Genomic DNA, 142,143 nt, shown 5'->3' with positions numbered 1-142,143 from the left:
ATACATCTTTCTATTTGGAATTTAGTTTTCAGGATATTTTCAATGGCAAACTTTGTTTAAGTATTTTCATGTTGTAAATGTAATATTTTATATTGACAGTTATCCAGTTTACTACGTATCTTAGATCACCATCTGTCATTCCAAACATAACTACATTTTTGCTTAGTGGGATGCAAAGACCAGTTTTTAAAAAAATCCATTTTTTAACTGCTTCCCAAAGGTTTCTTATTTCAATGCAGTCGTAAAAAAGGTGTTGCAATGTCTCCAGTTCATTATTACAAAAAGAGCATTTGTTTGAATCAACATAATATATCATATGAAGAAAAGTATTAGTAGCCAGAATTCTATGTAACAGTCTGTATTGAAACCACCTTAAAGTTGTATCTTTTAAACAATAGAAAGGTAGAGCATAGTATTTTTCCCACGTACACGTATAGTGAGATTAATAAAACACCAATATTTTCAGAATCTACTCCTTTTCCTACATTATCAAGTTCAAATGACTCACGTTGAATTGGTCTCATAAATTGTTCCGTGGTTAGGCCATCGGTCTACAGGCTGCTAGGTACTGGGTTTGGATCCCAGACGAGGCATGGGATTTTTAATCCAGATACCGACTCCAAACCCTGAGTGAGTGCTCCGCAAGGCTCAATGGGTAGGTGTCAATCACTTGCACCGACCAGTGATCCATAACTGGTTCAACAAAGGCCATGGTTTGTGCTATCCTGCCTGTGGGAAGCGCAAATAAAAGATCCCTTGCTGCCTGTCGTAAAAGAGTAGCCTATGTGGCGACAGCGGGTTTCCTAAAAAAAAACCTTGTCAAAATGACCATATGTTTGACGTCCAATAGCCGATGATAAGCTAAAAAAATCAATGTACTCTAGTGGCGTCATTAAATAAAACAAATTTTCTTTCTTTTTATGCTCCACAATGTTCTATCACACACTATCATTTATCAGTAGCCCTACAGGTAAGCCTGCCTACCGAAATATGAAAGTTTTGTTTGAACATTAAAGTGGACATGAACTGCCAAATAGTTGTTAAACATGTAGGTTTTACTGAATTCAAATTGACTGCCACGATATAATCATAATATAATATTTCACGCTAAAACAGTAGCTCACGCCTGATTGTTTTTTAATGTTATCAAATAGGGCGATGGATGTGTATAATAATTTAAATTATAGACCTTTGATACACATAAATTACAATTTGACAGATGCTTATGGTACTTATAAAGTGCCTTTTCATAAAGCACAAATTAAATACAATTCCGATTAATCATATCAAAATATATCTATACACTGTAATTACTATGTGTTCATTGGGCTTTTTGTTTCATAGTATGTATAAATATACTTTCAAGAATTATGATTCCTAGTTTTTGTTATATTTTTTATTGTACATGTATTAAAAGAGCACAATACGTGCCTAACTCGTTAAAAAATTATTTTGTACTGTTCGTAAAACTGATTTTATTTTATTTGAATAACGAGTTATCTTTAAGGGGAGATAAGCAGCATATAATTGCACTTCATACGTTATACAGAGTTGTTCATCTTGGTTTAAATTACTACTAGCGGGATATTTTTCATGCAAACAGATATCCCTTTTAAAACATACTGATACAAATAATAAGTGTAACAACTATTAATAATTACTATCATAAATATACGGATATAACATGGGAGAAAGTGAGCATTTTGACATTATCATAATCTGTGTGCTAAACAGCTAAATAAACAAAACCTTTGGCCCGTATTTGTACACCAATGAGTAGATCCCCGACTTCTAAAAATAGTTTCTAACTAAGCTTGGTGATTGGCTGTATCAGGTGGGGCCATGGGAATCACCTCAAAAAAGTTGATAGCAGATGTGAACATCGGATGATCAAACCAAAGTGTTAAAAATATTTCAACGATGCTAATGAAATTTTACGTCTAACAGAAAGGTATCGATTAAATATATTTAGTTGACACTGTCTGTGATATTGTTACAATGCCTATTATACAGTGTGCCATGTTTCATTTAAATAAATTTACAGAGTAGCGGAAATGTGTAACACTGACAGTGACAGTTATTTTCTAAAGGTTTCCAGTGAATAATATGTTTTATAAAGTTAAACGTTAGCCTATATTACAATACTATTTAGTGTACGTTTTGGGGACCGTTACCTATAGTTCATCCTACAGGGAATGCTTTTTTATATACTGTGGAATTTACTACAAGTTATTTATTTTTGAGCAGATTGTTTTCTAAATTGTACACAAAAATAGTTGGGTTGTTTTTTATCATTTCCAAAACACTTTTATTCATGGGCGTATGGGGACTCTTTGATTTAGGGGGGCTGGAGGGGTTGATTTGCCCGAAATTTTCCCCAAATAAAAACTACCCGAATTTTCCCCACTGTTTTGTCCGAATTTGGGGGGGGTCAATTGCCCTGCCCCCCCCCCCCCGGGTCGTACGCCCATGCTTTTACTTTTCTTCTTACGTCAAAACCAAACTGAATTATTTATACAATTTTTTTTTTAAAATGTAGGAAGATGGGACAGACTATAAATATATTGTTAAAGCAGTTTTCGATAAATATTAAAGGAATACATGTGTATTTGGCACTTTATAAATTATGACCACTTTGATTGTATTTTGTATCTTTATTTTGGGTATTTTCAGGTTTCAGTGCTGTTAAAAAAAAACATGCCTTTCAAGTATGTGAATAACATGAGAAGGAACCGTGGTGGTCCGTACAAAACAGAACCGTGCACCGACCTCACCAGATGGCGCTTAACGAATGTCGATGGTCGTCAGACATGGCACTACTTCACAGATGGCGAGAAACCAGACCGCGAACAGACTCTGTTTGAAAAACACGCTCTGGGATTGGACACTGTAGATATTTTAATCTTCTGACATTCAGTATACGAAATAAGTATTTGTCCGTTTATCCTCACAAGTGTAAATCTGCTTGGATAAACAAAATGTACCTCAATAGTTGTCTAATGCATTTTCATTTTGTCCTTGTATTGAATAAAACAAACCACTTGTTTGGACAAGTGAAAACATTGGTGGACAAGTCGATTTCTAGATATATACTTGTCTGATGGGCTGGTGACAAATTCTGCTTATTTCTATCACTGACATTATACCATTAAAGACATTCAACTAACTATTAGTACATTTAGGTCATAATAAAATAAATCAATTTTTTTTATTCCTGCCCCACCCTTAAGAATAAAGTCCTGATTTTTAAATAATTTTATTGACCTAGCTCCCACCCCCCGCAGTTTTGTTTTCCTTTAAAAATATATGAATTATTATTATATTATGATGATTGATGTGCAGTATTAAATTTTCACACACCCCCCACCCCCATTTTGGATGAAAATGTAGCATTTATTTTATTATGGCTACAGGTATCACTGGCGTAGGAAGCAGGGGGGGGGGGGGGGGGGGGGCATGTGCCCTCCACTTTTCAGATATTTTGCTTTATAATAGTGTAAAAGTGTGTAAATATAAGAGTGTGCCCCCCACTTTTTGGCACCTTCCTACACCACTGATTGTGAGTGTGCGTGCATACCCACTCATTAATTTTACTAACTAAAGTTTATTTAGAAAATGTTCTCTCTTTTTTTTTCAAATACTTTTTATACTGCTTGCAATGATGGTTTTAGTTATTTATTATTATTTTTATTATTATTATTATTATTATTATTATAGAGCAGTTTGGCTCCCACCCTGAAAGAAGCGAAAACAGCGAAGGAGTCTGCGTACAATGGGATGACGTTTTACTCGAAGCTGCAGGTTGAGGACGGGCACTGGGCTGGGGACTATGGAGGACCACTGTTTCTGATGCCAGGTGAACAATGACTTGTACATTATTATTCTGCTGGAGCAAAAACTTGATTACATTTGCTCTTGCATACAACTCATTATTGGCAAATGTTTCTACCTTTTTGCAATTTAATTTCAAAGAACTGGTCAGGGAACACCAAACGTTTATCGCATATGTCACTGTAACATAAGGAAGGAACCCCAGTTCAGGGCCCCGTTTCACGAAACGATCTTAGCCCTAAGATCAACTTAAATGCATAGGGTAGCTATGCGCCTAAGGTAATCTTATGGCTAAGATCGCTTCGTGGAACGGGGCCCAGGACTATAGTTCCGGCACTCGCCAAATTTGCCAATTGCAAATTATGATATCAGTTGGCGAATTTTATTTTAATATTGCGAAATAATTTTATGTAATAACTGATATTTTGTTAGAAAGTAACTGGGTTTCTGCAATGTTTAATAGAACAGTTGGTGAAATGTTCTCCTCGCTCACATCTAGACCTGACAGTTATTACATGTACATTGTTGTTGGCTGTCGGTACAATTCCATCCATCTAATTTCTATGATTTGACTTATTCCCCCATTTTAATAGCATTTCACCTCTTGTCAGGGCTAGCTTTGGGTCGGCAAAAAAACATTTTCACCAAATTATCTATCAAACTTTAAAAACTGCAGAAACCCATTTATTTTGTAACAAAATATCAATAACTATTCATGAAATTATTTTGCCAAATTAAAATAAAATTTGCCAATTGTTTTTTAAATTCGCAATTGGCCCTGCTTGTACATTCATATGATCCTCAGCATCATGTTCACAAAGAGGATCCTGTATAAGCATTATTAAAAATAGAGTTTCAGCATGCATTGTAATGAGTTGTTTTATTGCAGGTTTGGTGATCACCTGTTACGTCACAGACACCCCGTTTACGGATGCCCAGCGACTGGAGATGGTTCGATATTTACGCTCAGTGCAGTGTCCTGATGGAGGATGGGGACTGTGAGTTCTGAATACGCTTAACTTTTAGACATTTAATTAGAAATCTAAGTTATATCCTTAAGGGACTTTTTCCTGAATTTGTAGCTACTTTAAAAAAGGTTTTTTGCTAATAAAATATTTTTTACGTTTTCAAAATTGCAATTTACTTGCATTTTCTTGGTTAGAATATAAATTTCTCTATAATCGATGCATTTCAGAGTGTGGTTTAATTTAACTCTTGAAGTATTATATTGATGTTGATCATCACTTCATTTTCACACTTACCTTGGTTTGACACCCGATAGCCAGTGTATTTTTCATTCATTCAGAAGTCCTGGTGTACAATCAATCTAGGCTATTTCTTGTTCCAGCCAGTGCTCCACAACTGGTGTAACAAAGTCTGTGGTATGTACTATCCTGTCTGTGGGATGGTGCATATAAAAGATCCCTTGCTGCTAATCAAAAAGAGTAGCCAATGAAGTGGCGACAGCAGGTTTCCTCTCAAAATCTGTGTGGTCCTTAACCATATGTCCGACACCACATAACTATAAATAAAATATGTTGAGTGCATCGTTAAATAAAACATTTCATTCATTCATTCATTCATTCAGAGAGATTGCTGCCCATTTCACAAGATGAATTTCAAGTCTTGTGATATAGTGCAGGCATGAGAATTCGCTGCATTTATGTGGTTTACCGCATTTTATAGGCCTCCAGCACCATTCCTGAATTTGTGCAAATCTGAGGAGATCTCAAAATGCCATTATAAGGGGTATGGATTGGGCTACTGCCAAATGCCCTGGTTAGTTTTTCTTCCATTTTGCTTAATGAACCAAGCACTGATTACATGAAATCAAATTAGAAAATAAAATTTTTAGTTGTCAGAATGCATCATTTTGAAGATAAATTTTCTGAGAGCTTCTACTATGTTGAGTTGGGGGATGAACGCCACTCTCCTGTGCCCTGCTCAGTCGCTGTACGCTCCCTCGCATGCTACTCTTTCTTTTGTCTCTGACCTGTTCCTATGTCTGACAGTGAGTTATCACCAATATGTACTTGGTGTGATTGTTTCAGGCACATTGAGGGACCACCAACAGTGTTCGGCAGTGCTCTAAATTATGTTGTGATGCGTTTGCTTGGCGTTCCTGCTGATGACCCTGACCTTGTAAAGGTCCGCGTCATGCTTCACCGTCTTGGTATGTTGTTTGAATATCTTTTCTTTTAAGTGGTGTTTTAATAATTAAGTACACTTACATAACTATAACTATATGATTAAAGCCAGTTATCTCAGTTGCATTTTATGTTAGTTCCTAAATTATATTGTCCTTCATTTCTAGAGTAATAAAACAATTTGTCATCATTTTTGAGAGATGAAAATATTTAATTGAGTCAAACTAATTTTTTTGCTTTCACCTAGATATTACTGTTCTTGTAAGCCTGTGAGAATTCAAAATTTGCATAAACTGTTTATGGGTTAAGCAAAACAAATTAAGTTAACCCTCCCCCCCCCCCCCCCCCCCCCCCCCCACACTTTTTTTCTTCTGTATAACCCATCAACTTTAATTCACATTTGGAGATTGGTTGAGCAACAGCTTAAACCCTGCAAATTTCATTTCACATATTAAAATTACACAAATTTTATTTGTATATGATCATCATACATGCATAAAATAATTCAACTGTTTACTTCAGGTGGAGCCTGTGCAATTTCCTCATGGGGAAAGTTTTGGCTGGCAGTTCTCAATCTGTACAGTTGGGATGGCATGCATTCCCTTTTCCCAGAAATCTGGTAAGACATTTTGAGACCAGCATAATTGAAAATCACACAACAGAACATACAAAATATACTTATAATCTACATATTGCACAGGGATGTTAATTTTCTATGGAATTAGCAAATTTCTGACCTTTTTGTGATCATTTAAGATTTGTAATCATCTGGAGTCTTTTAAGTTTGGGTTCAAGACTTCTGTTTCGCAGGACATTTACATTATGCAAGCATATTTATGACTTCCTGCGTGCTACAAACTAATCTTTTCACAAAGTTTACTCGTATATTTTTTTAAAAACTTTGTTCAAAGTGCAGATTATCTAAATCTAAATGTTTTATAATCTCAACCTTCACTTCTAGCTGTTTTTGTGTGCTCTTGATATTTATTTCTTTTTTTTTAGGATTTCGCCAAAATGGCTGCCAATGCATCCATCTAAAATATGGTGTCACTGTCGACAAGTTGCCTTGCCGATGTCATTCTGTTATGGCAAGCGAATCAGTTGTCCAGAAAGTGACCTAATAATTGCACTTAGGAAGGTTTGTACTGTGATATAGAATTTGTGTATTGAGATCTTTTTTATTACCCTTCTTAGTCCAATACTAAATATAAGGAAACTGATCTTTATGAGTTTTGGAATCAAGACTATACTAGTGATGTTGACCTTATTTTCATGCTAGTTATATCCAAATAAGGTTCATGAAACAGAGGTTAAATAAATGTGAAGTTTGTTTTTTGTTTTAACACTAGAGCACATGAATAAATTAATCATCAGCTCTTTGGATAAAAAAACTTGGTAATTTTGTTTCAAGAGGAAACCCATTACAGGTTTTTTTTTACAAGAAGGAAAATCACATATTACATCTTTTCTTACTTTATACATATGGTTTATGCTATCAGTATTTTCATTCATTCTTTTTATCTGTTATTAATTTTACCATTAGAAATTGCATCAAATATGAATCACTTCTTGAACTATATTATAAATTTAATTTGGATTTTGTGTCTTCTTTTTTCTTTTCCAGGAAATCTATGTGGAGGACTATGATACAATAAATTGGCCAGCCCAGAAAAACAATGTTTCTGCTGCTGATCTTTATACACCTCATAGCTGGCTCTTGGATACAGCTTTCTGTGAGCTGATAGTGTGGTTTTTAATTTAATTTTTCACTTATTTCCATTCTTTCATCCAAGTACATTTCAGGCACCACTGACTTGGTCACACACTTCAGCTATCTGAGGAGCATTCTGTTCAGGACAGTGGGTTAATGATTAGTTTGTTAGTGGTTAGAGAGAAAGAAGTCGGTATAGTGACCATGAAAACTCATTTTGAGATTAGAGCCATTACTGGGATTTGAACCCAGCACCTACAACCAAGGACAATGATAGTGGAGTATTTTCTTCTTTTTTATTTATATACATATGGGTGGTACCCCAGTTTTGTTGTGTTAATCCACAGTTACCATATACTTGTAGTGGATAAATTATTCTCACTGGAATTTGTAAATAAAATACAGTTACTGTAGTTATTAATTTAAAAGTGAATATTTGGGTTAAACAGTGTTCTGTCCCATGTATTACAAATTTATGGCAGTAGCTAGTCTTATATTTTGTTGTTGTATTGGTTAGAGATTAGACATCATATTTCATTGCTGCCTCGTTATGTCCATTTTGGAAAGTTACCTCCCCTTTGGTCCTTTTTTTCCCCAATACATTGTAAGCAGGCCCATAATAACAAGTTGGGGGGGGAGAGGGGGCTGACGGATCGGGTACAAACTCTATGTCAGATTTTGGTTACAATGGCAAACATTAATGTGATAAATGAAAAAAAGGCTCACAAGAGGGGGGCATGTGTCCCCGACCCCCTCCCCCAGTTCCTACGGGCCTGGTAAGTATGCATTTAATCTGACATTTTATTTTGAATTTATTTTATATTTTATCTCGAAGTGAACTACATTTCAGAACTGTTGTTATTTTATAACCATTTCTGAACATTGTATTTATTTATTTATAATCAATATATTTCAAATGGGAGGCTACCGGCCTTGGTGGCATCGTGGTTAGGCCACCGGTCTTTTAATCCAGATACCGACTCCAAACCCTGAGTGAGTGCTCCGCTAGGCTCAGTGGGTAGGTGTAAACCACTTGCACCGACCAGTGATCCATAACTGGTTCAACAAAGGCCATGGTTTGTGCTATCCTGCCTGTGGGAAGCACAAGTAAAAGATCCCTTGCTGCTAATCGGAAAGAGTAGCCCATGTAGTGGCGACAGCGGGTTTCCTCTCAAAATCTGTGTGGTCCTTAACCATATGTCTGACGTCATATAATGGAAATAAAATGTGTTGAGTGCGTCGTTAAATAAAACATTTCTTTCTTTCTTTCTTTCAACTGGGAGGCCATGGGTAGAAATATAATTTACTGAGTTGCCTTCTGCAAGGTAATTTTAAAAATATTTTATTTTATTCTTCTTATACACATTGTGTTTTCAGTTTTCCTAGACTGGTATGAGGTCTTCCATAGCTCAACACTGAGACAGAAAGCACTTCAAGAGTGCTACGAACACATCTGTGCCGATGACAAGTTCACAAAGTGCATCAGTATTGGACCAGTATGTATCACTAGAGAGCAGAAACATGCATAACTGATTTTATCATTTATAAAAAATTGTCACTTGGTGTAAGGGACAAAACATTTATTAAAATGTTAATTTATATTACCTATATTTATGCATATATTTTACTTCTTTCTCTTTTGTTTTCTTTTTTTGAATGCCAAATAGTTGATAACTTTTATGTGTTCATTCATTCATTCTTTATTTGGGAAAAAAAAGTAAGTTAAGACATATTTTACTGATTGATCATGTTACTGAAAAAATGTGTTTTTAAGGTTGACACTCGTTATACAAGGGTGAGACGTAACCCAGTGGTAAAGCGCTCACTTGATGCACGGTCGGTTTGGGATCGGCCCCTGTCAGTGGGCCCATTGTGCTATTTCTCACTCCAGCCAGTGCACCACGACTGGTACATCAAAGGCAGTGGTATGTGCTATCCTGTCTGTGGGATGGTGCATATAAAAGATCCCTTGCTGCTAATCGAAAAGAGTAGCCCATGAAGTGACGACAGCGGGTTTTGTCCCTCAATATCTGTGTGGTCCTTAACCATATGTCCGACGCCACATAACCGTAAATAAAATGTGTTGAGTGCGTCGTTAAATAAAACATTTCCTTCCTTCATTATACAATGTTTTAGATATATATATATATGTTTTGATTGACAGGTATCAAAGGTGATGCAGATGTTGGTCCGATGGCATCAGGATGGACCTGAGGATAAGGCTTTCAAGATGCACCAAGACCGAGTCCAAGATTATCTGTGGTCTGTACCTTATTGATTTTAGTTATTGTTTTAAGCTTTACAGTGTGACAAAGGGTACACATACTAATATTATTGACATTTGCTTTTGAATATAATGAAAATGATGTTATAAATTTTTTTTAAATAAAATGTGCAAAATATATCTTTTTAATGAGATAATTAAATCTACTTTTAGTATATTTCATTCATTTCACTTCCACTTATTTTTCGTGCTTATATTCAATTAAGGTTCAAGTACAATGTCCTGGGCACACACCTCAGCTGTCGGTGGGTTAGTTGTTAATTGGTTATTTATTTAGTGAGATTGAAGAGGGTGTAGTGGCCTTACACCTACCCACTGAGTCATTAAAACTCTCTCTGAGTGGAGCCAGTTCTGAGTTGCGAACCCAGTACCTACCAGCCTTATGTCTGATTGGTAACCACGACACCACCGAAGCCGCTTTATAGTATATTTGTATGTTTCAGTTTTATAGCATTTTAATGTACCATTAATAATAATATTGATTTCTTTTGTGATGGAAAAACAATTGTTGTGTGTGTGTGTGTGTGTTTGTGTGTGTGTGTGTGTGTGTGTTTGTGTGTGTATATATATATATATATCCAGGGCCATAGCTAGCATGGGGGCAAGGAGGGCACTTGTCCCCCCCCAGAAAAAAAATTGGAAAGCATAATAGAAACTTAAAGAAAAGGAGTTTTAGACTTAACTATTCAGTTGCCCCCCCCAAACAAAAAATCCTAGCTACGGCCCTGATATATATATATATATATATTCCTCTGTTAGCATGTTAACATGAATGTTATCTTCACTTGACTTAAAGGGACAGACCCTAGTTTCAGCCAATGAAAATGCACACTATGTTTAGTTAATCTACAAATTTGTAACACATTTGGATAAAGTTACAGTTGAGTGAAACATGAGTCTGTAACTTTGAAATGATGAAATACCCTCTAATAATAGACTAAAACTTGACTCCATAACTGCTATTTCTCAGGGGCACGTGCATTTTAAAAAATATTAGAAATGCATTTCGTGATAATAACACCAGGATGACCAAAAACACTTGGAATGTACGGAAATGGATAATATAAACAATAAAATCTAAGTAAAGTATGATTTCAGTTATCAAAAACGGTTCTAATAGTAAAAAATATGCCTTAGTGTTTAATAACTAGGATATGTCCCTTTAAATTCCTATTTTGTTTTTTACTAATGTCATATATATTTGATTACAGGCTTGGGCTTGATGGAATGAAGATGTCGGTTAGTATTTTATACTTGTTACATTTTTAAAATCTTTACTGAAAACTGTCTCTATTATATTTCACCTTTTGAGTTCTTGTATCCCACTAAGATTCAACTACTTGATCCTAGTTGCAAAACTTTTAAGACAAAATATATATCATTCATTAAAGGCTTCTCCGCAGGAGATATCGCTTCTTATAATTTTGATTGGTCAAATTTCAATCACAAGACAATTGTTTGTTATGTCACTGTGTTTGTTTCAGCACTAAACCTATCATTAGTGACGTCACACCACTGCCGTTCTGCTAGTTAACAGGTCTACCACTGCCAAATATAGTGACATTCAACTCACATTACTGACATTGTTGCAAATGAAAAGAATGATAATGGATGATAAAAAGAATACCCCCCTCGTGTCTTGTGATATCATAATTTATCAGCACTCGTTGATAAAAGTATAAAAATCATTGGCAAGCCTTGGATTTCATACTTTTATCAACTCGTGCTAATAAATTATGATATCACAAGACATGAGGGGTGTATACTCTATATATCACATGGAGACAAAGACTTTTTGTTATTACATCAGAAATCTGTGACAATAATGAGATGAATGATGAAGCCACAGTTTTTCCCTTTCAGTAGGGACTACATGTCGGGGGCCATGGTTCACACATGCTGTCAGTTGAGCTGTGTTGTGATCCTCTGAGCCCAGTGTATAGTTCATAGTCTGATACATGAGAGGCTTGCTCACAAAGTTGATAGCAATTATTGTGTGCATATCAGAATACTGTTTTCTGTAATGAATGGCAATAAACAGTAATTGTTAAATAACAGGATAATAATAACCAGTGTTCAAAATTAGCACTTGTCCGTTTGTCCTGACAAGTGAAAATCTGCTCGGATAAGCAAATTGTATTTCAATGGTTGTTCATTGGACAAGTAAAAATGTTCAGTACAGTTTAAATTTGAGCAATCAAAAATAGAGTCCTTGTACTTTGATAAAACAAAACATTTATTTGGAAATAATGCTGGACAAGTAGATTTCTCAATGTACTTGTCTGGTGAACAAATTAAAATTTCTGCTTTTTTCTATCGCTGGTAACTAAATCTGATAAGGAAATGTCTTTAATGGGAGTTTTTAGTTTTTTGTTTGTTTTTTTAACAGGGAACCAATGGATCTCAGCTCTGGGATGCAGCATTTGCTACTCAAGCATTTCTTGAGGTAATTAATTTACTTTCCATTAATTCATTAAACTTCCCTTCATTTTCCATTCTCTCACTATAATCTAGTTCAAATAGTACAGAAACAAAACTGGACCTGTCATTTAGTGGGGGAAAAAGGTGACTGGTTTGATTTAGCATCTGATAAACAATAATGGGTGCGATATAGCCCCGTGATAAAGTGCTTGATTGATACGCAGTCGGTTTGGGATCAATCCCTGTTAGTGGGCCCATTGGACTATTTCTCATTCCAGCCAGTGCACCACGACTGGTATATCAAAGGCTGTGCTATGTGCTATCCTGTCTGTGGAATGGTTCATGTAAAAGATCCCTTGCTACTAATGGGAAAATGTAGCGGGTTTCATCTCTAAGACTATGTCTAAATTACTAAATGTTTGACATCTAACAGCCGATGATTGATAAATCAATGTGCTCTAGTGTGGACAATTTGGTGTCGTTAAACAAAACAAGCAAACAGACTGATAAAAAATAAGTCTCTATTATTAGTCCCCTGCCGGTCCAACCAGAGGTGACTGTAGGTTTCATCTCCGTCCTTCTGTCTTTTCCGTATGTTTTGTTTAGAATGAGATATTGAGCTGAAATTTTTTGCATAGTTTTATCATGTACTGTTACATATTCGGGGCAACTTTCATGGTGATTTACCCATCTTTGACGGAATTATGGCCCTTGAACATAGGAGATATGAAAATTAGTTTTCCGACCTTTTTTCAGAATGCCTTGAAATATTGAGCTGAAATTTTGTGTATAGCTTTAACATATACTATTACAGATCAAGTTTGGACGTTCATGGCAATTTACCCATTTGTGATGGAGTTATGGCCCTTGGAACTTACGAGATACGAAAAATTGTTGGGGCCCAGTATGGGAACATGTATTGCTTTAGCAGTACTCTCATAATGCTTGTTCAAAAGCAGTTTCTTCTGTGTTACATGTTTTTTCCTCAGTTTTCCAGGGCTTTGTTTTGTTGTTGATTATAACTGTGACTATACTGTAGGCTGGTGCTGAAAGTATGCCGGAGTTCAAGGACACACTGAGAAATGTTCATGACTTCTTGAGAATCACACAGATACCAGACAACCCACCGAACTATCACAAGTACTACAGACAAATGAACAAGGTTAGTATTCAGGCCTCGTCATTTGGAAATAGTCATTTTCAAATAATGAGAGCAGATTCACTGAAATTTTATGTTTACATTAAATTATTTAACTTCTTCCCATCCAAATTTAACCTCCCTTCCTCGAACACCATCTTAAAAACACACCCAAAATCCACTATATTCCATGCTTATCTCCCTTGCTGCTCTAAGTTGTCAACTACCATCATTAATTGAATCCAGACCGGCCTCGGTGGTGTCGTGGTTAAGCCATCGGATTACAGGCTGGTAGGTACTGGGTTCATAGCTCAGTACCGGCTCCCACCCAGAGTGAGATTTTAACGACACAGTGGGTAGGTGTAAGACCAATACACCCTCTTCTTTCACACTAACAACTAACTCACTGTCCTGGACAGACAGCCCAGATAGCTGAGGTGTGTGTCCAGGACAGCATGCTTGAACCTTAATTGGATATAAGCACAAAAATAAGTTGAAATGAAATTAAATTGAACCCAAACAGGTTTTGTTTTTTTCATTTTATGGTGTTTAAAAACAATTCTTGCTAATCTAGGCTTCACATCTTTGTTCTATAGTTAAATATTAGTATCAAAATATTCTAAATGTATTTCACCATTTAATTTTAGAATTTTAATTATTTAATGTATTTTAATTGTAAACTCTTGTTAATTAGGGAGGATTTCCATACAGTACCCGTGATTGTGGTTGGATCGTGTCTGACTGCACGGCTGAAGGTTTGAAGAGCGTCATGTATCTACAGGAAAAATGTGACAGTTTCAAACAGCACATTCCAAACGAAAGGCTCTACCAGGCAGTCGATGTGGTAGGAGAAAAGCAGAAAATTTAAAATTAAAACAAATAGTCTATCCTAATTGAATTTTCAAACCAACCAAATGCATCATCTTTGTCTTAATGATACTTATAGCAGTAAAATTTAGAAAACTTGATGACGTCCCAGATGACGATTTAAAGGCATTACGGTACAAACTCTACTCTATGGATGTTTACATAATATATAATAACCATACTCATTATCATATACAAAACAACATGCTGACTGAGTCGGTGTGTGTGCTTAGAATAATTGTGTTGACAAGAGATGCGTCTATTACACCAAGTCCAACTTCATTTAGAAATGTTTTTAATTTTTTAATTGGATACATTATTTAGTTTGTGTTTTACAATGATCTACATTCACTGATTTTTTTAATCTACTGAATTTTGAAGCGGATAATACTTTGGAGCACCTATAAATTGTGTTTTATTTTTCATATGTTGCCAGTTGTTAGATATGCGGTGTGAAGATGGAGGATTTGCGACATACGAGAAGAAACGCGGAGGAGTTGTACTCGAAGTTCTCAACCCTTCAGAAGTCTTTGGTGTGTATTTATTTTAATGGGGGAGCAGGATTTAGCTCAGTTGGTTGAGTGCTTGCTTGAGGTGCTTGCGTCACTGGATCGAATCACCTCGGTGGACCCATTCAGCTATTTGGGTTTTTTTCTCGTTCCAACCAGTGCACCACAAGTGGATAAAGCCTGTGGTTTGTGGTTTCCTCTCTGTGGGAAAGTGCATATAAAAGATCCCTTGCTACATTAGGAAAAATGTAGCGGGTTTCCTCTGATGACCACAAGTCAGAATTGTGATGATCAAACTATAATAACAATTTTGATTAATCCATTCCATCAGCCATTTTCCTGAAGTCCTATGAGAACCTCAACCATTATTTTAATTCAACACATTTGTAAGAACAAATTTGATTGGATGTTCACTAATTTATGAGGCATAAGTGCATGTTTTGCATTCATTCCCATGCATTTGTTTATAGTGACCACTATACATCAGTTAAATATGCAGTAATTTTGATGTTGATCTGAATAATTATTATTACAACTTTTAGTAATATTTACAGCACTGCAGCAAGTTTGTTAAGATTTTAAAATATTATATAGAATTTGATATACTTGCTGATGTGTCATAAAGATATCTGCTGAGAACACAATTTACAGCAGGAAGTGTAAGTTCATAATGATATACTGTAAATCATGCAATATTAGCAATCTTACAATTTAGCGAAATCAAAATAAGTGACATATTAGCGACATAGAACTTTAGTCAGGTCATCATATCAGAAACTAAAAAATGAATAAGCTTAAGTTGTAGGATCAGCTGAAATAATGTTTTTGATGAATCTTGCAGCTTACAGACATCTTGAATGTAGTAGAAAATTGCAGTAATATGCATGTAAACTAGTGTTTTTTGTTATCATTTTGGTTTAATCAATAGTATGTAACCGTTTTTGTGCCTTCAGTTAATCACAGACAAAACAATCGCACAAAGGTCTTTTGGAACAGTCTGTTGTATGTCTCATTAATTTAGCGTCGTGAAATGTTAGCGTCTTGTATGGCCTCGCTAAATTTGCTAATATTTTATGCTCGCTAACATTTTCTGATTTACAGTATTTAGTTCAGAGATACAAAACTATATGTCACTTAACAGAATCAGTTTGAAGTCCATAAATTCAACAATCCATTAGTGCATTTAAGACATACATATTTAACAGCAGTAAATAAAATAATATGACTGAAACTGCATTCAATTCAGTCTATGCAGAAAATAAATTTTAAATTAAATCATTACGGAATTTAAAAAAATACAGTGTATTTATTTGTTGATCATACAAGTTAAGACACCAAATGGCTATAGTTGAAAATACACCGATGTATCGTTACGGAAACATTCCTTTCTTTTTACAGGCGACATTATGATAGACTATACATACGTTGAATGTACTTCAGCTGTTATGCAAGCACTACATGACTTTAACAAAAGACATCCTGAATACAGACCAGACGAGATTCGATTTGTTCTCTCCGACGGTTTGGACTTCATTCGTAAAAAACAGCGCCCCGATGGCTCATGGGAGGGATCGTGGGGTGTCTGCTTCACGTATGGTGGCTGGTTTGGACTGGAGGCGTACGCGTGTATGGGTTACAGCTTCGATAAAAACAATGTGCCTGGGGAGGTGAAGAAGGCTTGTGATTTCTTTCTCTCGAAACAGATGGCCGATGGAGGCTGGGGCGAGGAGTTTGAGTCATGTGAGATTCGCGAGTACGTGCAGAGTGAAAAATCGCAAGTTGTTAACACATGCTGGGCTCTCCTTGGATTGATGGCTGTCAGGTCTGTATAAAGTTTAGGGTCATTTCAATATTTTTTACATCAGTGTGTAGTAGAAAGAAACAAAAATTATTTAATTCCTGTTTGCTCTTCTTGAATCTGTGATGAAGCAAATAAAGCAAAATATTGGTGTGAGGGTATTGAGGAAATGATATCTCCAACACCTCCAATGCAGCCTGTTAATTAGAAGGCTGCTTGAGCAAAAAGAGACTGTCAAATCAACTGAGCAATCTAAGATGTACATAACTTACTTGTAAGCTTGCAAGCTCTCAGTCAATTAAATCACATTAAAGTTTTTTCCATGAATGTTTTGCTGCATCTGCACTTGGTTTGGCAGATATTATGATCACATAATGATATACAATGTATATCTGTTAAAATGGTTCCTCTTTATTGAAATACATGTAGTGTTCAGATGTGCAATAGATTTAAAATAACATGAAAAGTCTGTGTTAGGTTCTCTTTAAAAGTTGAGTAAAGCATGACTGTTTATCTTTAAATGTTTGTTACAGGTTCCCTCATCTAGATGTTCTGGAAAAAGGTATTCGCGTGATTATGGAGAGACAACTCCCCAATGGAGACTGGCCTCAGGTACAGTAAAATGTTGCCTATTGTCAAATGTAATGATGAAAAAAAATGCATTTTTGTTCAATGACACTTTAATGTTTTTCTTCCACACCAACCAGCACCTCATAACTGGTATATCAAAGTGAAGTTTGTTTTATTTAACGACGCCCCTAGAGCACATTGATTTTTTTGTCTTATCATCGGCTATTGGACGTCAAACATATGGTCATTCTGACACTGTTTTTAGAGGAAACCTGCTGTTGCCACATAGGCTACTCTTTTTACGACAGGCAGCAAGGGATCTTTTATTTGCGCTTCCCACAGGCAGGATAGCACAAACCATGGCCTTTGTTGAACCAGTTATGGATCACTGGTCGGTGCAAGTGGTTTACACCTACCCATTGAGCCTTGCGGAGCACTCACTCAGGGTTTGGAGTCGGTATCCAGATTAAAAATCCCATGCCTCGACTGGGATCCGAACCCAGTACCTACCAGCCTGTAGACCGATGGCCTGCCACGGCGCCACCGAGGCCGGTGGTATATCAAAGGTTATGGTATGTCCTGTATGTGGGAGAATACATGTGAAAGATCCCTTGCTACTACTGAAACAATGTAGTGGGTTTCTCTAAAGACTACATGTCACAATTAACAAATGCTTAACATACGATAATCGATGATTTATTAAACAGTGAGCTTTAGTGATGTCATTGAACAAAACTAACTTTTTATATACAGTAAAGTACTCTTATAACCAACTGGAAGGGACCTTGATAGTTAGTTCGTTATAGCAGTAGTTCGTTGTACACATCTGTACAAGTTGGTTATTTATGTATAGGGATATAAAATGGGATTTTACGATTAGTTCGTTCTATGCAGTAGTTCGTTATAAGTGTACTTTACTGTATTTACAACACTTGGTTATCATGAGGGAGAAGAAATGTGCAACTGGGTCGTTTTGGTGTGCATTTTCCCAGAGAAGACTGCAGAAGACTTGAGAATGGAACATGCATTGTCTAGTCACAGTTAAAAGTCTGTAACACTTAATGTTGGTAATACTTAAAATATTTTAGAACTTGTTAACACCAGTTACTTGAACCACATTGATAAAATGTGCTTTATTCTGAGATCCATGTGTTACTTGTATAAATACATGTATATCCATGTATATTGAAATTGTTCACAATAATTGTAAAATAATGTTGTTTTATTACTTAAATTAATGACTCTTTTGTTCATTGTGTTGCATTTTGTAGGAAAACACAAGTGGTGTCTTCAACAAGTCGTGTGGTATTACATACACCAGCTACAGAAATGTCTTCCCTATCTGGACACTCGGCCGCTTTGCAAAACTTTACCCGGAAAGCTCATTGGCTCAATAGGCATGTTCGCCACTGTTGGATTTGTAATGAACAGAGCTCAAATCCATTGTTTGTTTTAAGGAGATCACTGGTTTTGGTGTTAAAATTATATACTTCAACTCACTTCTTAGCTAGTCATCTTAAATTGGCCCAGTTTCATGAAATGGTCATAATATTGTTCTGTCTTTCTACAACAAAAGTGGTGGGATATAGCCCAGTGGTAAAGTGCTCGCTCGATGTGCGGTCAGTCTGGAATCCATCCCCATTGGTGGGACCCATTAGGCTATTTCTCGTTCCAGCCAGTGCACCACGACTGGTATATCAAAGGCCGTAGTATGTACTACCCTATCTTTGGGATGGTGCATATAAAAGATCCCTTGCTGCTAATCGAAAAGAGTAGCCCATGAAGTGGCAACAGCAGGTTTCCTCTCTCAATCTGTGTGGTCCTTAACCATATGTTTGACGCCACATAACCATAAATAAAATGTGTTGTGTGCTTCGTTAAATAAAACCTTTCTTTCTTTCTACAACAAAAAGACTTCGGGTGTATACCACCAAATCAAATTCCACGGATGACATGTCAAGAAAGGTACTATATGCATGAAATGTATCAATTAACATTACATCATGGATATAAATACTATATTCCAAAACACTTAAAGTAAATCAGGGAAAAAAAGGAGGGGGTAACTGATAGCTTCATATATAATCGGAAGAATCTTTGATTATCCTGGTTCTGATAAAAAAAATTGTCATCTTAATTTAGTAGCTCCCGGTATGTTTCATACTGGTACATTAATACACGTTCAAATTAAATTATAATAATTTACTGGCCAGATGAAAGAACATTTTATGGCAACAAGTCCTGTCACAAATCTCATTTATGGCAAGCATGGCCTTATTTAATGTGCCATTTGAAGTTAGATGCACTTCGAAGTTTGATTCAGTGAGATGCTTTTTGATATATACTGCTACCTCATCTGTTTTAGTTGCTTTAAAAAGAACTAAACATGGCACGTTATATATGTATCTGAGGACTGAGAAAAGATTTCAAAATCAACTTGATATGGGAGGTTGTTGTCCTTCAACCAAAACAAAAGCTGTATTAAAAAGATAAAGACATAAAGAATTTGAAGTGGTATGGTACTATGTCATGTACTATTATCAACACGGATGCCTGCTATTATGAATGTAATTGCTCCATAACCTATTTTCCAATACACTGTAGCTTACTCCTGTTGTAAATTACAATAAACCTTATAAGCCTGACACACAGGTATGTAAGTTATTAAAATGATGTCTACCTCAATTACATTCGACATTTGATGACATACATTACCTTGATTTTTACACAAAACATGCAGATATCTTATTTCTTGTGTATTCCATGATCATCACTTGATTAATAAGTTAATTGTGAATCAGGTGTATTAATTAAAAATGTCATCTTTATACTCCCGATTCATAAAACAGTGTTCTATGTTAATAGATTTATTTTTTTAATTTGTGGATAAAAGTAATAAATTTATTTTACCTACATCAAAAGAAGTGTATTTTTTTATTTGACTGATGACAAGGGTAAAATTAATGGGGGATTTTTTATGCCAGTATGTAGGAAGGTGCCAAAAAGGGAGGGGCACACTTATATTTACACACTTTTACACTATTATAAAGCAAATATAAAGCAAAATATATGAAATTAGGGGGGGGGGGGGGGGCATCCCCCGCTTCCTGTGCCAGTGTGGCTCCAATCGAGAGTGAGCACACACTGCAGGTTCTGTGTACCTCGGGCTCGGGTGATAACGAGATAGCTCAACTGACAGCAAGCATGGAGCACGGCCCTGTCAAGTAGTCCCATACAGAAATGGAAGTACTGCGGCTTCACCATTTATCTCATCAACATCCATGTTTGCAAAGTTCAAAAACAAAAAAATATCTTTGTCTTTGTGTTAAATGTTTGTGGCCTTTAAAAAAAGAAAACAAAATTGGCATCAAAATTCCACAACATATTCCCTTTATCTCCCCTCATTCGGTTGATGTGCTCTCATAGCCCGGTTTTAAAGCTGTTTTAATGATACCACTAAGAGCACATTTATTCATTATCATTGACTATTTAGGAGATAACCATATGGAGTTTTTAGATTTGTGGGTGTTATTGTCTATTTGATCCAGCAAATATCATTTTTGACCGAAGGCGTTAGCCTGAGGTTAAAAATGAAACATTTGTGGGCATCAAATAGACAATAACACCCGCAAATTTAAAAACTCCATATGGTTATGTCCATTGTAAACTGAATTGTTTTTCTACGGATCGAACTGCATATTTGGTATCATGAAAAAATACCTTGCTACAATCTAACTGTAGACCCTTGAATTGTCAACTTCGCATGTTTCAATTGCTAATGTCGTCATTAGCTTTCCGGGTGTTATTTTTATTTGATCCCGGAAAAAGAATGTAATTAACCAATCACAATACAGAAGACACTCGCCATCAGTTTACAATGCATGATAAACATTTGTTTATTGTGACATGTACAATGTGTAGTGGGGCGGGACGTAGCCCAGTGGTAAAGCAGTTGCTTTAGGATCGATCCCCATCGGTGGCCCCATTGGGCTATTTCTCATTCCAGTGCTCCACAAAGGCCGTGGTATGTACTATCCTGCCTGTAGGATGGCGCAAATGAAGTGGCGACAGTGGATTTCCTCGCTATATCTGTGTTCCTTAACCATATGTCTGACACCATAATAAAAATGTGTTGAGTGTGTCATTAAATAAAACATTTCTTTCCTTCCTGTACAATGTAGTGTTCACAAGAAACTGGCCTCGGCGGTGTCGTGGTTAGCCATCAGTCTACAGGCTGGTAGGTACTGGGTTCGGATCCCAGTCGAGGCATGGGGTTTTTAATCCAGATACCGACGCCAAACCCTGAGTGAGTGCTCCGCAAGGCTCAATGGGTAGGTGTAAACCACTTGCACAGACCAGTGATCCATAACTGGTTCAACAAAGGCCATGGTTTGTGCTATCCTGCCTGTGGGAAGTGCAAATAAAAGATCCCTTGCTGCCTGTCATAAAAGAGTAGCCTATGTGGCAATAGCGGGTTTCCTCTCAAAATCTGTGTGGTCCTTAACCATGTCTGATGCCATATAACCGTAAATAAAATGTGTTGAGTGCGTCGTTAAATAAAACATTTCTTTCTTTCTTCACAAGAAATCCACATTTTTCCATTGGCAGCAAGACATCTCCTATATGCACTTTACCCACAGACAGAACAGCACATACCACAGACTTTGATATACCAGTTGTGTGTCATAGGAATAAAACAATGGGTCAACCCAAGCACCTCGGGGGGGGGGGGGGTAAGCATTCAACTGTCCCCTGGATCCTACCCCGAAGTAGATTAATTTAATCTAAAATGTAGAATAAGGAAGGAAATGGTTTATTTAACGACGCACTCAACACATTTTATTCACGGTTATATGATGTCGGATATGTGGTTAAGGACCACACAGATATTGAGAGAGGAAGCCCGCTGTCGCCACTTCATGGGCTACTCTCTTCAATTGGAAGGAATCTTTTATATGTACCATCCCAGACAGGATAGTACATACCACGGCCTTCGTTACATGTTGTGGAGCACCGGTGGGAACAAGAAATAGCCCAATGGGCCCACCGATGGGAATTGATCCTAGATGGATAGCGTATCAGGCAAGAGCTGTACCAATGAGCTGCGTCCAGCCCCAAAATGTAGAATAATTATTGGTAAGATACGGTGGTTTCAGATTTCTACACAACCCTTTCAGTTTATCTGAAATGGGGCTCACATTTATGAAAATGTCATAACATTAAAAATGTGTCCATGTAACACAAACCCAGTTCCACATGATTTTAACGCCTTATGTCCTGAAAAACAATTCTGAATGTCAACAAATTGAAAGAGTTGTGTACATAAATAAGTTTTTATTTCACAAATAAAACTGCATAAAAAGAGTGCAAAATACATAATATTATTATGCATATTATATACTGAATTTATCAAACATTTTTGGAAACAAATATATGACATATAATACTGGAATGAAAGGCTGGACAAAGAGAGCTAGTATTACAATATTACTGTGACAAAAATATAATATTCTTTAAAGTAAAATGCAAAGATCTACAACAATAGAATAGAATAGATGTTTAATGACACCCCAGCAGGAAAAATATATCTACAACAAATGCATACATTGTATATATGGATACACATGTATTTGCAAGATTTCTACAACAGGACAAGTTACCTTTTTTAAAAATGGATACTAAGTTGCTTTTCATGGGCTGAAAATTTGATATGGGTTCCAGAATACTAAATACAGTAAAGTTATATTGATATCTCAAATATAAGTAGTTTATTTTACAGGTGGCAACCATTCTAAAAACATGAAAACAGATTTGAAAATTAGCAATTATATACATTTTTGTGGTGCATTTAAATTTTATAAAATGATAATGGGGAAACTAAGTATTGATGAAAACATTTGCACTAAATATTTAAGACTTATTTAAAAGTAGTAACATTATTTAAAATTAACATTTTCATGCACTGTAGTAACATTATTTAAAATGTAACGTTTTCATGCACTGCTAAAGTAAGTGTTTTAATTTTTAATGATTTGTAAGTTTTGCAACAAATTATGTAGGTGTACAATTTTACTAACGCCATACAATTACAAAACATAAATGAAATGTATTGAACGGCCGGTACACTGATAATCTATGATTCTACATGGAAAAACTCCCTGGCCCAAACGTTTACCGTTTTTTATTACTCTAATGATTTGTATAAAGTTGCATGGGTTATCAATGGCACCCTAACAAAACTGATATTCTAGCAATTTTAATGAGTTATTGTCTCTACACATTTTATACATTTATTCTCTTTACTTTTAAAGAGAAAAGTCTTTGTTCAGCTCAAACAGGGCCATGTTCCCCTATTCAACATTAAGATTCTGGATACATTTTATCATGCCCCATATCAACGTAAGGCTAAGCATGCATAATCTGGTCCCAGAATCTGACATCACCAGGTACTGGGTCCAAGAACGGTTCAACATAAATGATTTATGGTACTTAAAAATTTATTTCTTCTGTTTCTGTATTTTTAATGTTTTATGTACACTATATTATCACTGTCAAACTTTTGACAAGTAATCATATTAATATTTTATTTCTTCGTTCCGGATATTTTAACAAGGTGTACATTACATGTGAACAGAGTAATCCAAATTTTATAATAATAATTTCGAGACTTAATGTTCATATATAGGGAATCATGTTAAAACTTTATGTACATGAATGTCACAACTTTCAATGACATCTGATTCAAGGATCGAAATAATTTTTTCTTTTAACATTGGGATGAAATGTATAAAGAATACATACTTCCTCATCATGAATTAAAAATACTTGTGAAAAAAACCCATTAACATCTTAAAGGATTTAACAACATTCATCAAAAGACAAAAACAATTTCTAAACAGACACTTAACAAATTGTACCCATATTTACAGATAATCTCGAATGAGTTGTCAGTCAACTCCATTGTTAAAAATTAATGCAAGTCTGCTGTTCATTTCAAAATATTAAATAATCACATTGTGTTTGCTTTTATGATACTTGTGCGAAAATAATAAAACTTCTGTTCCAAACTCCAGTACGTGTTAACAACTTTAAAACAAAAATTCAAAGCAAATAAATCAAGTTTGTAACAAAAATGTCTGAAGATTTGCATAATATTTATTTGAAAGGTATTAATGTAAACATGTGATCAGTATGAATTTGATCTATGATAGAACTGGCAAATATACTAGAGTGTTGGACAGATTTCTGTTTCACATGATTATACACACTATAGTCTTCTTCTCGGTTCATGTTTTAGTCTCCAACAATTTGATTGACAAGATTTCCTTTCACGAGCTGCAGAAAGTTATTTCGGCGCTGCAATGAAAAAATTAAATCAATTATGTTAGTCTATATATTAATTATATTGTTTTTGCTCATCATATTCCGATGGAACTGTTAAGTTATTTAATCATTCACACAGATAAAGAGACTGGTGTAGACAGGATTTTATAATATGGGGAATGGGGGCGCATTACACTGGGGTTTTTTTTACTGGTGTTATGGGGAGACAAACAATTATGATAGGTGGTGAAAAAAAAATTTGATTTGAGAAAAGCATGGCCCACCCCCCACCCCCATCTCCTCTAGTGTCTCAAAGGGTTGAAAAGCTAAAGTTTGTTTTGTCTAACAACACAACTAGACCACCACTATTGGATGTCAAACATTTTGTAATTTTAGAGAGGAAACCCGCTACATAATTAATTTATGATTTACAGTAGTTTGAAGAGAATTGAATACTGTGTATAATACATAAGAAAACAGGAGCACAAAGCAAGTATTAAATTAACCCTAAAATATGTTGATAAATTATATTTTTGATGGCAGGTTAACATTTGTGTTGAGTTATTAATTTTAGCATCACAAAATATACTCAATCTAGTACTAATGTGTATATGGCATAAAAAAAGAAATCTTTAGAACTTTGTTGTGTACTTACACAGGAAGGAGGCAGACAGGGCCCCAGTGCTTCTAACAGCAAATTATCTGTCTGTACAGCACTGCGAAAATCATCCAGTGAGCATCTTCCATCGTGATCCACATCCTTAAATAATAAATGTCAAGTTCAGGATGATATTGCTTTCAAACAACATTTAAAATTACTATTTTGTGGCTGAATGAATTTTAGAAATTCAATTTAATGCAAGCTTCAAATGAGAAAAAAAAATATATATATAGGGAATAACTGGTTACTGTCTTAAGATATTGGCTTTATCCTGCGAGAATAAACCTGCATATATATATATATGAGAGGTGATGCATTTGAAAAGATACCTCACACCGCTTCACAAAATACCTTGATATTCCAACAACTAGTTTCAAGATTAACATAATTATAGGAAAGTTCTATCCATTAACACAAGAACAGATATGCTGTCCCCTATACACAAACGGTTCAAATGGAGGCATGTAGGCTATTTTCATTTTCAAAATGGATGTAGTCTTATCATAGTCAAGTAGCAAGTATGTTGCAGACTCAACCATAGATATTTGCTCTGCATGTCCAAGAGAGAAAAAATTAATGCTTAGAATTGGTGTAGCCAAGATTTCAATTGGAGGGAACACCCACACTTGAAATCTGTGGAATCATGATGGGGGCAAAAGGCAAGGTGGTGGTGGCGGTGGAAAAGATGTATGATTGGCGGAGCCCTATATCAGTGATGTTTAGCAGGCTGCGAATTTAGCATGATTCCATGCTCCTGTAAATCCCAGATTTTGTGTTGAAAGCATGATTATGAGAAAGAATCCCAATATATCATATTAAATCATGTTTGTGATTCAGGCAGAATCCTGAAAACGAATCCCTGAAATTCAATAGGAAAGTTGGTGCAATGACCTTACACCCATCCCACCCACTCCCTGAAATGGGCATTTACTCTTAATTATAGCCGATACTGGGAAATGAACCCAAATTCGGCATCTACTGGCCTTAAACATAACTAAACCACTACACAGTCATCCATAAGTATAGTACACAATAAGACATTTCAACAGTCTTCACAAAAAACATTAACTGTTCTCCTCGTTACCCAAGTTAAACTTTGTTTTGTTTAACGACACCACAAGAGCATAATGATTTCTTAATCATCAACTTTTGGATGTCAAATATTTCTTCAGAAGAAAAACAAAACGCTACATTTTTTCATTAGCAGCAGAGGATCATTTATAAGTATTTTCCCACAGGCAGGACAGCACATACCATGGGACTTGATATACCAGTCATGGGGCACTAGCTATAACAGAGGAAAAAATCAAACACACTTGACTGGAAAGTACTAGATGAATGACAAATTGATCACCTTGCAATAAATTAATTTAATAAATTTTATTTGAAACTTCACTTGACTGCTCGCCAATTTGCACCATTTCAAGACAATGATCTTGCTCATGGCAGGGACTGGTTTTATTGTGATCCAGGTGAGGGATGTAGACCAGTGGTAAAGGGCACACCTGATGCATGGTCGGTCTAGAATCGATCCCTGTCAGTGGGCCCATTGGGCTATTTCTCGCTCCAGCCAGTGCACCATGACTGGTATATCAAATGCTGTCGTATGTGCTATCCTGTCTGTGGGATGGTGCATATAAAATATACCATGCCACCACTGGTATATCAAAGGCTGTGGTATGTGCTATCCTGTCTGTGGGATGGTGCATATAAAATATCCACTGCTACTAATGGAAAAATGTAGCGGGTTTCTTCTCTAGTGGTGTCATTAAAACAAAACAAACTTTTATTGTGATCCACTTACCAGTTTCTTCAGTGCTATTTCTACAAGTTCTTTCACACCTTCATCTGGGTCATCTTCTGAGGTATGCTACAAGATTAAAATGTTATAAACTGAAGCTGATAACTCCGAAATCAAGAAAATAGGCTCTGCATTCGAGAATAACTAAATCTTCAACTCAAAGTGAAGACTATTTGGTAAAACATTGATACATGAGTATGACGACAACCACCTATCAACAAAGAATTCAGTTAAACAATATTGCAATTGTCACCCTCACCCAAGTGTTGGACCAAGCCTTCATATTCGGGCAAGAACAATGGAGACTATTGGGCTGGTCTGAAAACTTTTCACCATGTACTCCTATTATTCTACTTACAATATTAGTTATAATCCATGTAAAAATACGTAGTGAGTCATTTCAAACCCTATATAGCTGTTTGGCAGCAATAAAAATATGAAAAAACATTGTTATCCAGATTCTGGCATTTTCATTTAATCTGAGCAAAAATCTGCCTGCCACCTACAAAACTGAACCTGTATGCCCATGCTTTTGAATCTGTAACAGGAGTTACAAATAGATGCATAAGGAGTGAGTAGCAAATAATGAAATGGGAAATAATTGTAATGTTTTGTCCACTTATAAAGGAAAATTGATTGCTTGAGTCAAGTTCAAAACTGTTAAGTACAAATCTTTTCAAAATAGGGGAAAGAGGTTTAGTAATGTCTTTAGAAGGCAAATTGCAGGTATAACTTATAAACAGAAATATTGTTTTAAGACCACAATGTGTTGCACTAAAAGTCACATAAACAGCTTATTTAAATGTTTATCAAATCATAAAATGTAGTTCAGACTCCTAATAACCATACATCACCTTGAAATGTGTCCATTATTAAGTTAACACTGTAAAAGCATCACTATTCTCACCTTCACTTGGGAATTTTTTAAGAGATGAAACATTTCTTCTCTAGAGATGTAACCATCTGCATTGAGATCATAAACCATGAAGCAATCTGTATGAAGAATAAAACAGAAAAAAAGTTACTTTTTATTTAGTATTTTATCGTATCGAACTAGGGGTGGGACATAACTCTGTGGTAAAGCGATGATGTGTAATCCGTCCCCATCGGTGGGCCCACTGAGCTATTTCTCATTCCAGCCAGTTCTCCACAACTGGTGTATCCATTACACAAGTTGGATAAAAATGTTTGTTTTGTAGCATTTACAAAATGTTTCCATTTTTGTACTCATATATTCAAAAGTAATGTTACACCAATAATGTACCTGTGTTTATTGGTCAATGTTAAAGTTCCAATTTAAGTTGGGGTTTTTTGTTTAATTATTCACAGAACCTTTATTCTGAAAAATCTGATACACAGTGAATCCAAGCACAAAAAAACGGGGCAGAAAAGTGAGAGAAAAAAATCTGTATTTCTCACTTTGATCTTTCTTTGTATTTTTGTACAGTAAAGCAAACATGGTGGGGCTTTTATTTGGTATGGTATACTGCCCTATTGGATAAAAGGAAGAAACTTCAAGTGTTCTTAAAATCAGAGATTTTGAAATGGCAAAGACCTATTTATGACAGCAATGAAAACCTAACATTTTCATCCAGTGCCCACAATAAACCCTGCAGGGCAAATGATCCAGGATGACCATGCACCATCCAACCACATTAGGCCTTGAACATATAATAGCCTTTATGAAAAATATCAACCGAGTCTATGTTAATCGGTATTTGTCGAGGCTCTGCCAAGACAAATACCGATTAACTAGACAAACTTGGTTAATAATTTACATATTAAAAATCAGTAGGGCAATTCCACGGTAACGGAATTACGAGTTAGAGAGATATTTCAGGCATTAAACTCAGCTAGTCCACATAAGAAAAATTATCAATGATGTTCTATGTAATACACTAGTACTGCATTAGTGCTTGTTATGGACAGAAGTGAGACTCCCTACTGCAAGGTGTAGTGCATGAGTACTTAATTAAAGTTTGGTAACGGAATTACGTAAAAACGGACACCATTTTTACAGGGCATCGCAAAACATCAACAAACTCTGTGAAGTATGATGAAATAATTATTTATCTTCATGATCGAATGATGATCTAATGACTTGTGATTAACAAAATAGAAATTATATTACAAATTATCTTTTTATAATTTTGTTGTACAACATTGAATGCCGTTAACGGAATTACACAGTTCGGTAACAGAATTACCGCTCTGAAAAACAATATTTATTTACTTTAAATTTGATTTGCAAATATGTTGCATAATTGTATAAGTTAAATAATAATTCAGTATACTTGTTTTAAGCATTCATACTAATATTTTAAATGATAACTAGTTTCAATATCGGTAACATGTACACATACATGTATATGAGTGGAGATTTAAACTAGCACTAAACTGTGTACATAGTAAATGTTTAAAATGTTTGACAACAATTGAAAAAAATTCTTGAACAGTGACATTGTTAATAACAAAGAGAATGATGCCAGGTCAGAGGAATACAGGCCAATTAAAATTATATAGACTGACCGTCAAACATCTAGATTGTATTATGGTGTGAAAGATATTATGTCTAATAATAAAATTCCTCATCTATCTGAGGTTATGGTAACATACATGACAACATTCAAAACACCAGTATTTTCTTTTTTGGCCAACCAAACATGCCATCTTTCCATTTTTAAGAATTTTACTCAGATTAGATTTCCTTGTAAAACAGCATTAACACTATAAAACGGTTGCTTTCTTTTGTCCGTTATATACATTTAAAAGTATAATGTTGGTAATTAGAATGATACTTTCCATTTGCTTTCTTTTGTCTATTATATACATTTAAAAGTATAATGTTGGTAATTAGAATGATACTTTCCATTTTCTGGATATCCTGTCATTTAAATATAAATTATTAAATACAGTCAATAAATGCCTTTGGATAAAGTAACATTAAAGTTTGCTTCAAGTAGATATGTTATGTTACATTTCCACTTTCTGGACCCTATATATGTTTAAAGATATATATACAGGGCTTGAAATAGCAGCCTGTAAAAAGTGAAAAGAAGTTTATTTTTAAATCTTGCAAGTGAAATAAACATTCACCTGCTAAAATTAACTAAAAATCGCGTCATTTTTCAAAAAAAAGATGTACTTACGATCATCTCATCTTCTATTTAGCTGAGGTCGAGCTCATAATTCTGTTACATTTTAATTTTATAATGCTCTAAACAACATATCAGAGGTCCTAATTTTCCACACATTGTTCCAAACCCTATATTCACGTTGTGTTGTCTTATTTCTAGCAGGCCATTTTTGTTTCACAGCAGGCCATATTTCTTTTAGCCTGCTATTTTTTAAAAAATAATAATGGCAGGCCATATTTTACTTCATATTTCGAGCCCCGATATAATTCTAGTAGGTTTCGATTATAACTTGAATTTTGTCATGGATTTGCAGAAGTTTAGTCATCATAATCAAGCTTTTAAGTAGTACTGTTTGGTTAAAGTGTATCAGATTTCCTTAATTTCTATATTGTTAATGGATGACATTTATATTTGCTATGGGTGTTCCGCAAATGCATTTGGAGCCACTACTAGTACTATATTATCATATTGATTTTTAAAAAAGATTTTGTATATCTTCCTATGGTTACATCACTTGATGTACTGGTGTATATGGATAAGAGTGTAGCATTTTAGTGCCTTGTAGGTTTATATTAAAGTGTTTCTTAACAATATATACCAAAGACAGTAACAGAATTACACACCTATAGTAACGGAATTACATATGTTTACAGCTATATAATTTTACTAATAATGTATGAATTTGAAAGTAAATGTCTCTGATTATGTTCATTAACATATACTCAGAGAATATGAGTTGATTCCTTGATTACATATAAATGAATAATACAATCTAACTTTTTGTTTGTTTTCGGTAACGGAATTACAAACTGATTCTATGTTTTCTAATTTCCCCTAAATCTAAAAAAAAAAAAAAATTCATTAAAGTGGATTATGAAGTGTAGTACTTTGTTAATGGTAAAACAAAAAACACTATTAAAAAGAATATTACCGTCAATTACATGGCTGCTGTACATAAATTCATAGTGTGTATTACGGAAGTGTTATATTTTTAGTGTGACGGTATACTCATAAAATAGCTAAAGTCAAACACATCCATTTATTTTACAATATTTTACTTATCAGATTTGGATTTTCCAGACATTTTTACATTAAAAACAATCTTAATATATAAGGAATAACATGATTGTATCGAGTTATCACTGACTCAAGTTTCTTAACAAATTGATTTAAATATTATTTATATATTCATAATATGTGCTATTGTTCCTCATGCTATACATAATACATGTATGTTCATGTTTTTTTTTTTTAATGTATGTATGTATAATATCATGTATAGATTAGAGTAAACAAATGATCCATTAACAGCAACACTTTATTTACCTTGCAAATTTGCATATAACTTTAAATTTGCATACCATTATTAACCAAGTTAACACACTATATTATCACATGGGTTTGTAACATGGATATCATGGGCAAGTTATAGGATAAAGATTATTTATGTAAGCCATGCACTTGCATTGGATTTTCTCTTCCAATTCCCCTTTAAGGAATGTTGCCAAGCCATAGATCCACTCCTCATCACTCAAAACACCATCATTGTCCTTGTCAAATGCTCGGAAAACTGAAAAAAATAAATGACAAAATTGAAACATCTGTGTCATTAAAAAATAATAATAATAACATTAAAAACATGCTGCAATTATTAATTTGAATGCCAATTTATTATGGTGCCTAAATGTAAGTTACAGTTATTGATGCAAACAATTAGCACTGATATCATAAACCATGAAACCATCTTGATTCTTCTACATTAAGAAAAAAAAACAAGGGAAAGTTCCCTTCAATACTTATTTATGCTTAAATGTTAAACTAAGTTATATAATTAGCTATGAATTAGAATTTGATGAATGCTTTAAAAACCACATATTCCATAATTGCATAAGAAATATTCATCAGAGTGGTTATTATTTTAATGCTATTTAGGAAATTCTGGAGGCATATGCTTCTTGAACAAATCTTCTTAGGTGCATGATACACCATTAAAAGCTTTATTAGCCTTAGTATATATAGTACTAGTAGTATCCACATGAGGTATGGCGAATAACAGAATCGAGCACCAAAGTGGATGGACAACTTTTAGATCAAAGGTCTTGGTATGTGATATCCTGTTTGTGGGCATTTTTATATAAAAATTTCTTGTCACTAAGACTGACTTATGTGATCACAGTTTTGCAATTTTAGAAGGGATTAAACTTAATGATTTGTTACCTACAGCAATTTTAAAATGTTTTTGCCTCTATGGTAATTTTTAGCCTACTTACAGTAATTTTAAACCAGTAATTTTACAACGAATAAACATAACTTAAAAGGCAAAAGTTATTCCCTCGACAGAAGCCAATAATTTCTATTGATTGGCAAAAAACTGCCATCAGCAAAGCCTGGCCCTGACCTATGGTAGGTGAATTGCCATGGCAAATAAATTGTCATAGTAACTGCTGTAGGTGCTGGCATCATGTTCAAGCTCTGGTTAAATACCTAATAGTTGTCGTATAATATATGATAGGGTTTATTAAAAACAAATATTCCTTACCATCTTTTCTTTTAAATTAGGTCTCACTACACAGATGTCATCTGCCATTGAAACCCATGTTAAATTGCCCAACTTCAAACAAACATTTCCAATAGAACGGGTTCTCGTTAGCACTAACAACATACACCATTGTGAACATACATTATATAAGCATTTATTTTCACTCCAAAATTGAGAACATTTCCGTCTCAGTTTTTTGCTATATGACCGCATCTGGCAGTAGTACCGGTCCGAACAGGTGGTTCATTAACCGATTCACTCTGGCTGTCACTTGCCCTATTTACCCATGTCCCAAAAGGGACAAAGTAACATGGCAAAATACAGCCAGAAGGCTTACCATTAAACATACATATTGTTTTAATTCTTCACCATTTCCTAGCAGTGAATATGTGAACCATAACATGTGTCACAATTAGGAATTATAGTGGACCATGATCAATGAAATCTCACCCAGAAGTGATCTGTGTAGTGAGACCTTAGCATAAAAACAAACATTCCTTTCCTTCTTTTCTTTTAAATTAGCATAAAAACAAACATTCCTTTCCTTCTTTTCTTTTAAATTAGCATAAAAACAAACATTCCTTTCCTTTTTTTTTAAATTAGCATAAAAACAAACATTCCTTTCCTCTTTTTTTTAAATTAGCATAAAAACAAACATTCCTTTTTTTTTTTTTTTTTTTAAATTAGCATAAAATGATAACACATACTTCGATCCATTATAATGTCTTCTGTGAGATCGAACTTGTTATGGAGGATTTCTCTGAAGCATAACCGGTCTAACCTTGGTTTCTGCTGCTTGGCACACAAACATTTAAACACATCATACAGTGTCTCTATCTCTTGTTTATCAACTGAAATAAAAGATTAACAAAATAAACAGATATGTGCATGTTACCTGGATATAATTATCAAAGGTGGTCCAGAACTATCAGATTTATAACCATGCAATTGAGGTGGACAATATTTGTGGCACAATATTTCATAAAATTCTAGTATTCATTATATAGCTCAGTGGTAAAGTGCTTGATGCACAGTCGGTCTAGGATCGATGCTCATTGGTTGTCCCATTGGGCTATTTCTCATTCTAGCCAGTGCACCGTGACTAGTATATCAATGGCTGTGGTATGTACTAGCCTGTCTGTAGGATGTTGCACATAAAAGATCCCTCAAGAGCTATAATTAATGAAAAAAGTGTAGTGGTTTCCTCTCTATAATGACTATATATCAAAATTACCCATGATTAATAAATCAATGTGCTCTAGTGGTGTCGTCAAAACAAAACAAACTTTTTATTATGTAATATTGTTTGTGATTTTGATACAGTTAGAAAGTTTGAACAGTATTTGGTGCCCCGCAGTTACTGGCAAATATTTCTAGTACAATTATCTGCATGTATTATTTAAAAATATGATACTTCATTATTAGTCAAAAACATGCAAATTATTTAAATGAATTATATCTTTTAAAAATAATGGGTTGGTGCTACTTTAACATAAGTAATTCAATAATTGGTTAGTGTCGGTATCACCAAGGAAAACGTTAAGAAAAGTAAGTTAGGAAAACAAATGCTTACATCTACAGCAATGACCCGTTTTAGGTTTGCTGTTTTTCATCAAATTTTGGATTATTTGTTCCTTGGTAAGCCTTCTTTTATTCGACATGGTACGGGCTGGTTAATATTCGAGCAACATTCGTCCTCAAATTGCCAATAAGCGTCCTTTACTGCAACTGGTTGTCAAGCTATTTTTACTGCGGATCAACATGACTCAGTTGTTATGAAAAAAGCATACACCTTAAATAATTTCATATAGTTTTTATTTTACATAATATTTAAAAATTAATTTTTAAATATGCCAATATTTTTTCAAGTAATCTTTTGTTTAGTTCTATAATTTGTTTTGCCCGCGCCTATTATAATTTATACAGCAGAATGGCGGATGTCGATTCTCTGCATGACATGAGCTCAGATTTAGATCAAGATCCTAGTGCTGTTGAAGCTGATGCCGAGGATGACGAAGTTTTAAATGACAGGTTGACTTTAGCTTATCATTGTTGTCTGTTACACAAGTTCGTGCCTCGCTAATTATTCCAGTTTTATCAAATGTTTTACCTGCCTGCATGATGTATTAAGCCACAAACACCTATTTTCGTAAATTACCTAATATCAGTTATTTTCTGTTTCCTTTATTCCATTTTATAAACTTTACCGTTTGCCTCTTTTGGTACATAATCAATAAATTTAAAGAAAGCTGTTACTGAATTCATAAACATTTTATGCTGAAATAATAAAAGATGTATGAAAATTTTAGATAACACTTTTACAGACGCATTTATACATAAATTAGCCCAAAGACTTAAGTTTCAAAGTAAAATATATTCTACCAATAAATACAGATAAGCCAAAATTGCAGGTCTGTGGTATATGTGGCTGCAAGAAATGACCATTTGTGAGAAGTAAATATTGTCCAGGGTTTAACCTGGACCAAAAATATTATTTGCAATTAGGTGAATTTGGTCAGAACATTTGTAACCAAATAATATTTGCAATTATCCAAACTGCCAAAATGGTTGCAGATCTACAGATAAACTAGGATTTTTTAATTAGCTTTTTGGTGTGTTATGAAAGAAATATTTTTACTCAATTCAAGTTTAATTTGCATTTGGTGAATGACAGCTTAACTCTTTCCTGTCCAGACAGTCAAAACAACATAACCAACCGGTTTTTGTAAACACAGCTGTCAACATTGACAGGAGTTATCTATCTTGATTAGAGCTGTGAACCCTAGAACAGTAGAATGACAATCAAACATGTCAAGTGTATTATATTTTTACTGGTATTTGTATTTAAGTTGTTATCGCAATATCGAAAAAGAAACAAAAAACAGTCTAAATCTGTACAAACATTATTGATGCAGGGTTGAAAATTAACATGAAAACCATGGTTGCCAGCAGGGCCAGTTGAAAAATAATCTTACTGACCCTTCTGAAATTCAACTAGCCCTCCAATTATCACATCAAAACTCGAATGTTCTTTGTTAAATAATCCAATAGCTGATGATTAAGTAATAAATATGCTTCAGAGGTGTCGTTAAACAAAACAAACTTGTTAAAGGGACATTCCCGAGTTTGCTACATTGTAATATGTTTTCGACTAATAAAATATTTCTACGATTAAACTTACATATATTAAATATATTTTCTTGTTTAGAATATCAGTATCTGTATATTCAATGTGTTTCTAGTCTTAATATTTGTAAGAAGCCTGAACTGGATTTTGTCTTCAAATAATTTCATATACATGTACAAGAATTTTTTTTTGAGGAAATCAAATAAAATTTAACCTAGTACAAATATTAGAACGATCAGAAACATGTTGAATATACAGCCACTAATATTTTATGTAGAAAAATATATTTGATATGTAATTACAATCGTTAAAAAGTCTCTGTAAGTCGATAACATCTTACTTGCAAACTCAGGAATGTCCCTTTAAATAATAACCATGTGCTCACTGTATATATACTAGTAGTCTGTCTGCATCAAAAGGAAACCGATAATAAATAAATGAATAAAGTGAAAATTCATATCAAAACATATGATTAAAGTGAAGACTAAAGGCTAGAACAGCCAATGTATGCTGCTTGACTTGCATTGTCTCTAAGTAAAATATAATGCAATATAAATAGACTAATGGTAGAACCGCACATGCTACAGTAAACTCTTCTGGGAGTGGCAATCAAGAAGGATGAAATGTCAAAGAATTTCCTCGGCAGTGGTTGTACTCCTATAGATGAGGGAACTAGATAGAGATCCATGAAATCGTCCACTATTTTGCCAAATGCCCTGATCATGTATGACAGTTTTGTTGTTCATATTACCTTGGATGTTCCATCAATTGCCTTAAAACGTATATTAGAAATGAAGATTTAACCTATGCAGTTTGATGGTAATTTGTAAAGAATTTTCTTTTTAATTTACACTGAACTTCCCCCCCCCCAAATGAATATTATCTGCCTCAGTAAAGTGTAATAATGCTCACGTGTGTTTGTTGGTGTATGTTTAATATGGATATTGTAACTGCTACAGTACTAGGCTACATATCGAAAGAAAAATAAATCATTTTACCAAAATATATGATGTACTTTTTTCTTTTTTTTCATATTACAAAGGATAAAAGCGTTCTCTTCTGCTGCCAGACCTGTAGTTCGGGCCAGCACAGACGCGGTTTGTCACATTCAATTCAGTTCCAGTGCGTTTCTATTTTAAATGCCAGACCTGTAGTTTGGGCCAGCACAGACGCGGTTTGTCACATTCAATTCAGTTCCAGTGCGTTTCTATTTTAAATGGCACCATACTCGTCAAACGCTAAAATCGATGGTCGCCCAACAGACTATTTTTGTAAAATTCTGAGTCGTCCTTTACCAATAAAGGTCGCCACAGGTGACCAGGCAACTGCTAATTTTCAACCCTGTTGATGACCTAACACGCACATGGGTTCAGTTTCATGCTATTTGTATAATATTTCTTTTAAAGCATGTTGGACATTATTATTTAATGAATATTGAAGATTTCTAAGTGATATATTCGCTGAAAATAACCAATAATACAGACTAGTTGTCAATTGAAAGTGAAAATAAACTTTGTAAAAGTGTCCTAAACAAAGACGACATGGATCGTGATCATAGGGGTTTTAAAAAAAATATTTGTAAAATATTGGTTAAGTTCTTCTGTAAATTTTATTTGGGTAGTTAGACTAAGATGTCCTCTAATCTACATTTATGACACACATCAAAAGAATTATTGAATTAGTTGAGGTTGAAAAATGTAGGTTCACAATTACATATTTCACATTGGAAACTTGGGTCAGAGATGGCGTTTTCTGGTTGTAAAGCTGGGTGGATAAGAGTTCAACAATAGTCTACTGAGATGTGAAGGTGGATAGAAATGAAATGGAACTTGTAACAAAGGAAAGTATAGTGTGATGGACTGGAAAAAAAGAGAAATTCTTTTAAAACTGGCTGTAATACATTTATAAAAAAATTGGACATGGTAATCCAGAGTTTCTGCCATACCCAAACGTTTTTGCAGATTTAATTTTTTAAAGTTAATCTTTTGACAAAATTAATGACTTATCATTACTGCAGGCCATCAAGTATCCTACTTTTTTCTATTTATTCCTCTTTTTTTTTTTATGAGTCCCTACTAGTATTTAGCCCTCTTTTTGATGAAAATTCCTATTCCCCCCCCCTTTTTTTTGCACTTTTGACCAGTTTCATATTTTTTTTTTTTTTTTTAGCGACGCCATATTTTTTCTCTTCACACCATTTGCTCCAGATGACTTGCTATGAGGCATATTGTGATATCTGTGGCATAGTCTGAAATCTGAATATGCAGATGGGATGCATGGTTACAGGCTTCCAGTTATTAATTTTTACAATGCAATAAAGTCCTTTTATTTATAATTTCAGAATTTATGGATATGTTTCTGTTTTTTTGGTAATATCTGATCTTGTTGAATGCTCAAAACTAGAAGGTTGAAAGGATATCATATGGCAACCCTTTCAGTCTAGGCCTAGTGACTGAGCTACATACTAATTATTTCTTTAGTTCATTATCTGCAGGTAATGGTGCTTTCGAGTTAGGTTGCATGCCGTTGCTCCAGTGAAGCCTGATAAATGCTCAGTTTAGCTTGCTAGTTGGTGGATAGTTGTGTTACCTTGTGTGATGGTTAAAACTGCATTGAGCTACATACCAATCATTTCTTGTTTTAAACATGTATAGGTTCTGGTGGTGGTCTGCATGTGATGCTGCTTCCTGGATAGTATAGAATCTTTTGATGTAATTGCATTGTGTATATACATGTATGCTATTATTTAAAGTTTTCAGCAAACACATTGCAGTAATTGGACTGATCTGTGGTTGACTATGATCCTTTTTCAAATTAGGCATACTAAATCATTCAGTGTTTCATTATGGGTGGGCAGGGCGGCTATTAGGGGAGTGAGAAGGCCATTAAAAACCTTCAGGTTCAATCTCGGATGATACTAATATATATCACCAATGCAGTATAATACTTCTCATAACCAGTTGATCATAAAACTGAATTTCCCTCTGGTTACCTACTTTCAGTTTATAACGTGGTCATTAACTGTTTTAAAATGTATAAATCCATTGGAGAGGATGGCTGTGATAGGTTAAGGTCTCCTTTAAACAAGGTTAAATAAAATGAAAAACAATTACAGTTATCATTTCAGTTATCTGCTCATTGTATATTGGTTCCTATGTTATATAAAATATTGAAGAATGATCATGGAATTGTCAAAACAACTGCTAAATTGGGTGGGTGGGTGGGTCTTTGTGCAAATATCTTACATTTTCCACATTTCTCATCATGTCTAAATTGTACGAAGTCAGGCTGAAGCTGTTAGGGTTACCTCTGATATACTGGTGCATGGTGTCTAAGGAAGTAGGACTCTGCAGTGCTCATTTGCAAGTTGTGCTTTGCTTACTGCAACAAGTATTCTATTAAATGTGCACACCTGCAGTATCATAATTATTTGACATTTCTACCAATTTAGTTAGCACACAGCTACTAAATCCAGCTATATTATCCAGTTGATCACATACACAGACACTGCCATTGCTGCTGTTTTTGGTGGTGTCACTGGGTCAGCAATGCCTTGTTGTGTGGGTTTTTTCAGTCAACGCCCCTGTCATTTCAGAGTTAAAATTTGACCTTGTAACTTGTATTATTCAATAGCATAAAAGGAACACTGCATTGTGTTGCTTTTTAAAAGTCTTACTCCAAAGAACCAAATTCAACCACTGCATTGTCTGAATAAAAAGTGGTGAATCGGGATGGCTATAAGGGGTGTTGGGAGGCCATCTTAAAACAAAATAAGTGCCTATTTTATTCCTATGATATACACATTGTCTTATTTTCCTGTATTATTGTCTTTTTAATGGTTTTTTATTTCCATATTTAGTTTTTTGAGGTGGCTCACTCACTTGACCCCAGCAATATTCTCTATTTTAGAACATTAACTTTTATGCAAAATTCCTATTTTCTTCTTATTTTGTGGGCAAAATTCCTATTTTAACCCTATTTTCAGGCAACAAAAATTCCTGTTTTCCTAAAACAAAATTACCCACCGCCTCACTTGACAGCCTGTTACTGTATGATTTTCTTAATCCTAACCCTAAACCTAACCTATTTTCTTTCTTGAGGAGGCCCCCTATCACATTCAGCATATATTCATATCGCCATACCCAAAAATGTCTTTCTGGCAGAAACACTGGGTACAAAATATGAAACCTGTTAGCAGTGATAGAAATAAGCAGAATTGTTTACTAGTTCACCAGACAAATACATTTAGAAATCTACTTGTCCACCGATCTTTTCACTTGTCCAAATATATGATTTGTTTTATTCAAGTATAATGGTGATGTTTTTGACTGCTCAAAAAGAAACTGCATTGAACATTTTTATTTGTCCACTGGACAACGACTGTGGTGCATTTTGTTTGTCCAAGCAGATTTTTACTTGTGAGGACAAACAGACAAGTGCTTATTTCGAATGCTGGTTAGGTGTAAAAATAATAAACTTCTTTTTTTTTTAATTCAAAGTGTTTGATTTGAACAATTATGAATTGTAATTTGTGACTTTTCAAATCCACATCAGCATATTTTTTGGAGTTTGATAAAAGACATGCAGTGTTCGAGATTAATGATATCCCGGAGATACCAGAATTTAATTTTGGATACCATACTTCAAGAACCCAGTATCCCACCGGGATACCATATAATGCTAAATTCTCAGGTGGGATACCAGATTTTGAAATGTTAGTATCCAACTGGGATACTGGCCAAAAAATTTAATCTCGAACACTGTCATGGATTTAAAACCCCAACCCTGTAGTCCAAGAAATGTATTTGAAATCTCACAAAAATCTACTGTAACTTATAATTTAATATTTTTTTCATTTTCAAAGTCAGAAATTTCCTTTCTTTTTTATCCCCTTTAGTGTGATTTTGACCGCACATCAAGGGGATGCTTTACCACTAGGCTATGTCCCATCCATGGTTGTAAATAGAAGAACACATTGTTATACGCAAACCAAATTCAACTTAATCCACACTTTGTGAATTGGAGAATGAGATTTTAAATCCTGACTTCTAATCTTCTATTTTAGCCAAGATTCCAGTTTGAGAAAGAAAAGTAAGCGAAAGAAAAAACGAAATGCGCGTGACATCGAAAGATCGAGCGGAGATTCAGATAGCCAGGCACTCACTGACGAGTACGAGAGCAAAATGCTACTAGGATGTCCAGGGGACCAGTCGCAGTCGGGCGTGGATGCCGACTCGGAGAGCCAGTGGTCCAGAGAGCCGGCGAAGGAGAAGTCCAGCCCTAACAAAATACTGGTCACTGAGAATGCTCCTGACAATGACAAAGTATGTTATCAGGGATGCACTTTTTCAACTTTTTAATGATTTCAGCAACTCTATGCATAATGTATCAATCACAATTATCAGTATAATTACAAGTGCAGAAACCATATACCGTATATCTTCGCCTATAAGTCGAATTTTTTTCACCCAAAAATTATTTTATAACTTGGGGGGTCGACTTATAAGAGGGTAAAAAAATTTCACCAAAAAATATTACTGTTTTGGGGATTATTTTACAAGTTTTATTGTTGAAGTATGCCATGTATTTATACTCAAATATGTTAATTTGACACATTTTTTTTTTTATAACCTTTTTTTTTTGGCATTAGAACGGTTTTGGTTATGCGAAAAGGCGTACGATCTCACTCACATGCCAAGACAACAGTCCACTTAGACCAATTAACAGTCATAACTAATAGTAAAAATGTAAACAATACTAACTACCTGTTGCCTGAGTTTATTTTGAAATCTGGTCACTGGCATTAATGGTTGTTCAAACAATGTTTTGGCGGTGATAAACTTCATGCAATATTACTAAGCTTTCCCTTAAAATAGACTGATCTCTGCAGTTCACTTATCTACAGCAATAGGACACATCATTTGGTACAAAAACCAGTGTACTTTCCAGAGTTATCCTCCTAACATGTATTAATATGGCGGCAAAACGTGATACTTTTAGTTTTATCGTAGTGATCTGTTGTCAGTGTTTATAAATAAAGTTGTTGTCTGTGCACAAAACCATCTGTACAGTACTATACAGTAACAGTCAAACAGCTTTCACGCTCTACTAAGGGAATATTTCGTTTTGATGCTATGTAATAATGATAGTTTGATTGGAATAGTCTGATCATATTGCGATGTACAAAACGTGAAAACCGAAGTTTGTAAAATAATTTATTTATAAATAGTTTTTCATGGGTCGACTTATAAACGGGTCAATAAAAAAATACATTTTCAGGGCTTGAAATTAGGGACTCGACTTATAGCCGAGATCGACTTACAGGCGAAGATATACGGTAGTTGGGTTTCTTGGGTGTTTTTTTCCTCTAAAACATACAGCAAAAATAGTTGTATTGTAAGGAATATTTTGTCATCTTTGTATTAAAAGTATATATTGGCATTAACCCCATTCTTAGCATGCAGATTGTATGCCAACCCATAAAATACAGGTCATCTTACAACAGAGTACTGTAGGTTGTTTATTATCTGACATGTAGCTTTGTAACAGGCCGTGTTAATTTTCTTATTAATTAAATAAAATATAGTTGAGCAATCAGTAGAATCAGCAATGATCTTTTAATTTGACAACTGACCAGACAACTTTAGACCAACTAACTGAAAAATAAATGGAAGTAATTGTTATACCTTGTTCTTTTAACAAAGCTGTTCATGACATGATGTTGTTTTGGCTATCATGAATATACCTGATACAAGGTTAGACAAGGCATGGCAACAATTTTGCCTCTCTTATGCACATATCATTATATGTACAGTTTAGCTATTTGGTAAAATGAAAATCCATTCTAAGTTATTCCCCTTGGTTACATTAGCACTGAATAAGTTGTTCGTCAGTATGCAACGTAGGTGTTTAATTTTTATATGTCTGTTTTATTTAATACCAAAATATAAACAAATAAATAACAACCTTTTGGTATAATACACTTTGTGTACTTGTTAAACAATGGGTTCTAAGCATTGTATTGCAAATTATAATGGGTCAAAGCATTCCCGAATTTGACCAAATGCTTGGTTAAAACTTATGAAGCCTTATTGGCATGCTGGTTAGTGAAATTCTTCTGTACATATACTGATGGAAAAGAAATAAAGGATCATACAGATAGCAACAAGAAATAATGACTGCATCAAAAATCAATGCATATTGTCTGAAGTTGACTGGGAACATATAGGCAGCATATTCAACACTACATACATTCAGTCCCACATTACAACTTGGTATGAAATACAGACATTACTACGCTAGTAGTGAATTAAATTTGGTCTGCAATTTGATGTGTTCCCTTATTTCTTTCCATCGGTATATGTACTGAGAGGCATAAATAACACAATGGATATTTCGCTGATATTTTCTTGTAGAAATATTATGTCATCTATAATTAAGCATGCAGACGAAAGACATATTGGTAACAGCTGTAACTGAAAGAAGATATTGTTCAAATTTGGATTTTTTAAAAAATAAAATGTGGTTTTAAACAAAAAACACAACTTGGTTTTTTTAGCAATAAAACAGCAATTTTTTAACATTACTTACCGTGTCACAATAAAAAAAGACAGAAAACACAAAAAATTGTTGCTTTTATAGGGAGACGAGAGCAGGCAATGCATATGCAAAAATATTTTCATATGCAATGCAATGCAATAAACACCCAAGTTAAGCTTTTTACTGAAAACTCATTTTATTCAATTGTTTTCTGATTTGAACAAAATCGTCTTTCACTTACAATTATTATAAACTATAAACATTTGTCCACATACTTAATATATGTGATCTGACATTTCTATAAGAGATTATTCAGTGAAATGCCCATTGCGTTATTTATGCCTCTCAGTATATATGTGGAGATAAAAATTGGAGACAATAAATTACATGTGAATTGGTTAAACTTACAGGTGCAGAATATTGCTGGTATTCAACAGATTCAGAAAGCAGTGGAGCTGCTTACACTGCAGCAAGGTGCTCCAAAAAGCTTGGAGGAAGCAAAGAAAAAGAAATTTTTGTTCTGGGAAACACAGCCAGTACCGAAGTTTGGTAGGTCATGTTATCTTAATTTTGACAGGATATAATAAAAACATATATATATACAGTGAAACTCCTCTAAACCGGACACCCTCAGGACCAAGTAAAAAGTCTGGTTTTAAGAGGTATCCGGTTTAGACAGGTTCTCTTCTGTACAGATATTTAAAAGGGGACCATGAAAAATGTCTGGATTTGAGGGAATTCTGGTTTACAGAGGGCCCGTTTTTGAGAGGTTTCACTGTATGTGCAGTAAAAAAATACTAAAATCATTCTCAGGGAACATTTTGTTTTCAAAATCTTGAAAATTGAATAGCAAAGTTCTACTGTTTAAAGTTTCAAAATTTTGTAGCGATCTCTTAAACTTGCTTAGCGATTCGCAAAAACCACCAACATTTGCCATCTTCAGCCTACTAATAAATACTCATTTGTGATGTTGCTGTTACTTGCTGTTGTAGATGAGAAGATCACTTGCAATACGGAGATAGAGGACGACAAAACTCCACAGGAGGTGCGACAGGAGTGCTACTCTTTGCCAGCTGGTTTCCAGTGGGACACGCTTGATATTGGAAACCCTCTTATTGTAAGGCAGCAGTCTGTGGTCATATTTATAGGATATTAAACAAGTTTCCATTTCGTATCATGTTTATGTCCCTCGTGAAATAATTTTCAATTATCACGAGCTTTAGCGAGTGACAATGAAAATTATTTCACGAGGGACATAAATGGTTGCGAGTTTAATATCCTATTTATTGCCCATAATCGATCTTCATTTATATCACTCAACACGTTTGGTTGGCATTCCTGTAAGGTTGTAGTGTGCCAATCGATGACGTCATCGTGTGACATCGAGGTGATACGTCTCACTTGGCATTCTAGTATCACTTTGATATGTACCAAAATATTTTTAATCATATGGGTAATAAATACTTATTAATGCTTACACTCTTTAGTGTCTTAAAATAAAACTTTGGTTTGTTAAAAAAAACATACATTAATTAAAAACCAAACATTTTATTTGTTTTAAAAAACCATTCGGTTTGTAAAAGCTGTAACTTTGTTTTGCATTGGTAAAAGGCATTAATGGGTAACAAAAATTAGTGCTTAATTTCTTTATTATTCAGTGATGTGAGATTTCCGAGTTTTCATGACCCAAATTCCGCATTTTTATATATTTTTTACCGCGAATAAATAAAAATATAAATTTAACGGTTTTGTCCGACTTTTAAGCTTTTTACCGGTATTTCCGTCTTTTAATCAACACGGAAGTCATTCGACTTATCTCCCTTCCTGCACCGAACAGTAACGAGGTTTGCCGAGGTTTTCTGTTTTTAGGCGACATTTCATTGGTTCGTTTTCGCCAACCGTGTATAGCGTTAGACAATTAGCCCGCCTTTTGTGAAGCGGCAATGGCAACACGACGCAAAGATATCGTGAAGAAATCAGATAAATTAAAACTTGACGTAAACATAAAAATTCCTGGCGATGGGAATGGCTAGAGAAACAGGTGGACGGTGTTCAGTTAGAAAGCGTTTTTGAGAAACTGTCGGCAAGTGGAAAAGCCTATTGCAAAATTATTGTGTACTGTCATTGTAAATAGTGCATACTAATTACTAAATGCACTGTACATAAGTTGTGACATTACTGTTTTATCTACAAGAAATGAAAGATTTGAAATGGATGCAAGACACTATGGTAAGTAGGTATTGAAAAAGTTTTTGTAGGTAAATATGAATAATAAAGTCTTAACACAGTGATTTAACACACTTCATAAATTTGTTGTTAAGTACCATTACATGACCATTTTTGTGATCTAAATAGGAAAAATAGCTCCTCCTCCTCCTGATCCCCCCACCGGGGCGTTGCCCCTGGACCCTACTCGGGGCCTGTCGGCCCCAGACACCACCGAGCAATTTTCAGAGTTTTTGACATTTGGTCACTCACATCCCTGATTATTTTCATTTAATTATTATTATTATGTTTTTTTGTTGTTGGGTGGAGGTTTTTTTTTTGAAAGTGTGACCAGGGGAAAACTCCGTAAAATGGCAGACATGGTGAGTACAATGAGTTCACCGTCTGACAGTGACTGTCTAACTAAAGCCGGTCAGTTGGTTATTGTTGGATTATTTTAAGAATAAAACATACAAGGAAAGTTTAATAAAAAGTTAATATTTGCACATTTGCAGTCAAAATGGAGGCATATCAGTTCATGAAGTCTGTTGATTCAGATCACATTCTTGATGTAAAATGCCTGAAACCTTAGTGGTATTGGGGCATGTATAAATACTCTTATTTCTTGATGTAAGTGTGACCTTTGATTACAGACATCGCTCAAGATTTTAATCATATTTCGTAGAATACACAGAATATCGTCTATTTCTTTCCAGCTAAAAGAGTTGTATACACTTCTAAATGAAAACTATGTTGAGGATGATGACAACATGTTTCGATTTGACTATTCTCCTGAATTTCTTCAGTGGTGAGTTATTAACTCATTTTGTAGCAAAATTTCTTTTTCATTTCTTGGTTTAAGTTGTTAGCTTGACAATGAGATGATAACCTTGATGTTATTTCTTCAAATGGACAGCCTTTATTGCTGTCACGGGGCGAGACATAGCCCAGTGGTAAAGTGTTCACTTGATGCACAGTCGGTCTAGGATCGATCCTCGTCGGTGGACCCATTGGGTTATTTCTCATTCCAGCCAGTGCTCCACAACTGGTGTAATAAAGGCCGTGGTATGTGCTATCCTATCTATGGGATGGTGCATATAAAAGATCCCTTGCTGCTAATCGAAAAGAGTAGCCCATGAAGTGGCGACAGCGGGTTTCCTCTCTTAATGCCTGTATGGTCCTTAACCATATGTCCGACGCCATATAACCGTAAATGAAATGTATTGAATGCATCGTTAAATAAAACAGTTCCTTCCTTATTGCTGTCACATTACCTGTTATTAGTCACCTATCAGCTACCGGTCTAAGTGCAGGGGATCATAGGTTTTGTGTCCACCTGTCCGTCTGACCCACTTATAGTTTTCCAGTCTTTTTTTCACATTGCTTTAAAATATACCTTTATCATGTATACTTACAGATCAAAATTGACTTTTATGAGAATTTATTTCTATTGGTCTCCAACCAGAGAGGACTGTAGGTTTCATCTTCTTCCTTGTGCCTGTCTGTCCAACTGTCTGTCCCACATATTGTTTTCCGGATGGAGTTTTTTTCAGAATGCCTTGAGATATTGCGCTGAAATTTTGTGTATAGCTTTATTGTATACTGTTACAGATAAGTTTGATTTTCCTGTAGATTTACCCATTTTTGACAGAGTTGTGGCCTTTGAACTTAAGAAATATGAAAATTAGTTTTCCGGACTATTTTTCTTTTCTTTTTTTTGCAATGTCTCAAGATATAGAGCTACAATTTTGTGTATAGCTTTATCATGTTCTGTTAAAGAACAAGATTGAATTTCTTGGCAATTTATCCTTTTTTCACATAGTTATGGCCCTTGTACTTGGTAGATATGAAACTGTGTTTGCTGGACTTCTTTTTTGCAATGCTTGAAGATATTGAGACAATATTTTGTATAATATATAGCTTTATCATGCACCGCTACTTATCAAGTTCATGGTGATTTACCCATTTGTCACAGAGTTATGGCCCTTGAATTTAAGAGATAACAAACTTTGTTGCATGGTTCGCACGGTCTTGAAAAGTGCTTGAATTTAGGAGTTTGCAATGAAAAGTGCTTGAATTTCATGTCAGTGCGACTAGCGCGTCATTTTAACCAGAAATTACAAACAATCTCGTAAGAAATTTAGCATTTTTACTTCCGTGTTCGCACTTTCATTCCAGCACTCGTGACGTTCCGCGACCCAAATGTACTCGGCCCATTCCGGGACAAATGCTATGTTCCGAATGCCTCAGCCAAGATTTACCGATTATTGACAAGCGTAATAGCCTCGTTTTGAGAACTGCAAACAATAGTCAGGCGAGACGACACGGAATCACTTAGATTTTGAAGTTTTTGCAAGCACATGTTCAAATTTAAACATGCTAGTGGAAAGTGTGTTTTTAACAAAACGTGGTGTCGAAAATATGCGTGGATCAAAGGCCGTGTGTTCCTGTTATCGCAAGGATATTAACATTGGCGCCATGGGCGAGAGCGCACGAAAACAGCGAAAAACACAGAAAAAACAAAGCGGATACTGCAAGCTTTAGCATAGCTCAGTTATTCAAGTTAAAACATTGTTCGAAAAGGCTGGTTAAGGTTTGTATTTATGGTCCTTAAAAACATAAGGTAGGTCCTTGAAAAGTGCTTGAAAAGTGCTTGAATTTTATGGGTCCTTGCCTGTATGAACCATGTGTTGGGCTCAGTAGGCAACAAGTATTGCTTTAGCAGTACTCTCAGAATGCTTGTTGACAGAGTTATGGTCCTTGAACTTTGGTGTTATGAAAATTTGTTAGGCTAATGATTATGACTGTGTTGTCTGTGTGTTACAGGGCTCTCCAGCCACCGGGCTGGATGAAGGACTGGCACTGTGGGGTGCGGGTCACCAAGAGCGCCAAACTGGTTGGTTTCATCAGTGCCATCCCGGCTCACATCAAGATATATGATAGGTACGTATGCAGTGCACAGAGATCAATGACTCATAAGTGTGCAGAGTATGAAAAATGATTGTGAATCATTTTATTCCACCCCACCCCTCTCTATTCCCCCAAACAAGATAAATCTCTGGGGAATATCATTCTTGATGAATAATTCAGTTCTTTCATGGGAATAATGCACTCAATTTACATAAAGCCAGTGCACCACGACTGGTATATCAAAGGCTGTGGTATGTACTACCCTGTCTGGGATGGCGCATATAAAAGATCCCTTGCTGCTAATTGAAAAGAGTAGCCCATGAAGTGGCGACAGCGGGTTTCCTCTCTCAATATCTGTGTTCCTTAACCATATGTCTGACACCATATACTAGTAACCATAAATAAAATGTGTTGAGTGCGTCGTTAAATAAAACATTTCTTTCTTCTTCCTTCCTTCTATTTACATAATATATATTCAGACATTTTAACATGGTTGTTGTTTCTCTGGTTTTCCCCATCTGTCAACATAATGTTACATTCAGTCGTATACCTCTGACATCCAGTAGCCAAGTTTTCTTTGTGCTGGAGTGTCATTAAACATTGGTTCTTTCATTCATTGTTACGTTCGGGGGTTTTTTATGGTCTAAGCATCCTGTCATATTGTGTAATAGTGTTTTCAATCATAATTTCTGTTAAATGAAGTGCTAATAACTTCATTTTGAAACTCTTTTCAGATCAAAAAAGATGGTGGAAATTAACTTCCTTTGTGTCCATAAAAAGCTGCGATCAAAACGAGTTGCACCCGTTCTGATAAAGGAAATAACTCGAAGAGTGCACCAACACGGACTGTTCCAGGCGGTCTACACTGCAGGAGTTGTCCTCCCTAAACCAGTAACTTCTTGCAGGTAACCCGTCTCAGTTTTAAGTCCTTGTGTTTTGAGATACCAGAATGACTTTCAGGCTGTAGATTTATTTAACATGATTCCATGAGTTGGATGCTTAAGTTTAAGATGGAATCCCAAAATACCTAGATTAAATAGTTTTTATGATTTTGGCTGAATCCTAAACAAAATTTCCAAATTCAGTGCTTGGTTTATCAGTGCAGTCTAACATTGAGTAACAATATAATTTTCCGACGCCATATAACTGTAAATAAAATGTGTTGAGTGCGTCGTTAAATAAAACATTTCCTTCCAATAAAAAATTTTAATATCTTTTTTGTAAAATATGTTTACTGGTGACTTTATTTATTTGTGTGTGACTAATGAGTTATATTGCTTGTGAGTAATGATACCCATTCTTAATTCATATTGTAATCTCATTTTATTCTCTTTAAATTGTTTCTTTTTTTCTTTTTTAAGAACTAGTTGATTCCTGAATGTTACATCACAAATTATTTCTTTATTCACCAAGTTGATTTAGGGTAGGCGAAACATTTAATTTTGCAGAATTTTTTTTAAATATCTGTATTTGTTTGTTAATTTCCAGGTACTGGCACCGATCTCTGAATCCAAGGAAGTTAATTGAAGTGAAGTTTTCACACTTAAGCCGGCACATGACTATGCAAAGGACACTGAAGTTGTACAAACTACCTGATGTATGTATGGCTGTGCCTGGCAGAAAACCATTACAATAGGCTTACTTAGTTGAGAATTGCATGTAGCTCGGATCAGGTTGTTTCTAAACAACAAGCTTATCACAATGTACAATCATTGACTGTATGTGTCAGCTAAATAGTAATTACACTTATACTGTAGTGTTAGAGACAGGGATGTGAGAGCTATGCAGAAAGGCATAAATGTGCTTTTCCATTTTGTCTTTTAAAAAAAAAAAAAAAAAAAAAAAAAAAATCATCTTTTGGCTGACAGAGACTGCCGTACCGTGCACAAGAGTTAGCTCGAAAGTAGTATCGCACGATCACAAGTAGTATTCACATGCAGTACATTCCCTTGGCTGGATTTCGTCAGCTTCACTGTGATTGGCCAGTTTTGTCCAATCCAGGATATGCTATTTAAAAGCCATTGATCGACTTGAGAAGAAAGAAGGTGAGCAGTAAGCATTTTTGTTCAGCCCCTCTCACATCCCTGTAGAGAGGAAACTTGCTGCCACCATATTTCTGAATTGCTTGTTTGAGATTTCCATCAGATGGAACAGTCTACCTGAGTATGTTATGTACCAGTCTACAAACAAAATCCCTATTTTCATATAAAATTGGTTTCACAATTAAATGTATATTTTGAAGGTAACTATATGTTAAACCATTTACAAATATATTTATTATATTTACAGAAGTAGATATTTTAAGAAAGAACTTTTCTTCCCTGTAACCCGGCCAAAATCTCTTAGTTTTATGATATAATGTGATCAGCATCAAGCTCTGAATCTTCTAAATTAATAAATATGATATTTGATTGTGTTAAAGGAACATTCCTGAGTTTGCTGCATTGTAAGATGTTTCCGACCAATACAATATTTCTGCGATTAAACTTATGTATTAAATATATTTTCTTGTTTAGAATATCAGTGTCTGTACATTTGATGTGTTTCTGTTCGTCATAATATTTGTAAATAGCCCAAACTGGATTTGGTATCCCAATAAGTTCGTACGTACGAAAAAATATATATTAGGAAATAAAATTAAGTTTGACCTAGTACAACCGTTAGGACAGTCAGAAACACGTTTAATATATAGTCACTAATATTTTATTTAGAAAAATATATTTAACATGTGATTACAGTTATTGACATCATCTTAACAATCGCCTAAAAATCAGGAATGTCCCTTTAAATTTTATGTCTTTATCTGCATTTGATTATCACCTTTGTGTTTCTACAGGCGACCAAGGTCCCAGGCTTTAGAATGTTAACACCTGCTGATGTGCATGATGCCTACGAACTAGTATCGAGTGTAAGTGTGTTCATTTTCTCACACACACATTTGAGAGGAACTCGGCAGGGGTGGGAATTCTCCTCAGATCAGCTGTTTTCCTCTAGATTTCCTTTTTTTTTTTTTTTACAGTTCACCAGTTCCCACCCCTGACTCAGATTATTTACCAAAGCTCAAATTTCATTTTGTTGTGTGGGAAGGAAATGTTTTATTTAACGACACACTCAACACATTTTATTTACAGTTATATGGCGTCAGACATATGGTTAAGGACCACACAGATATTGAGAGAGGTAACCCGCTGTGGCCACTTGATGGGTTACTCTTTTCGATTAGCAGCAAGGGATCTTTTATATGCACCATCCCACAGATAAGATAGTACACACCACTGACTGGGATCGATCCTAGACCAACCTTGCATCAAGCGAATGCTTTACCACAGGGCTACATCTCACACATTGTTGTGCGGAAAGCAGTCTACATTTCACAAATGCTAGAAATTGAGCAGTTAAAAAGAAGACTACTATAGTATCTGTTAAATATCTCTTTTTTGCTTACAACTTGTTTAAAGATCCTGAAATTAACGCGTCCCTAAATTAATGTCACAGTGGGCAGACTAAAATGTGACATTAAATTAATGCGAGTGGCCTCGCTTTGAAATATTAACTTTCCTAACACGACCCATCTGTGTTATGTATTTTTATTTTAAATCTAAGTTACAGCCATCTTCATTGGGATCAACTCACTAACATGTCTGTGTACAAATCAGTTGACCTGTTTAGTGCCTAGTGTTTTTCGTGAAATCAAGATTTAATAACTTACTGGACTATTTGACAATTAGTCCAGATTTAATAACTTGCTGGACTATTCAACAGTTAGTCTGTCTTGCCTACAATGAATTGTTTTACAGTTCTGTTTTATAAATATATTGGATTTTTTTTTTTTTAGGGAGTTATGTTTTAATAACGTGGGACACACAGTGTTCGAGATTAACGGTATCCCGATATCCCGGTGATACCAGAATTTTATTTTGGATACCAGACTTCAAGAACCCAGTATCCCACCGGGATGCCATATAATACTAAATTCTCAGGTGGGATACCAGATTTTGAAATGTTAGTATCCAACTGGGATACTGGCCAAAAAAATTAATCTCGAACACTGACACATATACAAAACATAGGAATAAATGCAAATAACACGAACTTGCATTTTCCGCATTAATATTATGATTGCATTAATTTCAGGATCTATAGTATTCAGTTCACTTTGATCCTTTTGATGCAGTTGGTAAAATGCATGGTATTTAATGGTCACTCGCTGTGGTTTTCTTTGGATCTTTCCTTCATAACAACAAACACAGGGCTCGACCTTAGCGGTAGTCCGGTGTGTTTTGGCTACCGATTTCTCACTCGGTCTACCAGTTGTCTAAGCCCGGTAGTCCACCAGGCTACCAAATGTTTTCGCATGTCCAGTCACTCCACAATCAACAAGACGTTTAATTCGTCGGTGTCTGAAATTCCACCTTTCATGTGCACGTTCTCTATTGCTAGGAGTCCTGTAAATTAATTGCCCTAGTGTAACCCACAGGTGGCAGTTGCGCAGTACGATTTAGTGAAATAAAGGAGTATATTTGCCAGTGGTACGATATTTGTTTTTAACATAGCAGACCAAAACAAATAATTTGATGTAATCCAGTGGCCAGATATACCTGGTTCGTACGGGTCATGGAATTTTCATTTGGGTCATGGGTTAACTATTCGTAGTCATTTATGACGATCAACAACACGGCCCGTTGTTTTTACGCCTACTTATAACAAACGCGTTGTATGATCAAGACTATTTGCTGCCAGCTGAAGTCTAAACTAAACGATAATTCAATAGCGGTTTATTTCCTTCTAGGCTACCTATACAAATGGTCAAATTATTGTTTACACAATTAATATCTATTACTATGTTAAATAAATGTATAAATTGACGAATATTTTCAAGATTAAAAATATTAATCTTTCTTACAAATTAATTTTAATGAAATCTCTTTTATTGTTTACTATGGCTTTGACAACTGACCTTGTCACGTGATAACACAAACACATGGCGATCCCCCGTCTGTGATAATTGGCTTACGGCATTTACAAGTTTATTGTCATCAATAAAAACTGTTATTGTTTTGGAATAAAGGCAAGTTTTGTTAAGATTCTTCAAAATTACACCTATTGAACATAGTTGTAGCCATTTTAAGTATTAAAATATGCAATATTGATCTGAAGATCTTACGATTAGTAGACAGTTCTACTTGTCAAAACCGTATGAACTTATGAAGTATTTCAATAATATTTTGTAAGCCTTCATTACGAGGTTAGGTCTAAAAACAATAAATAATAATAATAAATACTATTGTGTATTTCTGGAATCGTACCAACCAAGTTAATGCAAATAGAATAGGTCGGTTGTTTGGTGGTGGTGGTGGTTAGATTTTTTTATATACCATATTTAATCCTCTTTTGAAGCCATCCTTAAAAATATTTTGTTGTGTCTATTTCCGACCAGTAGTTTCAAATGTGGGTAGATAGGTTATTATTATTCTCACATATTAATGTTGTAGTTTTGAGTATTTCCCCCAGATTCTGTTCAATGATTTAAACTAAAAAAATTATTGTTCATTAAGGGTTATTATGCAGTTTTAATAAGTGTATATTTCACAGTATAATGCTCATGATTTACAAAAACCCACCCTAAAGCTAGGATTCCATAGACACGACAAACTTATCCGTCAGACTTACACGTTATGCATAAAAAAATCGAAACCGTTGAAATAGATATGTATGATTCCATAGGTCCGGTGACTTACGTGTTTTCTTATGCGTTAGCTTATCCGACAAGTCCGATCGCACCGTGTAGCGATTCCAGTCGGATAAGCTAACAAATCGTGCGCTTACGTCAACAAAAGGCGCGAAATAACTAAAAAAAACTTTTATATTTTCGTATGTATGGAATCTTACAAGACGCATACGTGTAAGCTTGTCGTGTAAGCTTGACGCGTAAGCTCGCCGCGATCGTGACTATGGAATCCTAGCTTTAAACGTTTAAATAAAAAAATAAAATAAAATCTTTTTTCTTTTTTTTTCTTTTTTCTCTTATTTTTTCTTTTCTTTTAAACTTGTGGGGCTACCAGTTTTTACTAAGGGCTACTAGAATTTATAACCTGAAAAAACTTAAGGTCAAGGCCTGCAAACAGTTAGTTTACTATGAACATTAACAGGAATTGGTGTTTACAAGTAACCCTTGTTCATAGTTTGATCCCCCGTCTGATAATTGGCTTACGGCATTTACAAGTTTATTGTCATCAATAAAAACTGTTATTGTTTTGGAATAAAGGCAAGTTTTGTTAAGATTCTTCAAAATTACACCTATTGAACATAGTTGTAGCCATTTTAAGTATTAAAATATGCAATATTGATCTGAAGATCTTACGATTAGTAGACAGTTCTACTTGTCAAAACCGTATGAACTTATGAAGTATTTCAATAATATTTTGTAAGCCTTCATTACGAGGTTAGGTCTAAAAACAATAAATAATAATAATAATAATAATAAATACTATTGTGTATTTCTGGAATCGTACCAACCAAGTTAATGCAAATAGAATAGGTCGGTTGTTTGGTGGTGGTGGTGGTTAGATTTTTTTATATACCATATTTAATCCTCTTTTGAAGCCATCCTTAAAAATATTTTGTTGTGTCCATTTCCGACCAGTAGTTTCAAATGTGGGTAGATAGGTTATTATTATTCTCACATATTAATGTTGTAGTTTTGAGTATTTCCCCCAGATTCTGTTCAATGATTTAAACTAAAAAAATTATTGTTCATTAAGGGTTATTATGCAGTTTTAATAAGTGTATATTTCACAGTATAATGCTCATGATTTACAAAAACCCACCCTAAAGCTAGGATTCCATAGACACGACAAACTTATCCGTCAGACTTACACGTTATGCATAAAAAAAATCGAAACCGTTGAAATAGATATGTATGATTCCATAGGTCCGGTGACTTACATGTTTTCTTATGCGTTAGCTTATCCGACAAGTCCGATCGCACCTTGTAGCGATTCCAGTCGAATAAGCTCATAAATCGTGCGCTTACGTCAACAAATGGCACGAAATAACAAAAAAAAACTTTTATATTTTCGTATGTATGGAATCTTACAAGACGCATACGTGTAAGCTTGTCGTGTAAGCTTGACGCGTAAGCTCGCCGTGATCGTGACTATGGAATCCTAGCTTTAAACGTTTAAATAAAAAAATAAAAAAAATCTTTTTTCTTTTTTTTTCTTTTTTCTCTTATTTTTTCTTTTCTTTTAAACTTGTGGGGCTACCAGTTTTTACTAAGGGCTACTAGAATTTATAACCTGAAAAAAATTAAGGTCAAGGCCTGCAAACAGTTAGTTTACTATGAACATTAACAGGAATTGGTGTTTACAAGTAACCCTTGTTCATAGTTTGATATGGTGACATATACAGTCGAATCCACTTTATTGCATATCGGTTTATAGCATAAATTGGTTATTTGCATATATTTCAGCAGCACAGAACCAAATAGCATTAAATCAATACAAATTTTGTCGCATATTTGAATAGCTTTATAAAGAAAAACATCGGTTAATTGCATACGAAAACCAAAAAATTCTAGAAAATTCCATCATAAAATGTTCCACAAACCTTTAATATTTTACCAGAAACAATAAAAACTAATATTAAAAGAAGAAAAAGTAAAAGCGGTTACTAAAACTGGCAATGTACAATGTTGACATCTCGCGCAACAAGACTCATCGTAGTGTTTATAGCAATGTGTTCAAGTGTTTATTACAGTAATCCTGGGACCATTATTGCATCATTTAAGTCTTGATAGCAGGATTTCAGATGTAATTTGCCCTTTGTTACAAAATTACGTAAAACAATACTGACAACGAAACTACACTGACAGAACACAAAAACCTCCCTGAAGCTGTGGAATAGTCCATTGTTATTTTTATGTGCGCATGCGTTAGCTTAAAGCCTTTGACAACACTGAAAGATAGACTTGGCCACGGCAATTGTGTCCTAGAATAAATTTAATAAAGATAATTAAATATGATTAGTTTTTACTGTATTTTGTATGTCACATTTGAACCACTGTATTTTAATTAACATTAATTATCACTGCTATTTATTTATGTTCAAACAATAATTTAAAAAACCTTATAGAAACTGCAACTAACCGCATCACTGGCATTGTTTTCAACAGAGAGACACTTACCATGTCTGAACTATGAACTATGAACTAATCCATTTGTCCAGGCCTTCTCAGTGTATCACTAGTTGTCAATTAATTCATTGTTACAGCCACTCAACAGTTTACAGTCAGTCTATGGATAGCAAGTGGCTTTCCCCATGAAAGAAATAAACATCATTTTTGTTTTTCACTTGGGAAGGCTACATCAAAGCAACAGCCAGCCAGAGTGAAATTGACAAGTGTTACAATGTTTTAATCTGTTACACTGCATTGAGGGGGGTGGGGGGTGGGGGGGGAGACTTTGATTTCATGTTATTACATTTGAGTTGAATCGGTTGTGTTTTTCTTTTAAGAGGTTTGACCCTTCGTGAACTTAAAGCAGACTTGCAGATAAAAATATGTTTAACTCATTATAAATTATTTTTACAACATTCATACTGGGTCTTTGTTTCTAGAATAAGATGCTTACAGGCCTATAGGTATGCAATCTGGAGTGGGGAAGGCACCGTCTAATTGAGGGGGGGGGGGGGGGGGGGGGATAAGCCAGATTTTAATCTGTATATGGAATAGGAAAAAAAAACCCACATACATTTGTGGGGGTGGGGAGAAAGGGGGTGGGCACAGGCCTCTCCCCCGGTTCCTACAGGGGGGAGGAGGGGCGGGCACAGGTCTGGCTTACATGGTGTTACTACTTTTATTCATTATTAAATATTTTTAATTTTCTAATTAATTAATGAAATAAGCAAAATAAACACTACACTTCTTATATTTTGTTCAATGCACAATAGCATCTCTAACAAAATATACTGTAATATTAGTACACTGTAGCTGAAATCGTTTGACAATTAACAGTTGCTAATTTAAGCTATGTATATTTCGCCTGGTCATGGAAATTGCGCGTTGCCAAGTAACACGGTTTCACTACTCAACACCCCTCAAAACAATAGGTGTGTGCAACAAACTGCAACGTGAATATTAGTAGCTAGACAAAGCATCAATAAGCACAACCACAGATTTGTAACAATGCAGAATTAAAAATATTTGATCTTACAAAATTTATACTGTTATTTTATTTATTATTATTTTAAAATACATGTATAAACAAATGAAACACATACATGTATTGGCATTCAGACAATTTTCTGCAGTTAAGAGTAAGATAGACTGTCCACAAGGCATTTGTAAAGTTTACCATTGGTTATAATCTGGAAGTGAGGCTCTATCGGATAATCGGTTATACCGGTTATTGGCATAAATTTAACACGCACTGGGGCTATGCAATTAAGCGTATTTGACTGTATATTATATATATATATATGTATATTAATTTTGGATTTATCATTTCAGTATCTCGGTACATTTGACTTGGCCCCAATTTTCTCAGAAGACGAATTTAAGCATTGGTTTGTTCCCAGGAAAGGAATTGTAGATAGTTTTGTAGTAGAGGTGAGTAGTAGTTCAACGGAGTTCCATTCCTCCTTTCTTGTACAGTTATTTTCTTGCGAGATATTGGTGTTACTTTTTCAGCTGTAGCATAAAATTTTGTAATTAGCTCAATATTAAAATTTTACTTTTAGTTCCATCTCTCACAAACTATAAGTCCTACATCAATAAAACATGGTTTATAGTTGCATCTATGAATGTGGGGAAAAAAGGTATAATAAAATTTTAATATAATTTTTTTTATGTGTCCAACCTGTTCATAGTTGATAATAAAGTGTCATTTAAATGAATCGTGGAAGGGACACTCTGGAATCTCAAACTCCTTTTTAAAAATGTTTATATTTTAGCAAAACGGAGTGATTTCTGATTTTGTGAGCTTCTACACACTTCCGTCGACTGTGGTGCATCATCCTCAGTACAAGACTTTGAAAGCTGCTTACTCATTCTACAACGTGGCGGGCAAGACGACTTGGATCGAACTCATGCAGGATGCACTTATAGCTGCTAAGAACGTGAGTTTCTCAGCACATGTGTTTTTGCCATCCCAACCAGTTCCCCACAATGGGTATAACTAAGGCCATGGTATATGCTGTCCTGTCTGTGGGAAAGTAAGTGAATATAAAAGATCCGATTTTGCTAATGGAAAAATAGCGGGTTTCCTCTGAAGACTGCAAGTCAGAATTAACAAATATTTCACATCTAATAACCGATGATAAAAAAAAAAAAAAAAAAAGTTTAAAAGTTGTAGAGATGAGATGTGGGGTTTTTAATGGGTTTGTCAGTTTTTAGCAAACATTTATCTTTTCTTTTCTTTGATTGGTTGTATTGGTGTTTGTTGTGTGAACAGCTAATAAACTATTTTTTACAGTGCTGTCCCAAGTCACTTTAAAAAGTTACATAATAATATAGATCAAGTTTAGAAAAATTAAAAATGTATTCAGGATTTCTTCCAGAGGTTACAGAGTGTAAAATTACACCCTCAAATCTAGGAATTAATGGATATATATTTACAATTTTTAGATAGCTGTTTAAAAAATTTCAAAGCAAATAAAATGCAGTGTCCAATTTTAAAATATTCAAACACATAACCACATAGTTGGGCCACTTACAATCTATTTTGTTTTTATTACATACCCTCAAATTATTTTCTGGTAGAGAGCTAGATATTATTATGGTTTATAATCAAGATGCTGAATTTGTGTATTTTTGTGTGCATTTAAAAGCTTGTATTTTGGGTTTTTAATAAATATGCTAAATATGTGTATTTTTAGATGCATTTATTGTTTTTAATAAATAATGTGCTGAATTTGTGTATTTTCAGATGCATTTTGACGTATTTAATGCTCTAGACTTGATGGACAACAAGGAATTCTTGGAGAAACTCAAGTTCGGAATTGGTGATGGGAACCTGCAGTATTATTTGTACAACTGGAAGTGTCCTGCCATGGACCCAAAAAGGGTAAAAGAAAAAAAAAGCATTTGTCTTTCTCATACGCTCAGGGGCAATATTTAGCTCAGTCGGTTGAGCACTCGCTTGAGGTGCTTGCATCGCAGGATCGAACCACTTCAGTGGATCCGTTCAACTGATTGGGATTTATTTCTCGTTCCAAACAGTGCACCACAACTGGTCAAAGGCCATGGTATGTGCGTTCCTGTCTGTGGGAAAGTGCATATAAAAGATCCCTTGCTGCATTAGGAAAGTATAGCGGGTTTCCTCTATTGACTGCTAGTCATAAGTACCAAATGTTTGACATACAATAGCCGATGATTAATATATCAATGTGCTCTAGTGGTGTCGATAAACAAAACAAACTTCTTCTCATAAGCTCAGTGCCATTTTGTCATTCTTTTAAAATTGGTTGTTTAAAGTTGCATAGACACTTGAGTTTGATTAATCCACAAACCTGTAACATGGCTGGATAAAGTTACAATAGAGTTAAACAAGTCTGTGATGTTGAAACGGGGAAATACCCTTGAAAAATAGATTATAGCTACCCTGATCAGCAATACGGTAATTTTTACAATTTTATGTGGATGTTCTTAATGTGCTAAATAGAGAATAATACATGAGTTTCCGTTTGATACCATTTATCTTATAACGAGTTGTTTAAAACCGTATCCAACAAGCGAAAGAGAGTTGGATACATTTTTAAATGAGTTGTAAGATAAATGGTTTTCTTGGTGTTGGTAAGTGTTAATTTGTATGTTGGGTATTAATTAAAACAAATAACCAATTTGTAATGATAAAATTATACATAAAATAATACAAATACAGTGAAACCCCTCAATATCAGACCCTCTCTAAACCAGAGTTCCAGTCAGTACACCACGACTGGTATGTCAAAGGCTGTGGTATGTGCTATCTTGTCTGTGGGGTGGTGCATATAAAAGGTCCCTTGCTACTAATGGGAAAATGTAGCGGGTTTCTTCGTTAAGACAATGTCAAAATTACCAAATGTTTGACATCCAATAACTGATGATTGATAAATCAATGTGCTCTAGTGGTGTCGTTAAACAAAACAAACTTTTTAAAGCAAACCGGAATTCTCTCAAAACCAGATGTTTTCCACGGTAACGTTATTTGTACATATTTTAAAACGATAGTTTACCTCTAAACTGAACACTGGACAACTAATTTATACCGAAGTCTTGTTTAGTAGAAATTGTACCTCTAAACAACGAAGGGTGGGACGTAGCCCAGTGGTAGAGCGCTCACTCGATGAGCAGTCGATCTGGAATCAATCCCTGTCTGTGGGCCCATTGGGCTATTTCTCATTCCAGCCAGTGCAACACAACTGGTATATCAAAGGCCGTGGTATGTACTACCCTGTCTGTGGGATGGTGCATATAAAAGATCCCTTGCTGCTAGTCGAAAAGCATAGCCCATAAAGCGGTGACAGCGGGTTTCCTCCCTCAATATCTATGTGGTCCTTAACCATATATCTGATGCCATATAGCCGTAAATAAAATGTGTTGAGTGCATCGTTAAATCAAACATTTCTTTTTCTTTTTTTAAACAACGGACAATCAGATCATTGTTTATCACTATGGCTCCACTAATTATTTCATGTATTATCACTTTGCCATCTTCAGCTAGTGCAGCGTGTACATGCTCAGGTTAACTATAACAAGAGTCATCACGGTTACACGTGACTGGGTACTTTTGGAAAGTGACAATTAAGAAATTAAAGATCAGTTGGCAGCTTTGATATTTTATTATGCTTGGCATTATGTTTATATGAAACTTTGTTGTAAATTTAGTTGAGATATAGTAGTCTGAGTTAAGTGTTTGGGTCAGATGTGTTTATAAGTTATAACTGTGAATTGTTTATTTAGCAAAAGTAGTGTTTGTTTTTGCGGTGTCGAAAACATGTCAGTAGTGTTTCATTGCCGTGACAATATGCATCATGGAACGTCCAGTTAAATGGTGCCATACTGACTAAAGAATGCCTAATCATAAGTCTCTCGGAGTGAAAGGTTCTTTACTAGAACATTATTTGCTGGATACATCTATAAGAAACGAGACGTATGTACAAAAAAATATGTATCAACTATCGTCTATTCATGTATCTTTGTCGGACACCAAGTAGTCGATTTACCTTTGTGCTGGGGTGTTGTTAAACATTTCATTTATTCATTTGCTTCCTTGTTACTAATAATTTTCTTCTGTTAATTCAGGTTGGGCTTGTACTACAGTGAAGTGGATTTATTAACCGATGTCAGAAGTGAGCACTGGAGGAGAGTTTTCCAGTCTTCATCCTCCAAAACCTTTCCTGGGCCTCATCCCACCATCTTTTTGATGAGTGAACAGAGAGAGAACAAAACATCTCTTGATATGTCATATAAAGTGTTTGTGGATAAGTCAGGGGATCATCTTTGACTTCTAATGCAATATGCAAAAGTTATAGGTTCATACTGTCTGTGGGATTCATACTCTGTGCATTTCAACTGAACTTGTTAAATATAGGACAAGCAACTTCAACTTGTGTGAGAGAGGAAAGTATTTGTTGAAAGTTCATTAATATTTGCGTATATATGTACATGGGTGTGACAAGACAAACATGTAAGATTTTGCGGGTTTTTTCTAAGCCATTTCACATCGCCGATACCTTTTTTTAAAAGTATAATGTGAAGTAATTGTTCTCTGCTAAGATTTTTTTTTTAGTTATCTCCCATTTTCAGCAAGGTCGTGTCAGAAAGGTTGCTTTTCATGTGTCCCTTTATTGATCTCTTTATATTGAAAACTTGTTTTTAATCATAATATGTCCATTTACTTAGTGCTAAAACACACCATAGTCCATACACTTTTTGTTTGTGAAATCATTTCATACTCAGGGTTTTAAACCAGGTTCTCTAAATAAATATAATACTGTATTTGTGCACAAAATTACACACGGAACCTTTGATACTGCTTGAGGAGAATGAGGCAACTCAACACGTTAATAGTGCTAAATTCATTGTGACACGACACACTTGACCAAGAAATTAATTTTGTGGAATGGAAAGCAATCTCTTTTTGTGGCATTTAGTCCGGAAGCATATACTACAAATTAAGAAGTAGATCTAGACCAGTTGTACTGAAATTAAACTTTCACTCTCATTTTATGTCAATCTGATTTCAGGTTGGTTGTCCTGATGTTGATATAATCTGCACTAATATTTCTTAATCTGAACAGTTGTACACAGCTTTAACATGGCAAGATTTTCTTTGGGGTTTTTTTTGTGACCGTATCAGTAGCCAACACAATCTATTGAAAATGGAATTGATCAATTAAAAACAAAAAATGAATGCCTTGGAAAGACGCAGTTAGTTAGCCAAGTTCTTGAGAAAGTATTACCCGGAAGTACATAGTAACATGTTTAACACATCATGCTATTGCCGCAGATGAGAGTTTGACTACTTGCTGTAATTTCATGTCGCAATTTTGCCTGGGGTAGCTGACCTGCGACGTATTTGGGTAAAGTTACAATAGAGTGAAAAAGATATATAAAAAAAGGTCTGTGACGTTGAAATGGGGAAATTGGCCGTGAAAATAAGACTAGGGCTCGTCTCCTTAAACATTACTTCTCAGAAGTATTTGCATTTTTTTTTTAAATTATTACAAATGCATTTCATGGTATTAGAAAAACCAGAATGACTAGAAACACTTCAAATGTACAAAAACGGATAATCTAAATAATAAAATCTAAGTAATGTGTGATTTTAATTATTAAAAAATCATGAAAAATATGTTATCCTGTTCAAAAACTAGGGTCAGTCATTTCAAAGTTGTTTTGGGAGGTTTAACTTTTTATTAATGTTTTTTTTTTTATGCTGCTGCTTCTGGGTGGTATAATACATCTCTTCCATACAACTTCAAGCACGAGTGGGGACATTAGTATTGGAACATTTCTAGTTTCTTTTTCCCTTCCAGGATTAGTGCACTTAAACTAGTTAATGAGCATTTGATTTATTATTACGTAGTTGACCCATGTTGTGTAAGATTTGTTTGGGTTTTTTTTTACAAAATAATGTAGGTTAGTGGCATGTGTGAAAAGCTTACCCACCTGCCCCATTATATTTAAATAATGAACCCACTGTGTGCCTTTTATTAATTAGGTATGATATTATGTTTGTTCGTAACTGTTCCAAGAGGACGTGACATTTTTTTGTGTGCTAGTTTGAATAAATCTCTTAACTCAATAGAAAGGTTATTTGTTAAACAAAACCAGTTGTATCTTATTATTATGAAGTTTCACCTTCCATGTTTTATTACCTATCTTATGACACATTATAATTTATGTGCCATACACAGGACAAAAGCTGGCATAGAGTTTAATATCTGGGCACTAATAGTAAGGTGATGTGTTAGTAATCTCCACTTTCAACTAGCTGTATTATCAACCACTTTTCAGCAGGATACAGTGTGTAAAAAAATTGCATGCACTTTCATGTGTCAAGAGTTTGTGACCTATGTACCTACGCACTCAACACATTTTATTTACGGTTATATGGCATCAGACATATGGTTAAGGACCACACAGATATTAAGAGAGGAAACCCACTGTCACCACTTCATGGGCTACTCTTTTCGATTAGCAGCAAGGGATCTTTTATATGCACCATCCCACATACAGGAAAGTACATACCACTGCCTTTGTTACACCAGTTGTGGAGCACTGGCTGGAACAAGAAATAGCCCAATGGGTCCACCGATGGGGATTGATCCTGGACCGACCGCGCATCCAGCAAACGCTCACTACATGCAAGACATTCCTTTACAAAGAATCCATTCACTGCACCATCTGTTTGCATTCAACTATAGACCAGTTATATTTGTTAAAATGTTTTCTGAAGAATCAGCAATTTATCTCCTGGTTTCAGTGGGGTTTGTTTTCACTTTACTTTGGGCTGCTTTTTCTTTGTTTTTTTTTATTATATGCTTATATTTGAAAACATGGGAAATGTCATTGTTCATAAAATATCTTTTATTCTGTATAAGGAAGGATCATCAAACTAGGTGTGGAACACTGGTAGTACAGTCTTGTAAACTGGCATGTAGCAAAACATATTTAGGTCACTTTGATCTACATACAAAAACTTTATATCCTTCATTTTGCACGAGCCTACATGGCATATCACAAACAGTTATAGTTTTCATATAATTTCTTCCATACATTATCCTATCCATCACTGGTAAACTGAATTGCCAGTAAAATAGGTGCACTGGCCTATCATGGTTATGTGCCTCTGTTTTTCACTTTTTTCTTCTTCTTTTTTTTAAAAATAATATAGCTTAGTACCGGGTAGCTGTTATTGGTGAACAATTGGAATAATAAATTGTTGCTGGTAACGTTTTGAGATTCTTAAAAATTAGTTAATATTAGTAACTTCCTAGAACTAGAATTTTATACCTATTTGTCGATGGTATTTGCTGGAATGTATTTTTGTTTCTTTGATTACGATTGTTTTGAATGTAGCACATAATAAATTGTTACATTTTGTGATGTCATCATTGCCTGTTAAAAGGTTTATAATAAAATTGTTAACTTGAGATATAGTTTGCTATAGAACTGAATTATAGGCTGCATAGTCTATAATACCTGTGACATCACATTGTTCATCTTACTGTAGATTAATTTTCAAGAACCCACAGCTGTGAATAATGCAATTTGAACTTTCTTTTGCATTCAGGTCAGGTATTCGAACACACTACTGACTAAATATATATATTGTAAACAAGTCCATTGTTTTAGCCCACAAGGTCACATATCTGCATCATCGAATGAACAAATAATTTAAGCGTTATAAACATAATAGCAGTATAGTAATGCATTCAAAGGGAATACAACAAAGATCATCGAATACTGAATCAGAAATCATAGATTATGCATTTAATACGTATATAGAGGATAATCCCCGAGTGTCTTGAGATATCATAATTTATCAGCACAAGTTGATAAACGTATGAAATCCGAGGCTTGCCGAGGAGTTTTATACTTTTATGCTGATAAATTATGATATCACAAGACACGAGGGGGGTATTCTTTTTATCATCCATTATCATTCTTTTCATTTGCAACAGTTGTAAACAATGTCAGTAATGTGGGTTGAATGTCCCTATATTTGGCAGCGGTAGACTCGTTAACTAGCAGAATGGCAGTGGTGTGATGTCACTAATGATAGGTTTTTGCGCTGAAACAAATACAGTGACGTAACAAAATATTGTCTTGTGATTAAAATTTTACCAATCAAGATTATAAGAAGCGATGTCTCCTGCGGAGAATATCGCAAATTATAGTGCCAGCGATATCCCATACAAAAGCCTTTAATGGATGATAAATAATTGTATCATGCTTAATGCCAGCCATTACTGCTGAGAATTTACTGGCCAAATCGTTCAGATTAAGTCTGAAAGGATCCTGTTATTTGGTGATTTTAATAAATACTCATCATTTTAGTCAGTTTTTTTCAATAAAAAAATACAAAATAGTTAATTTTATCAGTCACATTTTAAAAAAAGAAAAAAATGCATTAAGTTGGAGAATGCACTCGAAAGTGTAGGTTCATGAAAAATAGCTTGTAGGGGATAGTGAATTATTTTTCATGGACCCACACTTCCTTATACATTCTCCACTACTTAGTTATTGGTGTTTTCTAGAGATCAGAGATAGATTAACATCATATTTATTATCTAGTATTATTTGAAGCTACTTGATGACATTCAGGAGAGAAATTTATTGTCATGTTGCTATATTAATTTTAATATAATAATATATTGACTCCCATCATTTTATGCATGCTGATGTACCAGTATTCTAATTTGTATGATTAATACTCATAGAAATTCACATCCAGCAAAGTTGGTAACCATTACACAATAGATCAAAAGTGTTTCATGTTTTGAAAACTAGATAGCAAGATACATTTATAGCCCCATCACCCAGTGGGTTTGTTTTTTGTCATAGACTAATAAAACGAGGGCATTATTCATACATTGAGAGAACTACTTTCTTTCTTTTATTTTTAATTAATGTTGGTTAATGTAGCTACTTTCACTTTATAAGATGCATTTTCGTAACATTAAGTATCAGTTTTTCAAGGTTATGCAATTTACTAAGGACATATGTGATAAGAACACCGGTTGTACCAACATGCCATTAAAAAAATACTTGCAATGTTGTATCTTTCTCTTTTTTTTAAAATATATAAATGCTACTTGATGCCATAATTTGAGGTTTAATGTTTTGGGTTGTATTTGTACATGTATTGTATTTGCATGTTCCATGTGTATTAATATGTGCATGTACAACATGACAGTTATATCTTAATTCCGAAGTTACGCACTTTGGTAAAAGCTATTGTATGTCATTTTACTTTTAATTTATCCTGCTATCATTGTAGGTCTTAGCAGAAGATGACTTAATTAAAAATATATATATAATAAGAATTTTAAAATGCTGACATAGCCATTTTCTTTCCAAGAGGCAGGTTGGAATTGGGTGGTTTCATTGATGATGCTATCTGCCAAAGTGAAGCACCAAAATCAATTTGAAAGTAAAACCAGGTTGGACATATTTCCTGGGGAATATGCCCATCCCTTTCATTTGAACAAGTTGGTGAGGGTGGGAAGATACAAGTTGAACACCCACTCTCTAGTCTTTACTTCCCTGTCTAGTGTCCATGAGACGAGCCTTGCAGGACTTGTTTATGCATGTATTGAACTAGGATCATCAATTCTGTTTCTTTTAATTCAGCTAGAAAGTCATTGTCAATGTAACAAAATATACATGTAGGCATACATATATAATTTATTTGTTAATTAGAATGAAAAACTCTTACAGTGGAACCCTTTTTAAACTGGACATCCACAGGGAAAAGTTTAAGGGGTATCTGGTTTATAGTGTAAAAAGAAATAGAAAAATGTCATGTTTTCAAGGTAGTCCAGTATATAGGAAGACTGGCTTAGAAGGGGTTTTACTGTATGGAATAGAATACATTTATACTCCAGCATGGAATGAAGTAATTTGTTCTTGTATATTGTCATACTCCCAATGCTGTACTTGTTTACATTATTAAAACATAGCTGGCAAAAACTAGAAAATAATATATAAAAATTTTCCTTTTTTTTTTGTTGATTGCAGAATAAAAATGAAAACTGGTTTAATGAGGTGGAAAAATTAAATGAATGTTTGTTTTATTAATGTTCATTTTAAACTACAGCTAATTGATTGTTGTGATTCATGGTCTACAGAGCAATTTACCAACACATTCACGAATATCTAAGTTACTTCTTGTACCAAATAAAGACAAGGGATCTTTACCACACACCACAGTTTTTGATATACCAAGGATCTTTTTCCACATACGTGTACTATCGTATTTCATATACTAGTCATGGGGCGTGGTCGGAACGGATAAAACCAAAGTGTTCGCTGATGGTGGACTGGATGGATCCGATCCAATAATCTATAAGGGGACAAGTATTATACCATAGAGTTACATCTGACCTAAATGAGGTAGGATTCGACTTAACTGGTGAAACATTCTTATTATTAAAGGTGCTTTATTATCCACATAGTTTAAGATATTCAGGGAAATATTACCAGTATGACCCACGTGTGTCATAATGATTTCATGTGCACAACAAATGACGTAATTTTGTGAAGCAAAGTCATAACTTAATGCGGCTTCCTCTGTGTAAACGATTATAAAAATGATGTCATTTATGAAAATGACGTCGTTTCATAGTCTCTTTTTATTACGTTTGAAAAATTTGGCATGGTCTTAGCTTGTTATTCGTGAAAATAATATTTTTGATAATGTGGATAATAAAGAAATTACTACACTCGCGTGTGAATCGTACTGATTTTACAAAACTTGTGTCATGGTTCATGTACTACCTCGCTATCGCTTGGGTAATACAATAATCCTGACATTAATTTTGTAAAATCTGTACGACACACAATCTCGTACAATAATCTCTATATATATCATAGTGCTATATTTCACTATGTTCACATTTATTTATGATAAACAACTACAAATGATGAAATTGTAATGTGCTTGCACACAGTGTAAACAGTCAAATTCAGTACCACTAGATTCCTGTTCTACAAAATATGGCAAGTTGACCGTCGACCATGAGTTGCACAAGCAAAAACTTGGCGCTAACATTCACTTGGCATAAACTTGCAGGGTGTTTGCCTCGACTGAACACACCCAATTCCATTTGTTATTATTTGAAGATTCTCCAATTTTATAAAAAAAAAAAAAAAAAAAAGTAAATTAGATTATTTTGTAACTTTTTATGGGCATATGGTTGAAGGTAAGGGGTCAAATTTACAAAGCCGCTTTGTCTTACATGTGTAACTACGTACATTTACAATGCTTGAACAACTGCATTTATGAAAAACAGGCTTCGTAAGTTCGGCCCATAATGTTTAAATTTCAAAGTAAAAGTGAATAAATAATGATAGGGAAAGCATATTGCAACTTTGAGATAGCACCTTTAAAAGAAAAAAGCCAGCATTCTTTAACCAGTTATAGTCAACATAACTATAAAAAAGTTGGAAAATTAATAAATTAGATTATTATATCATTTGATGAATGTATTTTAGATTTTTTAATTTATTTTGCCGAGCACATTGCTGTTACCGATATTGTTCTTTACATTTATCACCAATGGTCTATGAAAAATACTGAAGGTTTTTTCCCCCCATTTTTTTTCTATTCCTTTCTTATATATAATACTATTATATAAATAAGGTATGTTAAAATGTTTATGAAATTCATCTGGTTGAATGGTTGAATTGTTGACAGTCTTCGTACAGTGGTACATATGCTATATATATTTTGTGCAATTTTGGTGCACAGTAGAAAAACTACATATTGAAAGTTAGGCAATTCTTGAGCAGACATTTCATAAATCTTCTGTTGTTGTGACTAGTGTCACTATAATCTGTGGAAGACGTGACATTGCGACAATAAAAATATGAAATACATCAACAGTTGTTATTATTGTATGTTTTCAAAGATTTTAGAGGGAGGGACGTGGCCCAGTGGTAAAGCGTTTGCTTGATGTGCGGTCGGTTTGGGATCGATCCCCGCCAGTGAGCCCATTGGGCTATTTCTCGTTCCAGCCGTTGCACATAAAAGATCCTTTTCTGCTAATCGAAAAGAGTAGCCCATGAAGTGGCGACAGCGGGTTTCCTTTTGTCAATATCTGTGTGGTCCTTAACCATATGTCTGAGGTTTGTGTCTAAAATAATTGCATACATACAAATTTATTATTTCCTCCAAGGCCAAACAAAATCTGAATTAATATAGCCAAATCTCATTCCAAATGTATTTATCCTACGGTGTATAATGTTTTATATTTAAAACATTACGGTAAGAGTTTTAAAAAACAGAAAAATGCAGGATATGTGCTTATTTTGCTGGTCCCATTAAAGAGAGTAATCTCAAACATGAGCCTATGTGTTGGAAAGATGCATGTCTGGACTCTAAAAGTTTTATAAGCATTAACTAAGAAAACACTATCATTTCAGTACATTATTTTGACTTGTGTAGCCACTTTGACAATGATGGTTTATTTTGTATTGAAAAATAATATATACTTATTGCTGGCTTACTGGGATGGATATTATTACAGAAAATTGCAATACATGTCTATTTAATCATCCTGCAAAAACCAGGTGCATTTGATTCTCTAGTTCTAAGACTGATTCCTGACATTACACATTAAGTATTACGAAACCACCGGCTCACCAGAAGGCGTATTCACTGGAATGGAACGAAATGGCTGTGCTCGTTATATATAATAGTCATCACAGTTAACTGTTTTATTAATTAAATATAATAATATACCGGTACTTGTTGATATTACGGTAAGCAATAATATGCATTACATATCACTGAATATGCATACCACTCCAAAAGCCTTGCTTAAGCATTTCTTTAATGTTCAGAACCAGGGCAGACGTTTCCTCTTTTGGGATGACGTTGTTATACAGGTACAGTGTAGCTGGCTTGATTAAGAGTGAAACATTTTTAATACTTGTCACACACATTTCTATCACTGAAGGACTTTATAAAGAATGGGGAAATTCTTGTAGGAGACTCCTATGCATGTATTTGTTCCCTATCTGGTTAAAAGATTTTAAAATAAAGACCTCCTCATACTCTTAAAAAGTCTGTATTATGCAGACAAAATGTCAAGTTTTAACTTTGTGTTGTGTTTTTGTTTTTTTAAAGTGGATGGTTTTAGACAAAGACTTTTGGTTTTAAATAAAATAAAGATTAAAACAATCCACAACAGCTTTAAATTTATAACAAAACAAAGTATTTTTTTAAGAACTAGATCAACTTGTTTTCGTCTTCTTTGTGTTTGGGGTGCTTTCCGAGATGAACTGAAATAAAAAGACACTATTTTGTTAATTTACAGAATGGCTGTTTAATACAAGTATACATTTGTTATCCATATGGTTCAACATAACCAAGTTAATAATAATCATACAAAGCATGTGTAATAACAAGTGTAATGACGTAATTTTGGGAAGCGACGTCTTAACATGACATTGCTTCTCCAGTCCTAGCTCAGACTGTGCATTTGAAATATGACTTCATTTCATCATCTCCTAGTTGTGGCTGAAATTTTTTGAGTTGGGTCTTATTATTCATAAAGAAAACAATAATAATATGGATAATAAAGAAATTATTACTCTCGCGTGTGAGTCGTACTGATTTTACGAAACTCGTGCCAGGATTCATTATTACCCTCGCTCTCACAATACCACAATCTGGACACTTGTTTCGTAAAATCAGTACGACACACAAGCTCATATAATAATCTCTATGTATTACACATCTACATTAATCCAACATTAAAAACATTGGTAGATTTTTCTTCTTTTTACACATACCGGTACATGTATATGTACAACTACATATTAGGAAATCTTAAATTGTGGATGCTACAAAACCAGTGATGTGAACAGCCGGCAGAGAGAAAGAAAAAAAACATTTAAAATAAAAATAAAATGTTGAACTAAATGCAATGTTGCAGTGTAATATTTAAAGGCATACTGTCACGGATTTAAGGACCTTATTTCTCTAAAAATGGATCATAAATTAAAAATTACATTAATTGTTGGAAACCAAATCTAGCTATTGCATCACCGTAACTGAACCAGGATGCAGTAAAATCCATGTCAACCCTCTCGACAATTTCATTTTTTGAATTATGGACCATTGTCATAATTCAATTATTTTTACAAAATATCATTAATAAATGGAGTATGGTGGCTACGAAGATGGTTGAATAAAGTACATTTAGGGACAAATCAAATTATTTTTGTTCAGGTAATACTTTGTTAGACCATTAAATAGGTCAGTGGTCTGTGACAATATGCCTTTAACATATAACCAGAAATAGTAAACAGTATGACTTTGTAATTGGTAATATAAAAACATTAAACATTCATAATGATTCAAAGAAATTTTAAAGAGACTGGGGACATCCTGAGTTAGCTGCCAGTGTACTGTTTAAGATGGTTTTTGAACTAATAAAATTTTATAAAGACTAAAATTCATGGCTCACACTTGAAATAATTTTGCTTTAGCCAATTTTCAGAGATGTAGAATAATTCCTTTAAAATTATTTAAAGGTTACTAATTAAAACAAAATTTTATTAGCCAAATACTATATGTTGCGGCCTCTGGATAAAAATTAGTAATTGGTATATTATATACCAAATATTATAGTTTCTTGTTTAGAATATCAGTGTCAGAATATTCAATATGTTTGTGGCCATCCTGCTTTTTGTATTTAGCTCAATAATTCCATCCATACAAAAAAAATATATATATTAGTAAATAAAATAAAGATCTAGTACAAAGAGTAGTATGATCAGATGCGCATTTGAGGTACAGCCACCGATATTTGATGCAGAAATTATTTCATTTAATTTTAGTCATTAAATTTTATCTTTGTTGGTCGGCAACATCTTAACAAAGTTTGTTTTGTTTTAACGAGACCACTAGAACACATTGATTTATTAGTCATCGGCGACTGTGTGTCAAACATATGGTCATTTTGACACAGTCATAGATAGGAAACCTGTTACATTTTTCCATCAGTAGCAAGGGATCTTTTATATGCCTTTGATATACCAGTCATGGTGCACTGGCTGTGAGGAGAAATAGCCCGACGGGGATCGATCCCAGACTGACTGCGCATCAAGCGAGCGCTTTACCACCAGGCTACGTCCCGCCCCGCAACATGTTAACAATGACAACAAACTCAGGACAGTCCCTTTATAACAAATCACCTGTGATTATTACCTTTGAAATTCGTTTTCTAATGTCCAGTACAGTTTGATTCACCGACTGTTCCTGCTCAGCAGGGATATTCAAAGGTGCCTTCAAGGCGTCGCTGTTTGGTAAAGTCGGTCCTTCAACATGGCCCAGCTTGAAAGCATCGCTCTTTATCCGTTTGTTGAGTTCGTCATCTGCCGACTGTTTGCCTTGAGACTCTGTGGCTTTACTTGCTTTGTCTTTACTAGTCATAGCTTGTCTCGGCACAAACCGAGGTACGGGACCCTTCTTTTTATAATCCCGAACAACGAGTCCACCATTAACATTTCCTGGTACTTTTGCTAAACTTTTATCTTCTGCACTATGTGATATTTTAGGTCCAGTAATACTTCTGTCTTTTGAAGCATTTAAATTATTTGACGATGGGCTACTAAACTTGTTTGAATTCTGTGTGTTCAAATCAGTGATCGATGTGAAATCTTTACTCTTTGAATTTGAGTGAAATGGTAATCTGCCATCAAAGTTTGGAGGTAGAGTTGAATGGGAACTTTGCACTTGTGCGAATTCAAACTTTGACTTGTGACTTTGAAAATAGCTTGGATTTTGCCCTGGAAGAGGTGGGGGTGGTATCCGAAAGTTTATTTCCAAAGAGTTGTCTTCCCTTTGAAGAGGAGCACCTCCATGTTTCTGTGAGTTGAAATATGTATGGCTGGGGAAATTGGATGTCGACTGCGGTACTTTACTGCTGTTTCCAGGAAAATGATTTGAGCTGTGTATTTGTGAACTTTCGACAGACTTATCATGTAATTGGTTACCATGTGTACTGAAATGGGTATCTCTGGTTATTACTGATGAAAGCACTTCTGATGACATCATTCCACTGTTACCTGCACCTTCCAGTGATGAAGTAAAAGTAGTTGATGCTGTAATGACAAAATATTATCTTACCATACATACATGTATGTGACCACAGGGCTTCTAGATTATGGTAGCCCCACACATGGCTAGTAATGTTCATTGTTGGGCTAGTAAACAATTACTATAACTAGCCTGATGGCTAGTGGGAAAAAAAAAACCTTTGTGAAATGCTGCATTTACATATTTTATAAATATGAATATCCTGCCCCCTCTTTCTATCCCAATCTAAGGATTTTTAAGCTCTATCTCCCTCTTTAGGTGACATAGCTGATTATTACTATTAGTAAAATTGTATTTTTTACAGTAGGGTTAGTGAATTTTTAATCATGGCTAGTACATTTTTAAAATCACTGATCCCATGGATAGTGGATTTTTATAAAATTATAGAAGCCCTGGTGGCCAAGTAATTGACAAATTAAAATAATGTGCATTTTAAACATGTTCAATTTCCTGGGCTGCCTGAACATTAAACAGGGAGGTTTAACTTTCATAAAATTGGCAAGATTTGATCCTCCATAAGTATGGAATAGTTTTCAGCTTTTAAAACATCATTTCAACTTCTTCTTCTTTTTAATAGATATCAAATCCTTCACTAACTATCCTTTTGAAATTAAAATAATCACCAATTGATTTTTTTTAAATATACATGTATGAAATGAACACTGAGAAAAATAGTTCACCATTTTGTCTTGTTTTAGCAGCAATTACTTTTCGTCGATCCTGCAGCTTTTGACGTGTTTCTTCGACAGTCTCATATTCTGGGGCATAACAGACATGGAGTACTCCACCAAAAAAGGAGTAATCATCGAGCTTCTTTTTGGCAAATCTAAAAGAGAAAATCAAACACTTCTGAAACATCTGAATTCAGATTTCACAATGATCAAAGTTCTCCTAACATAATAAATATATTTTAACAAACAAGAAAAAGTCATACTTTTATTGCACATAACTGGGTATATATATATATATATATATATATATATACACAGTAGAATCTCATTGGCTCGAACGCCCAACGGTCGAACCTACCGGTATTCTCAAACCAAGAACAAAGTCCCGATTTCTCTCGCTATTAAACCCCTTTATTTTGGTGCTGATTGGTCGAATACCCCTGGGGTCGAACAGAAGCTTTCTCTCGAACTAGTTTATTGGTCCGAACTGTAAAATTAAACATATTTAGCTCGAACGGCTACGTCTATCCGAAGAAATATAAAAAATAATTTACGTATAATGTTTTCGTCGACCCTTTCACGCTTATCGTGTTGTTTATTTAGCACATGTCGGTAATTATCTTTCAGGTACAGACAATTGTATTGCGGTAATCGTTAGATGAATGAACCTTGCAAGAAAAATCCAATCAACTCATGAGTCAATCAGACCATCTCGCCCAGCCGGTTTTAGGGAAACATGCGAGGTTGTCCGATTGATTTTTGTGTTACAGAAGCACCCGACAACGGCCGAATGCATGGTTCGAACTACCTGATGGGTCGAACAGACTTTGATGCACTGACAGTGTTCGAGCCAATGAGATTCTACTGTATATATATATATATATATATATATATTGCAATCCTACAGGAATATTCGGAAAATCATTATTTACTCCAGTTTTGTGTACGCAAATAGAGTATTGTCAACCTAGCAAGGCTTTTTCCGTATGACATCATACGAGATACATGACGCACAAATGATACAAATATTCAGGCAAAATGTGCTAACCTGAGACCTTTTTACCATGTATTTTCATCATTCTACCATCAAAATTAGTTGTAATCCTTGTAAAAAAAATGCATCTAGTGATTCGTTTACAACCCTATATAGCTGTTTACTTACTTGCTAATAGTAATATGAATAAATTTTATTATTCAGTTTCGGACATTTTCGTTTAATTCGGGCAAGAGCCAGTCTGCCCCCCCCCCCCCCACAAAAAATGGGAGTCTGTACATCTATGACACCACTAAAGCACATCGATTTTTCAATCATTGGCTATTGGATGTCAAACATTTGGTAATTCTGACATATAGTCTCAGAGAGAAAACCTGCTATATTAAGCAAGGGATCTTTTATTTGTACTATCCCGGACAGGATAGCACATACCATGGTCTTTGATATATACCAGTTGTCAATGATGGTGCAAACCTGGCTGACTGGATTTTCTTGAAACAGATAAGATACACTTCAGTGAAGTCTTCACTCGGGTAGTCGTCCAGAATACGATACTCATCGATCGCACCATACAGCGCAAACAGTTTGACAAGTTCATGACTGGCGCCAACCGCTGGCACACCCTGCACCAGAACATAGTGCGACTCATGGTTGACTGTGTATACCTGCAAAAACAAAAAAGATTTTAACAAAACTAAAGCATATCAAATGTTGGTTAATGCTTGCAACATATCGTGTACATGTATTGTATGAGGTACAGATACATCATGTCTTGTAACAAGTAAACTAGCCTGAGTAATCTGCAGTTCGAGAGTTAGACTGAAATTTGTACGGTTATGATTGATCCCTCAGCCAAAAATACCTATATAGCAAAATCATGGTATCGCTGACTACAACGTGGTAGACAAAGATTCTTGCTCTAATACAACAAAAATTATAAGCTTGACGCTAGACATCATTGCATTGATCATTCAGTACCTACGTCTTTAACAGGAACATTATTGAAAGGGCGTGTTGTCAAGGTTTTTCCAGTAGTGTGTGTGTTATTGGCGAACTCGAAAATGATCAATGTACTGGTATTTAGTGTCAAATTTATAAATGTTTTTGTATTAGAGCGGGAATCTTTGTCTACTGTGTGGTAGGTCAGCCATTCTGTGTTTTCGCTATAGTGATATCTCTGGCTGAGAGAGCAATCATAACTACAAATTTCTGTCTAGCTCTCAAATGGCAGAGTACTCGGGCTAAGCAAACCAGTGTTTCTCAGCCAGTGCCCTGAGAAGTTATTCTGGCACCAGTCTGAACTCTTGCCAAGGATGTTCATGTCTGACAATAACATGAACAGAGTATGCACATGGTACTTACAATTCCCTTGCCCTTTATAAAACCATTTTTTGTTTTTGTGCTGGGGCTAGCTGTATTAACTTGCTAGCTGTCGTATACAGACGTTAAAATTGAAAGAAAAACACAAAAACCACTCAAACTAAACTTGTAGAGTCAAGAACAGTATTTACTTAATTTTTTACACAACTTTGCTCATAAGTTGATTGTTTTGTTTTCATACAATGTCATAGTAGTTAATTCCCAGTAACTTAGGCGGGTTTATTTACTGTAACATGTCGAAAATAAGACTCAAAATTCAAATGATAATAATAAAAATAAAGTTAATTATTAATATTAAGCATAATATTTAACCTCAACATTATTTTACATTATTGTGTCATATCATATAACAAGTGCGTACCTTAACAGCTTTCGGTATTCTACCTTCTCGATAAGGTGCGCGTGTAGAACACACTTCGTCTTGTTGGTGATGTTTAGGAATTGCTTCCATGGGCGCAGCCATTCTCCAATTTCTTTTGTACATTCCTCCTTTATCAGGCGAACCACCAACAAGGTGTCGAATTGTTACATTTCGTCAAGTGTCTGCCTCACTCGCTTACGTACTTGGTTGCTTTCACAGCTGTATACTTGCTTATTATTTATGCAATAGGGTTTTTAATGCTTTATACATATAAACCATCTATGTTGTCTTCACATTATATAAATATTTTTACAGATGTTCCTCTCATCAGTCATTCTATAATTTGACGAAACTTTCGTGTAGCACATAATTTTTTTTATATATTTCTAATAATGTATGTTCTTATCTAATTAATGCTATGCTAGATAATGTCGCTACTGTTGTCTATATGTGTATGGGAAAGAACTTAGATGTAAGATATTTCGCTGCTTTAGTGCAAGAATATCGCATCTTCAAAATATCCATTTTACGAGAACATGCATTAAATTAGTAAACTTAAAACATAAATTAGAATTTATATTCTGTAAATATGTCTTGCATTATGGAGTTTTCGGATAGAAGGATATTTAATTATATATATATATATATATATATATATATATATATATATATATATATATATATATATATATATATATATATATATATATATGGTCTGTGATCGATCCCCGTCGGTGGGCTATGTCTCGTTCCAGCCAGTGTACCACGACTGGTATATCAATTGCCGTAGTATGTGCCATCTTATCTGTGGGATGGTGGATATAAAAGATTCCTTGCTAGTAGTGGAAAAATGTAGCGGGTTTCCTCTCTAAGACTATATGTCAAAATTACAAAATTATTAATACATCAATGTGCTCTAGTGGTGTTGTTAAACAAACAAACAAACAAAACTATTCTGTCCTTTCACTCATTCCTGTTTGATTACTTGTACAAAACAAAATACATTTTTATAACGGCAATTTCGATATAACGACAATTTCGATATAACGACAAAGTGACCCATGGATGAACGTGGTCGTTTGTAACGAGGTTATTATATTAACCATAGTTGTTGCTACTTGATTAACAAAAGTGGGGGAACACCACACACACACACACACACACACACACACACACCACACCACACCACCCCTTCCCAGCTTCCTACAGCAGTGATGTATACCCCTCCCCAATCTACGTTAAGTACACATGTACTTGTTAAACAGCCCTGATTGTACTCAATTCAAGTCCGCAAATTGACTGTAAGTTTTGAGTCCCAGTCCTAATCTTCATTCGAGTTCCTAAAATAGACCGTCACATCTGTAACGAATGGCGGATGTCAACACATAAAATATGTGAAAGCAGATCACAAATTAATGATACAATAATTGTAAGATGTTCCTTGTCGGTTTGACAGGAGGGATTGCTACAGGTAAAAGCACAGTGTGCAAACGACTCATTGAATTGGGATGTCCCGTCATTGATGCTGATCAAATAGCCAGAGATGGTAAGTTTACCAAACATGCCTTGTAAAATAAAATGGCATCACTGGTGTCATCAGGCATGACCATTGATGACATTGATAAATCCAACTCTGGGACGTCTACATTTACATCAATAAATGATTACTGGATTTAATTGTTATATTTCCCCTCTAGTATATAGATATGGGAAAATTTTCAAATCCTGACAATGGAAAAATAATAATAATTCATTGGAGGGAAACCATCAGTCTGTTATGTCATGGTTGTATAGAAAGCCGAAGTGTACAGAGATTGTGACCAGAGGTGGATCCAGAATGGTGACTGCCACTTTTTTGCTCGGGGCCGTTACTAAATTAATCACATAAGGAGCCATGAGCTACCCTGATTATTAGTCTACATAAGCATACGAGATGGGGAGTACAGGGGCATAGGCTAGGGGGATTTGGACACCCCCCCCCCCCCTTGCTGAAGCAAATGGTCCGCTTTCAGAACTAAAACATCCAGGTTTATACATATGGAGTTTCTTGAGGTGCAAAAACTAAATAGAAAAAGGTCCACTTGGTTCATATTCGAACCCCCCCCCCCCCCCCGGTACAGATCACGCTACGCCCCTGGACTAGGGATTGGTAATGGCACATGCACACACACACACACACACACAAAAATACATTGATGATTGAGCAAATCCTCAATAGATACAGTAGATATACAAGGTGAAATCAAAAAGTTCCGATACTATGCCTCTAAAACAGCAAAATCAGTGCCAGATCTAATTTTGGCCGCCGTCCCCTTCGAAATAGCCACCGTGTGCAGCGATACACCATTCTTAGTGCTTCTACCACGCTTGGAATGCCTCCTGGAAGTCACGCTCTTTAAGCGAGTCAAAAACCATCTGCGATTCACTCTAGATCGCCTCTACAGATTGAGCTTCATCTTGGGGAAGAGAAAGAAGTCGCAGGGTGCCAAATCCAGCAGGTAGAGGGGGCAAGAAGCAACGATCATGTTGGTCCGGGCAAAAAAACTTGTGTGTTTTCAACGTTCTGTGAGGGGGCGCATTGTCATGATGGAGCTTTGACATTTTCGGGGGTTGTGCTCATAGTGGGTCACCCTGACTTCTCGTCATCTTCCAGTGATATTCTGCCCCTCTTAAAGCAAGAATGCCACTCAAAACACATCGCCCGACTCATTGCTTCGTTGCCGTAGGCTTGTTTAAGCATTTTGAGGGTATCCGTTGCTGAATTTCCGAGTTTGATACAGAATTTGATGTTTGCTCTCTGCTCAAGTTTCAGGTCCATAGTGAAATCGCAAATAAGCAAATACACGTGGTCACAAAAATGCGGGTAACACAGATCCCGATATTGAACGCGCGACATCACGTGACATACTGAATAACGAAAGTCACTGCTTGGTCCTACTGCGTGTGCATGGCCATGTCGCGCTCCATTCGTTCGCAACAGGAAAAGTCTCGGAACTTTTTGATAGCACCTCGTATATACATTTTTCTGTTTGTTTTCCACAGTTGTACTACCAGGGAAATCAGCTTGGTACAAGATCAGAAGTTACTTTGGACCTGATGTCTTTTACAATGATGGAATGTTGAATCGTGAAAAACTGGCACACATTATTTTCAGTGATGAAGAAAAACGAAAGGCTCTAAATTCAATGACACATCCTGCAATATTCAGAGCCATGCTGTGGGAGATTACAAAATATTTTTTAACAGGTAAATCTGATCATTTCACATGTACCAAATAATATGTATGGCTTAAAGCCGCACACCCTAGTTCCATCCAGCGAAAATAAATTATAATTTGGTTAATCTACAAACCTGTAACACACTTAGATCATGTTTTTATCAAATTGAGTGAAAAAGCAGGTTTTATATCGATAAATACCATGGGAATCCCCATGTCCCAATTGCTTGAAATAATTTTGAAAGTTAGTATTTTGATGTCACCGGTAGATGTCGCTCGAAGCACAACAATGCCTACGTCACGACAAATTTCACAGACTTGGGGTGCGTTTCTTTCACCTCTCCTGGACATGTTCCAACTGTTCTGTCCTGGTTGTATCCCCTCTCCAGATATTGTAAGACTTAGCAAAATTATTGATTTTAAGGGTTTGTAACGTTTTGTATTGAGACACTTGTCTGAACTTTATTGTTACTGAAAATGTTTCACGAACTGTGAAGAAAAATCTCACAAATGAACAACAACAAATCGGATGTTGATTGCGTGAACCGTGCACGAGAAAACAAACCGAACCAAAATGATAATGGTCACGTGGTATACCAACGTCTGTGACATTGAAATGGAAATATCCCCTCTAAAAATAGATTAGACCTTGTCTGCTCAATGGTTTTTTCTCAGAGGCCCGTGCCATTTTATGAAATACGAAAAATGTATTTTGTGGTATTACAAAAACCAGGATTACCAGGATTACCCAAAAACACTTCAGGTGAATGGAAATGTATATTCTAAATAATAAACGGTAAGTAAAGTGCAATTTTATTTGTGAAAAAATGGTTTTAATAACGAAAAACAACGCCGTAATGGTTAACAACTAGTCGTAACTAGGGTGTGTCCCTTTAATATAGAACTGCATAAATGTATAAGAAATGTTTTATTTAATGATGTACATTGTACTCAACACATTTTTATTTAAATGATTAAATAGCATAGGACATGGTTAAGGACCACTCAGATTGTCAGATATAGAGAGAGGAAACTCCCCTTTTCCACTCCATGAGCTACTATTTTCAATTAACATCAAAGGATCTTTTATATATGCATCATCCCACAGCACTGGCTGGAATGAGAAATATCTCAATGGGACAGTGATTGATTCTGGATTAGGCGAGTGCTTAACCACTGGGCTAACCCCCCTCCCCTCAGGCAGAGTGAATTTTCACTGCTGCTTTGGGACAGGTACGGTCATTAATTTATATAACCATTGTTACCTCGGTGGTTGAGTGCTCATCTGGGGCACAATAAGTCACAGGATTAATGGACTATTTGTTCCTGTTCCAACCATTGCCGTACAACTGGTAGATCAAAGGCCGTGGTATATACTCTTCTGTCTGGTAAAGTACATGTGAGAGATCTTTTGATGCTTTATTATTTGGTACACTACATGTAACATGTTCCCTATCTTTTTCACTATCAACTAAGGGCGGGACGTAACTCAGTGGTACAGCGCTCGCCTGATGCGCAATCGATCTAGGATCGATTCCCATCAGTGGGCCCATTGGGCTATTTCTCGTTCCAGCCAGTGCTCAACAACTGGTTTAACAAAGGCTGTGGTATGTACTATCCTGTCTGTGGGATGGTGCATATAAAAGATCCCTTGCTGCTAATCGAAAAGAGTAGCCCATGAAGTGGCGACAGCAGGTTTCCTCTCTCATATCTGTGTGGTCCTTAACCATATGTCCGATGTCATATAACCGTAAATAAAATGTAAAAAGATATGTACACAATGGCTACTTATTTTTTTATCAAGTTTTCACATATAGAAATTATTTCACCCTGGTGCCTTGGGATATTTGTTGGATATTGATGCCTGTTAGCATATTAAAAATGATAATTGTACTGTTTATTATATATGCAACATGGAATGTATGGGATAGGCAAGGTGGCAAACCTTGTAGGGCATCATAGCATTTTCTTAAAGTTGACAATGTCCAATTTTTAGGGCACAACTGCAAGTAATGAGGGCAACCATGATACTTGCTGTCATTACCGTGGTAAAGAAGAAGAAGTTTGTTTTGTTTAATGACACCACTAGAGCACATTTATTTATTAATCATTGGCTATTTGATGTCAAACATTTTGTAATTTTCACATATAGTCTTAGAGAGGAAACCCACTACATTTTTCTATTAATAGCAAGGGATCTTTTATATACACCATCCCACAGACAGGATAGCACATACCACAGCTTTTGATATATCAGTCGTGGTGCACTGGCTGAAATGAGAAATAGCCCAATGGACCCACCAATGGGGATTGATACCAAAATCGACCGTGCATCAAGCAGAGGCTACGTCCCACGTCTGCCTTGGTAAAATTAAAATTCTTAATCTAGGTAAAAAAAAAAAAGAGGACGCTCTTAAAATTAAAAAAGGTATATAATATCATGTATTTCATATTTATCTACCATCACCTACCCTACTCAGTTTGTCTCTAGTGTTTTATTAACAGAACACAGCATGATTTTTTGTTTCTTTGTTTCACAGGTTATCCGTTTGTTGTCATGGACAGCCCACTTCTGTTTGAAAATGAAAAGATGCTGCCTTACGTCACATACATTGTGGTGGTTTCATGGTCAGTATTCTATTATACATACAAGCCAGCAGAGCTCGTACTTAAGAATTTGTTATTTATGGCAATTTTTAAATGTTTTTGCCTCAGGCCTATAGCCATTTTAAACCAGTAACTTTTACAACAGATATATATATATACTCTTCAAAAGAAGAAACGCAAAACCACATTGTCGTAACATTTGGAGAATTGATTTAATTATTGAATGGTGAGTCCGATAATTACCAAATGTTGCAGGATTGTTCACAATTCACTCTAGTCCATTGTGAGTAAGTGATAGGACACACCACCTAGGTCAAGGTCATCTGGAGTCAATACCGGGTGTGGCCTCCGCGTGTGTTGACAACTGCCTGGCACCGCCTGCCCATTGAAGCAACCAGAGTACGGATGACGTCCCGGGGGATGGTGGCCCACTCGGCCTGCAAGGCTGCTGCCAGCTCGGGCAGGGTCTGGGGCTGTGGTTGTCGCTGTCGGAGGCGTCGGTCCAACTCGTCCCATAGATGCTTAATTGGGTTCAAATCTGGTGATATCGATGGCCAAGGAAGGACATTAATGTTGTTGTTCTGTAGGAAAGCCGTTGTGAGACGTGCTGTGTGAGGCCTGGCGTTGTCATGTTGGAACACTGCGTTGGCGTTGGCCATAACTGGAACGATGTGTGGCCGGAGGATCTGGTCAATGTAGCCCTGTGCATTCAGGTTGCCCTGCACGTGGACCAGGTCAGTTCTGCCAGTGTGTGAGATGGCTGCCCACACCATGACACTACCCCCGCCGAATCTGTCCACTTCCTGCACGCAGTTTGCCGCATAACGTTCACCACGACGCCTATACACGCGACATCTTCCATCATGACGTCGGAGCAGAAATCGGGACTCGTCACTGAACCACACCTGTCTCCATCGCAGTTGAGGCCATTGTCGATGAATCTGGCACCACTGCAGTCGGAGTCGACGGTGTTGTGGTGTTAAGATGACACCTCGAACTGGACGTCTGGCACGAATTCCTACCTCACGTAGGCGGTTCCGTACGGTCTGGTCGGATATCCTGCGCAAACCTGGTATTGCTGCGGCTGTGGAGGTGGCAGTAGTCAATCGTTCCTGAAGGTGGCGTACCCGGATGTAGCGGTCCTGCCCGGGGGTAGTGACCCGTGGTCGACCGGATCTAGGGAGGTCACGTGTTGATCCATGTTGCTGGTAACGGTCCCACAGTCTGGAGATGGTGCTTGGGGACACATGGAATGCCCTGGCAACGGCCGTTCTGGATTCGCCTTCCTCTAGTCGGCCGATGGCATTGTTTCTCTACGGTTCACTGAGACGTGGCATGTCCTGGATTGTCAACTGTCGGCCAGATACAGAGGCCAGGCAAGCGAACACCCTGCACTTTTATACTGTCGGTGTTCATGTTGCACGTGCAGACAACGCATGTGCAGTGGTGACATGGTTTGCACGTGGCTGCGTTTTTGCGAATATTCACATTTTGGAACTTTATTGTACAGTAGCTGCGTTTTATCGAATGTAACCGTGGGAATGTGTTTGGGACATGCAATGACCTTATATTCACAAAGCCTGAACCGGTAGGAAACATAAAATCGGAGTTATAACCCATTTGTACCCTTTTGCGTTTCTTTTTTTGAAGAGTATATATATATCTATAAAAAAAAAAAAAAATCCCGTAAGCAACAGCAATATTTATCCAGCTGCAAAAATCTGCCATCGGTATATAGCCCTGATCTATGGCAGTTCATATCACAAGTAAATCATTGTTTTAGTTTTAAAATAAACATATTGTTCTGGATGGAACGAAAAGGAGAGCCTTATATGAAAAGGTCCATTAAAGGGACATTCTTTAGTTTTCTGCAATTTTTAAGATATCATCGACTAACAGACTTTTTAACGATTGTAATTACATGTAAACATGTTTTTGATCGTTCTAATATTTCATTTTATTTCCTAAAATATACATGTAGTTTTTTTCATACGTACGAAATTATTTAAAGATAAAGTCCAGTTTGGACTTCTTAGAAATATTAAGACGACTAGGAACACATTGAATATACAGACACTGATATTCTAAACAAGAAAATATATTTAATATGTAAGTATTTTATTAGTCGGAAACATCTTACAATGCAGCAGACTCAGGAATGTCCCTTTAATGAATATTTCTATCAGCATACCTTGCATGTTTATTAACTCACCATTCACAAAATCTCGAATCTGCTTCTTGTACACTGCCCGAATCTGTCACTATTTCTTTTAGCTCTGACTACCAGCAACATCAACGTCTTATGTCTAGAAACAACCTCCAGTGGGATGAAGCCGATCAGAGAATATCGACGCAGATGGCGATGTCAGAGAAGTGTAAACGGGCAACGTACATCATTGACAACAGCGGCACCATCGAGATGACGGAGCAGCAAGTGACGGCCATCTTTCGCATATTTCAGAAATCGCGAGCACACTGGCGTGTGCGGACAGTCCTCTCTATAGTCGCCGCATTTATTCTCGCCTTTTTGTACCTGTTGTGGTGAGCGTATTTTGTGAGTGTGTTTTGGCTATGTTGTTGCTGCAGCCTTACTCGGACTTCATCACAATGTGTTGCAATGACCTGTAAGCCTTTTTAATTTATGCATAATCCTTTCATTATAAATGGTGCTGTGTTAAAGTAACAATGACTTTTGTAAACGTTTTTTTTTTTCTTTTTTTAAATATTCAAGATTTATTTAACCCTTTGCATGCTATTGCAAATACAGGTAACAAAGACCTGCCCTAGTCTTTGCCATGGAGTAAATTATTTAAAATATTTTGAGTGGTTTCGTAGATTTTAATTACAATATAATAGTGAAGAGACACTGATTGAAATTTGAATTGAAATAGGGGGTTTTCAGCAGGTACAAAAGCTTGCTGGTTGTGGCTTTGAAAGATGTAACATTGGGCAGCATTTACTGCCAGTAACATGCAAAGAGTTAATTTGTTCAGGACGTTTGAATCTGTGTCTTAAAAAGTTGGAAAATTAAAATAATCAATGTATTCCTGAAATAACTAGCAAAGACACCATGACATAACTTATGTTGATTATGATTATAAATTTTGTGATCATGTAATTTTACTAAAATCTTTATTACAAATTATGAATTATTCTTGTACTTACTGTAGCAATTATTATTGTTACTTTTTTTTTGCTATTCAGTTGTAGGCACAAGCAGTAAAAAAAAATTGGTGGGTCGTGCTACTGAATAATGGTTGAAATTATCATATATCATTTGACACATTTATTCCTTTTTGTATGATGCAGGATTATCAAACTGGGTGCTATCGTAAATCTTTGGATGCTGGTACTAATCTGATAGTAAACCACCTCTTTTAAGTCGCAGTATGTTTTAAAAGAAATCTTTAACATTCTCTTGAATCATGTGACTTAAAATAACTTGAACCACATTAAATAGTAAACTGTTTTGTGGGGGCTAACTTAAAATACTTATTGTATAAATGATACCTTGGTGAAGGTTTTGTGTATGTATTGTCTACATAATTAGGTCATTTAAACCAATTTGTTTTTGCAAATTCTTAATAATAAAAAATGTATACGGCTTGATGGATTATTATCATACTTGATGTGGAAGCTGGTATCATCTGCTAGTTAGGTCATTGTGACCTACTTACAGTCCTCTTGATAACACCCAATAAGGATTAAAATGTTTCGCGTATTCAAGGGAAACCTGTTTTAATCCTACTCGGTGTGCGATTTTGGTTTGAAACATTTAAGTGTCATAAGGACTCCCTGTTTGCAAATCTTGAGATCCCACCATCAACCCAGCGAGCCCTGCTGTGCATCTCCAGTAGAACAGAAGATACACTAAATGTTTTGCATGAAACCATGAAAAAGATCGCTATTCAAGACTGTGGTTTCCTAGGATTTTGATATATATGTTGACTGTGTCATTTAAAAGAATCAAATTGAATGTAATTTGTACAAATAATTTTGATGAGCTATGCGAGCTCGTATGCTAGCCAAGGTAGAGAGTCCTATATGATTTCTGCGAGCCTCAGGCTCCCAGACTCTTCTCAAAATCACACACTGCTACTAGAATGGCCTTTATGCTTTGCCTTGGCTTGTTGCAGAATGAAAATACCTGTATACAGCATATAATATTAGTCATTCTTTTATCTTGTTATTATTTGTGATGAAGTTAAACTGTTTATCTCTAGATGAATCTTTATATTGTTAAGAAATATGTTTAGATATAAAATGTCTTACTAGAAATCCTCTTAAATGCAACTTCAAAATGTGTATTTGATCATGTATTCATTTACATAAATGTTCATTCTTTGCGAAATCCTGCAGAAACATCATAATATACTTTGAAAGGCTATTCAGGGATTGATCACATGGGGAAAAAAGAGAACTAGACTTGTTTGTTTTTGTGGGGTTTTTTTAAAAATTATTATCATTAATTTTTGTTTTAATTTATTTATTTATTTATTGTCTTGCCTTAACAAGGGTCCAAATGTGAACTGTATTCCTTATGGGTTTTGTTTTTTATAGTGGTTGCTTCAACTTTTACATGTACAGTAGCCCATAATTAATTTGTCACTTTAGCTCCTTTTCTTAAAGACTGTTAAGTCCTAGGTCCACAAAACGTGGTTATTAATACATGATAAAGAACTTTTTTTTAATTAATTCCTTTTTGGTTTTAAACTAAATTTTACATTAAAATGTGTTAAATTTAATTATTGTTTTAACATGCATTTAGATTAATATCCATAGATACAAGTTATTACAACTACACATGTACGAGTGACACGAAATCACTTTATGGTAGGCGAGACTGTTTATGTTTTTTTATTAAATATATTCTTGTGGGTCGAATAAATTTTTGTTAAAATAGAAATTATGGCTTTGTTTTAAAGCACAGACCCTAGTTTCAACCTGTAAAAATGGACACTAAGTTTGGTTAAGTTACAAACCTGTAACACATTTGTATAACGTTACAAGAGAGTGAAACAAGAGACTGTGATGTTAAAACGGTGAAATATTGTTAAAAATAGACTAAAACTCGACTCCATAACTTATTTCTCAGATGCACATGCGTTTTTTAAAAATAGGAAAATGCTTTTTGTGGTATTAAGACCAGAAACACTTTGGTTGTACGGAAATGGATTGTCTAAACAATAAAATATAAGTAATGTTTGATTTCAGTGATCAGAAATGGCTCTAATAGTGGAAAATATGCATTAGTGTTTAAAAACTAGGGTCTGTTCCTTTAAAACAGGATTTTTGGCTCGTGGTTGGCAAGGGAGGTTATTCTACAAAGACATGTATTTCTTTCTTTTTTGGCAGATTTAGTGGGTATTGCATTCAGGTTTGTTGTGTAGCAGTTGTAAACTGTTCGGGCTTCTTCTTTTTTTTATGGTGGATGAAGGATATTATTTTTTAATATTTTAATACTACCTTCACCCCCCACTGTCATGTGATCATTTCTAGTAAGCCTATAGTAGACATGATTGTAACAAATTTATTTATCTGTATTTTTTTGTGAACTATTAATATCAAACTTGCTAGGTTTTGTGATAGGTTTGTTTGTGTTGTTTTTGTTTTTGTTTTGTTGTTTGTTCCAGATGTGTTGTGTTTTACATTCCACTTGCCCAAGCACCGGCATTAACTTTCACCTGCATTGTATGATGTGATTATTTTTGTTATTTCTTGACCTACTCGAGAAATTGCTCATGTTGTGCCTTTTGTTATTTCGTATCTATGCAAGAAGTTGCTCATGTGCCTTTTGCTACCTCAATAATGCTTGATTAGTTCCAACAGCAGATTGATTTCATATGTTCCTGAGTTATCCCCCATTATTATTGCAAATACTTGCCATAAAATAGAGATACACATAGAAGTAATGAGTTGCAGAATCAGTAACTTAGTTGTTAAAAAGGATAGAGGTGATTTTTCACTCAGAATCAGTAATTTAAACTTATTAAAAAGGATAACGGTTATTTTTCAGTCGGAAGGGTGTTAATTGTATGTACTTTCATCATCAACTGGTGGGAGGGGTGGAATGATGGAGGGTGATATATTCTGCCAATATTTCGTCATTATATTTTAAAATTTAATGGTTATTTTGTCATAATTAATTCTGCATATTTAGTCATCAACTAGGGAGGGGGGATGATGGAGGGTGATATATTCTCTCAATATTTTTCCATTTGACTTTTTAAATGTGTTATTAATTTAGTCATAATTAATTAATTCTGCATGTTTGACACTGACATAATTATCTATTTGTTAACACTGATCTCAGTTTGGATCAGTAATCACCTTTTGTTTAACTAAATAATGTTTGTGTGTTGTTGGTATTTATTCCTTTCAGTGGCGTAGCATGGGTGGGGACACCGGGGCAGTTGCCCTGGGCATAAAATTCTGGACTGGTGGAAGGGACTCGAGGAGTGCTAATGGTTCACTGGTTAGGGGGCGCAATACTTGCCTTGCCTCGGGCACTGGCAACCCACGTTACGCCACTGATTCCTTTCTATTCTTAAAGATGAAATGGAAAGATTGACTAATAATGTCTTTCCTAATTATGTCTCAGTTAACTGTCCTGCTAGTGTTGAGGAAGGAAATGTTTTATTTATTTAACAACGCACTCAACACATTTTATTTACGGTTATATGGCGTCAGACATATCGTTAAGGACCACACAGATATTGAGAGAGGAAACCCACTGTCGGCACTTCATGGGCTACTCTTTTCGATTAGCAGCAAGAGATCTTTTATATGCACCATCCCACAGACAGGATAGCACATACCACAGCCTTTGTTGTACCAGTCATGGTGCACTGGATGGAGCGAGAAATAGCCCAATGGGCCCACTGGCGGGGATCGATCCCAGACCGACCACGCATGAAGAGAGCACTTTACCACTGGGCTACGTCCTGCCCCTGCTAATGTTGAGATGCATGGTGTTGCCATCTACTGACGTTACAAGCATATTACATCACAAGAAGACAGTTAATTGAATATTAAGACAGTTAATGGTTACAAAGACATTGACCCCACCCACATTACACGACCCCCCCTGATCTACCACACACTGCCACAACCCACCAACACAGACAGTAATTGAATATTAATGCTGCTAATGTTGAGATGCATGGTGTTGCCATCTACTGACGTTACAAGCATATTACATCACAAGAAGACAGTTAATTGAATATTAATGCTGCTAATGTTGAGATGCATGGTGTTGCCATCTACTGACGTTACAAGCATATTACATCACAAGAAGACAGTTAATTGAATATTAATGCTGCTAATGTTGAGATGCATGGTGTTGCCATCTACTGACATGTTTACAAGCATATTACATCACAAGAAGACAGTTAATTGAATATTAATGCTGCTAATGTTGAGATGCATGGTGTTGCCATCTACTGACGTTACAAGCATATTACATCACAAGAAGACAGTTAATTGAATATTAATGCTGCTAATGTTGAGATGCATGGTGTTGCCATCTACTGACGTTACAAGCATATTACATCACAAGAAGACAGTTAATTGAATATTAATGCTGCTAATGTTGAGATGCATGGTGTTGCCATCTACTGACATTACAAGCATATTACATCACAAGAAGACAGTTAATTGAATATTAATGCTGCTAATGTTGAGATGCATGGTGTTGCCATCTACTGACATTACAAGCATATTACATCACAAGAAGACAGTTAATTGAATATTAATGCTGCTAATGTTGAGATGCATGGTGTTGCCATCTACTGACATTACAAGCATATTACATCACAAGAAGACAGTTAATTGAATATTAATGCTGCTAATGTTGAGATGCATGGTGTTGCCATCTACTGACATTACAAGCATATTACATCACAAGAAGACAGTTAATTGAATATTAATGCTGCTAATGTTGAGATGCATGGTGTTGCCATCTACTGACATTACAAGCATATTACATCACAAGAAGACAGTTAATTGAATATTAATGCTGCTAATGTTGAGATGCATGGTGTTGCCATCTACTGACGTTACAAGCATATTACATCACAAGAAGACAGTTAATTGAATATTAATGCTGCTAATGTTGAGATGCATGGTGTTGCCATCTACTGACATTACAAGCATATTACATCACAAGAAGACAGTTAATTGAATATTAATGCTGCTAATGTTGAGATGCATGGTGTTGCCATCTACTGACGTTACAAGCATATTACATCACAAGAAGACAGTTAATTGAATATTAATGCTGCTAATGTTGAGATGCATGGTGTTGCCATCTACTGACATTACAAGCATATTACATCACAAGAAGACAGTTAATTGAATATTAATGCTGGTAATGTTGAGATGCATAGTGTTGCCATCTACTGACATTACAAGCATATTACATCACAAAAAGACAGTTAATTGAATATTAATGCTGCTAATGTTGAGATGCATGGTGTCGCCATCTACTGACATTACAAGCATATTACATCACAAGAAGACAGTTAATTGAATATTAATGCTGCTAATGTTGAGATGCATGGTGTTGCCATCTACTGACATTACAAGCATATTACATCACACAATGCTGAAGATGCAGTTCACATTACAAGCATATTACATCACAAGAAGACAGTTAATTGAATATTAATGCTGCTAATTCTAGTCAGGTATATAACACTGTATGTATGAGTGTGTCCATCAATATTGCTTCTTACAAACTCATTTGAGAAAATATATGTGAGATTTATGACAATACACGGTGATTTCAACACAGTTATATTGAAGATTAATAGAAAAACATCTTATTGGCTATTCCATGGTGAAGGCCTAGATTCCACTGAAATTAACACTACCCACACCTATTACTACTTATGACTTAGAAGTTTAATGTGCAAACATAATCACACTAAATATGTTTTAATTTAAAAAGACATTGCTTTGTTTTTTTGGAAACCTGAATTTTGAGGATATGTAAGAAATAGAATACTACACGTGTTTGTTAAATACTATTTGTTTTGTACAGTAATTCATTTAAAAATGTCAACTCATTTTTGCTTGTTAGAAATGTTTTGAAAATTTTTATAAGGTAAATGCTATCTGGTGTCTTTACAAAGTATTTTCTATATGTGTGTATATGAGACAGCTTTGAAGCTTTTTTGTACATTGTGCAGTGTACCAAGTATTTTGTGTTGTGGGGGCCGGGGTTGGGTAGTGTTTTGTTTCTTTCTTTTGGGGGTGGGAGGGGAGGAGGATTCCTCACCACAATTGTTTCATTTACATAACTAATCATTGTTCATTTTCACTGGATGAATTTTCAGCTGTAATTTTTTATATATATATATATTAATGTAATTTAAAAACATTCAATTAAAAAAAAAAACAGAATACGGAAACTTTCCAGTCTTTTCATTACTTAAAATTTGTCATAGGTTAAAAAACATCCAAAATTTTATTTTGTGTGATGGTTTGGGGATGTTTGAATGAGAAAATACTGCCTGCCATGTCCTTTTATGTTTCTTATTGACCATATTTTTTTTTTTAATCCAAAATCAGAAGAACATCGGTCATCTTTCATCATTCTATTTGATGTCACATATTGCTTTATGTTTTACTACGTTGAACTTTTCATCTTTAGTTCACGTTGTTCAACAGTGCTTTAAAAACCTTGGATAAAGATATTTTGAATGTTTAGTTGCTTTTTTTTCTGGGGTTTTTTTGGGGTGTTTTTTAATAACTTGTTTAATACAATTAAGTATATTGTGGGGATTAATAAAATAATGCTTTCTAAATATATATATATATGGAATTGATCTCAGGATTTTGGTTTCTTGCTGTGATATATTATAATTATATTAGTATACCTGTATAAATATGAATATTTTGTTTGCTTACTGGGACCATAACACATAAAGGCAATCTTGACACCGACAATCTTGCCTGACAATTAAAAAACCATAAATGCTGCATTCAAGTGTGCTCATAAATCGTGCCCAAAATGAACTTGAGATCAGAATTATGAGTTGTAAATTCAGAAGGAAAAAAAGCTACCCAAGTGACCTTCATCTTTGAATTTAGAAGAAAAATGGCAATAAAATGTTTCTCTGAACTCCATTTTGATGAGATGATAGCTCTATTATTGAAAAAAAACAAAATGGCGCAAGACTTTTTTAATTAGGAAAATGGTGTCATTCAAAATTTTCTAATATTTGAGTTCTTAAAATAAAACAATTTAACTGGAGGTGTAGCCAGATTGTTTTTAAAAGTTTTATTAATATTTTGGAAATATTTGTTTGTTGTCTCGATAGTTAACACTGTTTTTATTGTTAGTGACATACGTTGTTGTCGACTATTTTAACGGAACCGGAACCTATTTGTTACAAGTGTGTCTAAATGCAAACAAGTCACACTTATGAGTTGACGACTTGGAAAGATCCATTTCTGAGCACGCCTGAATACAGCATATTACCTTCCATGAAGACTTCGGTAAAACATTTTATAAACCAGTTTACAATGGATGTACAACTTTGAAATATTATTTAAACCACTTTCTATAAATAGTAAAATAGAACCGTAAAACATAATTAAATATCAGGTTCATAAAATGAAGTAGATCTTAGAAAATGAATTTGATTTAAGAGTTTGAAAAAATAATCAATTAATATAAATAACATTTACGAGATTGCTTTGGTTTGTTTCTTTTTAAGTTCTAGTTCATTTGTTTTTGTTAGTTGTAAATTGTAATACAACCACATGATAAACTGTTATATTTGCCCTCTGGGTGTCATTTTTATTTCATTAATTTTAGTGCTATTATTTCCATCAGAAATAGAATATTCACATATCATACACTTTAACATTTTTATTAGGAATGTCATGTCTTCATTCACAAATTGTTTCTGCATTTTTTTTTTTTTTTTTTTGTTAGTAGTTGTAGTTTGACTAGATGAAATTAAATGCATTTTTTTTTTTCCCTGTTCAAATATTTGAGTTCTGATCATTTTTAACTTACTCCACAGATCTGTGGTAACTGACAATACATTGTGACCTTTCAGTGAAGTTTGCTGTGACCTTTCAGTGAAGTTTGCTACATTTTGTTGGATCAAAAGATTCATCACCAAATAAAGGGTAATTTAAAGGGACTGTCCCAAGTTTGCAGCCATTGTAACATGTTTCACCTATCTGCATTTTTAACACTGCTAAAATTACATAATATTAGGCCGAACAAAATTAATTTCTGGTCTATTTTTTCTTTAATTTCATGCGGTATGATGTCGAGTTTTGCCAGGCTTTTCTTGCTATGATGTTAAACCACATTTGGAGCCAACATGTGATCGTGCATGGACTAGGACGTGCATTCTGAATTCAATTTAAATATGCCCTTATTTCGGTACCAAATATACCCACCTTTTCTGTGCAATCCATGCTTTAAAAAAAAAAAAAGTTGCATCACCACATAAATTCTGGAACTTTTGTCTCACCAGAGACATACCGTACTTCTTTTTTGGGGGCCTTAAATACATTTTCTTGTATTAAAATATCATTGTCTATATATACCAAGTATTTCTTGTTATAATATTTGTAGTAGCTCAAAATATTTTACTCCTAATTATTTTGTACTTACAATAAACTGTATTCAAAATGTAACTTTAGTTGTTAAATAAATGTATTATTTGGAAATATGTTACAATGGTTTCAAACTGAGGATAGTCCCCTTAAGTTTGCTTGATTTTAAGTAAAAATCAACAGCACATGAAATTGACCTTTCTGTTGATCCTTTCTCAAGTTTAAACTGTGATTTGCAAAAAACTTCAACCACATACTGGCCCTAAAAGTAGTATACAGTGAAACCCCTCTAAACCGGACACCCATAGGACCAAGCAAAAAGTCCAGTTTTAGGAAAATCTTGTTTAGCGAGGTTCTGTCCTGTATTAATATTTAGAAAGGGACTGCGAAAAACTTCTGGTTTTGAGAAGATTTCAGTTTACAAAGCGTCCAGTTTTGAGGGGTTTCACAGTATTAAGTGTTTGTCTATCAGAATCAGAGAGATTTGTGTTCGCTACAGTGACATATTTGTTTTGTTTGAATGATTTTACTTTGTTATGTGTACTCCAAAAATAATTCCACTAATGGCATTGACATTAAAATGTTTTGTTTACCGGTAAAACAATAAGAAAACACAAACATGTCATTTACATGTAATTATATTTTTGTTGCAGTTTGTATATACTTTTGCATTAACAGTGTATATGTGTTGCAACATGTTAGTCATTTGATTTGTGAAAAAATACAGCAACTTCTTTTCTTTTTTTGTTGCTTTATTTTATTTTGTGCGCATGTGTATGTGTGTGTGTGTGTATGTGTTTGTGTGTGCTTGGATATTGGTAATCATTTTCTTTTTTTTAAATTTGTATATTGTATTCATGTAATAATTTGCATTGTCACTGGTTGCAGTTGAAAGTGACAACAGTTTGAGTATCATAGATCTGCAGTATTTAAGTAACACCGAGAAACTGATTTTGTTTTATTGTTATAATGCTGCTGCATTAGTATAACGTTGTTAAATCAGCATAAAAATAGCTATTATTATACATAAAAATTTTTTTTGGTAATATCTGTTTCATCTATTGTTGCTTTATTATTTGAAAGTTAGCAAAAATCTAGAAAACTGCCATATTGTCACACAGAATCAACATTAAAATTGAACACAGAACAAAAATAAATTTAGTTTGTACAAGACTTTTGTTATGTATTATGTTGCCTTTAGCAACCCCCCCCCCCCCCCCCCCAAAAAAAAATCCTGTGTAAAAATATATTTAATAATAAATAAATGACATTGTGTAAATGGAGATACTGTTAATTTAAAGTGTTTTGCCAGAGTTGGTATCAAAAATATCTAGTCAGTCATTTTCATACAGGGAATACTGATTGAACATTGCTTTCTGTGAAATAATGGCCGTGACCGTAGTCATATAGGGGCATGTAAAAACAAACTCACTCACTCACTCACTCACTCACTCTCACTCTCTCTCTCTCTCTCTCTCACTCTCTCTCTCTCTCTCTCTCTCTCTCACTCACTCACTCACTCTCTCTCTCTCTCTCTCTCTCTCTCTCTCTGTGTCTGAAAATAATTGCATGCCATAACAATATAACATGTATTGTTTTGGTTGGTTAGGTGTTTAATAAGTTGTAATGAGTGTAATGCACTCCAGTCTCATCTGGTTCTTATGCAAATTATTGTTATGTCAAGGTTATTATAAATATATTAAATTTAGAAAGTGTACACTCTATCGGTATTTCCTATATCTTTCATCTTCACCAATCATTTGCACAGCAACAATGCATTAGTGTAGATTTAGATAGATTATTTATTATTTAAATCAAATAGTGTCTCTAGTTATTGATCTCTGATTATAGATAATGTTGAATCTTTTTTATTATTATTATTCTTATTGTTTGGTTGGATATATGTGGGGTGGATTGGGTTTATTTTTTGGGGTCATTTAATCATGATTATTATTATTTTTTTTTTTTTTTTTTTTTTTTTTTCAGTTAGGCTGTTAGGCAATATGCTATTGACTAGTTGTGCCTTCAATCAGTCTTGTACATATGTAGAGTGAGTGAGTGAGTGTGTGTGTGTGTGTGTGTGTGTGTGTGTGTGTGTGTGTGTGTGTGTCCTTGTGTGTGTATTTGTATGTTAGTGCATTTGTTGGTGTTTATTTTGATCAGTTTAAAAATTGTGACACTAAAATTTTACAGTAATACTGTAAATTAGGGAACTTTGATATTTGATAAATATACCTGTACCTTAGGCATGCAATATCATGGTGCACATTTTTTTTTTTTTGGGGGGGGGGGGGGGGGGGGGGGGGGATGGGTTGTTTTTTTTTTGGGTGTTTTTTGGGGGGGGGGGGGGGGGGGGTTGTTGTTTGGAGGTGGGTTTTTTATGTAGACCGTACCTCTGAATTGGTTCATGATGGTGATACAGTCCTGTTATGTAATGAGATCTAATTTTATGTAGTGGCATTTGATATTTGTAAAACTTACAGGTTAAATAAAGGAATAAGAACTATGCAAGGTACACATGTTTATAACTACATGTACCAGTACTTGCAAACCGGCCTCGGTGGCGTCGTGGCAGGCCATCGGTCTACAGGCTGGTAGGTACTGGGTTCGGATCCCAGTCGAGGCATGGGATTTTTAATCGAGATACCGACTCCAAACCCTGAGTGAGTGCTCCGCAAGGCTCAATGGGTAGGTGTAAACCACTTGCACCGACCAGTGATCCATAACTGGTTCAACAAAGGCCATGGTTTGTGCTATCCTGCCTGTGGGAAGCGCAAATAAAAGATCCCTTGCTGCCTGTCATAAAAAAAGAGTAGCCTATGTGGCGACAGCGGGTTTCCTCTGAAAACAGTGTCAGAATGACCATATGTTTGACGTCCAATAGCCGATGATAAGATTAAAAATCAATGTGCTCTAGCGGCGTCGTTAAATAAAACAAACTTTACTTTTAGTACTAGCAAATAAAGGTTTGAATTTCTCATAAAGGTGTGACACGTGAGGGTAAAAGCAACGTGTTAATTAAAATGCAATAAACTGATTTTCAAATGTTATGCACATTAGAATTAATAAACGTTTTTGTACATTATACAAAGTACATGCACTAATATATGGTACTAAAACAGACCTATAGCTATCTAAGATTACTGTTTCACTAGTCGTATATTAATATATGTATCTACATGTAAATTATTAAACCCTCTCTCTCCCCCCCCCCCCCCCCTCCAAAAAAAAAAATAATAATTAAAAATGTATAATTATAAAGACACTGGTCTCAGTGGCGTCGTGGTTAGGCCATCGGACATACATGTAAGGCTGGTAGGTACAGGGTTCGCAGCCCGGTATCGGCTCCCACCCAGAGCTAGTTTTCTCTCACTAACAACTAAACAACTAACCCACAGTCCTGGACAGACCGACCAGATAGCTGAGGTGTGTGTGCCCAGGACAGCGTGCTTGAACCTTAATTGGATATAATCACGAAAATAAGTTGAAATGAATTATAAACATAAACTATAGCTTACTAAATTATAGTTGAGGAGTTACATAGTTCTTTTGTTGATAATGTTTCAATGAGCCCTACCTCAAAAACTGCATAATGGTCTTTGTCAGCGTGAAAGGGAACCAGTGAACTGACAGGAAACTCTGTAACGAATAATGCTAAAACCAATATGAAAATATATCACCAAGTTTTAAACCCATACAAACTCTCAAACATGTTTTACCAAAAATTGCAATGGAAATCAAATTTAACATGTATTAACAAATGATCACCACATTATATGGAATAAATCTCATTTTCAATACAGGGATGAAGGAAAAGGTAAGCAGATAGACGTGAATTGTTACTAGTAATTGAGATGCATTGTACGAGACTAAAGGCAGAACTACACATATAATACTGTGCAGTTGTCGTACTTTGGCAGAGGGGCGGGATGTAGTCTAGTGGTAAAGCACACACCTGATGTGCAGTCGGTTTAGGATCGATCCCCGTCAGTGGACCACTGGGCTATTTCTCGTCCCAGCCAGTGCACCACTACTGGTATATCAAAGGCTGTGATATATTCTATTCTGTCTATGGGATGGTGCATATAAAAGATCCCTTGCTACTAATGGAAAAATGTAGTGGGTTTCCTCTTTATGACTAACAAAATGACCATATGTTTGACATCCAATAGCTGATGATTAATAAATCAATGTGCTCTAGTGGTGTCGTTAAACAAAACAAACTTTTTTCTTTCTTTCTTTTTTTACTTTGGCAGCTCCATCAGTTGCCTTCATCCATGCATCAAAAAGTAGATTCAGCCTATGAGATTTGATGGTATTTTGTTACGAAACTGTTATTTACTGGTACACTGAAATGTTTTATAATTAGTTAATAATGGGCAGGTGTATTAAGCATTGTAAATGTATGTATAGTTACACACGTGTAAAACATAAAATTCATCCCACTGTGTTTTTATATTAGTTTTATCATTTTTAATGATAGATTTACACGCCAGTTCATTGGTTTCCCATTTAATGCAAAGTGTAAATATTCATTATCATTTTTAATCTTGGAGTCGTCCTATTCAAGAAGTATTTACAGGTTTCTATGGGTATTGGGTTTCTATGGGTTATGTATAATTCCTTTACGTGTAGTGATAAAGTAGATATTTTTGTTTTGTACAGTTTATTCTGTTGCATGGTCAGGCGAATGTTAGAACAGTTTGTCAGCAGAAAAGACTGAAAATTCTGTTTGAAAAACGCCCAGGTACTCGTCTGTTGACCTCAAAATTATTTTCTACAGATGTCATATAATTTAAAATATACTGAATTGTTTAATTTTTATTTTTTTAAAATCAGTTTCAAAGTTTGATGATTATATGTCAGTTATCTTTTCCCTAAAAACATTTGTCTAATTTTCATGCATATATAGATGTGTCTGTGTGAGAGTGTGTGTCTGTGTGAGAGTGTGTGTGTATCTGTGTGTGTGCAGTGTTCTTTAACCACATAATGTATATCTGTATCATGTACTTCTACCTATTAAATACAATACATTCTTTATACACTTGTGTAGACATTAAGCTCTACTCATTGTTTAATTGTTATTCAAAGAACTTCTACCTATTAAATACAATACATTCTTTATACACTTGTGTAGACATTAAGCTCTACTCATTGTTTAATTGTTATTCAAAGAACTTTCTACATTATCTTAAGAGAAGGCATGATAAATTGTTTCAAAACATCTTTTGGTATGATTTTCTAAATTATATTGTAAAGTGTGTTGGGTTTTTGATGTGTGTTTTGTTGTTTGTTTGTTTGTTTGTTTGTTTTTTTCCGTGGTTTTTTGTTTTGTTTTCTAAATGACATTACTTAGTGAAAATGGTTTATTATCCACCATTATCAAGATAAATGGTAGGTTCTGTATCCAAGTTAATGTATTTATTTCACATTTTATGATCATATTCTATTGTTATTGACGAGGGTAACATATGGTACCATATGTTCTTTACCATACATATTTTTGTCATTGCATTTAATATAATTGCTGCTTTTATTATGGATTCTGTAGGTCCATTTAACAAAAGTGCTTTATTCATTTTTCTACGGAATAAATAATACTAACTTTAAGTGTTGATGGTTGTTAATTGTTAACTATGTTTATTAACAAGCTGTTGTTGACATCAGCAATAGAAAATAAAAACTATGATTTTTAGTTTAATAGCAGCACATAGTATACACATTTTATCAAAATCTTAGGGACGAATGCAAATTTAAAAAAAAAAATAAAAAAAAAAAAAAAAACCACTGACCTAATGGTTTTAGGCACTTTTCGGGAAACATAATTTGTTTAGTTCTACTACAGTCTTTCATTATTATATTACCTGTATGTGCATTTGTATGCCAGTCACTAACAGAGAAAGAAATGTTTTATTTAACGACGCACTCGACACATTTTATTTATGGACATATGGTTAAGGACCACATTGATATGAGAGAGGAAACCCACTGTTGCCACTTCACGGACTACTCTTTTTGATTAGCAGCCAGGCATCTTTTATATACACCATCTCACAGACAGGGTAGTATATATCACAGCCTTTGATAAACCAGTTGTGGTGCTCTGGCTGGAATGAGAAATAGCCCAATGGCCCACCGACTGATTGATCCCACACCGACCGCGCATCGAGCGAGCACTGTACCACTGGGCTATGTCCCGTCCGCCCATTCACTTACAAATATAATAATTATTTTCTAAATTGTTTATTTATCAATGAAATGACAACATTTTAAGAAAGAGACCATTTTATTAATTTCTTCTTTTTTTCTTCTTTTTTTCTTCCTTTTTTCTTTTCACCACAAAAATATGCAATATAGAATATAGTGCCGATATATATTGATAAAATGAATATGTAACAATAAAATAGATGATACATTATAAAAAGGTCTGATACGTATTGATATAAATACATGTATTCGCATAATCTATAAATCAATTCTATATATTCTGTAAATATAATGTACCCATAAATATTTCTGAAAAATAAATATACATTATACTTTATACAATTAGTCTTGTCCAACAAGTCCACCTTTCTTCATATTGGATTGTTCTGTTATGGAAGTACATGTATACTTGTGTATATGATAATACATGTTCAGAATATTCTGGAAGCCAGTTAATGTTAGTTGTTGACTTTTGCATTTTGATTTGTATATGTACTGTTGGGCAATTAGCAGTATTAAATTTATGACATTATCTTTTTGAGAATAGTTAGGATTGCCTAAAACAATTGTTTGTGCATTCACTTGAAAAGAAAGAAAGAAATTTATTTAACGACGCACTCAACACATTTTATTTACGGTTATATGGTGTCAGACATATGGTTAAGGACCACACAGATTTTGAGAGGAAACCCGCTGACACCACTACATGGGCTACTCTTTCCGATTAGCAGCAAGGGAACTTTTATTTGTGCTTCCCACAGGCAGGATAGCACAAACCATGGCCTTTGTTGAACCTACCCATTGAGCCTTGCGGAGCACTCACTCAGTTTTTGGAGTCGGTATCTGGATTAAAAATCCCATGCCTCGACTGGGATCCGAACCCATTACCTACCAGCCTGTAGACCAATGGCCTAACCACGACGCTGGTCATGCATTCACTTGAAGTCTGATTTTAGTTTTTTAGAATATCCAGTTTATAACAGTATTCCAAAATGTCTGAACATGTTTACATAACCAAAAAAGGTGCATTAAATCTTTACTAAACATATGACAAAATTCACATTTATCTGAATTTGTTACACCATATATTACAAAGTGCTAATTTGTGGTTATAATAAATAAAACAATCTTGTACTGAAAGTAACGAAGCCCTGTGTCTGTAGTTAGCTTGAAAGGGGGAAGATATACATTTTCCCACTATTTGTCACGGAACTCTATTTAAAAAATATGATGCCATTTTACTTGCACATTTATTTTTTGTTTAGATGTATGTTCATTTACACAATCATTGTAAAACTGTTTACAAGCATTTGTTTTAAAAAGTTCTTCTAGGCTGTTAGGTATTATCGGCATTTGTAATGTTACTAATTCTGTGTACACATTCAATTTATAATATTTGTTCATTTCTAAAATCAACCCGGTATAAGCTGTAAATGGTGGTTTAAAGCCGTATTTCATACAGAATTCATCATATGTAAGCCAATTGGTATTATTAAAAAGATCTTTTAAGAACATAATTCCTTTATATGCCCATGTCTTATAATAAACATGCTTTTTATTGATTTTAATTTATGAGTTGTATCAAATTTTGTCAATTCTAGCTTCACATTTTTCTACAAAGTTTGACCATATATTTAACACATTTTTCCAAAAAGGATTTGTGCAATTTAATAGTAATGTTGTAAATTCATTACCGTTTATCTCAATCCCTTTTATGTTGTCGTTATTTCTTACTATGATCCCAAGAATTTCAACACACATTATAAAAATATATGGTGATAAAGGATCACCTTGTCTACATCCTCTGCCAAGTTTAGAGTGTTCAGTAATGTTACCATTTATGGATAAACACGATTCGCATTCATTATAGAAGGTTGTTATCCATTTCTGTATTGATGGACCAAATTTAAAATTAGCTAAAACTTTTGTTACAAAACTCTAAGAAAGGGCATCAAAGGCTTTTTCAAAATCTACAAGTAAGAGCATTCCTGATTTATTTTGTGTAGTTGTATATTGTAGTATATCATATATTAGTATAATATTATTACCTATTGATCGACCATGTACAGGGATGTGAGAGGCTGGAATAAAAAAGCTTACTGTGGCCGGGGTCCAGGGGCAGCTCAAGGGCCCCTGAAGGAAAATTGTTGTTTGCAAGCCTTGGAACTGCCAAAAATTGCATTCAGTGCTAACAAATATAAACTGGTTATAACTTATAATATAAGGCATACATCATAAACTTGATACCGTGAAAACACGCAAATGAACCGTGTGTGGTCAACAGTACTGAACATCATGTTTTGGGGGTTTTTTTTGACGAAATGGAAAAGTGCATTTCCGGGTTTCCCCATAGCTTTCACATCCCTGCATGTATAAATCTATTTTGATCCATAGATACTAACGAGGGGAGGTCATTCTTAATTCTTTTTGCAATAGCTGCTGGCCCTAGTTTGTCAATAACATTTAGAAGTGATATTGGTCTCCAATTTTTAATATATTCTTTTGTCTTATTTATTTTTCTTTGGAATAAGTGTAATTAATAATGGTGTGGGGTTTTTAAGAAGAAAACAAAACGTAATTACTGGAAAGTAACATTAATAGGAATGTCAGTCTCGTTAATTAAATTAATTTACATTACAACTGCTAAAATATCACACGGCAGCCTTCATAAGTACAGGCATATTTTGTTCATAAATTGGTTAGGGTGAAATTCATCATAATTAAGTTTCACAACAGTTTAAGAAGATCAATAAAAATATATCTGTCCTGTAATGATATTTTGACCATCTCAAGCTGCCTTATTTCAAAGCCTTTCTTCCTGACACAAAATCAATCGCTTGTCCGACAATATATACCCTATTACCCAGATTGTATAGGTTTATAACCTAGAATATGTTAGTTATTTGCATTCATATGGTATATTCATAGTTCCCTCTTAGACACAGAACATCAAGTAACCAGCATATATACATCGAAAGACTGTAGGCCAATCAAATGTCTTCAGTTACTCAATACAATAGTTTAATCATAACATGCACATTACTTTTTAAAGAGACTACAGATGAAAACAAATTATTTCCACTCCTAGTCCACCCTGTTTGAAGCAGCTACATGTTATAAACAGAATTGACTGGTTATTGTATTCACTCGGTTTGTTTCCAGTAAGACACATATGGAATGAATTAGAATTAGAAAGAAGACTGCATCTTTCTGGCCAGTCTCGTAGATCTTGAACAATTTCAAATGAAAGTGTGGCAAAGCATTACCTAAGACATTTTGCAACACTTCATTTCCAGTTGAACAAAAACCAACATTGAAAATCGAATACCACAGCATGGTTGCTGCAATAATTAAACATATAGATGATCACGAAACTCGAGGCAATATTTCAATATTCATATTATATCTGAGCTAGATGTAACCCATGGTACCCACGGGAAGGTTTAAATGGGGTGTAATGGCCCTACACAGGGTTCCCCTAAAAAACCACGACTGCTATGTACGAGATAGATAGATAGCAAACACTCATTAGCCGAGGTTAACCAAATAACTTCCGGCTGGGTCAAAGTTCGAGGTGAACCCAACTTTTGATAGAGAAGTGAACACCACAAGTCCTGTGATTGGTGATAAATGTGTTGGTTGTAAAAAAATATAGTTTCATCTGGGCAAAAAATGAATGCAATTTTATTTCATCTAGTACCACTGTGTCAAGTAGCCTTGTGCTTGAAACATGTATTGGGTGCCTGTAAAAAAATGTAGGCTACTCACATTTTGTGTGGAACTAGGGTAGTCATACACACTACCCGTTATGTCAGAAATGAGCATCTTGACCACCAATTTTTTCTGATTCACTTTAAGGGTGAGGTGTGGTAGTATTTATATCTGTGGTGTTTATGTTGATTGATATGCTACAAGTAGGCATTTTAGCCACATATGTTACTATTGTCTATGGGATTTGATTTGGTAGTATACACCCTATATGTATGTAGCCACTTATGTGTTAAGCAACAAATATTGCAACCTCCATGATGGTATTCATATTTGTATGATGTGTGTACTATAGTCGACTGGTTCTGAGTGCAAAGAGTTCCTTACGAAATGCGGCATTGGGTAATACAAAGAAGTTCATCGGCAGTGCAAATCAAAAGAGGATAATCGGTCGGAACGATAAAAAATGTTCAAACAACCATGCATATTATATTACAGATTGAAACAAATACCTGGGATCATGCATTACCAGTGAGGGAAATACAATAGCGTTTAAAATAATATCAAAAGTTTTAACAAATAAATTAATTAAACATTGATAACAGGGTGGTGGTTAAACACAATATATTTCAAAATGCCCAAAGGTGACAGAATGTCATCCTCCGGAAATATGTTTTGCGATATGTCATTAAACAAAATCAGCAATAAAAAAAAAATTAATACACCAATTTCGACATACAAGAAAAATCGCATTTCTCTGCCAAACTATAAATAGTAAGTATAGCTCAGGGGAGGGGGGTTCGGTGAGGCTAGTTTAGTTTCTACTGTGCAACATTAGGCTATTCATATACTAGGTAATTTCCAGATTCATATTCAAAGCACACTAGGTCCCAACCAAGCTATGCCCCTGTGGTTAACATAGTAAGTGAAAAGGTAAAATACTATGCCATATAATATTCTCTAAACAAAACTGATCAATATTATAGTTTTTCAACAAAAGCATTGGATTGCAAAGCATGGCATAAAATGGCTATATATCACATTTCATTTTCAAGACCAAAATTTTACTGTCTTAATTTTTTTTAATTTTACCCTACAATGCTTCTGAATTAGGGGTGCAACGATACGGTCAAAACCGTATTGCGATATATTGCGATATAAGAAACTGTATTGCAATATGTATTGCAATATAGTTGATATTATTTAAATTTAATATTTATGGGTTGTTTTTGTAATGAAAACAGAAGCCATAACTTTTTAATGATCTTTATTAGTTTCAGCTGTCAGGCTAAATATTTTAGGCCATATTTTTATTTTTTAACACAATACTAGTCTACTAGAACACCGGTGTGACAGTGTCAAACTATTTATAAATTGTCACATCGGAAATCCTTACTATCGGGCTTTTCCGAGGTTATTAGCCGAGGTATTTTGAACGATCGGCCGAAGTATTTTGAACGATCGGCCGAAGTATTCAGAGTTCAGTGAAAAACAGCAAAGTGTGATTCTCATTTGTTGGTTTATTTCTTTGAAGATGATAGCCGTAGCCGTATTCCAACGTAAATGAACAATGAATGATAATGTGTAAGTAACAAAACATTTATTTGTAATTATTGTTAATTGGTTATTTTTATTGGACTTTTAACACGTTTTGTTTAGAAGTTAGAACCAAGTATAACCGACCTATCACTTCGTATGCCAACAAGTAAGCCGACTACGCTCGACGTGATTGTTACATTTTCTGTCATCACCAATTAATAAAATGATGTGGTTTTTGTTTGTTTGTTTGTGTGCCTATTTCAAGTCAAATAAGATACAAGGAACAAAAATAGCGTATACAAATCGCGATACGCAAAACTGTACCACGGTTTGTATCGAGCTGATCAATTATCGTGGTATACCGGTATACCGGTTTATCGTTGCAGCACTATTCTGAATATATAAATTTTGTAATTTGTAAAAATCACCAAATTCAGTCGACAATGATTTTACCCAAAACCTCAAATCACAGTTTATATTGAGACATATTTATGAAAAATCTGAATTATTTGGATTTCATTCACATCTATCTGGTGTTGCCCACTGGTCAAGGGTTTTTCCTATCTTTGCTTTCACTGGTTCTGTCACCTCAGATAACTGTTTGACGACATCCTGAAATAGATGATTTAAATATGCTAAATAAAATTAATATAATGCATTTGCCTTTTGGTTTACTTTTTAATAATAAACAAATATGACTTATTTCAATACAAATATACAAACTTGAAAGGAATTTACAGTGAAGTATCAAAAATATGATTTTTTCTTTGACAAAATGTCAAAGAAAATGTACTGTAATGGATAGTAATAATTCACCCAGATATACCTGAGCCATACTCTGATCAAAATCGGGGGGGGGGGGAAGAGGGCACTACTTTTATAAACAAATGCAACACTATACAAATTAAACCCTGAGATGTGTATGCTATTTTTTGGAGTAAAAACAAAACAAAAGAGATTCTCATGGGGGGCAACCGCCCCCCCCCCTCCCCCGAGGGTATGGCCCTGCATACTACACTAATTTTTTATCATCCATCATTTCACAGCATTATGGCCACCATATACCATACTAAGGTCACCTTCTGACAGATCAAAGGCAGTGGTATGTGCTGTCCTGTCTGTGGGATGGTGCATATGAAAGATCCTTTGCTGCATTAGGAAAAATGTAGCAGGTTTCCTCTGCTGACTATGGTCACAATTACCAAATGTTAGACATCCAATATAGCCGATGAGTAATTAATCGATGTACTCTAGTGTTGTTAAACAAAACAAAACAAAAAAATCTTTTTTTTAAATTTATTATCTACTGATTAATGTTGCCATGGCAAGGTCATAGGTCAAACACACAACTTAATGTAAGCAAATACATAAAATGGAAAAAAAAAAGACTGGAATGTTACCTGTGATAACTTAACAATGTTGCTGTTGGTTACGACCTGCTGTGGAGTGCTTGCCCCTGTTATCACAGAGTCCACGCCATCTTGCTGTAACAGCCATGAAATAGCTGCCTGCGACATCGTAACTCCAGCTTTGTTGCAGATTTCTTGGATTTTACCCAGTGCCTTAAGAAATAGAGAAAGAAGAAATGAAACTGCAGTAAAATCTGCTCTACAGGTCATCTGTATTAAAGCTGCATACCCTAGCTTAAAGGGACATTCCTGACTTTGCTGCATTGTAAGATGTTTCTGACTAATAAAATATTTCTACAATTAAATGTACATATTAAATATATTTTCTTGTTTAGAATAGCAGTGTGTGTATATTCAATGTGTTTCTGGTCGTCTTAATATTTGTAAGAAGCCCAAACTGGATTTTGTCATCAAAAAAATATTTTAGGAAACAAAATGAAATTTAATCTAGTACAAATATTATAACGATCAGAAACACATTTAATATACAGCCACTAATATTTTATGCAGAAAATGATATTTGATATGTAATTACAATCGTTAAAAGGTCTCTGTTAGTCAATAACATCTTAAAAATTGCAGCAAACTCAGGAATGTCCCTTTAAACCTGTGATAAGAGTCTGTGACACTGAAACAGAGAAATGCCTTTATAAAGTAGACTAGAGTCTGTTAATTACTTCTCAGAGGTACACACATTTTTAAAGACACAAAAAATGCATTTCGTAGTTTTAGAAACAATAGATAGTCAGAAACATTTCGGATTTATGGACATGGATCTGAACAATAAAATCTAAGTAATGTCTGACTTCAATCATTAAAAACGAAATTCAGTCAAAAATATGCCATAGTGTTTAAAAACAAAGGTCTGTCATCTGATTAAGAGGCCACATATTTATCTCCAAAATCATCTAATATAGTATAAACTGACTTGTATTAATCATCCACTTGTCATACAAGGCAATCTAATTAAAATTAGCTCCACTATTACATGTGGATCTAACAGCAGCCCCTTGGCGCTAATGTCCAGTTGACCTTTCATTCGACCAATCAAAACCTTACTTGCAAAATCATGCCAATTGATTTGAAAACATTCGGAATTATACCAAGGGTATACGAAATGATTCGGGTGAATTATGAAGTATGCCGGAAACTAATTTCAATATAAAATTTTATATAAAATTTGTTTCAAGACGAAAAAAACCATGATGGTATAGCCATAAAATCTGTTTATACTAGTATACAATCCAGATTTTAGTACTGCACTTTTCCCCCTGTTTTTTCAATGTTGAAATAGACCAACAAGTTCGCCTATTGCATAAATGGTCTTGCCCAATATTTTTATAATTTGTATGCTCCCGAATAATACCATAAAAGGCAAAGTGTAATTGGTCGATATTTAAATTGTTATTTATAGATGAAATGTCACCTGGACATGAGAGTCCACGCAAAACTGTTAGATCTACTGGTAAACCAGTAAAGCTAATTTTAATCAGATTGCATATATAAGGCCACTTTTTGATACTCCCTTTTGTGGTTTGACTAGTTATTTACAATCTTAAAGGCATACTGTCACGGATTCAAGGACCGTATTTCTCTAAAAATGTATAATAAATACAAATTACATTAATTGTTAGAAACCAAATCTAACTATCGCATCACCTTAACTGAACCATGATGGAGTGAAATCCATGTGATCCCTCTTGGCAATTTTAGTTTTTGAATTATGGACCATTGCCATAATTCATTTAATTTTACAAAATGTCATTAATAAATGGAGTATGGTGGTTATGAAGGTGGTTGAATAAGAAAGAAATGTTTTATTTAACGACACACTCAACACATTTTATTTACGGTTAAATGGCGTCAGACATATGGTTATGGACCACACAGATTTTGAGAGGAAACCCGCTGTCGCCACTACATGGACTACTCTTTCCGATTAGCAGCAAGGGATCTTTTATTTGCGCTTCCCACAGGCAGGATAGCACAAACCATGGCCTTTGTTGAACCAGTTATGGATCACTGGTCGGTGCAAGTGGTTTACACCTACCAATTGAGCCTTGCGGAGCACTCACTCAGGGTTTGGAGTCGGTATCTGGATTAAAAATCCCATGCCTCAACTGGGATCCGAACCCAGTACCTACCAGCCTGTAGACCGATGGCCTAACCACGACACCACCGAGGCCGGTATGGTTGAATAAAGTACATTTAGGGACAAATCATATTACTTTTGTTCAGGTAATACTTTGTTAGACCATTAAATAGGTTAGTGGTCTGTCACAATATGCCTTTAAAGAGACTGTACGTCCAGAGTTTGTTGTCATTGTTAAGTTTAAAAGTTTGTTTTGTTTAACAACTACTAGATGTCAACTATTTGTTGATTCTTATTTGTAGTTTTCAGAGGAAACCTGCTATATTTCTCCTTTAGCAGCAAGTGCTCCATAACTTACATATACGTATATTAAATGTCATGGTATGTGCCATTAAAGGACCTGTATTAAAAAGATCCGAGATGAGCGCTTTACCACTGGGATACGTCCCGCTCCTGGATCTGTATTAAACAGCCACTTGTTTAATACTATGTTAGGTAGTTGCTTAACACAGGGTCAACTGTGCACAGTTCCTCACCACTATCATTTCTTCTTCAGCACCTTCCTGACCATGTCGCGCCAACTTGTTACTAAAAAACCCCACAATAAATATATTAAATAACAAACACATCATAGAGTACCTTCCAATCATCAACACTATATGAAAAATATAATAATTTTCAAATTTTAAATTAAAATATTTTGTAACTTCAATGTATCTACAGTTAAACTTGCTCAAGCAACCATTTGTATTAAACAGTTACCTGTCTTAAGACATCTTCTGTATAAAATTCCAACCTGTCTTAAATGGTCATCATCTGGTGCTCTTTTTTGTCCGCTTAACACACATTTTACCGTAGAACTCAAAATATGACAAATAAATTAAATTATTTATAAGAATTTTTTTATTTTATAAGACTTGGTTATACATAGGTACTTGTACCTTCCTTCAGTGTTTTTAAACAGCTTGCCTCTCCTCCGACCTTCAGGAATGTCGTCCAGTTTGTGGAATTTCCCAGTAAGTAGTCCTTGCTGTAAAGTGGAGTAAGCCAGGACACTGATGTTGTTTTCCTTGCAGATGGGTAGCACTTCATCCTCAACAGAACGCCACAGCAAATTGTAGCCCATCTATAAAAAAAATACTGTTTTAATGCTTGCAAAGAATTTGCAAAAGGTGGCGAGTGATATATTTTATCAGTATATAAAAAAAGGAAAGGAAATGGTTTATTTAACAACACATTCAACACATTTTATTTATAGTTATATGGCATCAGACATATGGTTAAGGACCACACAGATATTGAGAGAGGAAACCCGCTGTCGCTACTCCATGGGCTACTCTTTTTGATCTTTGTATATGCACCATCTAATAGACAGGATAGCACATACCATGGCCTTTGATGTACCGGTCGTGGTGCACTGGCTGGAGCGAGAAATAGCCCAATGGGCCCACTGACGGAGATCGATCCTAAACTGACCGCGCATCAAGTGAGTGCTTTACCACTGGGCTACATCCCGCCCCCTATGTACAAAATGATGACCTTCAATAGGTTTTTTTTAACATAATGGGTAGATATGCGAGGCCACTGCAACTCCTTTTTCGCTAACCTCTAACCCACTGTCCTGGACACACAACTCAGATAATGTCTGCCCAGCACAGCATACTTGAACCTTATCTGGTATCATGATAAACATGAAAATCACGTGAGAATGAAAAGCAATTTTTAACTGATTAATTACCTATGGTGGTTTTGTCAAAAGCCGACTGCATGAATTAGAGGTTAATAATTATAACTCATTATCATAAACCAGAATCATTGCCATGTTCATTCAAATATAACTGTTCCAAAACAATCAGATGAATTTGTTCCATGGTCACACTAATGTAATTATACACGTACATACATATATACATGAGTTATTTCCCTTCTTGTGGATGCAAATGCATAATTTCCATTATTTTAATTGCAGAGAAAACCATACTGCCTAATATTTATTGGTGTGGTATGGTGTCGGGATTAACGTGCACATTCAGAGCAAACTGTTTTAGTGCACGCCTGTCATGGGCACAGGTGCCTGCCTCGACTGGCTCCTCCGTCCAGAACAGGAAATGGTTGGGGCGGGTGGGAGGAGGGACCGCCTGCACTGGCAGGTGCAAGAGAGCACCAGCAGTCCGACAGGAGTCGGTAACAGGCGAGGGGTGCCTAATATTTGCAACACTCTGACTTAAGTACAGTATCTACAAGATGGTCTAATCTCCTTGGCCCCCTCTAGGTCTGTCACTGATTTCTTCAAGCTAAACTCACCTGGTTAACAACTGGTTTGGCTCCTGCAGCCAAGAATTCTCGCAGGTTTTTAGGACCATAGTTAGATACACCATAATAGCGAATCTTCCCCAGTCCAATCTGTCTTTTCAACTCGGTTATTGTTTCATCTTTATCCTTCACAAAGCTTGGAAAATGGATCTTTAAATACAAAATTGTTTTATCTTTTTAAAAAATGACCCAAGTGCAAAAATATTACATACTGTACCGTTACCTGTATAACAGACATACAAAATTAAAATGAATATTCAGTTTAAAATTAAAATATTTTTTTCATAAATATAACAACCATTCTGAGAGTACTGCTAAAGAAAGACATGTCCTCCTACTGGGCCCAATAAATGTCTGTATCTTCTAAGTTCAAGGACATACATCCAAGTCTGTCAACAAAAAAGGGTAAATCACCATGAAAGTTAAACTTGATCTATAACAAATCATGATAAAGCTATACACAAAATTTCAGCCCTCAGTATCTTGACACATTGCAAGATCTCCTATAAGTTCAAGGGCCATAACTCTTTGAAAAATGGGTAAATCACCATGGAAGTCAAAACGTGATCTGTAACAGTACATGATAAAGCTACACACAAACTTTTGGCTCAATATATCGAGACACTGTGAAGAAAATATCCAGAAAATTACATGTGGGACAGACAGACACACAGAAGGACAGATGAAACCTATAGTCCCCTCCGGTTGGACAGGTTAGGGTCTAATAAATATGCCTACCTGCAAGATGTCGATGTATGTTGTTTTTAGTTTCTTGAGAGCAGTTTCGATGGCTTCTTGTATATCAAGAGCAGAATATGGGGGAGTTCCCACCCCTTCTCGAAACCCATACTTCGTGGCAATGACAGCATTCTGGCGTCGACCCTGCAGACACTCCCCCAACACCTCCTCTGAGCCAGCATAGCCCTACACACAATACAAGAGAACAGTTTTAATTTATACATGTACCAGTACACATATATATATATACACACAAAGGACAAATACATGTGTAACACAATAGAATAATAATATAATCAGTTAAAGGGACTGCCCTGAGTTTGCAGTCATTGTAAGATGTTTGTGATAACAGAGCCTTTTTGGAAACTACTATTTCATACTAAATACATTTTCTTGTATAGAATTCCAGTGTCTGTATATCGAATGTGTTTGCTGACATTTGTAGCACTCAGTTTTTACTTTAATTCATGATATATATTTTTTCATGCATATTAAATTATTGGTAGGTAAAATCTGGTTTAGGCTACTACAAGCATTAGGACAACAACAAACACCTCATAAATACAGACACTGAGATATTTAATTTGACGTAGCCTATGTTACGCCATCGAAAAGGCTCTGTTGGTCGGAAACATTTTACAATGGTTGTAACCTCAGGACTGTCCCTTTAATATATATTAAAATAGCTTGATCTGGGATATAACAGAAGATTTACAATATACTGTAAATCATAAAATATTAGTGATTTTAAAATTTAGCAAAATCCAAATACTGGTAAGTGACATATTAGTGACATATTTTAGCAAGGTCGTCATATCAGAAACTGAAAAAAAGATAAAGCTCAAGCTGTTGGATCAGGTTAAATAATACTATTGATTTATATTGACATTATGCAGCTTACGTACAGACAGCTGAATTTTAGTAGGAAATTGGATCAGGTTAAATAATACTATTGATTTATATTGACATTATGCAGCTTACGTACAGACAGCTGAATTTTAGTAGGCAATTGCAGAATATGCATACTAAATAACTATTGTTGTTTACTATCCATTTTGGTTTAATCGTTAGCATGTAACCATTGTTGTGTGTTAGTTAATCACTGACAATTCAGTCACACAAACGTTTTTCGGGACGGTCTGTTGTATGTCCCTTTAAATCTAGCGTCACAAAATATTAGCATCTTGTATGGTCTCACGAAATTTGCTAAAGTTTTATGCTTGCTAACATTTCCTGATTTACAGTATGTTCTAAGACCCTACAATGATACAACACTGATCATATTGATGAACTGATGTATTTATAGTGATAAAACAGATTAGTAATAATTTGTGAATAAGCTCCTACACACGGTACAACAGATTAATAAATTAATTCATGAACAAAACTCCAATACATCATACAACAGATAAGTCATAATTTATGAATATAGCCATAAATAGAAAATACTATGTGAGTGACTGTTATAGATTTATCTTACAACAAGCTAAATTAAAAGGTATCTAACGAGAGCTTGTAGTTAACATATGCGTCACAGACAAGTCAATTTGAGGTTAACTTGTAAGCCATAGAGGATTAATTTCAGTCGTTCTTTTATTTTATTGGATGGTATGGAATTGGTGACCTGTATAGTCATCACCTAAGAACAGCCAGTCGTATGTCTTTAAATTGTTATCACACATATGTGTTATCAAAAATATTGAAAGATGTTTTCACCAAAAGATGTGTAAGAATACATTATACAACAGATCAGTACCTATTCTTAATAAGTGTCCCAGTTCAAGAATTTAACAAAGACAAAACAGATTGTTGGACAACTGTTTCCAAAAATATGTAGTTACAAATGTAAGTTTTAGTGATCCTTAAAAACTAAATAAAGATCCCAATAAAGATTATAATTTTGAAATTCACTTTGATGTGGCTTTATTAAGAAATATACTCACAAAATTCAGCTTTAGTTTGTATTTGAGCATTTAAGTCCAGGCAATCTATGCCCAAATACATGGTATACCCATCACAAATTGCAAACGTAATGAAATTAATAAAAGTGTTTGCTCAGAATTTAGTCAGGAATAATATATTAAAAATGTAGAAAAATATAATGAGTGGAACAGACAGTAATTTGGTTTTAAAGTTAGTGTAGACTGAGCACTGATGTCATCAATATTAGATTAGTGCGTATTTTTGAAAAACGTGCTTCCCAGGCATTTTGTGCCCAAATGGTCATTGATCTTACATCTATGTTACCAACTAATATTTCCATTATTTATCCTTGAAAAAGTCAAGATGGCCACCACATCTACTAAAACATGAAATGTAATGCTAGAAATGGGGTGCATTCATAAATTAATAAAGTTTTATTGTCTAAGAATTGAAAGATATTATCTTTAGTCTTTTTGTTAGTTATATATAAAAATAAATCTAATGTGTCTGTCAATATAACCAACAAAATGTAACGAAATTCTACAAAACATTATTATTTCAGCTTCTAGCTGTCTAAACATTGCTACTTATAAAGTCAATCTTGCTTTCTTTGAAAATAAACTTTTACCCTTTTTCTTAGTGTACATAGAAATCCAAGATGGCCACCATGAACCTACTGATCTCGTCTGGGATACATTCACCGAATATTAGATGAGGTGATTATGTTGAGTTTGCAATATTTTAAGCTGTCGTATATTCATTTAGTATAAAAACCAATACAATGAAGATGCATTAGTCTTTTTAAATCAGAATTTGGCAAGAATAATATATAAAACATATATCTAATAGTAAATAATAATTTGAACTTTAATGGTCAGAGGAGATTCCTGATAATGTCTGGTCAAATTAAGTTATAATAAACAATTCAACAATAACAAATGTTTGTTGCTTGGCAAAATAGGGTTTAAGATGCTGAAATTACATTCCAATGCAACAACAACTTAGATAATTTAAAATATGTATAATTTGTTACTATTTTATATTGTGCATATTTGATCAATATATCGTTGACAATGGCATTGTGATTTATTTATATACTGACCCATATTCATTAGTTTATATATTTGGGTAATACATGATCCACATTGTTATTTTGTGAAGCTTGTTATACCAAACCTGAAACAAATTGTACTCTGATTTCATAACCAGTTTATACATCTGTCACAACAATTAAAAAAAATGGTTTTGTGTTTTAGTACGAGATGCAGAAAATATGGGTGTTGTCATTCATTGTGGGTCACTATGATAATGGCAAAGTCATCTAACCATGCAGCATTTCCGTTATGACAGTCAACCAAAGCAAGAGCAACACTTAAAAGCGTAACATACAAACCTGATTAGTATTAAAATATATCTGGGTTGGATTTTTTCAATGTTATATGTTCCCTAAATTACTGTGGACAGTATAAAAATGTCTTAACTATTTTGACAATTTCTTCTGAAATGTACAGAAACCCAACACTGCTTATTGATACAATGTGACGGGTCTCATTTCTTTGTTCTTGTTTATGTTTATTTAACTGCTCACTGAACACATTTTATCTTCCACATTTATATGACACCGGATGTAATGTTAACGACCACATAGATAATAGAAAGGAAACCCACCGCCGCCACTCCAAGAACTGCTCTATTCGATTAATAGCAACTGATCTTTTATATGTTCCGTCTCACATAAAACTAATACCACATCACCAGGATCAGCAGATGGTATTCAGTATGTCATTGATAGTAGATCACTTTTACATATGATATCATTGCATCATGGTTAGATATGGAACAGATGTTTTCACGCACTATACACAGCATTTGTCATACACAGCATTTGTCATACACCATCAGTGGATCCATTGGGCTATTTCCCACTCCAGCCAGTGCACCACGACTGGTACATCAAATGCTGTGGTATGTACTATCCTGTCTGTGGGATGGTGCCTATAAAAGATCCCTTGCTGCTAATTAAGAAGAGTAGCCCATGAAGTGGTGACAGCGGGTTTCCTCCCTCAATATCTGTGTCGCACTTAACCATATGTCCAACGCCATATAACCGTAAATAAAATGTGTTGAGTGCCTCGTTATATAAAACATTTCCTTCCTTGTCATACACACATGGAGATGCTTTCTTTGCTTCTTATATTGGATTCCAAGCTAGTCCATCTATTTATAATGGGCTCGATGTGCTGGAGAAACAGATATTGTGTCATCAATGTGCTAATTCAGTGACAGATTGAAAGATACAGGTGTGGATTAAACACCGTGCAAAAGCAGGTGTTGACCATCTTATTTTAAAGTCTAAATAGCACCAAATCAAATATCATAGACGACGATTATATAGCAAATGTGGCGACAAGCTGCTACATGCTACATTTCAATCAATTTTTAAATCGGAAACAAAAAAGATGTTATTATGCCAGTTTTATATATACTAGAAAGCACTCTTTACTACCCCGTTCCACAGACAGTTTGTCAATCTGCACAAGTTCAAATTAATATAATGAATTTTCTGGCCTCATGAAAAAAACACTTTATGACAAGTCAGTATGTTCTATCACATATCTCACCAATAACAGGTGTGACCATATTTAATACTCTCTTTAAAGTTAGTCACACTTCGAACTTGGACTGGGTGAGATGTTATTTAGCATAAAGCTACCTACAGACAGCAATAAGGAGACAAGGAGTCTAAGGGCATTTTAGAAATTTGCTGAGGATTTTTTTCACAGACCTTATTATACTAAAGGCATACATATATTTATTCGTTTCATTCATTTTAACTTGATTTCATGCCTATATCCAATTACTTAAGGATCAAGTACGCTGTCCTGAATACATGACAGTGGACAGTGGGTTAATATTTAGTTGTTGGAGAAAGATTGGTGTAGTGGCCTTACACCCTCTGTTGAGCTGTTAAAACTCTGTGTGAGAGCCGTTATTGGGGTGTGAACCCTGTGGGATGGTGCATATAAAATTAGAAATTTTTTTTGTGAGTTTCCTCTCTAAGTCTATAATATGTCAAACTTACCAAATGTTTGACATCCAATAGCCAATAATTAATATCTGAATACCGATGACTCAACCATTACATCATTGAAGCCAGTGAGGCATATTGCACGTGAAATACGGTAATAGATATTAAGAATGAAATGGCAATCATAGCAGTAGGTAGAAGGTAGAGTATATGACATATTTTTGCTAACACTGTAAAACTGTTTAAAATAACACATACGTTAGGTTCATTGAACTGCAATTCACATTAATTTTCGAACACTTTTGAAGTGTTAGATAGCTATTAAGAAAGAAGTGTTTTATTTAACGACGCACTCAACACATTTTATTTACGGTTATATGGCGTCAGACATATGGTTAAGGACCACACAGATTTTGAGAGGAAACCCGCTGTCGCCACTACATGGGCTACTCTTCCGATTGGCAGCAAGGGATCTTTTATTTGCGCTTCCCACAGGCAGGATAGCACAAACCATGGCCTTTGTTGAACCAGTTATGGATCACTGGTCGGTGCAAGTGGTTTACACCTACCCATTGAGCCTTGCTGAGCACTCACTCAGGGTTTGGAGTCGGTATCTGGATTAAAAATCCCATGCCTCGACTGGGATCCGAACCCAGTACCTACCAGCCTGTAGACCGATGGCCTGCCACGACGCCACCGAGGCCGGTAGATAGCTATTAAAGTCATCCTCATAATGTTTAATTGAGTTACCAGTTGAATATAGAAATATAAAATTAAAATGTTAGTGCTTCCTAACTTATTTTACCTAGCATATTTTCAACATTGAATTTAAAATTGTTCCACTCATTATATTGTTCTATATTTTGTATTCATCTGTTTGTTTGTTTGTTTTGTTTATCGACACCACTGGAGCACATTGATTAATTAATCATCGGCTATTGGATGTCAAGCATTTGGTAATTCCGATAATTTTGATATGTTATTTTGTTTTACATACTGAGTTGAATACAGTTGAAATTTAAAAAAAATTAAATTTGTGATGGAACTTTCACTATATTTCCTGGACTATTTTGCAAATGATACCTTAAACTCATAATTATATGTACATGTATATATAGGATACAATTGAAATAGTAATGAGGAAAATTCAGTTCATGCATAAAGGCCTTTAAAGGTATACTGTCACGGATTTAAGGACCTTATTTCTCTAAAAATGGATAATAACTAAAAATTACATTAATTGTTGGAAACCAAATCCAGCTATTGCATCACCTTAACTGAACCATGGTGGAGTGAAATCCATGTCAACCCTCTTGGCAATTTTAGGGACAAATCAAATTATTTTTGTTCAGGTGATACTTTGTTAGACCATTAAATAGGTCAGTGGTCTGTGACAATATGCCTTTAAAATGTTATAGAACATATACAGTCAAATGCACCATAACAAGACCTTTATACTGGTATCAGTTATTAAGCATAGACAAAGTCATATTCCTGAGACCTTCAGGGGTGGAATTTACAAAGCCTGGTTTTGACTTATACATGGGTAACTACATGTGTTTACAATGCTTAAACACCTGTGTTTAAGAAAAACAGCTTTGTTTACAAATTCGGCCCATTGTGTGTGTGTTCTTAACATGACAGTGACCCAGTTACATCGAGGGACAGTAAATAGTTGTAACACCAAGCAACCCAAATTTAAGGCTTGATATAGGGACAGTACTTGGTTCTCTAAAATCTTTGTTTGCAGGTGCCAAATAAATCCAGGGGGTGGGGGTTTGGGGTATGCACCTCCTTTGTTTGCAGGTGCCACACAGATCCAGGGGGCGGGGGTTTGGGGTATGCACCTCCTTTGTTTGCTGGTGCCACACAGATCCAGGGGTGGGTGTTTAGGGTGTGCATGCACCTCCTCTCAAATTTAGAAGTGCTCCGAAAAATCCAGTGCGTAGCAAATGAATACAATCAAATTTATATGGTTTTAGTGGGGGAATGTATTATAATATCTTTGATGGTGTTCTAGGACAGTATATATATTGCCATATTGTAGGTGACCTTTTTAAACATTGTACCCAACCATAATTACCATATATAGGTTCTCTTTCTACATGTTGACCCCTACCCCATGTATGGAATTTCTGGTTTATTCACATCATCAAGAGATATATGGTCTCTGAGCTGAAATATGTGCACATCATACTCTTGTGACCACTAACTATCAAAGAAGAAGGAAGGAAGGAAGGAAATGTTTTATTTAACGACACACTCAACACATTTTATTTACGGTTATATGGCGTCAGACATATGGTTAAGGAGCACACAGATATTGAGATAGGAAACCTGTTGTTGCCACTTCATGGGCTACTCTTTTCGATTAGCAGCAAGGGATCTTTTACATGCACCATCCCACAGACAGGATAGTACATACCACAGACTTTGTTACACCAGTTGTGGAGAACTGGTTGGAACAAGAAATAGCCCAATGGGTCCACTGATGGGGATCGATCCTAGACCAACCACGCATCGAGCGAGCGTTTTACCACTGGGCTACATCCTGCCTCTAGCTATCAAAGAATGCCAAAATGCCATTCGTCCTCATCTGTATGCTTTTTATAGACACAGTCACGTATACATACATGTACCTGTATATTATATTATATTTTATTATATCACACACAAAAGATCCTGTGCATGTATTGCACAGGGCATATGTTTAACAGTAATGAATGAAAAATCAAATAATTTTGTAAGAAAATTATTTAATGGTCGTTCATAAATATTATGAAATGATTTGCAAAACTATGGTGTGTCGTCACCTTTGTCAATTTCAACCATATACAACCTTCACTGTTGCACTGGTGTAGAAAGTGGGGCACGGGGCATGTGCTCTCTCTCCCTCCCCCCCCCCCCCCCCCCCCCACTTTTTAACAGCAGTGATGGTTTTTATATATTTATACATGTATTTATATATAATATATATGTGTGTGCGTGCATCCACACACACATTTTTGGCACCTTCCTATGCCCATGAGTTGGTTTTGAAACAATTTTTATTTGGTGCACAAGAACCTTTTCATGTGAATAGGCCTATACATTATTTATTAAGCTCTAGCAGTGACACACATCACATCATTGCATAAAACATAACATACCTGAGCTGTGTCAAAGAAGTTGATTCCAACATCAAAACATTTGTCAACTATTGATTTTGAAACCTAAAAGTAAAACAAATAATAACAATAAGATTCATGAAATACATTCTCTTCTGGATCTATTCACCTAACTAACACCTGTGTATTCAGGGCTTCTAGATTATGGTAGCCCCAATCCCATGGCTAGTGATATTCATTGCTGGGCTAGTAAATAACTACTCTAACTAGCCCAATGGCTAGCGAAAAAGATAGTTCTGAAATGCTGAACATTTAAGTCTATTTTGTAAATATGAATATCCCCCCCCCCCCCCCCCCCCCCCCCCACCCCATCCAAAATCTAATGGTTTTTAAGCTATCTCCCTCTTTGGGTGACATATCCTATTATTACTATTAGTAAAATTGTTTTTACTTAAAGTAGGGCTAGTGAATTTTTAATCATGGCTAGTAAAGTCTTAATATCACTGATCCCAAGGCTAGTGGATTTTTATAACAATTATAGCGCCCTGATATATATTTAATTGTTATATGTATACAAGCCTCTGATGCTACCAGTTGGTGGCCTTGAGCAAAGTAAAGATCTGTTCTGTTCTGTCTGTCTTTTGACTGGGTTACTTAAAAGTGTAATTATTATTATTAAAACTTGTCTACAATAACATCTGTTCTTATTTTCTCCTTGAGATGTATCTTTTCCCTCACTCTGACAGTACCTTCTATCTTTCAGTGTCTCTTAACATCAAATGATATATCTTTTTTCGTCTGCTACTTTTAAAAACATATCAGCAAGGCTGCAATTTACACAAAATTTCGAGCCCTGCATTTTCTTGTTGTGGGTCTGCTAAAATCTGTTTTTTCATTATGTTTCAAGGAAAGAAATGTTTTATTTAACAACACATTTTTTATTTATGGTTATATGGCGTTGGACATATGTTCAGGTTCAGATCATTTTTAGCATGCCTATGTCCACTAAGGTTCAGGCATGTCCTCCCCTGGTCCAGTCTCTGGCATGGCCAGTGGTTGGACCAGGGGGAGATCTGGACATATGGTCAAGGACCACATATATATTGAGAGAGGAAACCCGCTGTCGCCACTTCATGAGCTACTCTTTTCGATTAGCAGCAAGGGATTTTTTATATGCACCATCCCATAGACAGGATAGCACATACCACGGCCTTTGATGTACCAGTCGTGGTGCATTGGCCAGAGCGAGAAATAGCCCAATGGGCCCACTGACGGGGATCGATCCAAAACCGACCGCGCATCAAAGCGAGCACTATACCACTGGGCTACGTCTTGCCCATCATGAGGTTTCAAAGTCGGACTGTTTATGGAGCTTTAGACCTCACTAACTTGGCACAAGTTTTTGTTCGAGCAGATCCTTTTAGTGCATTTCATTTCAACTTATTTTCGCGCTTATATCCAATTAAGGTTCAAGCACGCTGTCCTGGGCATACACTTCAGCTATCTGGGCTGTCTGTCCAGGACAGTGGGTTAGTTGTTAGTTGGTTAGTGGTTAGTGAGAGAGAAGAGGGTGTAGTGACTAGCTTACACCTACCCACTGAGCCTTTAAGAACTCGCTCTGGGTTGGAGCTGGTACCGGGCTGCGAACCCTGTACCTACCAGCCTGTAGTCCAATGGCTTAACCACTGCACCACCGATGCCAGTCCTTTTAGTGCAGTCATGTTATGAAGTTTGTTTGTTTTGTTTAATGATACCAGTAGAGCACATTGGATGTCAAACATTTGGTACATTTTCTGACATTAGAGGAAACCCGCTACATTTTTCCATAATGCAGCCAGTGATCTTTTATATGCACTTCAGTTGGTCGAGTGCATGCTTGATGTCCTTGCATTGCAGGATCGAACCACCTCGATGGATGCATTCAACTGATTGGTTTTTTTCTCGTTCCAACCAGTGCACTACGACTGGTCAAAGGCTGTGGTATGGGCTACTTACCACAACTGTTTAAATTCACCTGTTGCCACCTTATTTTGACAACCTGGCCTCAGGTACAAGTCCGTGTCCCAAATCATGCAAGATTTAACAGCAAGATCATTTTGAAGTCTAAGAAGATTTAACACTAATACCAGTGCATGCATCAAGATAATTTTGAAGTCTAGGTCAGTTGATAAAACAGTTGTCTTGACCTACAGGTCACCTACAGGTCACCTACAGGTCACCTACAGGTAGTTAGTTATCAAGATAAACCTAGAAGTTACTAGACTAAATATGCAAGGATTGAAATGACAAGGAGAAAAAGGCTATTAAATCATCACACAAAATACACTAGCCGATGATTAATAAATCAATGTGCTCTAGTGGTGTCGTTAAACAAAACAAATAAAAGCATCTCAATTTCTAGCTTTTGCTTCCAGATTAACGTGTCAGAAGCAGAGAATGTTTCCCGTTCCACAAAATGAATTTCAAACCTTAAGTATGTGACAGGTCATGGGTTGTATTTGTTGTATCTGTGAAAATGTCCTTCACACACAGGTGAATTTGAAAGGAACCATATATCACTATTTTTTACATTGTGCTGCTCCTATGAAGGGCGGGATTTAGATCAGTCCAGTGCTCACTTGAGATGCTTGTGCAGCAGGATTGAACCACCTCAGTGAATCCGTTCAACTGATAATGATTGGGTTTTGTCTTGTTCCAACCAGTGCACCACAACTGGTCAAAGGCCGTGATATGTGCTTTCCCATCTGTGGGAAAGTGCAAATAAAAGATCCCTTAATTGTTGCATTAAGAACATGTAGCCAGGTTTCCTCTATTGTGCTCGATGCACGGTCGGTCTGGGATCGATCCCCGTCGGTGCACCACGACTGGTATATCAAAGGCAGTGGTATGTGCTATCCTGTCTGTGGAATGGTGCATATAAAAGATCCCTTGCTGCTAATCGGAAAGAGTAGCCCACGAAGTGGTGACAGCGGGTATCCTCTCAATATCTGTGTGGTCCTTAACCATATGTCTGACGCCATATAACCGTAATTAAAATGTGTTGAGTGCGTTGTTAAATAAACCATTTCTTTCTTTTTTTTCTTCTATTGACTACGAGTCAGAATTACCATATGTTTGACATCCAATAGCCAATGATTAATATATCAATGTGCTCTAGTAGTGTTGTTAAACAAAACAAACTTTACTGTGTGAAATCTTATCTTGGTGAGGTAATGCACAAGTAACTTTTGATAAACATGCAGTATGGCCTACAGTTCAAGATAAACATTAAATGTAAACGTTTTGTTTAACAATATCTTTAGAGGGTAGACACATTGATTGATTAATTAATCATCGGCTATTAGATGTCAAACATTTGGTAATTCTGACACACAGGACAGGAAATGTTTTATTTAATGACACACTCAACACATTTTATTTACGGTTATATGGCATCGGACATATGGTTAAGAACCACACAGATATTGAGAGAGGAAACCCGCTGTTGCCACTTCATGGGCTACTCTTTCTGATCAGCAGCAAGGGATCTTTTATGCGCACCATCCCACAGACAGGATAGTACATACAAGAGCCTTTGTTACACCAGTTGTGGAGCACTGGCTGGAATGAGAAATAGCCCAATGGGCTTCTGACACACAGTCTTCAGAAAGAGACCTGTACATTTTTCCATTACTTGGTATTAATTATGTTTGGGACAGAAAACAACCAGTGGGTCCATTTAGGGGGTTCAATGCTATGACTCAATCAACTCAGGTAAGCACTATACAGACTGAGCCAAATCCCCATCACACACACACCCAGGTCAAGTGGAAGTCCCCAGTGGCGTAGCATGGGTTGCCAGTGCCCAGGGCAAGGCAATTATTGCGACCCCTAACCAGTGGACCGTTAGCAATTCCTGAGTCCCTTCCACCAGTCCAGAATTTTGCACCCAGGGCAACCGCCCCAGTGGCCCCACCCATGCTACACCACTGGAAGGCCCCTCTCTGATTAAAGGTGCAGACCCTAGTTTCAACCCATAAAAATGGACACTAAGTTTGGTTAAGTTACAAACCTGCAACACATTTGGTTAACATCACAAGAGAATGAAACAAGAGTCTGTGAAGTTGAAACAGTGAAATACCGTTAAAAATAGACTAAAACTAGACTCCATAACTGTTACTTCTCAGACGCACATGTGCATTTTTAAAAATATAAAAAATGCATTTTGTGGTATTAGAAACACCAGGATGACCAGAAAAACTTCGGTTGTATGGAAATGGATAATCTAAACAATAAAATATAAGTAAAGTTTGATTTCAGTGATCATAAGCATCTTCAATAGTGAAAAGTATGCCTATATATAGTATGTGAAAACTAGGGTCTGTCACTTTAATAATTCCACATCTGGACTTCCAGTATTTTCTTTAAAAAATACTAGCCTTCTGGCATACTAACCCTGAAATTTTTTTGTCAAAATGGCACTAAAATAGTTCTTCATTTAAAAAATAAATAATATAAAATACAGCAATGCCTTTTGGCATTTTTCTTTGATGATTACAATCAAGTTGAATTCAAGAGTAACCCAATGGTTAGCTCGAGTGACCTCTAGCCCTACACTTTGTTTATCCTACGATATATAAACAAAGGGGAGGGCTGGAGATCACTCAAGCAAAATGGGTCGGTGCACTGGCTTAAGGCTGGATAATTTAACATACTTTCTGTTGTTACATTTATTTTTTGCACGGTAGTTACCAAGCAACTGTACGTACTTGGCCTACATTGTCCTATTTTTTACTGAATAAAATAATAATGATAAAATGAATTGCTTCCGATTCAAAATTAAATGCATGCAAAAGTGAATGCTGGTGTGCAACCCAAAGCTTACGGTCTTGGTAAAGCTTTGGCATGTGCCAAGTCTCCTTTGTGTTTCAGAATGCCGTTTCTGATGTTGCGCACTATACCACTGCCAGCGATATTACCACTGCGAGACTAAACATCAAATTCAAAATGCGACTTTAAACAGTTTATGATTTTACCTCTAGAGGCTGTGCATCCCAGTTAACTGTAGTCGTGTTGTTGTTAAACTGCCAACAACCATGACAGAGCTGGGAAACTTTGAGGTCGGTACCTGGAAGCGTAACGTGCTGCATTTTCTCCAGGATCGATATCGCCCGCGTCTTGATAATAATATACGCCTCGCAAAGACCTTATAAATATGCATGTAGGGCAGAGGTCAGTTCAGTTCAGTTTATTCATGACTACATGGATTTTAAATCAGTTGTTCCACTAAATCTATTTATGCCTATTAATATACAATACTAGCGTAGGGGGAGGGGCAAGGGGCATGTGCCCCCACACTTTGTAGCAGCAACGATGGTTTATATACATATTTGCATGTATTTATATGTGTGTGCTCCCCCTCCCCCACTTTGTGGCACCTTCCTACGCCCCAATCAGGATATAACATAGGTCGAGTATCCGCTAGCTGTGGTGTTGTTTTTGTAGACCACGGCTAGAGCATATATATATATATATATATATATATGTATGTGTGTGTGTGTGTGTGTGTGTGTGTGTGTGTGTGTGTGTGTGTGTGTGTGTACAAATAATTATAAGAAATAATCTCCTTTTACATATTTCATCTTATAACCAGGGGTGCAGAAAGTACTCTCCCGCTCGCCAAATGAGAGTAAAAATATTAACTGTAAAATTATATTTTATTTTTTATGTTGAATCCGCGACTCCATGCCATGCCAGAATTCAAAACCATTCAAACAAAAGGAGATTATTTGTTATAATTATTTTAAAATACATATATACTGTACACTTGTTTTCTTTTATCATTTTTATTTATATATATACACATATATACATACTTACATATTACATACATACATACATACATAGAGAGAGAGAGAGAGAGAGAGAGAGAGAGAGAGAGAGAGAGAGAGAGAGAGAGAGAGAGAGAGAGAGAGAGAGAGAGATTATTTGTTATAATTATTTTTAAATACATATATACTGTACACTTGTTTTCTTTTATCATTTTTATTTATATATATATATACACATATATACATACATATTACATATATATATATATATATATAGAGAGAGAGAGAGAGAGAGAGAGAGAGAGAGAGAGAGAGAGAGAGAGAGAGAGAGAGAGAGAGAGAGAGAGAGAGATAGATGTACATGTACATGTACATGTACATGTACATGTACATGTACATGTACATGGACATAGACATAGACATAGACATATATATAATTTGTTGTCAAGATACATGTAGTATAAATGAGCAAACGTACATACCGTCGTATACTCCTGGGGGAAAAGTTGAGCGCCGCCTGAAAAAGTTACGGTCTCGCAAATGCGAACGTATAATTGGTCAAATCATTTTGATTCATAGATATCCATAGTTAATAATCTTAATTCTTTTACATCATCTCTTCCCTACTAGAGGCAATTTAAGGCATTAAGTGAAAATTGGGTATAAAATAAATTAATATTAAGTATGAATTGTGACATTTTAAAATAAGCAAAAAACTAATAGTCAGTAAAGTTTGCTTTGTTTAACGACACCACTAGAGCACATTGATTTATTAATCATCGTCAAACATATGTCAATTTCGACATATAGTCTTAGAAACGAAACCTGTTACATTTTTCCATTAGTAGCAAGGGATATTTTATATGCACCATCACACAGACATGATTGCACAAACCACGGCCTTTGATATACCAGTCGTGGTGCACTGGCTGGAACGAGAAATAGCCCAATGGGCCATCGATTGGGATCGATCCCAGACACGTTACCACTGGACTACGTCCCGCCCCTAATAGTCAGATGCTAGAGAAATATTTTCCTCAAACTTTAATGTTGAGTAACAAACTCATTGAAATACTTAATTAAAACCTTTACCAGATGGATGGTAGTCACAATAAAGTTATTTTCTTAAAATTAATTTACCACTCACCGCCTTAATTTTGACTGAATTAAATGGGCATGCCTAATGGCGAAAGGTGGCAAATAATAGACGTGATTAATGCAGGAATGTTCTACACAGTTTGATTGAGCTCTCTTTTGCTAAAATTAAGCAGCCTATTAATGATATTTATCTCCAAGAGTGGAGTGATCCTGGGGCGTAACCAGAGATGAAAAAACGCCGAGGAAAACCCAGACCTGTAAAATAAATATAAGTGTCATGGAAAGTTTTTAATAAATCTGGGGAAATTCCAAACGAGGCAAGTGATATAAGGATATGCGCCTCGTCTGCCTCATGCTGGCTACGCCATTGTGATCAGCGCCACCAGTTGTCAAAACTAACACATTATAATCAATTTAAACAACATTTTATTTATGAAAATTATTTATCATTCATTTCATCATCAACATTACGAATTGCTTTGTTTAGACTGGGGTTATAAGTTCTCATCGTCTTTTGTGTGAAACTGGCAGATATAACCAAATGCCTTCTGAATATCGGATTTGTAAATTTTATAATATGCAAGTCATTGAAAATGAATACCATTTTGTATTTATATGTCCAATGTTTAGTGATATGCGCCATTTGCCTAAAATATACAATAGGTGACCAAATGTACAAATATACTACCAAATTTTGTCTTCCAGTAATCAGAGAATTATAATACATCTGAGTAAGTTTATACATTGTACCATGCTTAAAGGGACATTCTTGAGTTTGCTGCATTGTAAGATGTTTCCGACTAATAAAATATTTCTACGATTAAACTTACATATTAAATATATTTTCTTGTTTAGAATATCAGTGTCTGTATATTCAATGTGTTTCTTGTCATCTCAGTATTTGTAAGAAGCCTAAACTGGATTTTGTCTTCAAATAATTTCATATGTACGAAAAAACTAAATTTTAGGAAATAAGATGAAATTTAACATAGAACAAATATTAGAACGATCAGAAACACGTTTAATATACAGCCACTAATATTTTATGCAGAAAAATATGTTTGATATGTAATTACAATCGTTAAAAAGTATCTGTTAGTCGATAACATCTTAAAAATTGCTGCAAAGTCGGGAATGTCCCTTTAAACGCCAATCGATTGTTATATAAATGTCTTACCTGTTCTTCCACCCCAACATTGCCAGTTCTAGTCAACCATGTCTTCACTGATGTTGTATTGTATTGTATTGTATTGTATTGTATTGTATTGTATTGTATTGTTATGTATTGTATTATATTGTGTATTGTATTGTTATGTATTGTTATATATTGTATTGTATTTTGTATTGTATTTTGTATTGTATATATATGTATTATTACCTCTTTTTTTTGTGTGTGTTCTTTGTTTTGAGTTGTTTAATTCCACAGCCAACTCATTATTATTTATACTTTGCTATAAGTGTTTTTTATAATACTTAATGCAATAAACTATATATATATAGTTGTTGGTCATTAGCTCGGTTGCCACCATTCGGTTATAATAGCAGTAACACAGAAACAGGCACTTTAATGAGACACACCACGACTGGAATATGAAAGGCCGTAGTATGTGCTATCCTGTCTGTGGGATGGTGCATATAAAATATACCTTGCTACTAATATAAAAATGTAGCAGGTTTTGTCTCTAAGACTATAATATGTCAAACTTTCAAAATATTTGACATAAGCCGATGATGAATACATCAATGTGCTCTAGTCATGTCATTAAACAAAACAAACTTTAACTCTTTTTTTTAATGAGACAATGCAAGGGCACGTCCAAGGTCTCGGCGGCCTCGTGTTAAGTCAGTGTGCGAAGATCGCGACCTGCTTCACTACGAGGGGCGGGGCGTACCCTAGTGGTAAAGCGCTCGCTTGATGCGCGGTCGGTTTTGGATCGATCCCCATCGATGGGCCCATTGAGCTGTCTCTCGTTCCAGCCAGTGCACCACGACTGGTATATCAAAGGCCGTGGTATGTGCTATCCTGTCTGTGGGATGGTGCATATAAAAGATCCCTTGCTATTAATGAAGAAATGTAGCGGGTTTCCTCTCTTGTACTACACATCAACTTACCAAATATTTGACATCCAATAGCCGATGATTAATAAATCAATGTGCTCTAGTGATGTCGTTAAACAAAACAAACTTTAACTTTTTTGCTTCACTAGGCCCTTTGCCACAACACTTTGTGGCGGAGAACCAGATGTTTCATAGACAGTTGTCACCATGCACATCCAAGGGCGGGACGTAGGCCAGTGGTAAATCGCTCGCTTGATGCGCGGTCAGTCTGGGATCGATATCCGTCGGTGGATCCATCGGGCAATTTCTCGTTCCAGCCAATGCACCACGACTGGTATATCAAAGGTCATGGTATGTGCTATCATGTCTGTCGGACGGTTCATATAAAAGATCCCTTGCTACTAATGGAACAATGTAGCGGGTTTCCTCTCTAAGACAATATGTCAGAATAACAAAATGTTTGACATCCAATAGCCGATGATTAATAAATCAATGTGCTCTAGTGATGTCATTAAACAAAACAAACTTTAACGTTTTAACCAAGCGCCTAGATGCTGTCGGATCGTCATCACGGCTTCTATTTGGTAAAATGTTTGGCTAGACGTAGCTGGAACTTGAGGTCATGGAGGAAGATGTACTAAAGCAGACGATGAGAGCAGACGACGAGAGCAGACGATGAGAGCAGACTCTTGTTCTGTGTTTCAGACGAGCGTATTCGCGTCTGACGGCAAAGAAATAGCTACTAGGACATACACACCCAGGAACATTCGTCCCACAGTCGCGGGTTGCAAACTGCACATGGTCACTGTGCAGGTGTATCTGACGGGTGACAAGTACAAGTATGGTCATCTCCTGCATCCGATCTTGATAACCACCATGGGATTACTAGACTCGTTTACATAGACGACAACGCCAGTCCACGCCATTCTGGACAGGTAACAGAGTTCCTTCAGCAGAACGCTGTCACAACCCGACATGAGTCCAGATATCAACCTACAGTTACTGGAACACATCTGGGCTTCTTCTTCTTCCTCCTCTTTCGTGCTTATATCACACCTCAGCTATCTGTGTTGTCTGTCCAGGACAGTGGGTTAGTTGTTAGTGGTTAGTGAGAGAGAGAGAGGAGAGAGAGAGAGAGAGAGAGAGAGAGAGAGAGAGAGAGAGAGAGAGAGAGAGAGAGAGAGAGAGAGAGAGAGAGAGAGAGAGAGAGAGAGAGAGAGAGAGAAGAGAGAAGAGGGTGTAGTGGCCTTACACCTATCCATCGAATCGTTAAAAGTCACTCTGGGTGGGAGCCGGTACCGGGCTGCGAACAATGTACCTACCAGCGTTATGTCCGATGTCCTAACCACGACACTACCGAGGCCGATTCATCTCGAGATACAGTCAACAGGAACTAGAACAAGCACTTGCTGCCAGCATGGCACAATATACCACCGAGGCCGATTCATCTCGAGATACACAGGCTGGACTAACCAGTAGCCAGTCAACAGGAACTAGAACAAGCACTTGCTGCCAGCATGGCACAATCTACCACCGAGGCCGATTCATCTCGAGATACACAGGCTGGACTAACCAGTAGCCAGTCAACAGGAATTAGAACAAGCACTTGCTGCCAGCATGGCACAATCTACCACCGAGGCCGATTCATCTCGAGATACACAGGCTGGACTAACCAGTAGCCAGTCAACAGGAACTAGAACAAGCACTTGCTGCCAGCATGGCACAATCTACCACCGAGGCCGATTCATCTCGAGATACACAGGCTGGACTAACCAGTAGCCAGTCAACAGGAACTAGAACAAGCACTTGCTGCCAGCATGGCACAATCTACCACCGAGGCCGATTCATCTCCAGATACACAGGCTGGACTAACCAGTAGCCAGTCAACAGGAATTAGAACAAGCACTTGCTGCCAGCATGGCACAATCTACCACCGAGGCCGATTCATCTCCAGATACACAGGCTGGACTAACCAGTAGCCAGTCAACAGGAACTAGAACAAGCACTTGCTGCCAGCATGGCACAATCTACCACCGAGGCCGATTCATCTCGAGATACACAGGCTGGACTAACCAGTAGCCAGTCAACAGGAATTAGAACAAGCACTTGCTGCCAGCATGGCACAATCTACCACCGAGGCCGATTCATCTCGAGATACACAGGCTGGACTAACCAGTAGCCAGTCAACAGGAACTAGAACAAGCACTTGCTGCCAGCATGGCACAATCTACCACCGAGGCCGATTCATCTCGAGATACACAGGCTGGACTAACCAGTAGCCAGTCAACAGGAACTAGAACAAGCACTTGCTGCCAGCATGGCACAATCTACCACCGAGGCCGATTCATCTCGAGATACACAGGCTGGACTAACCAGTAGCCAGTCAACAGGAATTAGAACAAGCACTTGCTGCCAGCATGGCACAATCTACCACCGAGGCCGATTCATCTCCAGATACACAGGCTGGACTAACCAGTAACCAGTCAACAGGAACTAGAACAAGCACTTGCTGCCAGCATGGCACAATCTACCACCGAGGCCGATTCATCTCGAGATACACAGGCTGGACTAACCAGTAGCCAGTCAACAGGAATTAGAACAAGCACTTGCTGCCAGCATGGCACAATCTACCACCGAGGCCGATTCATCTCGAGATACACAGGCTGGACTAACCAGTAGCCAGTCAACAGGAACTAGAACAAGCACTTGCTGCCAGCATGGCACAATCTACCACCGAGGCCGATTCATCTCGAGATACACAGGCTGGACTAACCAGTAGCCAGTCAACAGGAACTAGAACAAGCACTTGCTGCCAGCATGGCACAATCTACCACCGAGGCCGATTCATCTCCAGATACACAGGCTGGACTAACCAGTAGCCAGTCAACAGGAATTAGAACAAGCACTTGCTGCCAGCATGGCACAATCTACCACCGAGGCCGATTCATCTCGAGATACACAGGCTGGACTAACCAGTAGCCAGTCAACAGGAACTAGAACAAGCACTTGCTGCCAGCATGGCACAATCTACCACCGAGGCCGATTCATCTCGAGATACACAGGCTGGACTAACCAGTAGCCAGTCAACAGGAACTAGAACAAGCACTTGCTGCCAGCATGGCACAATCTACCACCGAGGCCGATTCATCTCCAGATACACAGGCTGGACTAACCAGTAGCCAGTCAACAGGAATTAGAACAAGCACTTGCTGCCAGCATGGCACAATCTACCACCGAGGCCGATTCATCTCGAGATACACAGGCTGGACTAACCAGTAGCCAGTCAACAGGAACTAGAACAAGCACTTGCTGCCAGCATGGCACAATCTACCACCGAGGCCGATTCATCTCCAGATACACAGGCTGGACTAACCAGTAGCCAGTCAACAGGAATTAGAACAAGCACTTGCTGCCAGCATGGCACAATCTACCACCGAGGCCGATTCATCTCGAGATACACAGGCTGGACTAACCAGTAGCCAGTCAACAGGAATTAGAACAAGCACTTGCTGCCAGCATGGCACAATCTACCACCGAGGCCGATTCATCTCGAGATACACAGGCTGGACTAACCAGTAGCCAGTCAACAGGAACTAGAACAAGCACTTGCTGCCAGCATGGCACAATCTACCACCGAGGCCGATTCATCTCGAGATACACAGGCTGGACTAACCAGTAGCCAGTCAACAGGAATTAGAACAAGCACTTGCTGCCAGCATGGCACAATCTACCACCGAGGCCGATTCATCTCGAGATACACAGGCTGGACTAACCAGTAGCCAGTCAACAGGAACTAGAACAAGCACTTGCTGCCAGCATGGCACAATCTACCACCGAGGCCGATTCATCTCGAAATACACAGGCTGGACTAACCAGTAGCCAGTCAACAGGAACTAGAACAAGCATTTGCTGCCAGCATGGCACAATCTACCCAAAGAGCTCGAGGGTTGAGACCGGCCTCGGTGACGTCGTGGTTAAGCCATCGGACATACGGCTGGTAGGTACAGGGTTCGCAGCCCGGTACCGGCTCCCACCCAGAGCGAGTTTTAACGATTCAATGGGTAGGTGTAGGATGTGCCCAGGACAGCGTGTTTGAACTTTAATTGGATATAAGCACGAAAATAAGTTGAAAGGAGGGTTGAGGCGGTCAACCGAGCACGTTGAAGTTCTTTTACATGCACCCAAATATTTGTAAATACACATAGATAGAGGGCGTTTGTGTCTAAAATATCACAAATTCACCAACTTGGTGAACTGTATCACAATTTAAAAATAAATTAAAAAAATCTTTTTCTCTATTTTTACAATTGATAAATAATTAATTTTTATACGTTTTTTAAAATAAAATAAAGTTAAAACTTTCGAAAATATGCGATGCACGTACCCCACTTTTTTGCTTTTTTTTAAATAGCAAAAGTATGTTTTTATATAAAAGGAAATTTTGTAGCAAAATATTCATCCATAGTACGGCAATTATGATTCAAGACTTCCCAACCTTGACATTGTCCGTTTTTTCTGGGGATAATAAAATAAATAAATAAATAAATCATCCTGTTATTATTATTGAATCTTCATATGTTGAATTCCGACGACATATAACCGTAATTAAAATCACGGTGTTCCCTTCCTTCCTTCCTTCCTTCTTTCCTCCTCCCTTCCTTTCTTCATTTTACACATCTAAATGTAAATTATAAATTTTAATATCATTATGATGTTAACAAGGCATATATATACTTAGCGTCCAGTCCACAATTTATTACCTGGTCAGTTGTCAAAAACGAGCATGATACAGTTTGTTAATACCATTTCTTTTGTATCTTCTTCTAATTGGAAGGAATCACGTAACATATCATTTTGGTTCGTCATTATAGGCTATAGGTTGCGTTTATTGGCTGTTGAGTAACAGAAAAAGGATAATCCTACAAATTAAGCCATAGATGTCATTTTAGCCCCAGAAAACGCGAATTCTATCGAAGTCTTTATTAGTTGATTGTTTGCTACTAAATGCTACTCAATTCAGGTTGAGTCTCAAGACCCCGATTTTTAACATAGGAAATAATCTTTCATGTTTTGCGTTTTAAGTCAAAATTTTCTAATTTTCTAATTTTATGTGCATCAGTGCTGTTTATTTTTCAATGTTTTTGTAATTAATAATTACTTATCTAAGCGATTTTTATCACATTTTTCATACTTTTCTAAATCTTAGGAGTTTGTAACGCATTATGACACATTCTACTTGAACAGGTATGTGTATCACAATTCATTTGAGAACGCATTTCTTGCTCTTGTTGTGCCGTTACATCCAACGTGTATGTTCTTTAACGACACCACTAGAGCACATTGATTTATCAATGATCGGCTATTGGTAATTCTGAAATACAGTCTTAGAGAAAACCCACATTTTTGCATAAGCAGCAAGCGATCTTTTGTATGCACTTTCCTACAGGCAGGACACCACATACCATAGTCTTTGATATAACAATCGTGGAGCACCGTTTGTGATGGGGAAAAATCGAATCAGAGTGAATCCACCGCGGGGGTGGGGGGTATCTTACGACTCAAGCACCCCAGGCTATCGATCTACCCAATGAGCTAGATGTGCCCCCTTCCCCTACCTCCTGTTACATTCATGTCACAATATTGTGGATTATGGGTGTTGATACTCGGGTCATTTAGAACACTGCAATTCTCTGTGATTCCTTTGTGTAGAAAGAAAGAACTGTTTTATTTAACGACGCACTCAACACATTTTTTATTAACGGTTATATGGCGTCAGACATATGGTTAAGGATCACAGAGATTTTGAGAAGAAACCCGCTGTCGCCACTACATGGGCTACTCTTTCCGATTAGCAGCAAGGGATCTTTTATTTGCGCTTCCCACAGGCAGGATAGCACAAACCATGGCCTTTGTTGAACCAGTTATGGATCACTGGTCGGTGTAAGTGGTTTACACCTACCCACTGAGCCTTGCGGAGCACTCACTCAGGGTTTGGAGTCGGTATTTGGGTTAAAAATCCCATGCCTCGACTGGGATCCGAACCCAGTACCTACCAGCCTGTAGACCAATGGCCTAACCATGATGCCACCGAGGCCGGTCCTTTGTGTAGAAAGGAAAATAATATTTGTTTCACGACACCTCGGTACATTTTGGTGTCCAACATTTGGTTATTTTAACAATTGGTCGAGACACACAAACACACACACACACACACACACACACACACACACACACACACACAGAGAGAGAGAGAGAGAGAGAGAGAGAGAGAGAGAGAGAGAGAGAGAGAGAGAGAGAGAGAGAGAGAGAGAGAGAGACAGACAGAGAGAGAGAGAGAGAGAGAGAGAGAGAGAGAGAGAGAGAGAGAGAGAGAGAGAGAGAGAGAGAGAGAGAAGCTTTCACATGACTTCCAAATGCAATGTAATAAGGAAAATACTTCTGTATACTACTTAATTGGCGTACATTACCCTGTATACATTGTGTCTTGAACGCTATTAATATATGCGCTATTAATAAACGCTATCTATGTAGTGGATGGACTGCGTAAATTATCGTAGGTTCTAGTTTTGAGTGACAAAACAAAACGAAGAAAATATATATAGAGTATATATACATGTATAAATTTAATATTGTGCTTGAGAGATGTTTAAACCATCAACTTTAACGAATCCCTTGCTTTCACAAATTATGTATATGAATGGATATATTTTGTAGTCGTTGGATGACAATCCCCCCCCCCACCCCCACCCCCCAGTGATCAATGCAAGAAGTTAAAGAAATACTCTTTTCTGATATATCAACGACCGCCATATGTACAGTCCTGTTTGTGGAAGAAGAAGGAAGGAAATGTTTTATTTAACGACGCACTCGTTTGTGGAAGAATGCACAAATAAGAACACTTAAAGAGTAAACTTTAAAGCATGATTTCAAAGGGTCTACATGTTAACAGCGTTTCCCTCTAAAAACAATGAAAACGCTAGAGCAATGCTATGGGAAGATCAAAACAAACACGATCACTGACAAATCAACTATATATATTCAAATCAATACACAAATACCATGAAAGTGAGCAAATTTTATTTTCAATACATTTTACCAACTTATTTTGGGAGCTGTATACAGGAACAGCCAAACATGTATATTACAAAAGCATTTTTAACTGAGTTCCAGTTTAGCATTTGGACATCATATTCTCATAACCTTGATTTATCGACTGGTATGTTGTCGAGTAGCCTGGCCTTCACCCTGAGTGTTCATACTAGACATTAATGAAACACAACCGAAATGAACAAAAGTGTTCAGTTAAGCCTCACGAACAATAAATCGTACAAACAGGAATGTGACGTTGTGCCTTTAAATTTAATAATAATAAAAAAAAATTCCTATCGATACCTCAGCATACTGTGTCTAGTATATATAATAGCATGCACATCCGGGGAGGGGGGGGGGGGGCAGCGCGTGGGGCTATACCCCCCAATCGTATATATTTTCCCCTTCTACCTTTTATATTCCTGACGCACCGTAACCCGGCTCATATGTGGTTGCCCCACCCACACACCCAGACCCACCCCAAACACCCTCCACCGTAATGCATGTGGGGCCAGCAATATAAAATAACAACTTTGCCAATGATTGGATCCAACAATTCGGTACATGACTTCAAGCCCGTAGGAACGACTTTGGGAGAGAGAGAGGTGTGTGGGGGGGGGGGGGGGGGGGGGGCACTGACGGATCGGGTACAGACTCTATATCAGATTTTGATTTAAAGAGTAATGCATTTGCTAGCAAAGAATCCAAGAAATTGGATTTCAGGACTTTTAGTTTCAAAATGTTCCGGAGAGCATGTCATCGGACCCCTCTTAGAAAATCGGGCGTTTCGCGCTTTCGATCTCTGTCGGTTATACTTACACCCCTCCCCCACCCTCACCAACCCCATCCACAAGTCCATTTGCTTCCGCAATACCTGATACAAAACATTTTTATTTGCACTCATTGTCATTATCATGTCTAATATATTTGAGGTAAATATTGGTTGTTCACGAATAATGACACTGGGTGCGGTAGAGGCGAGGAACTGAGAATTACCTGAATTTTATTTTATAGGTGGTGCTGGCGCGAGAAAGTTTTCAATGTAAACACATGTAGTAACATATTATTAACAAATCATTTTATTTCATCAGTGGCGAGTATTCGACAAAACGCTATCACAACCCTACCACCACTACCACCCTTCTCCACCACCCCTTTTCCTAACTGATCATTTCTGCGCAAGCTATTGAACATTGTCCACCTTTAAAACATTTTAATCTTTTATTCCACATTCCTTACGTAGCATGTCTAGTTACATGTATATAATACACTCATGGGTCATCGTTAAATTAAGAGAGGGCCTTGTAAGTTAAGATAACTTGTGCCCAATCCTTTTGTATTATTATATATATTATATGCATTAAAATATGTTTTCAATCAATCGTTAAAAGCACAATGTTACTTCCCGTTTTGTACTACATCATAGGTAGTACCATTAACATCTTGTTATGACCAATGTGTTAAGAGACAAATGTTAATAAGGCCATATATGGAATATTACCATGACATATAGAGCAAGGTGTACACTGTACATATATTAAATACACTATAATATGTTTACATATAAATATATATATGTAAGTCCTCTCATGATACCTCGTATTCCATTCAGTCTATACACTTCATCAAACAGAATGTTTAAAACAACTAAACTTAATTTGCTCTTTATTGTCAGGTATCAATTTTCGTGGCTCTCGTGATTATATGACAGCAAAACGTAATGATCCACTAAACAATTGAATAAGCTACGAGTGTATTAACTATTTAGTATCAATAGTAAATGAACGAATTTAGACATTCGTAAAAATATTGTCTTATGCCAATCATAGTTTCGTACACAGAAGATTTTTTTATTTCGGTTTTGTCTTTTGTGTTATTTAAAAAAAATATATATTTTAAGATTTTTTTTGGGCCAGTTTTGTGTAGGTAGGAATCTGAGGTAAACAAAACCCCTAACCCACCCCTCCATAAAAACAAACAACAACACCCCCCCCCCCCCCCCAAAAAAAGAAAAAAAAAAAAAAAACCCTCAAAAAATAAAACACCATCAAATCAAATCAAAGAGTTTTCGAGATATTTTTACCATTATCCGTTAGAATCGCCCTTCTATAACTTAAACTACATTTAAATAAAATGTATATTAATGGAAGAAACCATTCAATTAAAAAGTGAGGTAGGAGCTACTCGTTTGGCATTCTATAATCCGCCCACATCTTAAGGTGGCGCCACACGATACGAGTGCCTCGTACGAGAATAGCCGAGTGTGACAAAACAAACATTACGATTTTATCCGAATCATTGGTGCTTGTATGAGGCACTCGTATAGTGTTCCGACGCCATTACTTTATTAACCACGAAAATTGATAGCCACGAAACACACCAATTTAGTAATAATTGGAATGGGGACGGCGAGAGGAGGCTGTTAACATACAAAAAGATAAATAAATAAATAAATAAATAAATAAATAAATAATACCTTACAATCCAAAACATTTATGAGGTTTGGAAAATCATACCGAATCTTCACATTGTGATTGATCTGATAGCTGAGACTCCATATACAACCAGACTTAAGGGGAAAAAACAAGAGGTATAAGTAAATATATTACTTACAATTTTTTTTTTACACAAAAATAGTCACAGCAAACATATCATCTGAATATCCATACCTACATATTTATTATATACAATCATATTAGTTTTAAACAGTCAGGTAATATTAACACAAATCGTATATGAAATAAAACAAGATAAATGGTTTTTATACGTCTTTGAAGAAGTCATAATTCTATGCGACATGCAACTTCCAAATGGTTATATAACGTGTTTGTCACATGGTGTGTTGGTTGGGTTATATCATACTAGTTACGTTAATACTTGCAATTTTATTACAACAGTTGCATACATGATGACACGGAATTTGGTAAGAGGATGTTTTAATGTTTTTACTTTTATTTATTTATTTATTTATTATTATTATTATTTATTTTTTGTTTATTTATTTTATTATGTGTACACGTGTGTGTGTGTGTGTGTGTGCGCGCGCGTGTTGTATTTCTTCATTTCTTTCTTTTTTAATTGTGTTTTTTTTATGCTATTCCATTATTCATCAAGTCAATAACAAAAATAATTAACATGTTTTTGTTCCTTTTAACGTGTATTTATATAATTAGAATGACAGTTTTCGATCCCAACATCCCTCCCCCACCCCCACACACATCCAACCCAGAGTGAATATTTATGGAACACTCCGTATGTTAAGTGGCTCGTTGCTAAAAAAATCATACATTTGATAACAAAAAAATTAAAAGTAATACATAAATCATGGGTTTCCTAAAACCCAAAAGCCATATTTAATAGAAATTAATTGCTTGCAACTTGTGGTGGGGGAGGGGCGGGGGCTTTTCAGTTATCACCATTTTCACAAGTGTACAGAGTACTCTTTGGTTCTACCGTCCCTCCTCAAAGTGTACACAAAAAAAAAAAACCTGAATGGTTTGACAAGAGATATTTTGATCAGCATTTTGTTTCACATTAAAAACATATGCTGACATTACTCACCACCCACTCCCCCAGTATTTGTACTCTTGTGAAAATGTTGATATTTGTGCACTGTCCCTTAAAAACAAAACAAACAGTTGTTTAAAAAGATCGTATTTTTTTCAAGTTGGCCAAAGATACATACACATTATCTACAGTCTGTTCACGTAACAGCACACTTTAGCTGACACTAAGTGAAACAAACGACGATTATATCATATACGTGTAAACTTATGTTTTTGAATGACACACTTAAATAAACAGCAAGAATGTATGTAAGTAAACAAACCCTGCATGAACTGACTTGGAACTTTGAACACGGTTTGAAAAAAACCCCTTAAAATGCTCTATGTTAGTCCAAATAAAAAATTACTTTAGTTAAAAAACGTAATTGAAAGAAAAGAAGAAGAAAAAAAAGGAAATTCGGCGCTTCTTTCTTCGTGTTCAGGTAGTACTAAACCAAATAACTTCCGGCTGGGTCAAAGTGCGAGGTGCAGCGAACTTTTGATAGAGAAGTGAACACCACAAGTCCTGTGATTGGTTATAAATGTGAGTGTGTTGGTTGTAAAAAATAATAGTTTCATCTGGGTAAAAAGAAATTGCAATTTTATTTCATCTAGTACCAATGTGTCAAGTAGCCTTGTGCTTGAAACATGTATGGGGTACCTGTGAAAAAAAGTACTCGAATTTTGTGCGAAACTAGGGTAGTCATAGACGCTACCCGTTATCTCAGAAACGAGCAGCTTGACCCCCATTTTTTTCTGATTCACTTTAAGTGTAAGGGGTGGTAGTATTTATATCCGTGGCGTTTATGTCGGTTGATACGTTGCAGGTAGGAGTTTTAGCCACATATGTTACTATTGTCGTCTATGGGATTTGATTTGGTAGTATACACCCTTCAATCAATTAATTAAATTAAAAATAAACAATGTTCCATACCAACATGTATTACGAGTGGCAGTGAAAACGTTCGTAGAACTAGATACCAAAGATTCATACACCACCAAATCTTCGAGTTTTTCTGAAACATTGTTCTTTTATACAACTGTCATATCAATAACACGACTCTTGGTTGTATATTTACGTATTACTGCATAACGGTAACCTACCATCATGAAACTTAGAATATGACCAGATTATAACAAAGAACCGTCATCAAGTTTCTCACTGAAGGAACATGATAATTCTATTGAAATACACAAGCTATGGTTCGTGATTATTAGCTGTCCCTTAATTTTCGTGGTACCAAGTTTGATGATGATGGAAGTCTGATGGCTGCATAATATGGTGACTGATGGACCAGCCAGAATTGTTCTATTTGGCTGGCATCAGTAGCTTTAGGTCAAGGATGATTATATTGAAAAGTAAATGTAGAAACATTTGGTCTGTCATAGGTTTTAGTACCTAGTTCTACAAACGTTTTGACTCCTCCTCGTAGTTTCAGTTTAGTTTGGAAACGAGTTACAATCGAAACTCAGTCAGGGCTTCAAGATTATGGTAGCCCCACTCCCATGGCTAGTAATATTCAATGTTGGGCTAGTAAATAACTACTATTGCCATGCCCGACGGCTAGTGAAATCTTTTTGGGTAAAATGTTGCAGTTAAGTCTATTTAAAAAAAACGATTATTCTGCCCCCACCCCAACCCCCAAATGTTAGTGTTTTTAAGCTCTATCTCCCTCTTTAGGTGACATATCTGATTATTACTATTATTTAGTACAATTGTATTAACTTAAAGTAAAGTTGGGCTAGTGAATTTGTAATCGTGGCTAGTGAATTTTATAAAAAAAAATCTAGAAGGCCTGTCAATCTATGCAAGGGTTAATAAATTATAT

General features: G+C 35.6%; 6 protein-coding genes across 6 annotated transcripts; 3 read left to right on the top strand and 3 right to left on the bottom strand.

Moving 5' to 3' along the window:
- The first annotated feature begins 1,843 nt into the window (after nucleotides 1-1,843).
- Nucleotides 1,844-18,775, top strand: LOC121380915 (lanosterol synthase-like). Its single transcript, XM_041509946.1, has 18 exons — nucleotides 1,844-1,951; nucleotides 2,674-2,889; nucleotides 3,718-3,856; nucleotides 4,721-4,829; nucleotides 5,883-6,004; nucleotides 6,501-6,597; nucleotides 6,981-7,116; nucleotides 7,603-7,711; nucleotides 9,067-9,185; nucleotides 9,854-9,951; nucleotides 11,185-11,212; nucleotides 12,363-12,419; nucleotides 13,434-13,556; nucleotides 14,227-14,376; nucleotides 14,836-14,932; nucleotides 16,307-16,730; nucleotides 17,240-17,318; nucleotides 18,548-18,775. Exons 2-18 carry the CDS (start codon nucleotides 2,698-2,700, stop codon nucleotides 18,671-18,673), a joined length of 2,205 nt encoding a protein of 734 aa, XP_041365880.1. The 5' UTR covers nucleotides 1,844-1,951; nucleotides 2,674-2,697; the 3' UTR covers nucleotides 18,674-18,775.
- Nucleotides 18,776-22,593: 3,818 nt separating this feature from the next.
- LOC121381150 (EF-hand calcium-binding domain-containing protein 1-like) lies at nucleotides 22,594-34,471 on the bottom strand. The gene is made up of 7 exons (XM_041510309.1): nucleotides 34,311-34,471; nucleotides 33,445-33,588; nucleotides 31,664-31,768; nucleotides 27,969-28,054; nucleotides 27,065-27,130; nucleotides 25,255-25,359; nucleotides 22,594-24,632 (listed from the first exon to the last, which is right to left on the bottom strand). Exons 1-7 carry the CDS (start codon nucleotides 34,396-34,398, stop codon nucleotides 24,570-24,572), a joined length of 657 nt encoding a protein of 218 aa, XP_041366243.1. The 5' UTR covers nucleotides 34,399-34,471; the 3' UTR covers nucleotides 22,594-24,569.
- A 196-nt stretch (nucleotides 34,472-34,667) lies between these two features.
- Nucleotides 34,668-62,273, top strand: LOC121381259 (glycylpeptide N-tetradecanoyltransferase 2-like). Its single transcript, XM_041510501.1, has 13 exons — nucleotides 34,668-34,768; nucleotides 40,930-41,188; nucleotides 43,814-43,952; nucleotides 44,396-44,520; nucleotides 46,325-46,416; nucleotides 48,435-48,551; nucleotides 49,253-49,423; nucleotides 50,007-50,115; nucleotides 51,355-51,426; nucleotides 58,027-58,125; nucleotides 58,470-58,634; nucleotides 59,444-59,581; nucleotides 61,801-62,273. The coding sequence occupies exons 1-13, from the start codon at nucleotides 34,668-34,670 to the stop codon at nucleotides 61,819-61,821; spliced, it is 1,608 nt and encodes a 535-aa protein (XP_041366435.1). The 3' UTR covers nucleotides 61,822-62,273.
- An 8,644-nt stretch (nucleotides 62,274-70,917) lies between these two features.
- Nucleotides 70,918-77,414, bottom strand: LOC121381257 (RNA-binding protein 48-like). The gene is made up of 5 exons (XM_041510498.1): nucleotides 77,244-77,414; nucleotides 75,977-76,167; nucleotides 74,518-74,663; nucleotides 72,947-73,842; nucleotides 70,918-71,013 (listed from the first exon to the last, which is right to left on the bottom strand). The coding sequence occupies exons 1-5, from the start codon at nucleotides 77,364-77,366 to the stop codon at nucleotides 70,966-70,968; spliced, it is 1,404 nt and encodes a 467-aa protein (XP_041366432.1). The 5' UTR covers nucleotides 77,367-77,414; the 3' UTR covers nucleotides 70,918-70,965.
- A 1,205-nt stretch (nucleotides 77,415-78,619) lies between these two features.
- LOC121381849 (dephospho-CoA kinase domain-containing protein-like) lies at nucleotides 78,620-88,089 on the top strand. The gene is made up of 4 exons (XM_041511217.1): nucleotides 78,620-78,789; nucleotides 80,286-80,489; nucleotides 83,001-83,088; nucleotides 85,342-88,089. The coding sequence occupies exons 1-4, from the start codon at nucleotides 78,678-78,680 to the stop codon at nucleotides 85,610-85,612; spliced, it is 675 nt and encodes a 224-aa protein (XP_041367151.1). The 5' UTR covers nucleotides 78,620-78,677; the 3' UTR covers nucleotides 85,613-88,089.
- Nucleotides 88,090-106,261: 18,172 nt separating this feature from the next.
- LOC121381386 (1-deoxyxylulose-5-phosphate synthase YajO-like) lies at nucleotides 106,262-125,883 on the bottom strand. Its single transcript, XM_041510674.1, has 8 exons — nucleotides 125,730-125,883; nucleotides 120,757-120,819; nucleotides 112,657-112,842; nucleotides 111,910-112,068; nucleotides 110,547-110,731; nucleotides 110,142-110,193; nucleotides 107,505-107,666; nucleotides 106,262-106,716 (listed from the first exon to the last, which is right to left on the bottom strand). The coding sequence occupies exons 1-8, from the start codon at nucleotides 125,841-125,843 to the stop codon at nucleotides 106,621-106,623; spliced, it is 1,017 nt and encodes a 338-aa protein (XP_041366608.1). The 5' UTR covers nucleotides 125,844-125,883; the 3' UTR covers nucleotides 106,262-106,620.
- Between the last annotated feature and the right edge of the window lie 16,260 nt (nucleotides 125,884-142,143).

Source organism: Gigantopelta aegis, chromosome 9 (assembly GCF_016097555.1).
Source record: "Gigantopelta aegis isolate Gae_Host chromosome 9, Gae_host_genome, whole genome shotgun sequence".
NCBI classification, from domain to species: domain Eukaryota; kingdom Metazoa; phylum Mollusca; class Gastropoda; order Neomphalida; family Peltospiridae; genus Gigantopelta; species Gigantopelta aegis.
Note: the sequence above shows the minus strand (reverse complement) of the source record. Positions and strands in the feature narration are given on the sequence as shown.

What these genes read in the sequence shown, in the direction of transcription:
- LOC121381849 (XM_041511217.1), top strand. Translation starts at nt 78,678, where the DNA reads ATGTTCCTTGTCGGTTTGACAGGAGGGATTGCTACAGGTAAAAGCACA. An exon ending in TGATCAAATAGCCAGAGATG is followed by an intron (nt 78,790 to 80,285) that starts GTAAGTTTACCA and finishes TGTTTTCCACAG; the next exon opens with TTGTACTACCAGGGAAATCA. An exon ending in TACAAAATATTTTTTAACAG is followed by an intron (nt 80,490 to 83,000) that starts GTAAATCTGATC and finishes TTTGTTTCACAG; the next exon opens with GTTATCCGTTTGTTGTCATG.
- LOC121381259 (XM_041510501.1), top strand. Translation starts at nt 34,668, where the DNA reads ATGGCGGATGTCGATTCTCTGCATGACATGAGCTCAGATTTAGATCAA. An exon ending in ATATTGGAAACCCTCTTATT is followed by an intron (nt 44,521 to 46,324) that starts GTAAGGCAGCAG and finishes ATTTCTTTCCAG; the next exon opens with CTAAAAGAGTTGTATACACT. An exon ending in CACATCAAGATATATGATAG is followed by an intron (nt 48,552 to 49,252) that starts GTACGTATGCAG and finishes AACTCTTTTCAG; the next exon opens with ATCAAAAAAGATGGTGGAAA.
- LOC121381150 (XM_041510309.1), bottom strand. Translation starts at nt 34,398, where the DNA reads ATGTCGAATAAAAGAAGGCTTACCAAGGAACAAATAATCCAAAATTTG. An exon ending in AGACATTATAATGGATCGAA is followed by an intron (nt 31,769 to 33,444) that starts GTATGTGTTATC and finishes TATTTTTTTCAG; the next exon opens with TTTTCCGAGCATTTGACAAG. An exon ending in AAATAGCACTGAAGAAACTG is followed by an intron (nt 25,360 to 27,064) that starts GTAAGTGGATCA and finishes TTATTATTTAAG; the next exon opens with GATGTGGATCACGATGGAAG.
- LOC121381386 (XM_041510674.1), bottom strand. Translation starts at nt 125,843, where the DNA reads ATGCAGCACGTTACGCTTCCAGGTACCGACCTCAAAGTTTCCCAGCTC. An exon ending in GGGATGCACAGCCTCTAGAG is followed by an intron (nt 120,820 to 125,729) that starts GTAAAATCATAA and finishes TTTTACTTTTAG; the next exon opens with GTTTCAAAATCAATAGTTGA. An exon ending in CTGAAGAAGAAATGATAGTG is followed by an intron (nt 107,667 to 110,141) that starts GTGAGGAACTGT and finishes CTATTTCTTAAG; the next exon opens with GCACTGGGTAAAATCCAAGA.
- LOC121380915 (XM_041509946.1), top strand. Translation starts at nt 2,698, where the DNA reads ATGCCTTTCAAGTATGTGAATAACATGAGAAGGAACCGTGGTGGTCCG. An exon ending in ACTACAGACAAATGAACAAG is followed by an intron (nt 13,557 to 14,226) that starts GTTAGTATTCAG and finishes CTTGTTAATTAG; the next exon opens with GGAGGATTTCCATACAGTAC. An exon ending in CAACCCTTCAGAAGTCTTTG is followed by an intron (nt 14,933 to 16,306) that starts GTGTGTATTTAT and finishes TTCTTTTTACAG; the next exon opens with GCGACATTATGATAGACTAT.
- LOC121381257 (XM_041510498.1), bottom strand. Translation starts at nt 77,366, where the DNA reads ATGTACAAAAGAAATTGGAGAATGGCTGCGCCCATGGAAGCAATTCCT. An exon ending in AAGAAAATCCAGTCAGCCAG is followed by an intron (nt 74,664 to 75,976) that starts GTTTGCACCATC and finishes TTTCTCTTTTAG; the next exon opens with ATTTGCCAAAAAGAAGCTCG. An exon ending in TTAGAAAACGAATTTCAAAG is followed by an intron (nt 71,014 to 72,946) that starts GTAATAATCACA and finishes TTTTTATTTCAG; the next exon opens with TTCATCTCGGAAAGCACCCC.